This window comes from Armigeres subalbatus, chromosome 2 (assembly GCF_024139115.2).
Source record: "Armigeres subalbatus isolate Guangzhou_Male chromosome 2, GZ_Asu_2, whole genome shotgun sequence".
NCBI lineage: Eukaryota > Metazoa > Arthropoda > Insecta > Diptera > Culicidae > Armigeres > Armigeres subalbatus.
In genome coordinates, this window is record NC_085140.1 from 49350787 (window position 1) to 49488449 (window position 137663).

The following is a 137663-nucleotide window of genomic DNA, read 5'->3' on the forward strand; positions in this document are numbered from 1 at the left end:
TATGAAGTTCTGGCCCATAAGTCGAGAATATGGGAGGATGAGGAATTGTCTGCTAGGAATAACCCTCCTTAATTCGACGTTCAAAATTATGTCCCGTATTCTGTTCAACAGATTGATACCGATTGAAGAGTCCTTCGTCGGTGAATACCAAGCAGGTTTTCGTGAGGGCCGATCAACGACGGATCAAATGTTTACCCTGAGACAAATCTTTGATAAATAATTCCGGGAGTACAACTTGCAGACACATCGTCTGTTTATTGATTTCAAGGCGGCGTACGATTTTACATCAGATTCTTACTTCAAAACAAACGGGCGGTTTTGTTGTTTAGAACATCAATCATTTCCATTTAAGATACCTTGGGTGTAACGACGCTGTATTCAACCCCAGAAAAGAGTCGTTCTGTCAAAAGTCATTGTACCGAATTCCGTTTGGCCGCATTGAATGTTTGCCGTAACGGTTATAAAGCTGAAAATTGTTTGGCTAAAATATCGTTTGGCATACCCGGGCCTAAAAAGCCGAAAAAGACGTCCCATTTATAATTTTCCATTTCTGTTTTCTCACTTTTCACTTCACATTTCTCACTTTTCACAGTGAGAAGCGAGACATCGTTCTGCTATTTTCTCACTAGGGGAATGAGAATTGAGAATTGAAAAATGAGGCTTCTTACATCAAACCTTTATTTCTAACTTCTCACTTTCCATTTCTCACTTCTCATTTCATTCTCCCCACTTCTCGATTATCAACTTGATTACCAATAATCACTTACCACTTTTCAGATTCACTATTGTTATCGGCCGAACGACATTTTCGACCATGTTATCCATATGACATTTACGGTCAACGCAACGGCAACGCGTTCGCCCAATCGGTCTTATGGCCCTTCTTTTTCTTCTTGAATTGCTCTACATTCCAACTGGAACTTGGCCTGCTTTTCTATTAGCATTGTTCTATTAGCATTTCCTCACACGGAAAAAAAGCGTGGTGGCATCAATCAGATTCTGCTTCAAATCAACAATGTTTTTGCATTGATTTATGATTAACAATATTTATTGTTGATACAACCACAAATTGGGTTGAATCAACCATACGCGATAGTTGTTTCAACTCTCGTATATATTTGTTTCAACTATGCTTTTCAGCTGTCATTGTCAAATAATGCATCAGAAAACAACAATATCCATGGTTGTTTTCACTTTCGAAAATGCAACGAAACTACTTCATCGACTATACCAGCGGTTCTCAACCTTTTTCTTGAGAGGTACCCCTTCAAACTTTTACATTAATTGATGTACCCCCTTTCTTGCTGTAAATAAAACTGATAGGATATATGAAAAATGACCTTTAAGAGGCTTCCGGGCCTCTTAAAGGAGGCTTCCGGGCCTCTTGAAAGGAGGCTTCCGGGCCTCTTGAAAGGAGGCTTCCGGGCCTCTTGAAAGGAGGCTTCCGGGCCTCTTGAAAGGAGGCTTCCGGGCCTCTTGAAAGGAGGCTTCAGGCCTCTTGAAAGGAGGCTTCGGGCCTCTTGAAAAGAGGCTTCCGGGCCTCTTGAAAGAAGGCTTCCTGGTCTCTTGTAAGGAGGCTTCCTGGTCTCTTGTAAGGAGGCTGCCGGGCCTCTTGTAAGGAGGTTTCCAGGCCATTCTTGAAAGGAGGCTTCCGGGCCTCTTGAAAGTAGGCTTCCGGGCCTCTTGAAAGGAGGCTTCCGGGCCTGTCAAAAGGAGGCTTCTGGGCGTCTCGAAAGGAGGCTTCCGGGCCTCTTGAAAGGAGGCTTCCGGGCCTCTTGAAAGGAGGCTTCCGGGCCTCTTGAAAGGAGGCTTCCGGGCCTCTTGAAAGGAGGCTTCCGGGCCTCTTGAAAGGAGGCTTCCTGGCCTCTTGAAAGGAGGCTTCCGGGCCTCTTGAAAGGAGGCTTCCGGGCCTCTTGAAAGGAGGCTTCCGGGCCTCTTGAAAGGAGGCTTCCGGGCCTCTTGAAAGGAGGCTTCCGGGCCTCTTGAAAGGAGGCTTCCGGGCCTCTTGAAAGGAGGCTTCCGGGCCTCTTGAAAGGAGGCTTCCGGGCCTCTTGAAAGGAGGCTTCCGGGCCTCTTGAAAGGAGGCTTCCTGGGCCCTTGAAAGGATGCTTCCGGGCCCCTTGAAAGCAGGTTTCCGGGCTTCTTGAAAGGAGGCTTGCGGGCCTCTTGATAGGAGGCTTCCGGGCCTCTTGAAAGGAGGCTTCCGGGCCTCTTGAAAGGAGACTTTCCGGGCCTCTTGAAAGGAGGCTTCTGGGCCTCTTGAAAGAAGGCTTCCGGGCCTCTTGAACGGAGGCTTCCGGGCCTCTTGAACGGAGGCTTCCGGGCCTCTTGAAAGGAGGCTTCCTGGCCTCTTGAAAGGAGGCTTCCGGGCCTCTTGAAAGGAGGCTTCCGGGTCTCTTGAAAGGAGGCTTCCGGGCCTCTTGAAAGGAGGCTTCCGGGCCTCTTGAAAGGAGGCTTCCGGGCCTCTTGAAAGGAGGCTTCCGGGCCTCTTGAAAGGAGGCTTCCGGGCCTCTTGAAAGGAGGCTTCCGGGCCTCTTGAAAGGAGGCTTCTGGGCCTCTTGAAAGGTGGCTTCCTTGCCTCTTGAAAGGAGGCTTCTTTGCCTCTTGAAAGGAGGCTTCCTTGCCTCTTGAAAGGAGGCTTCCGGGCCTCTTGAAAGGAGGCTTCCGGGCCTCTTGAAAGGAGGCTTCCGGGCCTCTTGAAAGGAGGCTCCGGGCCTCCTGAAAGGAGGCTTCCTGGCCTCTTGAAAGGAGGCTTCTGGCCTCTTGAAAGGAGGCTTCCGGGCCTCTTGAAAGGAGGCTTCCGGGCCTCTTGAAAGGAGGCTTCCGGGCCTCTTGAAAGGAGGCTTCCGGGCCTCTTGAAAGGAGGCTTCCGGGCCTCTTGAAAGGAGGCTTCCGGGCCTCTTGAAAGGAGGCTTCCGGGCCTCTTGAAAGGAGGCTTCCGGGCCTCTTGAAAGGAGGCTTCCTGGCCTCTTGAAAGGAGGCTTCCGGGCCTCTTGAAAGGAGGCTTCCGGGCCTCTTGAAAGGAGGCTTCTGGCCTCTTGAAAGAAGGCTTCCTGGCCTCTTGAAGGGAGGCTTCCTGCCCTCTTGAAAGGAGGCTTCCGCGCCTCTTGAAAGGAGGCTTCCAGGCCTATTGAAAGGAGGCTTCCAGGCCTATTGAAAGGAGGCTTCCGGGCCTCTTGAAAGGGGGTTTCCAGGCCTCTTTAAAGGAGGCTTCCGGGCCTCTTGAAAGGAGGCTTTCGGGCCTCTTGAAAGGAGGCTTCCGGGCCTCTTGAAAGGAGGCTTCCGGGCCTCTTGAAAGGAGGCTTCCGGGCCTCTTGAAAGGAGGCTTCCTGGCCTCTTGAAAGGAGGCTTCCTGGCCTCTTGAAAGGAGGCTTCCGGGCCTCTTGAAAGGAGGCTTCCGGGCCTCTTGAAAGGAGGCTTCCGGGCCTCTTGAAAGGAGGCTACGGCGCCCCTTGAAAGGAGGCTTCCGGGCCTCTTGAAAGGAGGCTTCCGGGCCTCTTGAAAGGAGGCTTCCGGGCCTCTTGAAAGGAGGCTTCCGGGCCTCTTGAAAGGAGGCTTCCGGGCCTCTTGAAAGGAGGCTTCCGGGCCTCTTGAAAGGAGGCTTCCGGGCCTCTTGAAAGGAGGCTTCGGGCCTCTTGAAAGGAGGCTTCCGGGCCTCTTGAAAGGAGGCTTCCGGGCCTCTTGAAAGGAGGCTTCCGGGCCTCTTGAAAGGAGGCTTCCGGGCCTCTTGAAAGGAGGCTTCCGGGCCTCTTGAAAGGAGGCTTCCGGGCCTCTTGAAAGGAGGCTTCCGGGCCTCTTGAAAGGAGGCTTCCGGGCCTCTTGAAAGGAGGCTTCCGAGCATCTTGAAAGAAGGCTGGGCAAAATGGCCCTTTCTGCCAAATAACCATTTCGGACAAACGACTTTCTGGGCCAAATGACCAAGTCAGCAAATTTTGGGTTAATGCCATATTCGGCCAGATGGGTTACGGCCTAATGGTTTGTTCGGCCAAACGACATAATCGGCCGACTAACTTTCAGCCTAATGGCCTTCGGTCAAATGGTTTTGGCTGAATGCCTCTCGGCCAAACCTTCGTTTATCTTCCAAGACTTGATCTATAGAAAATTTCATGGACGGAAGGTGTTCCTCACCGCAAACTTCGGAAAAAGATTCTTCTTTGGCCATACTAACGCTTGCTTGATTATCATAGGAACGCGAAGTAGGAATCCTGCTAAAGTCGTATACAAAAAAGATAGGTATTGTATGGAACGAACGCTTGCGTAACTGTAAGGCCTTAAAAAACGTGATACCCAGTTAACCTTGCGAGTAATGGCGTAGGATTTCTAATCCACAAATAGCGAGTGTGGTTGTCAGTTTCCCATAGAATCTTATCGGGTGGGAAACACTCAAGTCTCATTGCGAAAATTATATTCAATAGAGTAGTTCAAAAAATTATTCAAATTATTCGAATCTGTATCATGTTCTGAGTATCCTCCGAAAGTTTTAGCTGAATTGCCTAAAATCTGACTACTACTGTTTCAAGCTTAGTTTAAAGTTTGTATGAAAATATGTTTGCGGAAGTTATACTTTTCATCATTATCATTATCATTTCATTAAAGAGCTTCTCCACTAAGCGCTGATGAGAAGAGAACCCATCTAGCTAAAAGCAATACTCAGGAGCATTCACTCAACGAAAATAGCATCTTGATGAATCGTGTCAATCGATTTCAGCATCCAGTGTGCTTGCCATATATGTTCATGAATGGCAGGCGTAAAAAGTCAATCAATAACTGTGAAACTACTAGCAAAAAATATCAGACATACACTGCAGTTATGCACCATGGTTGGGTGTATAAATAAAGAAAGCGAAACTGTATTACTTTGCACTATCCGATTCAAGTTCCAGTCGTGACTAATTTGTTATTTTTTACTTTTAAGTAAGAACTATGCATGTAAAGTAAAGTGTGTGAACTATTTTGGTGGTTTCAAAGTGAGATAATCTAACTGGCATCGTGAACGCATCACGACCGCTCGTTGTAAAAATTGCGACATTATTGGGTAATCCATAGCTCCAAGTTATTAATAAACCACTCATAATGCTACGCCGACTAACACTTCCAATGGAAGTGCATTTGAACTCTGATTTACCCCTTTCACTTGACTTTTTTCAAGTGCCCGGCTGGCACTTAAGACGAAGGAGTCGGGTCATTCAAAGTGATTCTGCTATATGCGAAGCCTTGAACGATAACTTCCGAGCTTGACTGTTGCTTTTCCGTGTTTTTTCTTCTTAGGTTGCAGATTATAACAAGTCACAAACAAGTCACTTGTTTTCTAATTGATAACTTATCGGTTTGGATGACCCCTTCATGGTCACCTGAATAAGAAGCGTTTTCAAAAGTAAGTTATACAATTGATGAATTGTAAGTTATACAAAAATTGATGAAAGAAAATCCCATAAGGAAGGAGGAAGAATAAAATCAAGAGAAAAGAAGGAAAGGAAAGTATCCACGTTTATACAAAATGATCATAAACTTTGTAAATCCCGTGCTATAATATACAAATAGTCATTACATGCAATGTCGTGATGATTCACTTTCATTCAAATGAAAGCGATAAAAATGATTACGCGCCTGCATAGGAACCAGTTTCCCATCGTCATAAACGCTCCAACATTCATCCGCAGATATCCCGCACGAACGGCGATGATGGCATACCGGTCGAACCCATAATGCACTCTCCGGCTCTTGCGCATCAACCAACGCGCATCTGATTCTCCGAGGCCGTTACCAACGAAATTCCGTAAACGGTATCTGCTTCCCCACAGCACCGAACAAACATGTGCAACAGGTTCTCGTGCCCATCTGTCGCCAACGGTAACCGGATGGTACCCAAACAAATCGGTTCGAATTTTTCGCCTGGAATAGTGGTTTTTCGGAGGATAGATCTCTACCGTGAAAACAAACTAATTCGTCAAGCCGTTCCGTGGGTGCAGTCCCTCGCGGAGCTTTCCCAAGGGTTTGGTTTGTTCGCTAACCTATCGGATAGAGGTTGAGAGTGGAAAATTGCCAGCCCGTGTGATACTAATTAGCTTATGAAATCGGAACAGTGCTGAAGCAGTACACAGTGCCAGTGACGCTATAGGCGGTCAGAAGTATGTTTCTAAGGTAAGTGGCACTTGTACCGTCGTCGTCATTGCTGTCGTTGACTTGTCAATCCGATTTGTTACGCAACCCGATGGCGGCAAGCATGACTGTTGTCTGGTGGTGAAGGTTTTTATGCTTATTATGTGGGACCAAGTTTCAAGTGCAGTACTTTATTGCAGTTTGTCGTGGTCCATTGCAGGAGCTTTCTTTTTCAATTAGTCTGACTCGTAATTACGGGCTTGGTCGGGTTGGGTAGAGTTTAAGCTTGGTGGAGAAAGAAACACACGCCGGTTGCTGTATCAATTGCACGGTCGCCTTTGATGAAAGTGAACTGAAGTTGTGAAGACTGACGAGTTAAAGGCGGACCAGCGTAAATATTTTTTCCTCCGAGCCTCGATTCTATTCTTGATTTTGCTTGGCACCAAGTTTGGCACAGTGATCGTAAAGATCTAATGTTGGTAGGGGAAATTACGGCTTCGTCAGTCGGCTATTATTGTCAGGAGGTTTTCTATAACTAATTATGCTCAAATTTGGCCTAAACATTCTTTGCATATCAAAGAATGTTACGGACAAATTTCATAAAATTTGGTGAACTAAAACCCCCATGACAATAATAAAACAAAACCTGCTGAAGCCGTCATTTCCCCTATTGCTAACAATAGAACTTTTAAATTCGATAAAAATATGCTTATATCTAGGATGATCATATGAAATTTGCCCGAAGGAGGACAATTCGTCCGAATTGAGCGAAAAAGGAGGACATTTGGTTGAAAAATGAGGACATTAAAAAAACATCGATCGTTTTCAAGTTTTTAAAATGATTAAGAATATTATATTTTAATAATATTAATAATAATATTAGATTTTTGCACATTAAAGTCTTCTTCTTCTTACTTCTTCTTCTTATTGGCATTACATCCCCACACTGGGACAGAGCCGCCTCGCAGCTTAGTGTTCATTGAGCTCTTCCACAGTTATTAACTGCGAGGTTTCTGAGCCAAGTTACCATTTTTGCATTCGTATATCATGAGGCTAACACGATGATACTTTTATGCCCAGGGAAGTCGAGACAATTTCCAACCCGAACATTGCCTAGACCGGCTCCGGGAACCGAACCCAGCCACCCTCAGCATGGTCTTGCTTTGTAGCCGCGCGTCTTACCGCACGGCTAAGGAGGGCCCACTATTAAAGTCTATTTGATCTATTTTAAGAAGTTTTTGAAAATCGAGGCAAATACAACACCTTCTTCTATTTTATTAATATAATAGATTACTTTATTACCTCCAAATGGCAAAAGAAGTTGGAAAAACTTCATAGATTAGCTATACTTTCCATATCGGGTGTAATGAGAAGCACGCCGAACAAAGCACTAGACGCTTTGCTCCATGTACTTCTTTTGGATCAATTTATTCAATTAGAAGCTGATAAAAGTGCTTTGAAGATCAGAAAAGATTCGAACCTCTTCGAAGTTGACCTGAAAGGACATCTAAGTATTCTAAATAAAATAAGTATCAGCTCACTGATCACTATGATGACTGGATGAGGAAAAGATACAACTTTTATATGTTTTGATGTAATTAATCTTGAGCGAAGTATATGGACAAATGATAGACCAAGTCTTCGCTCAGGATCAATAGTGTTTTACACCGACAGGTCAAAACTGAGCAATCAAGTCGAGTCAAGTACGAGACACTGAAGACGGCCTTACTGTTGAGGTCGAAATACGTATCTGTCAAGATACAATTAAGTGGTGGAATTCAATGGGATTGTACAAACTCGTCTTATGACAAGTGAGCAATCAAGTTGGAGCAGACGTGACTGGCCCGGGGTTAAATATTTCGATTTTTATGGACAAGTGGCGAACTGTTTAGCATAATATCTGATAGTCAAGCAGCATTGAACGCCTTGAAATCATCAACATGCACGTTTAAGCTTGTTTAGGAATGTGTTCAATCACTCCAAACCTTGGCCTGTCGTAACAAAGTGAACCTGTATTAGGTTCCCGGCCACTGTGGCATTGAAAGCAACGGACAAGCTGATTAGCTGGCAAGTCTTGGACCATCTCGACAATTTGAAGGTCCGGAATCATTTTGTGGTGTATCTGCGTGTGCTCTTAGAATGGAACTCAAATCCTGGGAACATTACAAAATAGAGGACATTTGGATAACCACCCTAAATGCGAGGCAGTCAAGGCGTTTTATTAAACCCAACGTATTTAGTACTCGCAAAATTGTAGATCTTCCAAAAAAGATACAAGTACTTACGCAGGTCTTATAACAGGCCATTGTCCGAGTCGATATCACTTCAAGATGATGTATGTCGTTTATGTGGCATACATGTTGAGGACTCGGAACATCTTTTATGCCATTGTCCGGCAATTTTGAAAAAGGGATAACAGTTCTTCAACGGGGGGCTGATAGAACCCTCTGAAGTTTGGAGAACAAATCCCAATACGGTAGTAAAGTTCATCAGAACCATAACACCGAATTGGGACAACGCTATAAGTCAGGGCGATGCGATTGCTCTACATAGCAATTATGCGTCAACTTGATAAAGCTAAAGCTATAAAGCTATAACAATAGATCTAACAAATGGTCGCAGTGATCAAAATACCCAACAAGGAAAAACAACTCCAGATGGAACATTTCCGACTCTCATTATAGTCTACATAAAGCACTTTCTATTTATAAACTACCAGTAACTTATTTATGGAAAGATTTTAGCTTCAACTAATCTTAAAATCAGTAGCGAAAAAATGTTGATTATTATTATGCAGGCATTTCCAGCGATATTCCACAGAATTCTAACAAGAATCATTTTTTTCAATTCTGAATACTTTATTGCAAAAATAGACAACTATTAAGCTCTATAAGGACCGTATACAAGATACTTAGTTGTTAAGGGATTTTTATTCTTGAATGCTATTGAGAAACACAATTTAAGGCATGTGAATACCGTTAACTGTATGACCACAAAGTTCTCAATTGAACAAATTATAAACTGTTTAGATTTAGACTAAAGAAACTCAAAATTGTTTAGATTAGTTTCAGGTATTTCTATTCCATTCTAGGCATGGCAGTGTAACCTTTCTTGAAGTTTACAAGGCTGAAATGTCATTTCAGGTGATTGTTTTGGCACACCATTATTGGATTATTGTTAACAGTAAATGTCAATATTCTCCCAAGAACATTTACCTTATATAATCATAATTACCATCCCCCCCCTCGAATTTCGCTAAATTGAATTACAATTTTAATAATTGCGGTAATTGGATTGGGATTGATCATCATGCTGAATTTAAAAAAAAATTAAATGGAGTTCTAGCAGCACGGCAAAAAGAGGTCATGTGCCGTCAAGTGAGAGCTCTCTCAATCCGGTGAAGCAATAGGAGGTAGGGAAAGTTCGAAATTCGAATATAGCTAGGAAGCACGCTTGGGGACATGTTCACTGCTCGCAACTATCATCGGACGGCGCCAAAACAAATACCATCTAGCCATATGCCCACGAGTTATCATTTGATAGACCATGCGATTGGATCCTCTGACCCTATATAAGGCCCATCGATCCACATGGAAGGCCTCTATTAGATCCTGGATAGTGTGCCAAACTGTGTTTTATTTCGGCAGTGAAAGTTTAATTTTTTCAAACGTTATTGCCTTTGGCAAGATGGTTTAGTTCTTAGAAGAGAGACTATTATTACAGTTTGCGAATTCGTTAATAATCGCGACTGGTAAGGCTACTAGTTAGCCCCTGTTCTCCTTACCGTCAACGTTGAGACCGGTAGTTAAAGTGAGAGGTCGCAACAGGTCGAAGAGTTTAAGTCGGTACAGTGATTGACCGTGAATATACCGATCTAGTGTGCATGGTGCCGCGAGTGAACTAAACCACGGTTAAATTCCTCTCGAAGACACTATTCAGTGATCTGCCGAAGGTCGTGCAATGGCCTGCCGTGTGAGGCTGGGTTTCACAACTACCTTTTTTCTTGGCTTTCTCGGCCTGGAGAACCCTCTTTGGTCTCAAGATCGGGAGGTGTGGAATTTACTAGGCAAATCAGACCTCGGATATGTGGGAGTTTAAGAAAAATACTTATGTATTACACTTTTTTCGGTGTATTGCCCTATCCAGTTTTCCGTGAGCGGTAATGGCCGCCAGCTTGCCTGCGGGTTAGTCTCTGATTTGACGTTTCTGGAGGTCAACTGCACCCACCATTCGAGCATTTCAAACAATGTGGTATATAAGAAGGCTTGAATTCACTGAATCAGCACCTTTTTATATGCCTCATTGGTCAGAATGCTCAGAGCGGTGGGTGCAGAGACTGACCCGCATGCAGCTGGCGGCCATTACCGCTCGCGGAAAACTGGATTTCGTACAAAACTGTGTGGATGTGTGTTAGGTGTAATGTGTCTTATATTTAATCTACCTGGCCGGCCGGCAACTGCTGGAACTGTGACGAGACTGGACTCGAATGCGTCGAGGTCAGCGACGAGGAGGAGGGTAGGAGTATCGGTTCGCTTGACACCGGCCAACGACGATACGGCCTTTTCGTTATCGTTGTAGGTTAGGTCACTCTGAACGCGCAACGACGATATAGCGGCCCTCGGGCCAGCAAGGCTGGTTTGGCCACAGAGGAATCGGGATTCTGGGTCCTGGGCCTCTGAGTCGACGCCGCCTGGGGTCGTAACCTCAAAACGGTCACCTGTAGATAGGGCACCTAGATGTCTGGCGTTTGTTCCGGTGAGGACTTTTGTCCAAAACCACACGGGTCCTAATCACATAAGAGAATTTTCTTTTAAAACCTGACCACGATTTCGATTGCACTTTGCACCAACTCATAATCGAGTCACATACCTGATTCGTAATTTCGTATCTAACGAACTTGTTAATTAAAACCTTTCAATATTTCTCACTTAACTTTTCAAAAGGACCTAAGTAACATTTTTTACATGAATTAATTTGAGTAGTGCAATCAAAAGCTTTCATATTGGTCTGTTGATTGCAATAATAAAATTAATTCATGAAAAAAATGTTACTTAGGTCCTTTTGAAAAGTTAAGCGAGATTTCTCACGTCTGGTCTGGCAGAAGCTCTAACGGAAAATAGCCCGATTTCTCACCTACGCACTACCTTGTCCCTCATTAATACATTCGTCTCATTGGCTCCGATTATTTTTCGCTTCCCCTTATAGTGATCCACTGAACTTTAACTGTTCTACAATTCCATCTTCAGTTTTCTTGTAGTATACTGTGACAGTGTTATGATTTTATCCTAGGGGTATAATGTATTGGCATTTGCATTATTTAAATTTTTGAATTAATTATATATTATAACAACAAAAAACATTTTAACGTAGGATAATCAAATTCTATTAATCTCACATACTTACTATTACAAACGGTAACAGGGCAGCTGCTCTTTGCCTCGTAAATCCAAGAACCTTGTCGTGCACTGCGTTTAAAAGGGGTGTTTACTCGAAGACAATTTTAAGAAGCATTTACATTCTTTTTTTCCCAATCTATTTCTCACAACTCCGATGCTACTGATATTTTTGACCCCTGTATTACTGTAACTCACGCATTTCAATTTCTTCAATTTACATTAATATTTTTTTCCAAAACCTAAAGCAAAATATTTCAGAATTAAAACCAGAAACGCAAACCTGTGCAATGTTTTGTTACAGAATGGACTTCTGTTGTATTATTGTTTGACTAGAATTTTTCCAGTATTTTGCGATCGATAATTGCGGCGCGAGTTCCCCTCAATTTGAAATTCAAGAGGTAGAAAACATTGGAACTCATCTAGTATGCATTGCTTCAATGAAAAATCTTAGTAACAACAAACAAACGTCAACAATAGCAGATATTTTCACGATAAAAAATCGAAAAAGCTGTTGTTAAATAACAATTTCTGTTTTATCCCTACATTAGTATTTCCAGGTATTAATGTTTTATGTGTTTTTAGGCAATTTATTGGGTTTACACTGCACTGGAAGTTATTAATTGGATGAAGAATTATTACCGTCATCCCTTAATTTTCGGTCCTACGCTCATGCAGTTTTCCTCTCATACATGAACCAGCTGAAACTTCATCGAGATGGTTTGCCGTTTTTTTCGAATCAACCAAAGTTCAAAGTTCAACCAAACAGGAGATTGTTAATGTTGGCCAAAATTGTTCGATCCTTTTGAGAAGCTAGTTTATGTGGAGCTTTAAGCCTTGGTGCTAGTGTTTGTAGAATTAGATTTCTTATAGCTTGAAGTCTAGTCCATGTTGATAAAATACAGAGACATACATAACACCATCATCTACTGTTAAATAATGATCATTGTAGATTGCAGAATGAAGTTCATAAGAAGTTTCAGATATCTATACATGAATTACAAATCTATGCGTTTGGTTTTATTACGTGTAGAATGAAAATCACACTAAGCCAAGATCTATTACCTAAGTACTAGATCCAAATATTGGTATTTTCGCCAGACTGGAAAACCTAAAGCAATATACAACATGCCTCACACCACAAATCTTTGTATGCGGGTTATTTAAAACCAAACTGGGCTCATTCCAACAAATTCAACCCACCCCATCGAAAAGTTTTATTGTATGGAAGGGTTCCAAAATTCGTAGACTAGTATAGCTCGTAACTTTCTGATGAATACCCTCTAATCCTCTAACGCATATGTAGTTTGTCTTTAGCAATGCAGCTGTTCTTTAGAGCTATGTAAAAATAAATGGTTCGGCCAAGATCTTTAATCAATCCATCCGTAACAAACAAACCAAGAATATATTTATAAAAAATAATTAAATCAATGAAAATTTAAATATTTCTAGAATCCACTAAACTTGCCGCTACAGAATGAGGTTGACTTTTATTTATTTACTTCAAACAAATTGATTCAAACAAGGATACTTTATGAGTTCTAATGTTTTCTACCTCTTGAATGTCAAATTGGAAGGAACCCACGACGCCATTACCGAGCGCAAAATACTGGATAGTTATTCATACCATATGGTCACCCTACTTACATCTCTGAAATATAAACCAAAGCGTTTATATTTCGTGTTTGAGCGTATCAATGTTTAAAGTTAACATCCACTTCAAAAGCCACTAATCTTCCAAGTAACGGCTGACTTAACTATTTATTACTTTTTGCAGCAAAACCAAGGCCACAGAAAAATGGCTCGATGCGCAGTGCGACGGAACTGCTGCACTGCATACCTTACCATCATGTATGTCACTTTGCGACTTAAAAAACGACAATTACTACCAGCTGGTAATCGTGGATGTCCCTTTGTTCGATTTCGATGCAAAACCTAAACTGAAAGTATACAAAGGGACCAATCTCACCAGCGAGCAGAATCTACCAGAGATCCCTTCCGCAGTGGAATGTTTCTATTTGGACGAACCGGAACCCCGAATTCCTAGTATTGATTTTCTTCTTCTGTAGATAAAACATATTAAATGATTTCTTATTTTTTCCAGTCATTGCCGTTTCGATTTCATCCTACGTTTTATTCTACCGTAACATGAAACCCTATTACAAATATACCATCCCTAGTATGGACATTGATCCGCTTGAAGCTGAAACCTGGAAGAAACTTCAAATCGCTCGCCCAGAAAATGTGGACGCACTCATTGACAATCTGCGCGACCTTCAACTGTCTCATCTTACGGAACAGTCGCAAGAGCTTCTTACCCTCTCCGAAGACAAACGGGTGACGTTCATCCACCATTCGTCGAACAGCGACCTGAAACGCCTCTCAACCATCACTGCAATGGTTTCGATTCGCAAAACAGCCAACGATTCGAAATCAGCATCGTGTTTGATCCTGGCTACCGAATCCAGCGAGATCTTTATTCTGGACACGCAAGCCTTTGTTGTGTTGCATCAGGCACGGGCCTGCAACTTTCAAGGAACGCCCAGCATGATCTCGGCCAGCGGTCAGTACGATGTTGATTTCCGCCTGGTAGTCGCCACACGCGAGGGCTATCTGTGTCTGTTGCGAAAGGGCTGGCTCGTGGGGCAGCATATCGTGAAGCTGGAACACCCCTCCGCCGGTTTGGCACTGCTGCCGATCGACCAAACGATCGTGGTCGTTTGCATGAACAACTACCTGTTGTGCTACTCGAAAAAGGGCAAGAAACTCTGGTCGGTAACGCTGCCACAGCCGGCGGTTTGCATGACTCCGGTTCCGTTGCCCCATCTCGGAATAAGCTTGGTCTGCGTGGCCCTTCGCGGTGGATTGGTCCAGTTCTACTGTCAGAAGAAGCTGGTAGATCAGTTTTACGCTCCGGAGACCGTGTCGGCGCTGACTTTCGGTCGGCTTGGTCAGGAGGAGCACGTACTGATCCTGGTCACTTCCGATGGGTCACTGATCGTGAAAATCCTGAAGCGAACGGCTGAATATTCGACCACGGACAATATCTATGATATCAAAACCAGCAGTGAGGAGGCATCGGGAAGTCTTCAGATTCCGAAGAAGACAAAGATTTTCGTAGAACAGACGATGAGGGAAAAGGAACACGCGGCAGCGATTCATAACTCGTTCCAGTCGGAATTGTGGAGAATGCGGTTGACCGCTGCCCGAGCTACGGTGGACGTTATCAATTCGGCTGACAGTAACGTGAGTGGGGATGTTGGACTGGCACCGATCAAGATGGCAGCGGAGGTTTTGGGACTGGGTCCGGTATTTAAACTTTTCCTAATTCTGGAGAACATTTCAGCTCGGAAGGAGGCTGGTGGGTTGAATGTATTGATTCAGGCGGACCATCGTCATTATCTGATAGATCGACCGTATTTGAAGTTGCCAATGTTGGTACCGGGAGCGCCGCTGAAGTTGGATTTCAAAGTGACCGTCGTGATCGATCCGAGTGACGGATTAGCACCTGTAGACCTAACGCCGGAGAATTCGTTTATTAAAGTGCTGATTTTCAAAACGGGACATGTAAGTTCAGTTGAATAGAAACTATTGTAGTGACACGGCAGGTATTTCCGTCCATCATCGTAGGGGCTAAAACCAACGATAGCAACGCCCATTTGCTAGAACTCCACTATAGCAGAACATTTCTCCTGAGCTTACTATTTGGTACGGATGATTTTGGCAAAATGTGTCTCTTTTAAAGGTTTTCGAGGCTATGGCAAAATGACAAAAATACCTGCCTTAACCCTACCGCAAATAAAAAAAATCTACAACGCGATAAAAGCGCCAGATAGTCGCCTACACAGCAAATAATTTTGAAAATTCAACGACGTGTAAAACTGCAGGTTACCCCATCAATCGAATTAACATTCGATATTCAATTAAATTTGATTGAATTTTACAAGCAAGCACCGTTTAAATTTATTTCGATTTAAACGAATAGTGAGATCGATTGAATGTTACGTTTATTTGCATGCTCCAAATATGTGCATGAAAATACATTTAAAATCACAACATATTTTTATCTGTGTAGGAGAAACATACCTTCAAAATAGGTAGGGGAAAAGACGGCTTTGGCAGGTTTTGTTCTATTATTGGCAGGGGCAGGGATTTTAGGAAATTTGGCCATAATATTCTTTGATATGCAAAGAATATTTAGGCCAAATTTGAGCATAATCAGTCATAAAAAACCCCTGACAATAATAGATCAAAACCTGCGAAAGCCGTCATTCCCCCTACTTTGATATTTATGAAAATTCAGCCGCTATGTGATGGATTGTGGCGATGAATGCTTTGATAGCAAGTGCGATTTGTACTGTGCACAGAAGAAAAAAAGTACCCAGCGTTGAGTTTTTTTAAACTTATTTTTGAGTTTTTTTTCCTCTTCTCTTCCATCTACTCTTTCTTCTGTTGTCAAAAACAAAAGAGCCAAACAATCCAACGACGTCAGTTCAATACGGGAAGCCAATTTTGAGTTTTATTACCTGAGGTCGAAATTGAGTGAATTAAACTTACATTTGGGTAAATTAATTTTCCGTTGGGTAGGGTAAAGTGCCCAATAGTGGACCCCCAACCAATAGTGGACCCTCCAGTCATTTTTGCATTATTACAGCACAATGTAAACATTTTGCTATGAAATTCCATCGGGGGAACCTACCTTACAGTCCTGTGATTTGATTACATGCATTGGAAATGGTATGGACAGTAAAATTGGATGATTTTTTACATTTCTTTAAAAAATAAACACGAGAGTATCCATTACAGGAATATTTTAGGGGGTCCATAATAGGGAAGAAGAACGTCCCGAAACGAAACATGAAAATCAAATGAAGTGTCGACTATAGGGAAGCAATTTCCTATTATGGACCCCCAGAGGGTCTACTATAGGGCGAGTTCAGTCAGACTTTAAAATAATAATTTCATCGAATAACGTCGTGTATTTGAGTGTTTTATGTATGTATCATGAAGAGGATATGCAGAACTTGTTATTAGATATCAAGCAGGTTTAATAAGTTGAAAATTTCTACTCATTATGATAGGAAGAGCAAAATTCCGCTACTAGGGGGTCCATTATTGGGCATTTTACCCTACTTTTTTAACATGAGAAAAAAGGCAAACTACTTCGACCCTACTTACTCAGTTTTGTTGTACTTCCTGTACGGATGTTCGAGGTTGGGTGAATTAAACTCACTATTGGGTAGTTTATTTCTTCCGTGTGAATAAATTTTGCACATCCATGAGAGCATTGGAAAATGATCAAGAAAGTTGTTTATTTTGTTGCAAGGCACAATATTAATGAACTTTGAAATATGCAAATGAACTTGAATTTTGTCAGCGTTACATTTATTTTAAGCTGAAAACAGTTTACTATGTGAAACGTAATATTTTTATGTAAAAACAATTCTATTGCTTAAAAGCACTTTTATTGACCACAGGAAAGTACCTACACATTCTATAAACAGCAAATAAGAATATCATCAAAAATATTTCTCATCACCACTTCAGCAAAATATTTAATATAGGTATTTCAAATTTAGGGGCCCTCCTTAGCCGTGCGGTAAGACGCGCGGCTACAAAGCAAGACCATGCTGAGGGTGGCTAGGTTCGATTCCCGGTGCCGGGAAAAATCTAGGCAATTTTCGGATTGGAAATTGACTCGACTTCCCTGGGCATAAAAGTGTCATCGTACTAGCCTCATGATATACGAATGCAAAAATGGTAACCTGGCTTAGAAACCTCGCAGTTAATAACTGTGGAAGTGCTTAATGATCACTAAGCTGCGAGGCGGCTCTGTCCCAGTGTGAGAAGAATTTCAAATTTATGTTCAAAGATTGTTTTCAGCACAACCACCACACACAGAACTGCTACTATGAAAAGCTTCATAGAATCAAGTGCGCCTAAATGTATACTCTTTCATGTACCATCGTTTCAGACTAAACCACTGATTGCGTCCACGGTGGTCATGCCGCAGCCAGAACCGCAGATACTGGGCTCGTTTTGAACCGGTTTTCTATCATAAACGTGCACTGATCCATCCAAAAAATACCAATACTGCACATGTTGTACTTTTGATAATAAATATGATTGATGATTAACTTTACATAAAAAAACACAGGCATCGATTCTTTCTTCCAAATCCCTTAATCGAAAATAATTTATTGGCATTTTTCGGTTATAATTATACTACTCAAAGCGAAAGGGAGTAAATGAAAGTAATGAAGATACAGGTTTGAGCGGCAAGTGTGAAATGAATAGAAACTGAAGATTAGCCGAGGGCCATATGTGAAAACAAGCATTGTTGAAATCGCTGTTATTTTGCCTAACGTCCACCCAGGAACGGCTTGGGTAGTAGCATGGTGACTACTCTTACCAAGGCAGGCAAAATAACAGCGATTTCAACTGGCTTGTTCGGAGATTCATACGAAAGTCGCGCTACAGTCACTCTCAAAATTGAGCGTACAGTATGGATTAGTTGACTACATTCAAAAATTTCAAAGGAAATTGAATGGTTAGCTCGGTTGTTTTTAATGCATTTCAATATTCATCCCTTCCTTCAATGTATGCGTACATACACGGAAATAAATGCATACCCACAGGCATGAATAAAAAATCATGAAATCATGAATCAGGTCAGTTCATGAAACCATGATTATAATTCATGATTTCAGGAACATTATTCATGGTACTAGGCATCCCTCATCAGTCGACAGTATGCATAACTGGTTATACTTCGGACACTCTATTCCCAAGAAGTAAGAACGGCTGAGAGGTAGCACGCCGGACTCTCGCTCAGTGTACTCAAGTTCGAATCCCCTGTTGAATTTTTTCTGTCGATTTTAACAACCAAATTGTAACGCATTAGTTGCGTTACGTGAAAATAAATCATGAAATCATGATTTATATTCATGGTGCATTTTCATGGCATGAAAACACGACGGATTCATGGAATCATGAATTATTTTCTCATTTCTGGAAACGGATTTTTACCCGTGTAAAATTGTTGATTTTTTTTTCTCTAAAGCTCAAAGCTCATTTATTTGAAAATAATCTCAGAATACGCCTATTAGATGTGACAAAATTGAGCGTACAGCTAATGTTTATCTATACAATTTCTTATTATAAACACGATTAATGTATTTTAATATTGTTTTTTCATGATTATATTTATAATAATAAACATCCGCTACTTAAACATTCAATGTTTTGAAATTAAACCATGTTTTGGTCAAAATGGCGAACAAGTGAGAGGTAAGAACATTGCTATTTAACAATTCAATGCCTGTGGGCAAAATAAATGCTTTAATTTGTATGTTTCACCGGCATCGCATCTTATATATGATAAATAATCGAAATCGAGCGAGACATACGATTAATTTGTCAAAATTCAGTCGGTAAATGATGAAAACAGATGTAAACATACAGAGAAAACGACAAATGTTAGGAATGACATAATTCAAATTTAGTATGTTTTTAACTTAAATTTGTTTTAAAGCTCGATTATTGTCTCAGGTCTATCATTAAGAGTAATATTATTGAATCCAATCAGTCACAGTCAAATTCTAAGAGTAGAAGGTGCAATTTAAGGTACCGAACATAAAAACAGCTTTTCAATCCCGTAGAGCACTTCTGATTGAATATTGAAAAGATAGCCTAAAATCGTAATTTCGTAATTAAATTTGGATTGAACTCCACGGTCTGTTACCATAAGGGATACAATTGGATGATTTCCATGTGGCGAGTAAAAATAAACTTTTTTAAGAGTTCAATAGCTTATTTAATGATATTTTGGTGAATTGAAATGATTCAACCAAATTTGTTCCTACGGTGACTGAGTCTTCAAATATAAAATGACATCTTATAATGTATCCGTGTACTGCTCTTTTATTAATATTATTATTAATAAGTGTCCTGAGCTTATAAGCTACCTAAACATCGACTTTTAAATAAAGTTATACTTAATTTGAAATATGCCGTTCCCAACATTTGTCATTTTCTTTGTATGTTTACATCTGTTTTCATAATTTACCGACTGAATTTTCCCAAATTTATCGTATGTCTCGCTCGATTTCGATTATCTATCATATATAAGACATGATGCCGGTGAAATCCATATCTTAAAGCATCTATTTTGCCCAGCAGCATTGAATTGTTAAATAATATTGTTTATACATCTTACTTGTTCGCCGTTTTGATTAAAACATGGTTTAATTTCAAAACATTGAATGTTTAAGTAGTGGATGTTTATTATTATAAATATAATCATGAAAAAACAATAATAAAAACATTAATCGTGTTTATAATAAGACATTTTATAGAAAAACATTAGCTGTACGCTTAATTTTGTCACATCTAATAGGCGTATTTTGAGATTATTTTCAAATAAATGAACTTTAGAGAAAAAATTTCAACAATTTTATGTACGCATACATTAAAGGAAGGGATGAATATTGAAATGCATTAAAAACAACCGAGCCAACAATTAAATTTCCTTTGGAATTTTCGAATATATTCATCTAATCCATGCTGTACGCTCAATTTTGAGAGTGACTGTACTTTGCTTCACGCCTCACCCCGCAGCTCTTACTTTGCCCAAGATGAAGATGAATCATCTTGGGCAAAGTAAGAGCTGCGGGATGAGGCGTGAAGCAAAGTAGCGCGTTCCTGGAATGCGGAGACGGTCCTTAACATGATTCCGGAGATATTCCGGATTCCGTTGGGGTAATGAATTATTTTGGCATAGAAAAAAAACCTCTTCTCAGCAATTTAATGATTGTAAAATATAAATTCATCGACAGATGTTGTAATACGCAAAGCCGAATGACCTCATAGATTCCCTATGACTATTAGGCCACTTTGGAAGTACCTGGTGCCTGGTACCCTGGGGGAAGTGGCCACTTACCAACCCAATCGAAACAAGGCCTTGTGACGTATCAAACTTCACGATTTTGCAATTCCAGTGCACTCCTGGTCATTTCAGGCATTGTATTTCTGTCATCTGGCCATGTTCCCGGATCAGGTGCCCTGGGAGAAGTGGCCACTTATCGATCCGAATCAAACAACGCCATTCGACGTATCAAACTTCATAATTTTAAATTAACAGTTACTTACTGGCAATTTCGTATATTTTATGTCTGTGTCCATCTGGTCATACCCCGAATCAGGTACCCTGAAGAAAATGGACACTTATCAATCCGAACCAAACAACGTCATGCGACATCAAACATCAACATCATGATTTAACAATACCATTTCTTTTCTGGCAATTTCGTGTTTTTTTTTGTCTGTGTCCATTTGCCATGCCCCGAATCAGGTGCCCTGGAGGAAGTGGCCACTTATCGATCCGAATCAAACACTGCTGGCAATTTCGTATATTTTCTGTCTGTACTCAGTCATGCCCCGGACCAGGTGCCCTCGGGGAAGTGGCCACTTATCGATCCGAATCAAACTACGTCATGGGACCTATCAAACTAGGTACATGATTTTACAACACCAGTTCATTGCTGGCAATTCCACGTATTTTCTGTATGTGTCCATTCGGTAATGCCCCGGATCAGGTGCCTGGGGGGAAGTGGCCACTTATCGATACGAATCAAAGAATGTCATGCGAAGTACCAAACTTAATGATTTTGCAATACCAGTTCCCTGTTAATTTTTTTTTTATAATAATTTCTTTATGTGTGTATTTGGTTGTGCCTCGGACCAGGTGCTCTGATGGTCACTCACTTATCGTTTCCCAAGGAAGTTCCAATGAATTATCCTACGAGATTCCAATAATTTCTCAAGGGATATGCAAAGAATTTCATGAGGAAAATCCAAAGAAAATTTTGTTTTTCTCGTAGATGTTCCAAAGCATTTCCGGAGAAATTCACACAAAATTTGCGAGGGGATTTCCAATGAAAGTTCTGAAAAACTTCCTGAAATTCCAAAGATTCCCCACAAAACTGCGAAGAATTGCTTAAAATAATTTCGCAAAATGTATGGAGGAAATTCCCTAGTATTTCCCAAGAGATTTCCTTAAAATAACTCGGAAAATAATGTGAAACCAATTAAAAACTAGTAATTTATTCACTAGTTCAGTTTATTCATTCATACTGGTCATACACGGAGTAGCATCTACGAAATGTACTGTCACCAAGCTCAAGTTCAGTTCAGAGACCTCATTGCGCATCTCCTTTCGATAGCTCTTTCGTATGACAGTTTGCATGGTTTGCTCGTTTCGGATTCGTCGTAGAGTTGAGCGAGCTCGTGGTTCATCCTTCGCCGCCACACACCGTTCACCGATGGTCCTAAGCACCCTTCTCTCAAATAGTTCGAATTGCAAGTCCTCTCCGAGCGTGGTCCAAGTTTCAAGTCCAAGGTCCAGTCCGTATGAGCGTTCTATACATGGTACATTTGGTGCGGGCGTGAATCTTTTTTTACCGCAGTTTCTTCTGGTGCCCCGTAGTAGGCCTTCGTGCTTTGTATTTCACGACTGACATTATTATCAGCCGTTAGCCAGGATCCAATGTAGACGAATTCATCGACCACCTCGAAAATATCCCCTTCTATCGTAATACTGCATCCCAGGCGGGCCCTGTCACGCTCGGTTCCACCCACTAGCATGTACTTTGTCTTCGAGGCATTCACCAGCAGTCCAACTTCTGTTGCTTCACGTTTTAGGCGGGTGTACAGTAGGGCAGTTCACATTTCAAAAATGTTCGAAAATTTCAACTCCCATATGTCTATTAGCATCATTTTGATGATATAGGAGTCCTGGAAAAATTTCAGGCAAATCGGTGGCCATTTAGGGGTGGCGTGAAGTCAATTTATGTTTATATGGAAATTTGTATGGGAAAAACTTTAAAAAAATTCAAAACCCCCTACAACTCTTAAATCGTGATGAATTCAAATAAACATCCTCAACCTCCATTTTTGGAATCTATTTGAGCTCAACAAGTGGATAACTCATTAATTTTGATTTATATTTCCACTGCTACGTTGAGGCTAATTACCTACACCATTTTAGCCATTTATCTCATATTCACACTGTCAATAGAACCGTTCAATCCACTCATAACTACTGTGTTATCCGGAGGTCTCATTTATATAGGTTCCAAAAAGGGAGGTTGGGGATGTTTATTTGAATTCATCACAATTAGACAGTTGTAGGGAGACTTGAATAAATTTTAAATTTTTCCCATACAAATTTCCATATAAACATAATTTGACTTCGCGCCACCCCTAAATGGTCACCGAATTGCCTGAAATTTTGCCAGGACTCCTATATTATCAAAATGATGCTAATAGACATATGGGAGTTGGAATTTTCGAACATTTTTGAAATTTGAACTGCCCTAGTGTACAGTTCTGCCACCTTTGTAAATGTTTGTCTGACAATGTCCATATCATCCACAAAACAAATAAAGTGACTGGATTTGTTGAAAATCTTACCCCAGCTGCTACACCCGGCCCTCCGCGATGTTGAACAACAGGCACAAAGCTTCATCGTCTTGTCATCGTCCTCGGCGGAATTCAAACAAACTGGAGTTTCCACCCGAAACCTTACACAGCTTTTAAAACCATCAACCGTTGCTTTGATCAGTCTTGTAAGCTTCCCAAGAAAGATGTTTTAGTCCATAATTTTCTATAGCTCTACTGTCGTATGCCGCCTTGAAATCGATAAACAGATGGTGCGTTGGGACCTGGTTCAGTTTATACAGGTACTAGAAAATGGAAATGCGATTTTTTTTAAATTTTCTATTTTTGTGATTGAAATTGGGATCGTTAATTTCTTTGAATATTTGGCAGGACTGCTTGAAAGTCTAAAAGATGCTAACACAGATATGGGACCTGGGATTATCGAACATTTTCAAATTTGAACTGCCCGAGTATTCACTTTCCCCAAGGCAACTAGTCCGGATCACAACAATATGCAAAATATTGTACGTGTTCCTGTATAGGTCACCTATACAGGAACATGTACAATCGAACACAGATAAATAATATTCTTCAAAATTGCCAGCAGTGAACTGGCATTGAAAAATCATGAAGATTGATACGTCGCATGACACTGTTTGATTTGGATCGATTAGCGGCCACTTCCCCCAGGGCACCTGATCCAGGGATATGGCCAGATGGACACAGACATAAAAACACGGAATTGCCAGCAATGAACTGGAATTGTAAAATCATTAAGTTGGATGCGTCGGATTACATTTTTTGATCCAGATCGATGTGGCCACTTCCCCTAAGGCGCCTGGTCCGGAGACATGGTCAGATGGAAACAGACAGAAAATATGCGGAATTGCCAGCAAGGAACTGTTATTGTAAAACCAGTTCGATACGTCGCATGACGTTGTTCGACTCGGATGGCCAATTCCTCCAGGGCACCTGATCCGGGGCATGGCAAATGGACACAGAAAAAATATACGAAATTGCCAGCAATGAACTGGTATTGTCAAATCATGAAGTTTGATACGTCGCATGACGTTGTTTGATTCGGATCGATAAGTGGCCACTTCTCCGAGGGTACCTGGTCCGGGGACATGGCCAGATGGACAGAGACAGGAATATAATGCCTGAAATGACCAGGAGTGCACTGGCATTGCGAAATCGTGAAGTTTGAAACGTCACAAGGCCTTGTTTCGATTGGGTTGGTAGGTGGTCACTTGCCCCAGGGTACCAGGTACTTCCAAAGTGGCCTAATAATCATAGGGAATCTATGAGGTTATTCTGCTTTACGTATTATAACATCTGTCGATGAATTTATATTTTACAATAATTAAATTGCTGAGAAAAGGATATTTTTCTATGCTAAAATAATCTATTACCCCAACGGACTTCGGATCTCCGGAACCATGTTATGGACCGTTCATTCCGGGAACGAAAACTATATGAATTTCTGGATCCAACAATACCAGAAGCATGAAAATCAGTGGATATTTGACCAAGTTAGAGTAGATTAGAGGAAAAAAAGGTACTAAAAAAATAGGTCGGTACAGTAAAGGTTAATGAATAAAGTAAATTTTTAAACAAATATACATTTAAACGATTACAATCTTCTTAGAAAGGTGGTCAATAATAAGTAAAAAAAAATAAAATAGCCTATAAATGCTGTTAAAAGGAAAGGTTTATTCATGCCATACATTCGATTACGTGGAGAAAGGTGCAGAAAATATCGTTGACGCATTGTTCGTTCCGAAGCATAAAGATTTAACCTCATTTTCAAGAAATTTTTATTTGAGCATCCATGTCAGTTCTATGTGACCGAACTGCACTCACTGACATAGATGAAGATTTAAATAATTAACCGCATCAGATTCTTTACAAAACACACCTCAAATTTTGGGTAGATCCACTTTTATGCAAAAAAATGAGATTTCCGAGAGAAGGGAAAAAAACGGCAATACAATTTGACTCAGTCAGTAAGTAGAATTAAACAGGAGTGTGGGGCGAAACGGTTTTCATGTTCCAATGGGTAAGCGCAATAAAGTGCGGCAACAGCAAGCGGTTTCTTGACTTAAAAAACCGCAATATTGGTTCCATCTGAGGATTGATATTTTAAGGAATTTCTGATTTTAACCGTTGTGTGACCGGCAAAAAAAACACCCTTAACAGGCCGGCAGGGTACCCGGGTACCCACGAAACTAAAATGCTTATATCTCTGGAAATTTTCAACCGATTTTAACAATTTTGGGCTTATTCGATTCAGAATTTTCTCTTCTATAAAGATGTTACCATGAACCGATCCGGTCAATTCGATTCCTGGAAAATCCGGATTTTCAGGAACATGTCCTGCATAAATGATACTGATCGTGGATTTCGATAGCTAATCAGCTATACGGGTATCAAACTTCTAGAATTTTCATCAGTAGATTGATTCTTATCGATTTGGGTCCATCAGAAGTGCAGATTTTCGATTGGCCATTCCAGAACAGGTTCCTCGAGGGATCATAGGTGGCCATGAACATTGTTCAATGGAACATCAACAATATGGGTATCAAACTTCATGACATTAACTCTTGCGTATGTCCTTAATAATCCTAGGCTCACCAGACAAGTTGACTCAGGAGTGGCCATTCTGGAACAGGTTCCCCGGGTGCCGGGGTTGGCCAAAATTATTTCTCATTGGAACCCCAACATTATGGGTGTCAAACTTCTTGAAATTGTCTCAAGCGTTTATTTCTGATCTATTTGGGTTCATCAAACAAGTTCACCCCGGATCTCCAATTCCGGAATAGGTTCCCTGAGGAGTCAAGAATGTTCATTAACATTTTCATAGCTCATTGTTTTAAATCAATTTATCTAGCAATGTAAGTGCAAAATAAATGCAAGGACCACTCATTGACGCCGGGTGACCAACAGGAGACCCACCATAAGATTCCGAACACTCGGAGATATGATCGATTCCAGAAATTCTTAACAGATGTGACTTTTCATAAACCGTTTGTTTTAACATTATCATATCAAAACCAATACATGCACTACTCTTCGCTCCTAGGTGGCCTCTATCTGATACTACGAAAGTTTGTTCTAGAAATTTGCGACTTATCTTATAAACAATCCATTGTAAAGTAATTTCCAGGGCCATTAATTGACTCCAGGTGGACACTAAGTTATCCTTGGGAAGCTCCGAATCATCCGGAGCAGGGATTAATTCTTGAAATTCGTCATTTATTGTGAGAGCAAAATTAATGCAAGGGCTACCTGGTGGTCCCCAAATGGTGCTCCAGAAGTGCGGAGGCATCCAGAGCAGTGGTCAATTATTGCAGTTTGTTCTAGAAACTTTCGAAAATCGTTTGTAATAGTAGTATAGAAGCAGAGTCTTTGCTCGCGCTTAGAAGCATAGGGTAGGGGCGTAACTGTATTGATCGATTTCTCTTCATCGATTTTATGTTTACTTCACGTAGAAGATGCAATAATCCTTCATTACAACCATGAACTCGTCGAAGATAAATCGATCAAAACAGTTACGCCCTTATGATTCTAAGCGCGAGATTGCGAATATCATTCATTGATCCCGAGTGGCCACCAAGAAGTCCTCCTGAAATACCGGAATTCCCGAAGCAATCGTCATTTCTTACATTTTGTTTTCAACAGTTGCGTAATCGTGAACAATTTTTTTGTAACAAAGTAAAAAAAGAAGGAGAAGAGAGCGGGCTTGGTAGTCATAAGGCTACTGCTTTTGCCTCATACGCAGGAAGTCGTGGGTTTAATCCAAAGTCCATTCCATTCTCCTACTTTGTATCTTTCTTTATATTTATCTCTAGCAATCGCTAGAACTGGAAATGGACTTCCATACCATTTCCATTTCTTTTTCTATACCTTCAACTTGACTATTCTAGCCGTTTCTACTAGAATTGGAAATGAACTAAAGAGCTCGTTTCCTACATCCAATTAGAAATTTCATCAGTTGCTTTTTATCTACATATAACATTGACAGATCGTTAACCAAGACGGACCTCTGCCTCTCGAACTTTAACCCAACAATTCCAATACATTCCGTACGAACAGAGGTATATTCGGCTTGCAGTGGGCGAGTTGTTGCATCATCATTTCCACTCCCTTCCCTACATTGACTTGTATTCTGAATCCACTGATAATCTGTTTGAAACAAAAATCTGTAACTAAATGCGCTCCCTGAAGAAACTGGCTAGTCGAATCAGTTTCGTTGTTCCAGTTTCAAAATCTACCTGAGATGTCGACGGATGAGATGTTTAGCCTGAAGATGATCCTTTATGAATTTCGGGAGTACAACTTGCAGACTCACCATCTGTCTATTGATTTCAAAGCAGCCTACGATTCTTTGAAGTGCTGAGGTAGTGCTTGATGGGAAAGTTGTTGAAGAATTTGTTTATCTTTGAACACATGACATGTGACATGTGACAATGACGTTTCCTGTGAAGTGAAAAGACGTATTGCTGCTGAATAGGGGCTTCCTCGAATATTGGAAACGAAATTTTCTCTGATTCGTTAGGATTTAAAAAGAGGTGGACCGGAAAGCTTTTTGAGTTTTCGAACGAAAAGTGCTACGTACAATTCTCGATGGGAAATTAGAAAAAAATGGGTGGCGTAGACGCATAAATCACGAGCTGTATCTAGTGTATAAAGAAGAAAATATTGTGAATCGTATAAAATACGGCAAACTCCAGAGTGCCGGTCACTTAGTGCGAATTCCGGAAAAAAGAATAGCAAAAACAATATTCACCAGAGATCCGGATAGAGGCTAGCGACTTCGTGCTGCACTTCCACTGCTGCACGCGGTGGAATCGGACCTGGGAACCCTAAACGTTTATGAAAACTGGAGGAACATCACCCAAGATTGACAATTATGGAGCTCTACAATACGTCAGTCAAAGGTTGCTTAGAGCTTCTAGTGGAGTGCCTTCACTTGTCATAAGACGATTTAGAACTATCCCATTTTATTCCACCACTTGAAGTGAACGAACGATTTATTGAAAGTCGCAGTATTATTGGATGTATTGTGGCCGTTTAGATTGCATCAATTATGCTCTCACATTTCTCATCAAGCGATAGCTAAAAACTCACAACTTTCTAGGACGACTTAAAAATTGGCACATCTTCGAAAGTTCCGAAGCTTCCAGATGTTCACCTAACGGCCACACGGTGTCAATGGATGATGCTCGAATTGATTTTGATCGCACACAACTACAAAAAAGTCGCAGCTTTCTAGGGCGAGTTTCTAGAATTGATTAACTTTTCGGCTATTCCTGAGCTGGAGCACCACTTAGTGGCCTCCCGGGGTCAACATTTGGTTCTTGAAATGATATTGCTCTCATTTTGATGCATAAGTAGTTTTGTGAAACAGTACGGTTTATGAGGATGAATTTAAAATTTGGCCCTTTTCTCAGAATGTTCCGGAGTTCCCGGAGGACCATTTAGCGGAGTTTTGCTCTCACATTCTTAACAAACCACTGTATTCTAGGACGATATTTAAGAATTTGTCTTTACTATGGGTGTTCCGGACATTCAGCGACAGATGACCAATGGTGGTCAATGCGTTGGTCATGCAATGATTTTACTCTCACAATGCTACAAAAATTAATAGTTTTTAGGATTTCCAGAATTGGCATTACGCCAACAATAGATTTATAAAAAAAAAATCGCAACTATAATCTTCTACGGTGTTAGGCCATTTGGCCGAATGCCGTTTGGCCGAATGCCATTTGGCCGAGTAGTTAAAAAAAATCACCTTAGTTTACGAGTGGTCCTTCTCCCTACTTCCTTCTTCTTGCTTCTTTCTTCCTCCTTATTTCCTCTTCCTTCTTTCTTCTTTCTTCTTTTTTCCGTCCTCTACCTTCCTTCTTCTTTCTTCCTTCTTTCCTCTTCCTTCTTCCTTCTTTCTGCTTCCTTCTTTCTTCTTTCCTCCTTCGTTTTTCTTCCTTCTTCATTCTTCTGTTTTCATTCTTCTTTCTTCATTCTTCCTTTTTCTTTTTTCCTCCTTGTTTCTTCTTTCTTCGTTCGTCCTTCTCCCTTTGCCCTTCTTCTTCTTTTTTCCTTCTTCCTTTTCCCTTCTTTTTTATTTCTTATTCCTTCTTCCTTCGTTTTTGTATTTTTCTTCTTTCTTTTTCCTTTTTCCTTCTTACTTTTTTCTTCTACCTTCTTCATTCTTCATTCTTCAATTTTTCTTCTTCCTTCTTCCTTCTTCCTTCCTCCATCTTCCTTCTTTCTTCCTTTTCCCTTCCTTCTTCCATCTTCTTTCTTCCTTCTTCCTTCTTCCTGCTTCCCTCTTCCTTCTTCCTTCTTCCTTCTTCCTTTTTCCTTCTTTCTTCTTCCTTCTCACTACTCACTTCGTAAGGAAACGTATTTCAACTATTCGGCCAAACGGCCAAATGGCGTTCGGCCAAATGACCCTTTCGGCCAAATGGCATTCGGCCAAGCAGCATCCGGCCAAGTGGCCCTAAACCTCTTCTACACCTGGTCATTTCTCCTGATGTTCCAGGACTTTCTAAAACCACTTAGTGTCCATCCGGGATGAATGAGTAGTCCTTGTATTGATTTTGTTCGCTCGTTGCTACAACACTAAAATTCTAAAAAGTCTCAGTTTTCTAGGATAAACTTTCAGAATCGGCAAATTCTACGGATGTTTCGGAGCTTTCAATGGTCCACCTAGTTGCCTTCTGGTGTCAGAGGATAGTCCTTGCAATGATTTGGCTCTTAACACACGGATTACAAAAAATAACTGCAGCTTTCTTTTTTTATTTATATTTATTTTATTGAAAAGTATTTATGGCCACTTAACACCCCACGGGGTCCTGTCCTGCAATGGAAACTATAAAGTCAGCACGTCTGGTGGCTTTCAAACAATCAGAAACACACTGCTAAGGCATTTTCAAGAAGTTTGATACCCATATTGTTGAGGTTCCATTGGGAAATGTCCATGGCCACCTACGACCCCTCAAGGAACCTGTTCCGGAATGGCCAATTGAAGATCTGCACGTCTGATGGACCCAAATCAATAAAAATCAACCTGTTGATGAAATATCAAGAAGTCGGAACCCCTCCCTCCACCCCTCCTTAATCAAAATTTCAGTTAACCCGTACAATCGATTTTGGCCGTCATTATTGTCGATATGACAGAGTTTCAACCTCCTACTATGAAAATTCATTTAGATATCGCGAATTGAATTCCAAAAAGGTACCCGGGTACCCAGCCGGCCACACAAGGGTTAAAAGCGTTCCGATTACAGTCATCCTTCGTTGTTGAGACACGACCTCGTCGCGTTTGACAATCATTAAGGCTCCCGCAGTCCTCAATGATTTCATCGCGGCTACGGCGACAACTAGTCGCCGCGATTCTATCATTGAGTCGTTGCATGCAATGTTCCATTTACGCTTCAATTCCAAGCGATAGCAACGCGTCGTGATTGTCACGTCACGTATCTTTGGGGAGACCTTTAATGTTGTCCGCTTTTTATCACATTTTCGCGTTTGGCTTTGGATTTTGCCCCAATTAGCAAACCCCGAACTGAAAAGCGCTACCACTAAATAAAAACCAATTAGCGAATCCAATCCAATTTCAATCTATCAACCAGTTAGACAAATTCAAGGATCTAAGAAATTCATGGTAATTTCCCCCGGATATTCAAGTAAATTACTTTTAAAAACTTTGTGAAATTATCCACGGAAATTTTGAGGAATGTTTCACGAAAATTCAGGATAATTTCTCTAGAAATTTTAGGATACTTCTGCTTTAAAATTCATTTTGATTGAATTATTGATTTATTGACTTCAGTATGAAACTAAAAATTTAAAAAAAAATAATGGGAAATTAGAAAACAAAAGATTCATTGATAGATTGATAGTTTAAATTAATGATTGTGGGTTCATTTAGATGAAGCCCATCAGCCATAGACCGTTCGCGCTCTCGAGCTCGGTGCCCAAACTGTGTACAAATATTGGAGGTAAAACTTCCGAGTGATGACGATCAAGTATTTCATTGAACTTCAGTTCCATAAAAAAATATAGAGGCAGTATAAAAGTCGGCAAAGTCATGGCAATTGGCTTTAATTAATTAACACTAGTGCGTCATGCACCAGTAATAAGGGAGGATGTCACAGAACGCACCAGTAGAGCTTTTTGGCACTATCCATAATTTTGTATTAAATTGCTGTCAATCGGTCTATTATGTATGAAATCCGTCACAAAGTATCTATCCGGTACAAAGTAAGTAGACTTTTTCTACCGAAGATAGATTTTTCTCGAAATTCAAGCAAATAACGTTTCGGATAGACGGAGGAATAGTGATGAAGTTAAACTGGGACGCAATGGGCCACGTATACCCGAGTAGACGAAAATAGCCCAATAATATCAAACGTTGATTACGAGCGAATGAACAAAATGAGATATGGCGGATATAAGGGATAAAAGATCAGATGGCAATATTAATATTTTGCACTAAAATGTTATGAGAAGTTCAAGTTATGCTATTTGTAAGAAGTGCTCAATATCATATGCCATTAGTTTGTTCTTATCCATAGCATATTTTGTTGTTTAAATGATATCTCGGTGCAAATTTTCGATGTCCATCTACATGTTGCCTAAGTCGGATCCAAGAGCTGTAGCGTTTCGAGAATCCAGTTGCTACAAAGAGGTGTGTCGAAAAGCAGACTCTAATCCTTTGGGAGAGTGAGTCTTCATGGCAAAAAACAAAGACCTGGACGTCAGACAAAACGTACCCGAACAAGCTGAAGATAATTGTGAAGGGTCTCTACTGAGTGCTCGAACTAACTACGTGGCCACCAACACCATTCCGCGAAAAAGTAAAGCAATTGTTGTGGATTGGTAGGTCCATCATGATTAGTTTGCAGGAGCGCCGAAGTGACTGGATGCGAAAACTGCTCTAGGCATGAATGGATATCGAACGTGACGCAAAAATCTGGAATTCTGGTGTTTCCAAACATGTTTAAAGCGGTGCTGTAGAAATGTCTGGATGAAGACAACTTCCCAAAAGTGCGAAAAAATCCAAAGCTGTTGATGCAAAAGTCAGACCACCAAGAATCAACACCAACAGGCTGAATAAATGTAGGAGGGCAAGCACGTACAAAGATTCAGTTCGGATTCCACATAGGAATATGGAAGAGGATGGATTTCGGACTTCAAAAGTGATGATATGCGTCCAAATAAAAGCGAATGAGGATCGCTACTGTGCTGCGGTCTCAAAATATGTAAAGATCTCTTTAGAGCAGAATGCATGATGGATCATGGCCGGGAAAGTGAAATTCTGAATATATTTACTGACGCTGATCTTAAGCTGCTGTGACCGATATCGAATTAATGTTTGCGATGATTTTCTGACAAACGCGATAGATCCCATTCATAAGAATACATTTGTGCAGCGTCTCACAATCTTGAACGAACATTTCAATTGACTGCTACTGACCAGTGCACAGTGGTCCAGGTAGCATACAAAGCGGTAATAAGTTGTTCAAGCCGAACATAGCAGAGATAGAAAAAAAAAACTTTGTTCTACAAAGTTGCTCCTAACGGTGAGGGGCTTTTTCAGGTTTTCATAAAAATTAGGGTGGGCCACATTTGAAAAAAAAAATGAGAAATAAAACTTTTTCAATTGTAGAGATACGGCTATACAATGTTCCGTGAAGATGTAGTTCAGCCAGATTCCAAGAATTTTGCTCAAAACATTATTTCTTTAGCTCTTAAATTGACTGATTTAGAGCAATTTTCCCAAGTTTACTTAGGGTGACCCTTAAAAAAAAACAGTTTTTGTGCTTTACAGGGCGCAACTTTTCATGGACTTAGCGTTACCATATCTTATGCGGATCAAAAGTTATTGAGGTTTTTCTTCAAAAAAACGTTTTCTTCTAACGGCTGTATCTATGAATGGCGCAAACATTTTTTCAATCTGTTTTCTCGACCTTATTCTACTACTTTCAGGCTTCATTTCAGGGTGTTTAAATTGAGGGGATAATTGAAATAACCCCATATTATTGCAATGAAAAATTACCGTTTTTTCCATTTTCAAGCACTAATTTGCTATTTTCAAGTGTTTTGCTTCCATGGCTTACTTCGTGGTATGGCAAACGCCACACCATTTTGATATAGAGCCTGAGCAAAAGGTAATGTCTTGAAAACAGCAGTTCTTATGAACTTGATATGAATAAGAGGTAACATGATAAAAAATAATAACAAAAACTAATATCCAAAATAAATACTTTAGGCATAACATTATCAGATAATTTAATACAAAACAGAAAATAATTATGTTTTGCCTTTGATATTGTAATAACAACATATGTTATGCCTTGAATATTTTGTATATCACTTTTTGTTATTTCGTAGCTTATACATGTGAGTAATTCTCTGAGACCGGGCCACTTTTTGCACGAGGTCTTTGAAAATGCCCTAATTTATGTTCATTCGAATGCTTTCGGCGAGTTTATTAGGGATCCGAGTTAAATTTTTCAGAAAGATGGACCCCTCGTTAGTTATGGACGAAATCACTTTTATGGACCCCTCGATTTTTGTCAATTCTTGATTCACCAAAACTGTCATAACTCCAACATTTCTCAACCGATCTTAAGGATCAGCATATCGTTGGAAAGAGGAAGAGTATCCTCATTTTGTAATAATAACAATGGTGCAGCCATATTGAATTTGGTATTGGATTAAAGTTTTGAGCCTTCCAAATAAATTACTGCTGTATATATGCTCTTCATTTTCAAAATATATTTGGCGTAGAATAGTGTATGAAATCAGTTTTTTTTTCTATCCCTGAAAAAAAAAATTTTTGTCTATCTCTGCTATGTTCGGCTTGAAAAACTTATTACCACTTTGTCTCCTCCCTGGACCAATGTACTGACTAAGCATATGCGGTATTTCGAAAAATTTCGTTTCAGGTGGTTCGAAACGAAATTCCGCGGAATTTGAGCATGGCGAAATCTGATTTCTTGATTTCGTTTCGTTTCGTTAAATTACAAAAATTTCGCTAGAAAAAACTAGCTACTAACGAAATTTAACGGAATTCCGCGGAATTTCGGAACAAATTAATATTATCAAAAATTTTGGCAGCGCCGCTGAACTAAATCATAAAAGTGTTTTCAAAACTTTATGTTACACAAATTTTCCTTTCAACGTTTACTTCTTCTTCTTCTTCTTCAATGGCTCTACATTCCAACTGAAAGTTAGCCTGCTTTTCAACTTGGCGTGAATCCAACTCGCCATCTCCGGATTGGCTTTCTTACACCTTAGCTCGCAAGGCTACTTGAGACGCTTACTAAATAACCCCATTCAGAGTCGACAAATAGGGGAACGGTTCGGCTCCCATTTCAATTCTATCAAAAACAAAGCAATGAAATGGAATCTGATTTGTTTCTTTTTTTTTCAGCAGTGAGCACGCATGTTGGTAAGAAGAAGCGACCAGAATGGTGCTGTATTTATTTGTTTTACGATGAGATGAGTATATGTTTAGTGAGATGGAAAACGGAACAGTTCCCCCACGTGTTTAGTTTTCTTCTATAAATCGTCTTCAGTATTGTGTTAAAAATATTAAAAATAGAAAACAAAAAATATCTTAACTATCTATCCTATTTGTGTAAATATAATCAGATATGAAGCATATCAGTATAACTTTGTCAAAGAGGCATGGCTTCCAAGGGGCCTTGTGAAGTCTTTTTGAGCGCCTCTTTCTCATTAAGGACCGATTTCTCCTTCTTCGCTTAGGCCTCAAACCAGGTTTAAGCACATGGGTAAGCACCGCTTAAGAGTTAAGAAGGTCCTAAGGGATAAATTGACTGCAAGCACGTGACCGGCATTGTTATTGGCCATGAATTGCAAACTCCGAAGCAAGTACAATGATAATAACTTTTTTTTTTATCCGAAGTAGAAAAACAAGTGCATATTTGCGGTTTCTCGGCCAATCATGATAGCAACTACGATGTGTACAGTTAATCAAGGTAAGCTCTTCTTTGACTATTTGCAAAATATGTAAGGAACATTGCACTCATTGCAGATTCGTGGGCATTTCCAGATCCTCGCATGAAAATCCAGAACGGGTTGGAAAATCATTAAAATAGCTGAAAGTTCTTTACTCATGATTGCTTTCGGCTCATACTGACCAATGCTGTTTCTTGCATTTAATTGAAGTCGGTTGATGATGAAATTTTGGCAACAATTTTTGTATGTCTCATATGCTCAAACACATATACAAGGGCAAACAGACAATAGCCCTTGCAGCACAAGTTCAACAAAACTGCTTGCTGCAACTTGATTGTGACTAAATCTGGTCGTTTATGAGTTGCAGTAACATATGTGAAACATGTGTGCTGCTAGGGAGCTCAGTTCATCGAGCTGATTGTATATAAAACTATGGGCCAAGGCTCCAGGGAAAAGTTTGAATTTGAAAGAAACGATAGCCCTCTGATACAACTTTTTGTATGAGAAAGGAAAAATAATTTTATATCTGGCAAACTGCTGCCGTGAAAACTTTGCGGTCATATTTGTTAAATGCAATCTGAAATGCATTTTAGAAAGGTTTATAGAATAGAGAGCAAAAAAAATCAATTCTCTATCTGCGTATACGCACGGCAGAGTATTCCGCTGTATAAAAATTAAAATCTATGCATTTATTTTCTAATTTCGAGTTAGCTTACGCTGTAAGACAATATGAAGTATGCTTCTGTATAATCACATAATTCTTAAGTGAGATAAGGTTTTTAACGAAATTTGAAACGAAAAATCACCCATTTTTATATTTTTATGTACTTAGTAATATAAAACTGAACTGATTGATCAGATTTGGGATCACACGCTCAACGATGCATTCTTTTGAAAGTGGCACAAATGCTGGGGTATTGCCTTATCGCCAATATATAAGTGGGAACGCGGCGATTTATCACAAACTGCTTCTTCTGTTATCATAACTCCATTGGTTGCAAAACAGTTACTTGACTTTGAAAAATGAAATCAGAACTCCGTACAAAATGTAAAACTAATTAATTGAAATTTCCGTGGAAAAATAAAAAAAAATTCGTTTCGTTTCGTAAAGTTTCGAATTGAATGGACCTTGATTTCGTATCTTTTCGAAGTCTCGAAAGTAAATCTATATTTCGTTTCGTTTCGTTTCAAACCAACATAGCCATTTTGAATTTCGTTTCGTTTCGTTTGGAAAAGTGTGTTATCGCATACCCTTAGTACTGACGCCTACATCAGCCACTCGTTGACCATCCATGAAAATATTTTTTTATTTCCCTCCAGCAAAAGCTTGCGCTGCTGTCGATGTCAAGCGATTACGATTTACATTTTGAAGAAAATGCATTGACCATTGTTTTGTACGGAAGCACTGGCATCGGCCGAACGAAAGGCGGACGCCAATGATACGCACTATAACAAACGCTCAACGACCACGTGAGATTCAAACGCCGTCCGCCTTCTGCTGCCGCGCCGGGCGGGCTGGCCAAGCACGCCGTCGCGGAGGAAACCAAAGCCAGCCGTTACAAAGTACAGTTCCAAGTGAACGACAACGTGTACGTAGCTTCCCTCAAAACGGCTCGTTTCAAGACCCCAGCCGCGCTCACAGAATAGAGGGATTTTCGTAACGTACCCACAGAAAATCATAATTTTGAAAAAAAATTTCCCTGACAGGGTTCGAATTCAAAGGAAAATGAAAAAATCTCTTACTTGCACACTCCCGATAGGTATACTGTGAGAGCCGTTTTCCGAAAGTTTTTACGATAATGAACTATTCGGGGGGCTATATACCATAATAAACTTCTTTTGAAAAGCCCCAATTTCGGGTCACCGGTTTAGATGATGACGTATTTCAACTTGTTTTACACATATGTGCAAAAAAAAATATGGTCCCCAACATAAAATGAGCGAGAACAAAGTTTTCAAACCCCCACGGAGGGGGCCGCCTATCCGAATCAGTTTTTTTATCCAACTTGTATACAAGTGCGATAATCTTGTTTTCATGGCTTGTTACGATTCAAAAAGGTTGTTGCCTCTCTTTTATCTATTGAGAGCGATTTCTGCAAACCCTGCAAGCCAACGTCGTCCACTCGATGATTAACCGCTGAAACAAGATAGACGACATCCATACGAATAAATTTTTGCTGCATCTCCCTCCGACGAGCGCTTTCACTGCTACCAACTCCAACTTTTTGAATTCGCCAAGCGGTTATGGTTTGCATTTTAAAGAAAATTTGTATTGGTTCTACCTTCTCTTATGTAGATTGGTGGTTCTGAAAAGAACCGATTCTCAATCTACAATGCACCTTTCTAATAACTCACAGCAACCAACCGTTAATTCGAACCTTGCGTACTGCAGCAGCATTTCACTGCTGCTGCTGCTGTCCGACAGCCACTCGAAGATTTTCCGCTAAGATTCCTTTTCACAATGTGCCTTTCTAATTACTAACTAACAGCAACCAAACGATGGACCGTACAAATATGTTTTGAGTGCAGCTGCTGTTGGTGCCGGCCTCTCGATGACCCGCTATCTGCTGAGACAGCTGCCCACGGCATTATCGTTGCGACAGTACTGTACGGTCTTGTCCGCTCTCCGTCAAATCTTGATTGAACTGAAGATAAGAGCTCTGCCCGTTAGTTGGATAATTTAGATGTCTGTGCTTGCGATTACCTTGCGGAGTTCAATTTTGCAATGAATTAGCGCTTTTAACCCATTGTTTTTAATAGTTGGGCGAAATCTTAAAGAGTTCGTCGACCGATTGATACCAAAATTTCCAAAATCGGTTGGAAGACGGCTGAGACACAAATTTTGATCTCCAGAATGACCCCCTATTTTCTTAAAGGACGTAATCCTACGTTAAAGCAGAGCTGATGTTAGCCTACTGTAATAGGAGAGCGATGTCTGAAGGTATGCGATTTCATCGAAGCATACCGTCGAGCACCTGGGATTTATGGATTTATTGACTAACGTTCGATTTAATTCCAATAGCCACTTCGACTACTAAAGCTATTCATGCAATAGTGAGGACCATGCCTAACGACAACAGTCGGAAAAGCTCCTCGCTAGAATTTCGTCATCGATATTGCCGCAAGAGTATCCCGTCTTGTGTACGACGTTGCGTTACGATCAGGGTTTGCAGATATCGCTCTCAAAATAACGAAAAACTATAAAAGAGAGACAAAATCCTCTTCGAATTATCACTAGCAATAGAAATAAATTTATCGCACTTTAATTGAAATTGTGAATTTTGAATTTTATCAGGTGGGAAAAAAGAAAATCGGATAGACAGCCCCCACCGAGAAGCTATGATAAAACGCTTCGCTCTCCCTCATTTTCTGTTCGAGATTATTTTTTCGCAGAGCTGTGAAAAACAAAATTGATATGGATCATCAAAGCTGATGCGTCCCGCAATTTTAGGTTTTTAAAGGAATTTATCATGGAGTAGCCCCCCAATGAGTTCCTTATCGTAACAGCTTGCGTAAAACATGTCTCACGGTGCGGTGTGCTACATATCATGAATCTATACGAGTGATAGATTTTGTATAAGATTCTGAGAGGAAGATATTTTTGTTTCGCGAGGGCGTACAAAAAAATATCTACAGAGAAAATACACGCCGAAATTATACGCATCACCCAAAGTCGCCAACCAGATTAATCAGCTTTACAAAAAAAAAAATCTAGGCATTCGGATCAAAAGTCATTTCCATCTAATGTATCATCACATTAGTTCACAGTAAATTTACACATTAAAAATGCCCCTGCTGAATCAAATTTAACATAACTGAACAAAACTTAAAGTTCTATAAATAAGCAGCGAAAGATGGTAAACCACAACTCACGTTCCCACACGTTCAACTACACACAACTCTACAAATATTTGGCAGTCAGTTGCTCGACCAGCTTGATGTACGCTTCCTTAGCCGCATCCTGGCTGGTGCCCTTCTGATCCGCCCACGCCTGCCACTTGGCCTTACCCTTCAAGTCGAACATGCCGGGCTTCTCGGTGGTGTTGTCCCCAACGGAGGCCTGCTTGAACAGGGCGTACAGCTCCAGGAGCTCCTGGTCCGACGGCCGTTTCGTGAAGGTCTTCACCTTTTCGGCGGCTTCGTTGAATTGCTGGACGGGAATATTTTTTATATCAGAAAACATTGCACAGGTGATTTCATTCTTGGTGATAAGATTGGAAAGGGTGAGTGATTTATGGTTATTATCATAAAATAAGTGAGTAGATATATTAGTACTGGAAAGAAGAAAAAATGATATTGTTTCGTAATAAAGCAAAGTCGTGTCGGAACGTTTTGCCTCAGCTTTTCTTATCAGTCAATTTACTTTTACTCGGCAGATCGGGCTAGTTCACATTTAATTTTAACGGTCGAAGGTTTCTTATCGGTTTGGATGAGCGTTGATGACTGTGTTCAATCTAAAGGTTGCAGAAGACCTGACAATTTTCAAGGTGAAATGAAAGTCAAATTAGCTGATTTTGTAATTTTCTAACGTTTAAAAACTTGTGGTGGCAAAACGCTTTTTCCAACGAGTAGATCAGAGAGACATTAACCACTTCCATTTTTTTTGATGATGTGAATATGGATGATCGTTTCCGGGAATGTTATACCTGTTTCTTAAACACAGATTAATTATTAATTATTAATTACCTGATCCAGAGACATGTTGAAAAGTTATATACAGCACAACTGAAATTAGAAGAATGAAAGAAAATAAATTACAAATTTATTTTTCCGGAGTAGAAAAACAGTTCTTCAATATCGTTTCATTTTACCTCAAACAGTATATTTAATTGATTAACTTTTTATCTTCGATATCAGGTCAAGTCTATTTATGGATAAACCGATCAAAAATTTCATAACCAAGCACATTGTATTTCCACAGTTGTTGTGACAATTTACGAATAGAGATAGCTATACTCGCAAATCTAAGCCAGCAAAAAAAAACAGCCATCATCTTTGTTAGGAGTACTTTACCTTCGGTAAACACTTTCGTGAATATTAATAGCCCTCTGTCATATCATACAGCATTTGAACTAGCAACTCGGGCCAACCCGGTCTCACTTCGTAGCTCTAAATCACTTATTAATACTGAAGCGACCGGAGGGCTGCGAAAAACCGAACTACAAGCTATTATCGGTCATTTGAGCACGCTATCATCCAATAGATAATCATGTTCACATATTCCCACTTATGACAATGCAATGTGCCGGCCGTGTTCATTATCATTCAATTGTTATAACATGACCGATTACCGTGGTACATAATACAACATGTTCAAGAATACATATGCGGGGAAGGTGGTTGATTACTTCAAACAACTTTCTTCTCAGGTTCTAAAAAAAAATGTGCTGTAAAATATCTTAATTGCGTGTTAAAAACCCAGCAAAACCCCTTATCAGGGATTGAATTCGAAGCTACTGGTTGACTTAGCATTTCAGCCTTGTGACCTTTTAAAAAGATTTACAGTTATTTGTAAAATTTACATTTTTTGTCTTACGTTGTCCTCGTACAAAACGATCAGTTTAGCATCATTAAGCTGTTTTCTTCCTCCACCTTCTCAAAGTTACCATTGAATAACCATCCGTTTGAAATTCCAAAAGGATTCCTATGGAAGACAAAAGGATTTTGATTGAAAGTTCAATAACCTTCCGTTCGGAAACCCAAAAGAATCTCGTTCTGCAGACCAGCATAATTCTGTTCCAAATTACAATTCTGTTCGGAAACCCAAACGAATTTCGAACGAAATTTTAAAAAATTCGTTCAAAAACCCAAAACTGTACCGTTTTGAAGCTCAACAGAATATCGTTCGAACGTCCAATAAAATAATGTTTAGACACCTAACAGAGTTTCAATCAGAAGTCCTAAAGCATTCAATTCAAAATCCCCTTCGGAAATCCCGAAAGAATACCGTTCTGAAGCCCAACAGATTTTCATTCGAAAGCTCTACAGAATTTTGTTCGGAAACCCAAAAGGATGCGTTCGGAATTCCAAAAGAATTCCGTTCAAAAGCCCAAAGAGGATTCCGTTTTGAAGCCCAAAATGACTCCTTCCAAAGTTCAAAAGGATTTCGATTGGAATCCCACAAAACAACGCTCTGAGGCCCAACAGATTTTCGTTCGAAAACTCAACAGAATTCTGTTCGCAAACCCAAGAGGATTCATTCGTAAGTCTCAAAGAATTCCGTATCTTTGGAAGTCCGAAAGGACTTCGTTCGAATGTTCAAAAACATTCCATTCGCAAACACAAAACAATACCTTTCTAGAGCCCAACAGAATTTCCATCAAAACCCCAACCATACCTAAAATCCTAATGGATTCCGTTCGGAAGTCCAAAACAATTCCGTTCTAAAGCCCAAAATGACTCCGTTCCAAAATATAAAAGGATTTCGATTTTAATCCCAAGAAACACCGTTCCGAGGCCCAACAGGTTTTTGTTCGAAAGTTCAACCGAATTTTGTTCGGAAACCCAAAAGGATTCGTTCCAAAGTCCCAAAGAATTTCATTCGAAAGCCCCAAAATGATTCCTTTCAGAAGTCCAAAAAAACCTGTTCGGAATCCCGGAAGGATTTATTTTTAAGCTCAAAAGGATTCCGTTCGGGAACCCAAAAATACTGTTCGCGTAGAAGAATTTCGTTTGAATACTCAGTATAATTCTGTTCGGAAACACAAAAGCATTTCGTAATGAATATAAATGAGTACTTTACCTTCGGTAAACACTTTCGTCCATATTAATAGCCCTCTGTCATCGGTTGGAGGTCCAAAAAAATCAGTTCGAAAGCTCAAACAATAGCCTTATTTGAAGTTCAGAAATATTATGTTCGAATGCCCAAAATGATTCCATTCCCGAAAAAACTACCTTTTTTAAGCCCAACAAAATTCTGTTTTAAAATTCAACTAAATTTCGTTCGGAGATCCAAAAGCCTTCCGAGATTTTAAAAAATCAGATCGAAATCCAAAAGAAAACCGTGCTAAAGCCCAACAGAATTTCGTTCTAAAGCCCAAAAATAAGTATGTTCTGAAGCCCAAAAGAAATTCGTTAAAAAGTCCAATCGAATTCCGTTCGGAAACTCAAGAAGTTTCGTCCGTGAGCCCGAAATAAACCCGTTCTGAAGCCAAACAGAATTCTGTTCGGGAGTCCAAAACTCCAAACAGTATTCTGCTTAAATACATAACAGAGTTCCGTTCGGAAGTCCAGGAGATTTTCGTTTTGAAACCCATAAAGGAATCGGTTCGGAAGCTCAAAAAGGGTTCCAGTTGGAAACCAAAACAGATTTCTCAGATAGCTAGAAAGAAAATCGTTAGAAAGTTCAAGAAGATTCTTTTCGAAAACACAATTCAATACCATTCTGAGGCATAACAGAATTTCGTTTGAAATCCCTATAGCATTTTGCTCGGTAACACATCATCTTGTGTATCCATACAAAAGGTAAAAAAAAATCCGTTCTGAAGTCCAAAAGATTTCTTTTAGATGATTAAAAGAATTCTGTTTGGAAGCCTAAACTGTTCGTTCAAAAGCCGAAAATGATTCCACTCGGAAATCAAAAAGAATTTTGTTTAAAAGTTCAAAAAGATTCCGTTCGAAGGCCAAATGAATACCGTGAATTTCACCGGGATTTAAACAAGTTTTGGAACTTTTACCAAAATTCATAAATCTGAGTGACGTTTTGTTGCTGGAATTCAGCAAATACTATACTGAAACTCAGCTAACAAACGTCATTTTTGCCGGAACATCAATTATTCAATTTTAGTTGCAGAAATAAAAACTGTGGATTCTATTCGGAACGCTTCTTAGATAAATTGACCTTTTGAATGAACTTCTTTTGGGCTTCCAAACGGAATCCATTGGGGTTTCTAGAAGGAATCTTTTTGGACAATTGGACATTTGAACATTTCGGACATTCGAGTCTTTCGGACTTCATAATTAAAACCGGCATCCGGGCATCAAACGGCATCTGTTACACGCGCGAATTACCTCCCTTTGCGAAGGTCCAGGCTGAACGAGGTAATAGTGGAAGACGTGTGCCGCAGCAGACCAACTCTAATAGATTTCACTCGGGATTCTCGATCCTTGCTAGTTGCGTTGCTCTGAAAGCCTATGTGAGCAACTTACAGCAGTGCGAATATTGAATCCAATCACTACCTCGTTACTGTATGCCTGCGCTCAAAACTCTCGACGGTGTACAACACGCGTCGAAGTCGGACGCCGCGGTTTAACATTGGGCGGCTACAAGACGGTAGACTAGCCCAAGAATACGCGCAGCAGCTGGAAGTGGCACTCCCAACGGAAGAGCAGCTAGGCGCATTGGAAGCACCGCAACCGCTGCACTTGGCACGGTGCCCCTGGATCAGAGAAACGACTAGTAGGACAGCGAATGTGAGCATTTAGTGGAAGAGAAGAATGCAGCATGAGCGAGATTGCTGCAACACCGCACGAGGGCGAACGAGGCACGATATAAACGGGCGCGGAACAGACAAAATTCGATTTTCCGGAGGAAGAAGCGCCAGCATGAAGATCGAAACCGTGAAGAGACGGAGGAACTGTACCGCGCTAATAACACATGAAAGTTCTATGAGAAGTTTAACCGTTCACGTAAGGGCCACGTGTCACAGCCCGACATGTGTAAGGACATTAACGGGAACCTTCTTACAAACGAGCGTGAGGTGATCCAAAGATGGCGCCAGCAATACGAAGAACACCTCAATGGTGATGTGGCAGATGAAGATGGCGGTATGGTGATGGACCTGGGAGAACGTGCGCAGGAAATAATTTTACCGGCTCCGGATCTCCAGGAAATCCAGGAGGAGATTGGCCGGCTGAAAAACAACAAAGCCCCTGGGGTTGACCAACTACCAGGAGAGCTATTTAAACACGGTGGTGAGGCACTGGCTAGAGCGCTGTACTATCTACAAAAAGGGCGATAAGCTTAATTGTAGCAACTACCGCGCAATCACATTGCTGAACGTTGCCTACAAGGTACTCTCCCAAATTTTATGCCATCGACTAGCATCAATTGCAAGGGAGTTCGTGAGGCAGTACCAGGCGGGTTTTATGGGCGAACGCTCCACCACGGACCAGCTGTTTGCCATTCGCCAAGTACTGCAGAAATGCCGCGAATATAACGTGCCCACACATCATCTATTCATCGACTTCAAAGCCGCATATGATACAATCGATCGGGACCAGCTATGGCATCTAAAGCACGAACACGGATTTCCGCACAAACTGACACGGTTGATCAAAGCGACGATGGATCGGGTGATGTGCGTAGTTCGAGTTTCAGGGGCATTCTCGAGTCCCTTCGAAACGCGCAGAGGATTACGGCAAGGTGATGGTCTTTCGTGTCTGTTATTCAACATCGCTTTGGAAGGGGTAATACGAAGAGCAGAGATTAACACGAGTGGTTCAATTTTCAATAAGTCCGTCCAGCTATTTGGCTTCGCCGACGACATAGATATTATGGCACGTAACTTTGAGAAGATGGAGGAAGCCTACATCAGACTGAAGAGGGAAGCCAAGCGGATCGAACTAGTCATCAACACGTCGAAGACGAAGTACATGATAGGAAGAGGTTCAAGAGAAGACAATGTGAGCCACCCACCGCGAGTTGACATCGGTGGTGACGAAATCGAGGTGGTAGAAGAATTTATGTACTTAGGCTCACTGGTGACTGCCGACAATGACACCAGCAGAGAAATTCGGAGACGCATAGTGGTTGGAAATCGTACGTACTTTGGACTCCGCAAGACGCTCCGATCGAATAGAGTTCGCCGCCGTACCAAACTGACCATCTACAAAACGCTCATTAGACCGGTAGTCCTCTATGGACACGAGACCTGGACGATGCTCGTGGAGGACCAACGCGCACTTGGAGTTTTCGAAAGGAAAGTGCTGCGTACCATCTATGGTGGGGTGCAGATGGCGGACGGTACGAGGAGGAGGCGAATGAATCACGAGTTGCATCAGCTGTTGGGAGAACCATCCATCGTCCACACCGCGAAAATCGGACGACTGCGGTGGGCCGGGCACGTAGCCAGAATGTCGGACAGTAACCCGGCAAAAATAGTTCTCGACAACGATCCGACGGGCACAAGAAAGCGAGGTGCGCAGCGGGCAAGGTGGATCGATCAGGTGGAAGATGACTTGCGGACCCTCCGTAGACTGCATGGTTGGCGACGTGTAGCCATGGACCGAGCCGAATGGAGAAGACTCTTATATACCGCACAGGCCACTTCGGCCTTAATCAGAATGAATAATAAAATAATAATACCATGTGGAAATAGTTCCTTCCTAATCTTCCCGCTAATATACTTTGCTCAGAAAGTTTAGGAAGGAAAGTATTTCCACATGATAGGGTACTAAATGTCAATGAAGGAAAAATACATACGATTTGACAGTTCGGTACCCAACATGTTTCGGACAGCAAAACAAAGGGAACCGAAGTGACAATCTTTATCTTGTAACTAAAATATCTTTTGGCAGAACAAATCGATATGAGTCATTTTTGCAATGACGAAAAATATGTAAGCCTTTAAATTTGTAAGCCTAAAAGTTGTGTACTAAATGAAAAATCTCATTTACTTCACAAGATCATTCCTGCCAATAAATTATATCTCTACAGCAGAGAACAATCAGATTGGATTCTATCATGTAACATTGTGTGAGGTAAGGAAAAGTAGACTGTTTTATCTTTCAAACACGAGCTGTATCAGGAATTGCAAAAAAAGTCTTTCAAATTCCCAAAAGATAATTTAATTTAATTTATCCGAATTACTGACTATTGTCCTTATTGTTCCATTATGCTAATTTGTCCAATTGTTTTGCCAAATTAACTCAATGAATCTTCCAGTTAGAATCAACCTCGTGTCATTGTCTCCATTAGTTCTTCAACATATTAAAGGTAAATTATTCCAAAAATCCTTTGATATTTTAGGCCTATTATCAAAGATTAGAAATAGCTGTACTTCGAAATCAAGAAGACTATTTCTCGATCCTAGAGCCAGAACGAAGCATGTTCCTCGATTTAAACCAGAACTATTGGTTTTCCATCTCTGAAGACAGCATAAATCTAAAACTTGCTGTTGTTGAAGAAAGGTCATCCAGGACAAGCGAATTGAAACTTGGTGAGAGAATTCTATTATATATTTTCACCAAATTATATTGAAACAATATGATTATAAACCATAAACAAAACCATCAGGGCACCCGATTGAAGCGATTTGGATAGGAAGAGTGGAATCGCCAACTTCCTATTGTTAACATCTCGTGGATAAAGGGCGGGCTCTTCTCCCCTTCTATTGGGTCAATCTGGGAAACGAGGGCTAGATTATATTATTGTATGTGTCTCTGCTTATGGAACCACCCCACCCATTTTGACCCTTCGTACAGGAGTTTGATGAAATACAAACAATAGTATAATCATGATCAAATCGTTTGTCAGATATGGCCAGTGCTATCGGCAGGTGCCTTGCTACAATAAATGGTAGTATCATCATCATCATTATCAAAGATTAGAAATCCAAAAAGGAATTCATTCGGAAGCTCAAAAGCATTCCGTTCGTAAATGCAAAAGGAATCCGCCGAAAACCCAAAAGAATACCGTGCTGAAGCTTAACAGAATTTTGAGCGACCAACAAAGTCTTCGATCGGAAAGCCGAAAAAGTTCAAAAGGAATCAGTTCGAAAATTCAAAAGGATTCCTTAGTTTAACATAATTCTGTTCGAAAACCCAATAGACATCTGTTCGGTAACCCAATGGCATTTTGCTGGGAAGCGCAAAAAGATTCCGTTCGGAAGATAAAAAGATTTAATACAGTTCTGCATAAGAACCTTACATAAACTGTATAATAATTGGGCATATACAATTTTTGGATGATTTTAATACAATCGTTGTATTGAAATTATACAGATTTGTATTATTTTAATACAATTTCTGTATAAAAACCTTACAGATTTGTATATGCCACATTTTTATACAATAATTGTAAGATCTGCTTTTTGGGTGTACCCAAAAGAATACCGTGCTGGAGCTAAACCGAATTTCATTCGAAAGCCTAATTCGTTCGAAAGCCCAACAACCCAGAAATTATTACGTTCAGAAGCCTAAAAGAATTCCGTTCGCAAATTTGAAAAGGTTCCGTTCGGAAACCCAAAAAAAATTGTGCTGAATCCCAAAAGAATTTCGTTCGAAGCCCAATAAAATTCCGTTAGAAAACCCAAAAACCTATAAAGTCCAAAAGGATTTTTTTTCAGAAGCCCAAAACGATTGCGTTCAAAAGTTCAAAAAATTATTTTTAATATTCAAAAAGATTTCGTACGAAAACCAAAAAGAACATCTTGCTGAAGTCTAAAAGAATTTCGTTCGAAAGCCCAAAATAATTCCGTTCGGAAACTCAAAAACCCAAAAAGGATTCCCCAGTTCAAGAAGTTTCTATCCCTAATCCCAAGTGCATTCCGCTTAAATTGTCTGAAGGATTCTGTGCGGAAACCAGAGAGAATATCATTCTGAAGAACAAAAGAATTTTGTTCGGAAGCCCAATAGAAATCGGCTCGAAAACACGAATAGGAATCCGTTCGGAAGCCGCAATACATTAAAAAAAATTGGGCTTCATAATGAACTTTTTTGGTTTAATGAATGGACATCTTTTGGGCCTCCTTAGATGAATAATTTTGGACTTCTAAACCGAATTCGTTTGTGCTTCCGAAGCTCACTCATATTTTTAGTATTTTTTTTTGGAACGAGAAAGGCATTAACACCACTAAATGGATTAATCAGATTTTTTTTGAAATTATGAAGTCGTTTACTTTGCTGCATTGCATCACTTGAGAATGATTATCAATCAACAATAACGCATCGATAAAATTACAATTAAGTGGTGGAATCAAATACACAGATTCTGTTTTCACATGATTTTTTTTTCGTTCGGGTTTTTGATCGTGTGATTTTAACTTACCACCAAAATGTCTTCAACATGTTTCAAAAAATCCAAATTAAATCAAAGATAAATCACATGATAATTAATATGTGTTGAACATTCAGGATGAGTGCAAAATTGAGAAAATGTAAATCGTGTAAAAATAGAATTCAGGAACTATTTTACCTTATTATATACAAGTGAAGGCTTGCCAATAAAACCTCTAAATAATTTTCCAGTCAACAATAATACTATCGAGAAGGTTTTTTTTAAATAAAACTGCTCATCGTTCCAGCCTCAGCTGCTACCGAATTTGAATAATTGATCACCTTGACAAACCGTGCGCTTTTTCGTTCTACTGTCCCCTAACAACGCTGCGTTGATATGAATGTGTAAATTAAAATTCTAATCGTATGACATCGAATCGGGTGGAACGTGGTCAAAGTTCTTCCCGGTCCGACGCGCTTGGTCTGTCAATATCGCTTATCGATGTAGATATGAAGCGTTTTTTTTCTTGTTCCTAATTTCGCATAAGGCTTTTTTCGGATCATCGCGTTTATTTGCGGCTCTGAGCAAAGTCAAGACAAGGCTAAAGTCGCTTTCGTATAGAATTCCACTATCGGCCAACGTTAACCCAGCTGCGGTGGTGGTGGCTTACCGTCTGCGAAGGTCAATATTGTGCTGGGTCACGGTGGTTAATAAATCGATTAATAGGTACTTTTTGCATAAAGGTGCCGGACATTGGACTATCGATCCAATCTTGAGACGCAGGTAATTACCATACTATTGGATGTGTTTGTATGACGTATGACGTTTAGCGTTATTGTGAGTATTATTTTTTGTTTGTTTTATTTTTTATTCCGGCCTTCGTACTGCCGTACTGCTAAATACAATGATACTTGAATCTGTCTGCAGAAGGGGCTTGGTTATGATCTGCAATGTTTTATTGCATTTGCATTATATAAGTCGCATCAAGTACAAGACACTGCAAACAGCTGAGGTCAAGAATCTATAAAGTTACAATCGAGTGATGGAATTTTATGGGATAGTACTAACTCTTATGACTCCTCGTCCTATGACAAGTAAAGGCATTCCAACACAAAGGGTTTAAAAATTTGCAATAATCTAGGGGAACGGTTCGCCACTTCATCTCATAGCTCCTATTTCCATCCCATCAAAAACAAAGCAATGGAAAGGAATTTGGTTTGTTTATTATTTTTGTGATTTTTTTCAGCAGTGAGCACGCATGTTGACAAAAAGAAGCGACGAATTTGGTGCCGTATGTCTTTTTTTAGCGATGAGATTGATATATGTACAGTGAGATGGAGATCGGAACAGTTCCCCTATGTACATAAAAATGAATTTCTGTCTGTCTGAACCTTATAGACTCCGAAACTACTGAACCGATCGGCGCAAAAAATTATATGCAGAGGTTTTTGGGGTCGGGGAAGGTTCTTAAGATGGTTTGAGATCCGTCCCTCCTTTGGAAAGGGGGGCTCCCATACAAATGAAACCGAAATTTCTGCATAACTCGAGAACTAATCAATTTTAGGCGAAACGAAGTTCGTCGGGTCTGCTAGTAGAAAATAAAATAGGGTTTCAGTAATTGCATAAGCTTCATATAAAAGTATTGATGAAACAAACGTAAATTTTAATAATTAAATTAGTAATTTGCTATTTTCAAAATTGTAATTGCTCTGGATTCTTTTAATAGGGAAAAAATACAGCACTGTGAATGCAGTCTTGGTTTAGATAGTGACCTGGCTTTATGCTAGTTCAGCAGGTATATAAACTTTTCTCATGGAAATTTCCATAAATAAATCAAAATTAGCAATCAACAACCGTTTACATTCTTCATAAATCAAATAAAATCTTTCCACAAAATATCAGTAGAAAGCAATGAAAAAATGATAATTTCCAACGGAAAATATGGCACACAATTTCTGCGTGACGACTCACTTTCCAAACTTATAAAATCATTACTTTTTGCGCTTTTCCCGAGTTTGTTAATGAGATCCATTAAACTACATCCGATATATTTCCAATAATAGGATTTAGTTCTGCTGTTGCCGACGACTGCCATTGCATGATTAACGTGCCGCTGAATTGCTACAGACACCTCCCTTTGTGAAAAAAAGCAGAATATGAAAAAAAAATCATTCAAAGGAAAGAAATCTTACTTTGGGAAAGGAGGTGGTTGTCTTGTCTTGTCTTGTCTTGTCTTAGCACATGCACAGTCAGTATTAAAAAGCATCCTGGAAATGTCGGTTGTATTCCCGAAGCATTTTCTTGTCTGCATCAATATTTGCAGCATATCATAAATATGACCCAAGTATTAAAACGGCCAGGCCCACCGTGCAGGCTTGAATTTGGGAGAAAATCCAAAACATCCCGGCAATCATATTATTTAGTAATAAATAACATGATCAACGAAGAGTTTTAAATCTACGAGAGGAAGAAACGAGGACAGCCGTACCAACCGTTTCACATTCAGGGGGAAAGATGATTGACGAAATCGTTGGGAGTGACTTTGCTAAGAAGATTAATGTACACTCCTTGGGTCTTCGACGTCTTGAGATGAGGCACAGTTTTTAGTCTAGTGCCCTGACTTATACACTGATGGGCAAAAGTATTCGCAAAAATTCAGATAGACTTCGGGAAAGGAGATGGTTGATTGAAAAACTAAGAAAAAGTGCTTACGTAATAAGTGTACGATCCCCAACCACCACCAATAGGGATTCAACGGGCGCCACCGCTTCCTGGGCAGAAACCATAAACAGATTAACGGAACATACTATGGCCTATTAGCGCCGCCCCTTTGTTAACTGTTATGGGTGAAAATATGATGTCCAACCTTTACGGTAAAAGTAAGCCCCTTTTGTTGGATACAAGAAAGCTGATTTACCGCGATCGCGAGCTATTTTGCTCGATATTCCGCAGAGGGATCTCTTATTGATGACGCGGGATGGTTGCTGCAGAGCATTTAGACTCAACGTGGTGTCTGTTGCGGTTTTGTTGTAAAGCATCAGCAGCACTTAAGAAAAAAAAACTGAAAATGTAAAAAACCATCGAGTGGCAGTTGTTGGCAACAACATTCACCCAAGATTCCAACAATCGTTTGTTTGCCGTTAGTAGTTTTAAATTCGCATAAAGACTTAAGAAACTTAAATCGGTTCTTTCCAGGGCCACCCCATCATATTAAAAGGAAGTTGATTTGAAACCAACTACTTCGAAGTGATAGAAATTCGATTCCACGAATGTTGAGATAATACTTCCTCTGAGGGCGCACCAGCACACATGTGGCATGTGTAAAATATGTCATCATCGCTCAAAGCCGTTCGTTGACATGAATGATGTCTCAGCAATTCTAGTCTGAGACATCAAATTACAATGCACACAGTTCAGTGCCTTCTCCAATTAACTGGCTTTGACTGTCTCCCGTAGGACGAATTTCGCGCCAACCCTTCTATGGGGCTGGCAGCACCATCTCAGAATCGAATGAAACTTGGTGGGCATAAAGATATGGTATTTCTAAGCCACCCTGCATACTTAGTTTTTCAAAAATTGTCAAGAGTAACATTTGATGAGGGCCTAATTTTTTTTCATGGATTTTTTATAAATCGATGTAACTCTAAAATGACAAGACTTACAAAAAAAGTGTTGTATGCCGGACTGTCGTGAAATTCCCAGAAGTTTTTTGGAAAAATATCCAAAAAACAAAATACCTATTTCTACACTGAAAAAAATTAGTTATAAAAACTAAAATCGATATTACAAAAAAACCTCATCTCAGAAATCGATGAAATTTTTTCTGCAGATAGGTATTTTAATTATCTAACTTTTCTGGGAATAATGTTCCTGTGACATATTTAAGGAAAAAAAGTTTTTCTAACAAAAACATGTCCATATTGAGTGAAAATTTATCAGCGTGTTTTATGCCTACAGCGCCAATTATAGGTTCAGCAGCCTATCATCTACCAACGACACATTTTGGGCGTATAAAAATTTGTTTGGGAAGCAATTTAGCATAATCTAACATAATTGTGGACCAACATTTGAAAAGGGTTTATGTTTTATTTGACTTTTTGTATCGAAGTAACTTAAAAACAATTACAAAAAAATAATTACTTTGAAAACGGGCAATGTTGCCGAAACGAAACTGAAGTGATATTCAATTGTAATAGTGGAAAAGAAGATGTTGTTTTTCAGCAAAGGCTAACCACTGAACGGTGTAATTTAGAAACCGTTATAAAGCCTGTAGATGATTTTGTATCGTATTTTATTGAAAAAATTGATAAACTTATAACTTAGGGAAGATCCATAAAGTACGTCACGCAAAAATTGGTGATTTTTGACCCCCCCTCCCCCATTCGTCACACTTTTTGTATTAAACCTCCAAAATTTTTGTATGAGTCGTCACGCTACTCGGACCCCCCCCCCCCCCCCGAAACGTGACGTACTTTGTGGATGGCCCCTTATGACATTATTTGCAAACAGCAATACACTTGAACAGTTAGATTTCTCTGAAAATTATTCATTCATTATCCAAAATGCTGCTCAAGGTTGGAATAATTCCCAGGCAACAATACATCCATTCGACGTTTACTTTAAAAGAAACGGTTAATTAGAAAACGTTAACTTTATTAATCAGAAGTAATGACCCATGACACAAAAGCTGTTCACTTATTCATTTTTAAATTAATTGACTTTTTGAAACAGTCGATCGATTTTACAAAAATTACTTTTGTGTTTGGGTAAGCTACAGCACATTATAAAAATAAAAGGATCTTTCCAAGTCTGTGTAATTTAAATTCAAAACATGGCTTAGAAGCAGAATGGCACTTTTTTACAACATCGCACGGAAAAGGCCCTTGCGAAGCTATTGGTGGCACTCTCAAACGAATGGCAAAACGAGCATCTCTTGCCAAAGATTATGGAAATACTATCAAGACTCATCGGGAGTTGTACGAATGGGCGAATGGGCACGTTTTCAATCAAACAAAAATATCATAAAATTACATTTCTGTTATATCACGTATGAGCAATACCGCCATCGGGGGTGGCAATGGGTCTGGGGGTGAGAATGGGTCATCGCTCTCACCGCGAGCATGGAGGGCGTAGAGAAAAATCGTTCAAAAAGGTCTCTTATATTTTTATCTTCTTGTCCTCAGATACATCCATTCTACAAGCATTCTAAGTAGCTGAAACAGTGACCCATTCTCACCCCCATTTGACCCATTGTCACCCCCGACGACGGTACTCAACAAGAGTTTGATGAACTTTTCAAAAAAGCAAAAACTATAATTGGCACACAAAAGCTTCGTTCTTTTATACCAATCGTTCATAATAAAATCCTGGCTAAAAATATTCCAACTCAGATGAAGACCCAAGAGTCTTTGAATTGTTCGACTAAGTTTACAAATTAATGAGTATTCAAGTAGAAATAAGAATTAAATGATAATTGAAGAAAAAATTAAAAAAATGCGGAAGTCCCCTTAATGAAATTACCTACCGAGCTTCACCGTTTGGAATCAAAATGTTTATCTGATTAAAAAAATAGACAATTTTAATCTTATCATTCATTAATTTATTTTCTCGGTGAACGAAACGCTCTTTTATGTTTCAGACTTCATAGTTCAGACAAATTTACAATAGTCCATCAAACATCACAATTTTGTAAATCTGGTCATTTGTGTGTAACATTGATATAAGCAATCTAGCAAAATATACGCCCTTGCCAAATGTTGGTCCACATTAAAGTTAGATTATGCTAAATTGCTTCCTAAACAAATTTTTATACTTCCAAAATGTGTCGTTGGTTGATGATAGGCTGCTGAACCTATAATTGGCGCTGCAGGCATAAAACACGCTGATAAATTTTCACTCAATATTGACATGAAAAAAGTTTTTGTTAGAAAAACTTTTTTTCCTTAAATATGTCACAGGAACATTATTCCCAGAAAAGTTAGATAATTAAAATACCTACCTGCAGAAAAAATTTCATCGATTTCTGAGATGAGGTTTTTTTGTAATATCGATTTTAATTTTTAAAACTAATTTTTTTCAGTGTAGAAATCGGTATTTTATTTTTTGGATATTTTCCAAAAAACTTCTGGGAATTTCACGACAGTCCGCCATACAACACTTTTTTGTAGGTCTTGTCATTTTAGAGTTACATCGATTTATAAAAAAATCCATGAAATAAATTAGGCCCTCATCAAATGTTACTCTTGATAATTTTTGAAAAACTAAGTATGCAGAGTGGCTTAGAAATACCATATCTTTATGCCCACCAAGTTTCACTCGATTCTGAGATGGTGCTGCCAACCGCTGGTCGAGTTGGCGCGAAATTCGTCGAAGGCAAATTTGTATTTGAAAGTTGCCAATAAATTCATTATCATCTCATTCGTTCACCTGGCAAGTTGTGAGTTATTTATGATGACAATCTTAGCACATTTAATTTACCACACACACTTTACATCCTAATCGCTCTTTGACGTAATGCTAACGTAATGTGGAGTAGAGATGTCAGTTCTTAACCGTCTGATGGATCCATTTGGTAATAATATTGGGGCCCAACGTTCGGCTTCCAATGCAGCTTCGAAATATACGTTATCAAAAGCACTCTCAATATCTAAGCATATCAATATGATTGCTTTCGAGTAAATGCTTTCCAGATATCGTAGACTACCTTATGCACAGAATTACAGTGGACATTTCGGGTTGGTAAGCATGTTGATTAACATGAAGAGGCAGATTGAATTGCAGTTTTTTTACAATCGGAAAATGATAAAACCGATTGGGTAATTTACTGTGGATATACAACAGAAAAGCATCCGAATGATATTCAAATGGCAAAAACAGCTCACCGCGGTGGAGGTTAGTACTCGGATTATGATGGCTTTTCCGCAAAACGAGACCTTTGAGTGGTCTTGTTGTTTAGGGGTTATCACGCCTGTCTAGAGAGTTGGAGGTGGATGGTTCGAGTCCCGCCAAGACACGTGGATTCTTTTTCGTAAATATGATATATCTGATTTTGTTATAAATTTTCCAAAAAAATTGTTATTTTTATGATAAAATAGTAACAAAATTTTATATCTTTTTGTTTCCAGTAGTGTAATTTTTTTTTTAATTAAATTAAGATATTTTAACAACATCCTGTACCATGGTTCTAACAAATTTTGTTATAAAAAATTTTATAACAAAATAACATATGTTGATATAGTTTTGATATGACCTTCTTGTCGGGAAGTTATTTAGCAAAAAAAGTGTAATTGTCTTTTTTGACTGATTTTTTTAAGGGATCAAACCCACCATCGCCTTATTCCGGGCGAATGCCTGTTAGGGTGGCTCAAAAAACACTTTTTCAAATTTTTTGATGGGCCCCCTTTTCCAATGGCCTACCCACCAGCACTAAAATCGACTCCTTAGAACAGAGAACATGTGTTTTGACGTAGGACTTACGTCTCTCTTTACTATACCGGGTGTCATTTCAAAATTTTCAAATCGACCGCGTTACGCTGTGTTGAAAGATTTCAAACGTAAATAGCTTTTGCCCTATTGAACAGTTTTCTGCAGTTAACCACTCAATCAACAGCTTTCAAGTATGCCTTTCATATTCATGCTTGATAATATCCGAAAACTTGTTTCAATAGGCCCAAAACTGTTTTCAAAGCAAAATATTGAATTCACGAGAACCTATAAATATGAGTACCGCATCATTCTTGCATCATTCCATTGCCACGCTCTGATTGGTGCAGACGTCAGCGAATGAGCTCTCGCTAGGTCAGGAAGGCATAAAAAAGCGCAGCACGATTTTTTTCCTCTCAATCTGACCCTGAGATCTGGCAAAGAACAGGCAAAGCAACCGCATCGCCAGAACTTTTGAAGTGTTGCTCCATCTTCCCTTGGCCGATGTCAACCAAATTTGAAACACATGTTCTCTAATTAATTGCATATTATTCGGCAACTCGGCCGTACGAAAACCATTTTTTTGTTAAATATCTTGGCTGTGTATATTCACAGCACATGTTTCGAAATGGACAAATTGATATGAATTTTGCGAAAAAGAATCCACGTGTCTTGGAGGGACTCGAACCCTCAACCTCCTACTCTCTAGATAGGCGTGATAACCCCTACACAACAAGACCACTTAAAGGGGCAGCAGGGACAGCAGGGACAGCATGATGTCCAAGGGCTTGACGACCCCTCCCCAGCTGTCTGCGAGTCAGGGAGAACTGCCTAGGGCGTGGTGGGATTTAGCAGTGGGCTCTGCTAAAATCCCTCCCAAAAAACCACAAGTGCCCGTAAGCGGACTCTATCAAAGCGACTGTGTGCCGCTTCAAAAGCACAAGCCCAGGGAGTGCCAATTGGCATGTGGAGTGTCCCTACTTCGGTAGGGTAGTGCGTGAGCTGCTTCGGCAGGGAGTGAGTGATCTGTTTGTGCTGAGGCAGGAGTGTCATAGCGTGTCGCCGCCGCTATTGTCACCTCGAAGCGCAGCAGAAGTCTGAGTATGGACTGCACATGCTGAGGTAGGAGTCGAGGTACCCATCGACACCTCGAGGCATTGCAGTGGAGTGTTAGAGTGGGCACCCGAAAAAGGGTCACATGGAGCGAATGGTCTTTGGAGAAGCTGCTTCGGCGGCAGGGTAGTAGTGGGTTGTACCCACACACCTACAGTTGTGCACATGTGGTGCATGGGGAGTGTCCCTGCTTCGGCAGGGTAGCGTGTGGTCTGCTTCGGCAGTGGTGTGATTGATCTGCTCGTGCTGAGGCAGGAGTGTCGTAGCGCAATATCTGTAGGCCCAGGCAGTTACCGCTATTGACACCTCGAGGCATGGCAGCGGAGCGTCCGGGAGAGCATCCAAGTAAGACTCAAATGGAGTGAATGGTGTGCGAGCACCCAAGTCAGTCTCGCGTGGGACGAGTGCCTGTGTGAGCGATAATGAGCGAGTACGCTTAGTACTGCCGTCCCCCCAGAAGTAGTACTGCGAGGTAGTTCCTGGGGGAAACGATGGTGGAGCCCAAGGGAGTTTAGTCGGTATTACCGGTATGGTCGAGTCCGACACTCCAGTACACTTCCGTGTGGTAGTTTGGCAACTACAATGCACGTGTACTGGGTTAGTGTGTAAATGCATTCTCCCTTGTAAAAAAAAAAAAAAAAAAGGTCACGTTTGCGGAACAGCCCTCAGAATCCGAGTACCAACCTCCACCGCGGTTAGCTCTCTTTTTTGCAGATTGAATATCTTTTGGATGCTTGATTTATCCAATCTCCACATGTGCTTCACTGTTGAATATCCACAGTCAAGCGAGTGCACATTGTTTTATTAAACGAGAGGATCGCACTCCATGCCCAACAGCAACGGGCTGGTATAGAATGCGAATCAATCGCACTCTGTTGTGCCATAGGCTTGCTTGGCTGAAGCATTTGATGAGTTTGATTGCCTTACGTACAAATCACTTACAAATCAAGCATCCGAAAGATATTCAATTTGCAAAAAATAGAGCTAACTGCGGTGGAGGTTGGTACTCGGATTCTGATGGCTTTTCCGCAAACGTGACCTTTAAGTGGTCTTGTTGTGTAGGGGTTATCACGCCTATCTAGAGAGTAGGATGTTGAGGGTTCGAGTCCCTCCAAGACACGTGCATTCTTTTTCGCAAAATTCATATCAATTTGTCCATTTACGAAACATGTGCTGTGAATATACACAGCCAAGATATTTAACAAAAAAATGGTTTTCGTACGGCCGAGTTGCCGAATAATATGCAATTAATTAGAGAACATGTGTTTCAAATTTGGTTGACATCGGCCAAGGGGTTTAGAAGTTATACTAAGTTGATCGATAACTAAAAACTACCCCCCTCCCTCACACCACCCCCTTTTTCAAAGATAATCACAATTCTTCTACTCTTATTTCCTTTATATAAAGAATGTGTGAAGTTTGGTTGAAATCGGTCAATGGGTTCAGAAGTTATGCTGGAACATACATACAAACATTGAGTTTTATATATGGTAAGACTGATGGGTCTAAAACTCTTTACTTCTAGTTTGTCAGTGGCTAAATTTCAAAATGTTTCGAATGAACGATTATCACTGAAATGTTATTTTTTTTCTGCGAATCTGCCGAACAGTTTTTTGTTTGCTTTCACTATTTACGGAGTTAGATCGTTAGTTTCGATAAGTTATACTGAATGATTGAATATATTTATTATTTAATATAAGTTAAGACGAGCCAGCTTTGGGTTGAAAGTCTCGCTAATAAAGACAAAAAAAGGAAAGTTACTGCGGCCAGCACGCTAATTCTGTAACTTGTGGTATTCAAACAACAAGTTGCTCGGCAGAATTGTAGAACGAATAACGCGCCTTTACAGCCCTTCATTTTGAATGTTCATTGAAGCGATTCAGAAATTAATGTTCTACGAGCATGAGCCTAACACGCGTATCTTTATGAAAAGATATCCGGAACATCCAAAGATTCTATATCCATGTATCCAGGTAAGTTGCGTATCTAAAGATATCTATCGATTCTTCGTTAGAAGAAGTGTAGTCGCCAAGCTGGAAAACTCCGTCCCTGCTAAACGGCGTCTATTCCAACTTGAGGTTTTCACAGAGCGGCTTTCACTGAATGCTTTCACGGTGCGTAACGGAAACCTTTATGCTATGATCGTCGGGGGTGACAATGGGTCTGGGGGTGAGAATGGGTCAGCATCCTCACCGACAATCTGAAAGTCTGATAACAAAATCGTTTAAAAGGGTCTCTTACAATTTGGTTTTCTTGCCCTCAGGTATATTAAATCCATTCTAGAAGCATTCTACATACAGTAGTTGAAACAATGACCCATTATCACCCCAGACGGCGGTAGTATAAAACAAATTTGCTGAACACAATTCGTGCTTGGAGTGGACATATAGTTTTTTAATTACACTTTGGCGTGCAAAAAAAAAGCCAAAAAATGATCAAACGACCACTTTAAGCTATAAAGATGAGAGTTACATTTTTCTTTTTTTTTTTTCATGTACAAATCTACAGGATAATTGAGGCTAAAGGAGGTATGTAATTACCAACTGTCACTCGTGACATTGCTAAATATGTAATCCCCGTGAAAGCAGTAATAGCGTAATATATTTCAATATCATGTAATAAGCTTCGTTTCAGCAACAACAAAGATTAAGTCACTTACTAAAGTGAATCCTAATCTAAGGCATGACTTTCTTCTCTCCATTTGTAATTTGAAAACAAAGAATGCTAAAATCGCACTAGTCCCCTTTCCTCGATGACCGCAAGGACGTGCACATGATTACAAGAAAATCTGGCATCAGAGCAATGGTTCGCTCTGGATTTCTGCCAAACAATGATGCAATTCGTTCAACAATTTCGTTTTTTATGCAACCCGTGGTTATCTAAAGGTCATGAAGATGCTCCAGAAAAGTTGATGAATATGAATTCATATCAGTTTAGTATTCCCGGTGATCGTTTTTCAAAACATGCCATAGGAGTCAGGCAAATACTGCGATATGCTTCAAGAGTGACTATAGAAAGTAAAATTCGCTCAAAATAATTATCTCATTCCTTAATTGATTGTCACAAGTACAACATTAACACAAGACCAATTTGAAATTTGAATTATTTGATTATTTTCAGGCTATATACAATATAGTCGAACATAAATGTGAACAAAACTAATCTCGTTTTCCCAAACCATTTTTCAATATTCAACGATTCTTCTACAACTAAATTAGTTTAGTGATATTTTCAGCCAACAAATCATAATAAACTAATGCAATTTCACCACATTCACTCGCAAAGGAATGTTCCTTTTTACGCCACGGTTTCTGGTCACTCGCGCAGCCCGTAGACACCGTACCACTTCACGATGACCGCTGCCTTTAGCTACTCCTATCGCGCATATTTATTGCCTGCTTAAATTGACGCTCCTCGTTCCGTTCAGTCCACTTGAACGTTGATTAAACGATGGAATCAGTAACTAGCAATCACCATTGACTGTAGGACTTGGAACAGCTCCGGCTCTCCACAAACAACTCATTGTCGCCAAGACTGGGGTTTGATTACGTGTAATGAAAATGCATTTCTTTTTACGTACAAAAGTGCTAACCCCAAATAGCATATTCATTTCCAAACATGATTCTTCAAAATCCGCGAATTTTCTTGAAACCTTTGAACTGCAAAAGATTTCAAATTCATTGTTTCACTACCTCACACCAAGTTCTTGTAACACATCTGTTTAGATTCCCACGCCTCTGTTTGAACGTTTAATTATTACCCACTTATTTATGCACGTACTTAAAGACTCTTCTTTCAATTTTCCTCTAATAACCACCTATCAGCTATACCAAGTTAAACGACAGAACTTTGCCCACCCTACCTTAGTACAATACTCGCCACTACATGGAATGGAACACCGAACCTACCTATCTTAACTGGCCGATGGACTAAGTAGAACTGAATGGAACCGATGGACAGCGAGTAATCGAGCACTGAGCTGAGACCGACTGCTGCAAGCCGCCAAAACTGATTGCACGCGTACGCGCACCAACAATCGCGCCAAGACTTGCCCTCGCCATGCGTATAGGCACTGGCTGACTGAGTTGGGCACCCAGCCCAAGCTTGCGTTATCAGCGAACGTGATCGCCTGACGACCATGCAGTGTCAGTATCTCGTTCGGACGATTTTCTAAGTGTCAGTTTCAGGGCGGGAAAAACCGCGATGTTGACTTTTAACTTTTACGGATTAAGAACCCACCACCAAAACTCAAAACCAGTCCAATCGTTTGGCATCAAAATCACAATGTATTCATTGTATTCTTCTCGAGCTACGAAACGCAGTGAGCAAGTCTTCATAACCTGTATTTTGATTTTTAAGGAAGAAACTGCTTTTTAATGTCCATTTTGGCGATGCTGCTGGTCCCAAGTTCTAAACACTAAAGAGGATCCATTCTGAATATTTAATAGAAAATAATAATTTATTCTCAATAATCATCTCTATAATGGTCACTAAGTCGGGTCTGGTAAACCTTCGACGTTAAGAATATCGCTGATTCATACCAGTTTAATGTTTAATATCATCTAAAGCCTTCGATCAATTATGATTAAAATAATCTTCTTGGAACTTATATAATTCGATCAATTGACAAGGCCATAATCTCGCCCTTACTCTACCACAAAAAATAGCTCGATATTCTTATTGAATTAAGCTGATTCTTCCAAATATCCATGGAGAATTTGGCATAATTTCCACGAAATAGTCTTTTAAATTTACATTCAAAATTATTTAGAATTTCCATAAAGGAGCTACTTGTGACCCCCTCCAGAAAATTTGAAAAGCGAATTCCAAATTAATAAATTTGACTTCAGCATAATAATCAATAATCGAGACTGTCTACTTATATTTTTGGCCTCCATACTTGTATCACAGAGAAACAGACGTCTCACTCAACACATGTTCCATCGTTCACCTTTTTAACGGTTTATTTAATTTTTTGTAGGTGGTCAATCGGCCACAGATGGCGCTTCCATCGAATTTGCTTATGTTTGACGTTTGCGCACTACCACCATCTGGTGGCCGCTTGGCCACACACCGTGATTTTAGCATTGAGCGACACTGTTTCCGTGACGATTATTTTGATTGCATTTTGTTCTAAGTGAGACGTCTGTTTCTCTGTGCTTGTATGCTCTTCAATCCGGCTAAAGAGCTTTTGAACGATAATTCTTTTGTAAACCTTTCCAGAGTGATCTAAGTAGGTGTAGAGTGGAAATTTCTGACTTATACCTAAATTAAAATTTCAATGATTATTGGGGCTTGAGAAATAAAACTGCAGAATACAACGTCACAATTCAATAAATCGCGAAGATGTGGCCCTCAAGGTCACCGCATCCAAAAGCGTGTACGTATATGTTTGCCGTCTGCCTACTGTCGGATCTCTACTATCGAAACCGGACATTGAGAAAGCTGTTGCCATCCCAATTCAGCTCGGATCAAATGAAGTGCAAAATTGAATCGTAGTCATCAAAACTGATGCCTTTGAACCAAACGATGGCGCATCTTCTTCAACAATATTAACCCGGTTTTGGATTCAATTGATCAGTAATTTTTCCCGAAGGATGTATGAAAACATCGGAGCATGATATGCATTTGGTGAGATCAACCCAATATTATTTTAAATTCTCTGTTTCTATCTTTTTTGACTCTGCCTTTTAACTGTCGTATCCTTGGTCTAATCATTGGTTCTCAATTGATCATTTTTCCTCAAAAATCTTCTACTGAATGGGTATGGTACCTCATACTCAAGCCGACTTTCACGTCAGTTATTCAAGACGTCATGCATTTATGCTAAATAACGTTTTAGTTAAAATCTGTTTTTAAATTTTCATTCGGGTTTTTGACCCTTCCTTCGGAAGTGTCTATAATTTCACTTTGTATGCGTTACGCAGGCGTGTTATGTATTAATCTATCAATAAACCTCTTGGATTATGAAATAAAATATATGGCAATTGAAACAAATTCACTTTAATATTGAAAATATAATTACAACAAGTTATATGATATGAAGATATGCTTATTTTTCGGATTTGTTTCAAAGAAACATTTGATTTTAATTGAGGAACAGATAGAAGCATGTACCACAAAACCTTCTGAGAAAAGCAAAAACGTAAAAATTTGAAGGGATTTCAAAAATTTCCTTAGTGGAAGCTAGATAACAAATGTAAGCATGTTTTGAGATACTAATAGACCACTTATATGCATGTATGTGTGCGTATGTGTGCAAATTCCAAAATTTACTACCATATAAATCTCGCTCATTTTTAAGGTATTAAACATCATTAGTTTTACAAAATTAGGCAGCCATAAGGCAAAATATATGTTATTATTGAACGCTATTGAGACACAGACATAACACATTGAACATTTACTCATCAAATTCATCGTCGTTCAAACACTAACGACATCTGTTGAAAAGGTTAAAAGACTATTATTCTTCCATTTACTTCCACTATTAACTTTTTTATGTATCAACAAGCAGATACGCATTTCGTTTCCTACTTGGAAACTTCTTCAGTGTTTGTTATCGACTTAAGAAAAACATTGCTCATTAACTTTAAATATGGTGTGTAGGTAGAACTGTAGGTAAAAAATTAGGGCATGTCGCTTGAACCGATTCGTCGTCGTCCCGTGGGTAGTAATCTAAACAGCCAGGTATATCCGTTTCCTTGATCTTTGTTAAGTAAGTTTATTTGTTTTTGTTTGTAAATTTCTAAGCTTTCCGCTACGTCAAGTTTCCAAGGATTTTGTATTTGTCTGAGAAGTGATATGTTGTCTTTGGTTAATTGATGATCTTCGTTAAATATATGTTCGGCTACTTTAGATTTGAAATGATAATGTATACCTTTTCAGTGTCTTTCTTTGCTTTAGTTACTTCTGCCAAATGTTCTTTTAACCTCGTGTCTAGTGTTCGTTTTGTCTGTCCTATGTAGATTTTGTCACAGTGTGGGCATGATATTTTATAAACTCCAGATTTTCCTAATGCGTCAACGGGGTCTTTTGTGCTTCCAAGTAGTGTCTTCAGTTGGTTGTTCCTGCTACTGAAAACTAATTCGATACCAATTTTTCTAAATTTAGAGCGTAATGGTCTGGTTATATTATGGTCAAAATTAACGGGTACTCGTCGCAATTCATTTGTTATTGGTGATAATGTAGTCAATGATTTTCTATACTGGGTTTTTCTATGTTTGTCTATAATAGCTTGAATAGTTCTAGTTGAGTATCCGTTTAGTCTAGCTGTTTCAAAAATGTAATTTAATTCTTTCTGTTTCCCTGTGACGCTAAGTGGAAAAGTCTCGAGTCTATGTATCATGTGTTGGAATGCGGCTGCTTTGTGTTGGTGTGAATGGTTTGAAGTGTTGGGTATAACTCTTTGTGTGTGTGTGTGGGTTTTCTGTAAATTTCAAAATTTATTTGGTTTGATTCTCTAACTATTAAAACATCCAAAAAGGGCAATTTTCCGTCTTTCTCTTGTTCACAAGTGAACTTGATATCCCTATGTGCACTGTTAATGGCTTCTAGGATTGATGGAAGTGCGTCTTTCCTAATGATGCTGAAGATATCATCTACGTATCTCCACCATCGCTCAGGAATGGCCCCTTTTTCCTTCAAATCCTTTTCAAGATTAGCCATGAACAGTTCACATAAGAAAGGGGACAGAGGATTACCCATTGGTGCTCCTTTTGTCTGCTTGTAGTATTCTCCTCTAAATGTAAAATAGTTCTCTTCTATGCAAAGTCTTGTTAATTTTAAATATGTGCGTACTTTTGTCTTCCAAGTTGCGTCTGATTTTTGTCTAAGTAACCAATCTTCCAACAAGACAATAGCTTCTTTTACGGGTACACTTGGGAACAGTGCAGCCACATCAAATGAAACCATTATCTCGTCTTCTTCGATATTTCCTGAGTTTTGCAATTTTTCAATAAACTGTTTTGTGTTTTGTACTTGTCTAGTGTCTGTTTGCGTATGTGTGTAGAGTGTTTGGAATTCTTTGACTAACCATTTTGCTATTTTGTGAGTTGGAGACCCTTCCGCAGATATTATTTCTCTGATTTCGTTTCCGGGTTTGTGAATTTTTGGTTGTCCTCTAATTCTAGGCAAAGTTGGGTTGGAAATTTTAAGTCGAGGCAAATTTTCAAATATGGGTTTACATTCTTTGATGGTTTTATCTACTTTTTTCACAATATCTGTCAAGGGATCTTTTCTTTGTTTTCTGTATGGACCATTGTTAAGTTTTTCTATCATAAGGTTATCGTAATTAATTTTATCTAGAATGACAATTGCATTACCTTTGTCTGCTTTCGTATAGAAAACTGGTTTGTCTTTTAATTCCTTAATAATGTTAGTCTCGTGAATGTTGGGTGTGTGTTCTAGTGTCTTTAATGTGTCTTCTGTAAATGTCCTAGCTGTGTTTTTCTGGTCAAGGGAAATTTGGCATGAATCTATGGCCGTCTCTAAGTCTATAATTATTTGGTTTAAATCAGGCTTTGAGGTCAAAGCGTGATTTAAACCATTTTGTAATACCTGTACTTGTTCTGATGAAAACTCCTGCGATGTTTTTACCTACAGTTCTACCTACACACCATATTTAAAGTTAATGAGCAATGTTTTTCTTAAGTCGATAACAAACACTGAAGAAGTTTCCAAGTAGGAAACGAAATGCGTATCTGCTTGTTGATACATAAAAAAGTTAATAGTGGAAGTAAATGGAAGAATAATAGTCTTTTAACCTTGTAGAATTTCCCCTAAGACGCTCTAAAAATAATTAATCACGACATCTGTTGATTTCAGTTAGTTGGGCAAATCACGAACCAGATGGCGGTAGTGAGCAAACGTCAAACTCGAACAAAAACGATGCACGCGCCACGAGTGATCGATTGGCCAACTATTGATTATTTGAATTGACCAGTAAATCAGTAAACGATGGGAATTTGAGGAGTGTTATGTCTGTTTGTCTGTGATTGAGATTCGTTCAGATCAATGATTGATTAAGGTGACTCGGGGAAGCACTACACACCGTGTTATTTTGCCTATCTTTTGTCTCTTTCTAGCATTACCACCTCGTAACTTTGAAGCGGTGTATTTCGGTTTTTAGTTGTTTGATGTAACTGTAAATGTATCAGCATGTAGATGAAGAGTAAGCACGCGTCGCTGATACTTTTTCAAAATCATATTTGTTGTAGAAAAAAAATTAAGCATTCAATGATGAAAATGATGACGATTTGATGATTGTTTGTGCTTCCCGTATCCCCTTAAGTTAGTTCTGTATTAATATCAAGGTCTTTGGAAATTAGTAGTATACATGCTGCCAGCGTTACGAAAGTATCTAACCAACCATGTTACCACATGTTACAATAGCTATTCAATTCGACGAGCGCCAGATAGATAGGCAACCTGACGTACAGTGCGGAAACATTCGTTTTGTTGTTACTCAACCTATGGAATCCGCCTTTTGGTAGGCAATTAATTTGTCATTTACACTTTCAATCGCCGTGGGAGGTTGAGTAGTTTTATCTCGTTTTAAATACTGGAGTCTGAATTTCCTTTTAATTAAGGAAGGGTCAAAATCTCACTGTAGGTGGATTAATCTTGGTTTCTAATAGATAATTTTATTATAGTTTTCTCATTATTGATATTTTATAATTAATTCTATTAACAACTATGCGTAGTTGAGTCGTGTCCAAAACTAAAACTAGTGAGCAATTTCCAATTATTTCCTTTCTCTCTTTTGTTGCTATATAAATTTGAAAATTTGATAATAAACACTAAATACGTACAGGGCATCGTTTGCTGCTATTGCCGCGGATATTGTGGGAGTCCCAGGTATCCGGTTCACGCTTTAGTTAGCAGCGGTGGCTCTTCTCGACCTTCTATTCCCTGAGTAGTTAGTACGAATAAGGGCGTCCTTGTGAAGTTTTGCTGTACCTGTTATGAACAACTAGTACATCCCATTCCCTACACATTCTGAAGAAATTTTCTTTCTTCAGAAGTGAATCCTTTTTGTAGTACTAGTCTTCATAACAATAAGGGCACCATTACGGAGCATGAGATATGATCAAATTATTCGTAGTACTACTTGATCAACACCCCCAGCTGGGTGAGGGGTAGAGGATGACACACACACACAATTCTTTTGTAAACCTTTCCAAAATGGAGATTTGAGATTTTAGATTAGAATGAAGAAGAAGGAGATAAGAATCAATCGAGCATTATTCAAGTATGTTGCAAACAGTCTCGAACTCTTATGCACTGAAAACATTCTACACGCCCATACTACTGGTTCCACACATGAATTTTCACTAGTTGTACTTCATGCGACATTAACGTGTGATTCCAGTTCCAAATGTCAAAAAACTAAACGTTCCTTGCATATGTAGAACATAAAGAATAAAAATGAAAAACACGTTAAATCTTTATGAATTCTTTTTGTAGGAAACGTCTGGAAGGGTGCTCGTTTTTTTTACTAGCTCCTAAATGTAAGGAATATGTGAGCAATACGAATACAAATAAAACACATTTTAGAATTAGCTAGAATTACCATTATTTATTTATTTTTGCATGAATCTGACGTATACCTTAAGTGTCACAATGGATATACGTTTGCCTATACGTTTTGTCAGTTTTCCCACGGAAAAACTATTGAATCGTATGCAAAAGTAATTATTGCGGTGCTTTTTAATTGTTCAACGTACAAAGCATACAATGAGGCAGAAACAGCAAATATGTTTTTGCTGCAAAACTTGCACAGAATATGCCGTCTTTTATCGGAATATGCGAATATGCCATCTCTTTCAGGAAGCATGACATTCTCCTCGAGACCGTTCTGGTATATCCGATTGGCTGCAATCACTCGTGTAAGGTGTACTTCTGTACCTACAAATTCGAACATAATCCATAAGAATGCAGGAAATATCTGACATTAAACTTACCTTTCTAGTAAAATAATTTGCGTCGACGCTCCTGTCCGGTCAATTCTGAGCATTAGTCTGATGCAGTGACATCACATCATGGTTTTTCTTTTTCTACTTCACAGAAGGGTTCAATATACTACACAAATAGAAAACGATGTTCAAAACACGTTATATTGAATAGGATCGACAGGTGGTGCCGATTCAATTAAATTTACGATGAGTTTAACGTAGATTATTTTCAGTGTGTTTTTGCCAACATAAAGCACATGTAAAGGCTATATGTTCATGTTCATGTTCATTGTATAGATTCATCTAACTTTTAGTGGTCTTAATGAATATCTTCTATAATATAAAAATGAGTTTGCATTTCCTTTGAGGCATTATGAACCGAACGGTTGGACCGATTTTCACGTCAAGAACTGAAATCGATCTAGAGTACGAAGCTAAATGATTGACAGATCGAAAATAAAACCCGGGCGAGATCGGACAAGTTTGCCTAGTAAATATTCAAACAAGTATACAATATACATTAAACGATTACAATCTTGTTAAAAAGGTAGTCAATGGTAAGTTAAAATCAAATAGCCTATAAATGCTATTTAAAGCAGCAGTACGGAAAGGTTTATTCATGCCATACATTCGATTACGTACGTGGAGAAAGGTGCAGGAAATCTCGATGTTCGTTCCGGAGCATAAAGATTTAGCCTCATGAGAAGTTCCGAAAAGCCAATTCCACCAGTCACGATTTTGGCCACGAAGGCAACTTGCGATCTATTCCTTCTCATTTAGAGAGTGTCAAACCAAGTAGTCTACATCGGTCCTCATATATACGGGAAGATGAGCGGGATCCCTCCTTGGTAGGTACCGAAGTGAATAACGTACGAATCGACGCTACACGGAGAGATCCAGACTACATTGAGATCCAGACGCTTTGATAAGGGCTCCAAACTACAGCACAAAATTTAAGGATAGAACGAACTAAAAAGCAATACCGAGATTCTAGGAAATGAGGGTCCCGGAAGTCTTCAGAGAACGGGCTTGGTAGTCATATGGCTACTGCTTATACCTCCTACGCAGGAGGTCGTGGGCTCAATCCCAGGTCCGTTCCATTCTCCTACTTTGTACCTTTCTCTATATTTCTCATGTTCCTAGCATTCGCTAGAACTGGAAATAGACTTCCATACCGTTTCCATTTCTATACTATACCTTCAACTTGACAATTCTAGTAGAAACTGCTACAATTGGAAATGAACGAAAATGCTCGTTTCCTACATCCAATAAGAAATTATATCAATTGCTTTCTCCTAACATTAGCAGCCAGTTCAGAGATCACCAGTACTTGTACATTGAAGATGACTGCTAGTCCCAAGCAAACGTCTGTTGGTTCTCTGTGCAAGAAGAACTGATCTGGTCCTAATGGAGTAGTGGCAACTACGTGCAGTCAAGTCTTCAGGTAGTTTGAAAATGAATCCGAGTCGCCAATAAGCTTTTACGTTGATGTCGTTACAGTGCGACTTGAATGTCATGTCTTGACCCAGTGTGACTCCTAAATCCTTAATCCTATACATACATATAGATACTATAGATACAATAATCAAAAACTATCGGCTTGTGTTTCCGATAAAAGGAAAAATCATTACATTTTTTAATACTGAGCGTCAGGAGATTAGCAGAGCACTAGTTCGCCATTCTATCCACACGCGATTGCAGTTCTTAAAATCCTCGATGCTATTGATAATCATAAACATTTTAACATCATCCGCATAAAACAAACAAGGAGGTAGAAGTCGGAAGAGTTTGTTGATAAACAGCGTGAACAAGAGAGGCCCCAGCCAACAAACATTGGAAGCTCATAGAGCACTTATTAAACTAAAAACCGTTTTCTTAAGCTAAAAAACTAGCTTATTCAGCTTAAATTGTTTGTTGGGCAGATTACTTACTCATGGTACACCAGAAGTATTGGAGAAGTATTCAGACTACGACGATCCGATTTTAACAGAAAGCAAACGGTTTGATAAATATGATTTGAACCAGGATTTTATCAGCAGTATGGATTTTACGTGCCTGGAACGACAGAATAGACGATCCAAACATATTGATACCTTGTTCCATTACACCAAGCACCTTGGCACAGTGGAGCTGAAGTATTGTGCTACGGAAAACATGTTGGCTGATATCATGACGAAGCCTTTGACAGCTAATAAGGCTAATAAGGAAATTCGTCGACATGTTGGGTCGGGTTCCGATGGTTCACCCAGGAACAAGCAATCAAGTTGAGCTTCAAGGATGAGTGTTGGCGGTACAAGAAAACTGGCAACAATGCTACTATGTGACATAACTTTATATGCTTTGATCTTTTATTTTAGTCAGAAAACTTTATTCAACTTAAAGTGTCTACAAAGTACCTATCGCGTTTATTTTACGGTACGTACCCGGTATCCGAAGATTCCCACAGCCTATTCTGCCAATATAAACGAGTTGGTGTTGATCAGCCTGGCAAAATTTATTTTTATTTCTGATTTTAATTCGTCCATTATTTCCAGCTTAAGGTTTTACAAGATGTCCCTGTGAGAATTTAGAGCGTGTACTTGTCTAATTTCCTAGGCAACACGGGTGGTATTACGAAAACGAGCATCATCCATAAGTTTAGTACATAAGTTGCACATCCAAAATAGTTGACTTCTTCGAAAACATTCGCTGATATGCCACAGGATCGAAGTAAAAAATAGCTTTACAAAAGCCTTGGCACTCCACTTATATTTCACCGATATCACTGGCACATGGACGGCAAACTAATGACATTCTGCTTCTTGGCTTCAAATCATAATTGGACTCTTATTCAACAAGTAAATCTGTCAAACTACAGTTTGTTAATAACTGGTTTTTATTTCAAACATTGTTCAGTCAGTCATAACCATCGCACACTATTAAAAATACGGAAAAATAATGTCGATCAACGATAAAATAATAAAATCCCTCCCAAATGCTGTTCATGAATTTATGAAAATAAAATCAATTTATTTTTGGCCTTCCTCAGAATCTGAGATTATTCCAATTTCGCCGCAATAAAGATCAACATTCATGCGACAATATTGGGCTTCCAAACACCAAAGATTCAACAATTTTCCGACGTTATTCGACGGCATTATGTTCGGCTTTTAGTAAATTTAGTTCCGCATGAATGCATGACTTTTTTCTTAATAAATCTCCCGACAGCTTAATAAATCTCGAATATAAAAAGCATGTCTTGAAAATAAATCATTATTTTCCTATAAATCAAATTGTTCAGATCTAGAATCCAGATTTTCTCTCAAACGAAAAAGCATAATGTTTTCTTGCACTGCACTGTGCGAAAGATCAGAAAAATGTGAAATCCAAAGGTTAAGAACGATGTCCAATGCTTTCTTATTAACTTACTATTCAAACTCATTTCGACCACCCTTTCAGAGCATCACATCATAGTCGAACAGAGAACTTTAATAACCAGTTCAGCACATTGTTAAACTTCCCCGATGTGCTGAAATGTGATAAAACGAAAACGTGAGTTCGACTTCAAATAAAGGTAGTAAACAAATAAATAGGCCATGTCGGATATTAGATAGATTAAATGCTGAAATGAAATATGTCTAGCGAATTAATCAACATTAATTTTATTCAGATCATAAGTAAACAATAATTCAACCTAGATGCTTATTTGTAGCTTTTCGTTGTTGGTTGAGAAGTAATTATTTGTTTTTTTATTTGTGATGGTTTGACCTTCCTAATGAACTTTTCTCAATACATTTTAAAACGAACGGGAAAAGCATCATAACCACTAGATGGTTTAATCTGGGTTTTTATTAAAAAATAAATGTGAAAAATTTCACTCATTTTAAGGCACTTATCCTTAACCGATTCGCTCGAGGCAGGTTGCATTCCACGAGGAATCCTGTCCCATTGTTCTCTGTTCAAAATTGGCCCAGAGGTTATGGCTAAAATGCAATTGTTACAAAATACGTAAAAAAGTGACACTCATTTATTAGGCACTTATCCCTAACCGGTTCAATCGCAACAGGTTGCATTCGATACGGAATCCTGTCCCATTTTGTTTCCTATTGAAAATTAGCCGGATGGGGAAGGGCCGTTTGACTGAATACCGTTCGGCCGAAGGCCACTATACCGAAAGTTGTTTGGCCGAATATATACTCGATTAAGTTGAAGACCGGAATGCGGGACTAGCGAAGTTGGATTTTTCTCGCAATCCGTACGTTAAACCTAACTTCGCTAGTGGCGCGCTAGTCTAATTAGGGCCTAATTAGACTAGCGCACTACTAGCGAAGTTAGGTTTAACGTACGGATTGCGAGAAAAATCCAACTTCGCTAGTCCCCCATTTCGGTTTTCAACTTGACTAGCGATACCATTTGGCCGAACAAACCATTAGGCCAAACGTCATTTGGCCGAAAGGGTCGTATAGCCGAAAAGGTCATTTGGCCGAATTAAAAATTTAGCCGAACAGAATTATTTGGAATAGGTTATTTATCCGAACAGATCATTTAGCCGATCATGTAATTTGGTCGAGCAGGACATTTGGACGAATATGTCGTAACCTATTAAGGTAACGCACCCAATGCGTTGTTGTTGAGATTGAATAATTTAAAAATAAGTTTGACACAGGGGATCAAACTCGAGACCACTGAGTGAGAGTATGGCATGCTACTTCTCAATCGGTCTTCTTTGTTGGGAACAGAGTGTTAAAAGTATAACCGGATATGCATTTTGTAGATTGGTGGGGATTGCACAGTACCATGAATAATATTCCTGGAATCATGAATTATAATCACGATTTCATGAACTTGACAGTTAATGATTTTCGTGATTATGAGTCTGCATTTGTCCCGTGTAACATTCGGCCTTAGCCTAGCGGAACATGCTGAGGGTGACTGGGTTCGATTCCCAGTGTTAGTCTAGGTAATTTTCGGTATGGAAATTGTCTCGACTACCCTGGGCATTAGGTATCATCGTGCCTCATGATATACGAAGGCAAAAATGGTAACTGGCTTAGAAACCTTGCAGAGGAACAACTGTGGAAGTGCTCAGAGAACGCTAAGTTACGAGAAAAAAAAATAAAAGAAACATTCGGTCTTCCGGTCTTCCCTCATTTTTTAGGCACTTATTCTAAGTCTTAACCGATTTGCTCGCAACAAGTTGCATATGTTGGGATATAGTTATCAACTTTTATTGAAAATTAGCCGGATTGGACAGTGTGCCCAAAATTTATGGTCAAAATAATACTTTTGTATGAAAATCTTTTTAAAGTGTCACACAAGTTTGGCACTTTTCGTATTTAACCGCAAATAGTTGCATTCAACGGGGTATTCTGTATCATTATTTCCTATTAAAAATTGGCCATATCTAATTGTGAGAGTTATTTCATACTTTTCTTGTATGCTTGCAAGCACTCGGAGTATTCGAGAGACGGGTGCTTAGGACCATCTTTGGCGGTGTACAAGAAGACGGTGTGTGGCGGCGAAGAATGAACCATGAGCTCGCCCAGCTCTACGGCGAACCCAGTATCCAGAAGGTAGCTAAAGCCGGAAGGGTACGATGGGCAGGGCATGTTGCAAGAATGCCGGACAGCAACCCTGCAAAGATGGTGTTCGCTTCCGATCCGGCAGGTACGAGACGACGTGGAGCACAGCGAGCGAGATGGGCAGACCAGGTGCAGAACGACTTGGCGAGCGTGGGGCGTATTCGAGGATGGAGAGATGCGGCCTCGAACCGTGTATTGTGGCGTCAAATTGTTGATTCAGTGTTATCTGTATAGATGTAGACTAAATAAATGAAATGAATTGTATGCTTTTCAACATTTTTGAACGTGCGAAAAAGGAATATCACCGCTAGGTGGATTAATAAGGGTTTTTGTATGGATTTTCCCAAATTTATGGGGCGTTACGCTTTGACAGAATCCCTCCCACTCCCAAAATGTTATGTAATTTGATAATGGGCTCTTACGTCCGACGCTAATATTGCGTGAAATGTCGTACCAGAACTACAAACGCACTCATCATCAATGCAATATTATGCTCATCTTCCAAACGCTAACATTCTGGCTCTGGGTTATCTCTTGTATTAAGAACAACGTTCATTGACTCGACCCATCTCTTCCATACCTTCACAACTACGCCTAGAAGCACGCATCACGGGTAGCACGCATTTATGAATGACCTTTCGGAGCAATGCGCCAATCTGCCTAATAAATGTATGAATGAATTCAGTCGCCTCAACACGTGCAATGCCCTGCCAATACAAACACACCCGGGGAATTGGCGAACTTGTCGACAACGCCAAGCAAGAGAGATTTGAGCAACAGCCCTGTTTGTTTAGCTACAGGCTACAGGTGTGTGCGCGAGATCGTTCAGCATCGATTCGGCCTGGCGCTTGCACTGTAGTGCCACAATCTCTCGTTTCGTCTCATTCGTGGTGCAAAAGTCGAATCGACGTGACTGACAGAGCGCTGCTTTCCTGCTCGATGGCCGTCCGTATTGGTTTGTCGTCGCCGTCGTCGTGTCCGTTGCCGAAAAATCGTACAAAACTCGAGCAAAAGTGCATTTTTAGCGGTTTTTGAAGAAAATTGATTGCAATTGCATATGGATAGGTGAAAAACAAGTGAAAATTCATTAGTTATCAAGGTGAAAACCTGAAAACACGACCCGATTTCACCCCTGTGGGCGAATTTGGCTATGAAAAATAAGAAGAGTGTAGTGCTCCATCCTGAATCGTTCGTTTAGTAAGGTGTGTAAAGTGTTACAGTCAATCCATTGATATAAATCATTTTGCTGTTCTGGAACAAAATAAATATTGTTCTTATCAGAAATTGTTTTATGATAACTTATGGAATATTTTAATCCAACGGAATGAAATAAACAATGATTATCTTTATTAAAGCTAATACCAAATAATAGTATGACTTTATTGACTTTAAAAATGATACCTACTTTTGGTCAAAAATATTTTGGACGTTCTGAATACTGAGTAGAGCAAACTAAGTGTTTTATAAGATATGTAACTCTGTTGGCATGATTTGGTAGCTGATAGAAAAGAAAAATATTTTCAGCTTGAAATTCCGTACAGACTAGAAATTGTAAACGATCGTGTCTACCGGGTTGACTGTATTTTTCTCCCAACAAATCCGAACGCATACCGTTGCGAGTTGTGAAAGAGGAGCAGGTTTTTGGGCATGCGAGTGTTTGTGTGCCTATTTGCGCGACTCACCTGTCAACTTTCTATGCCCAACTATACACCACAATAGCGAAACAGTAAACAACAACAACCACCGCTTGCAGGTAACTAGTGTTCAGCAATATTAAACACCGTCGTCATCGGGATTATGGTTATGGATAGCGGCGCTGTCATAATATTCAAGAAAGATTGCTGCCACAACCGAAGTCGGTGAGCCAAATCTGGCAATGAAAGAATGAATGAAGTGGATTGCTGCTGTGTTGGTGTTAACAAAAAAAAGAGTTTATTGCTGTTTTGATTCTGGTATACCGGACTTGGGCAGGCGGATGACCACCCACTGAATGCACCCGAAAAGAGCCAGTGGTAACATTCATATCTACATTTGGTGAAATTTGGAATCCGACTGACTGACGAGATTGAATTGCAACGAATTGATCAAATAATATGAGTTGAAATTTACTCCGTATTTTACTATGTTTGGTTTTTAGATAACTTGAGAATGATTTTATAACTAGAATGAAAACATCTTCAAGTTCTACGTGAATACACGCAAATATATAAAATGCAATGATATAACAATTGCTAACGTAGTATGAATTCAATATTCTAACAAAGTGATAACATGCGGCAGTAAATAACCATTCGTTTAAATATTACGCAAAACAGTGACAGATTTATTAAACAATTCTCATACTTTTGTACATCGATGCACAACGATTACGAGTAGGGTTTCTTACCCCATTCCCGGCCTAACATGCGTACGACTGCATTATTTAATTGATATTTATGACAGGAAGCAACTTTTTCTGAAATTTGTAGGCTGTATAATACTGCATTGGGGTTCACTTCTGCTTAAAAAATAGCTATTCGTGCTAAATATCGTTCAAAGAAGCTTTTATTTGATTTAAATGAACGAGGTGCAGCACTCATTTCAGTCATAGCGATTCCCAATCCGGCATACAAAAACCAATTCCCAGCCTAAGCAAAATTTCACTCAATCTCTCAACATTTTACTCTCATTCTCTCTCGGGACGGTAGAAAATGCGATGTAAACAAAAATATGCACGTTCCACGACAACAAGATGCCAGATGGTATTATTCATAATCCTTTTTATTTGGTTGAGAAGATATATAAACTCATCCAAATTTCTTTCAAATACTTTAAAACAATATTTATTTCACCTTTTAAAATCGAGAGAACTATAAATAACATGATAACGTCAACATATTAGACAATTTTCCTATTAACGATGAAGGATCATTTTTATAATCCTGGCCTTTTGGCAGCACGGTGCGGCTAGAATTTCTTGGGCCGAGGTGAATTTTTGTTCGGTTTGTGAATACATTTTAAAATGTATTCTAGTATATTTAAATAAGTTCTAGTGAAACGAACAAATAAGAATAATTGAAGTGCGGGTGTTTAGAATTATGGTGTGGTGATTAACAGCTTCATGCAATGGTTGTATCGAGCACTGTGACGATTTTCAGGTAGGTGTTTATTCGATAATACCGTTTTGTAAAAGTAGAAAGAATCACTCCGGCTCAGTGGTGTGGCATCGGAGAGTGAAATTTTGAATTCTACATTTTTATTTTATACAATTGAATCAATTAGGAGTAAAACAAGTGATAGAAAAATATTGAGTATTGTGAAAAATAAATGGGAGACTTTTTAAAAATTATCAACCATAAACCTACGACTTCCAAACAGTTTAAATCATTAGTTTTCTGTGCAATGAGCCGGGAACCGGGTCCATAGGCCCAAGTAGTGATTTACCCTATGCCACGACAGTTTTGATTGGTAGCTGATGATGCGCCTTTTCAAAACGAATGATGCCGGATGGTGTACTATAAAGATCGTCGATAGATATGGCATTAAGTGCCTATTCAGAACACAATGAATCATGCGAATGTGGAAATTGTAATTTTAACTAACTACGATATTGAATGTGTGAAAAGCTATTCTCATTTTCATTTTCATTTTGCAGCGTTTGGTGGGGCAATGAGAGCGCAAGTCAATCCAAAGCCGATAATAGAGAGGGTAATGGCAGAAGACTCTTTGGAGACCACTTAAACGCCATGCGGTAGGATAAGGATGGGGTGAAGTGAGGTTCGGGTTTGGAATCGACTCGACACTAATGCAAAATGTAATTGAATGCAAACTAGTCAATGATCAAAGGCTAAAATGATAATTTCAAGATTTCTAGTACAACGTTTTTCTAGTTATTAAAAGCAATGTTTAAAATGCTTTTTTGACTTGGTAGCAGCTGATGTGCTTTGAAAGGCCACTTAGTCATATAGTACAATTATAAGTTATTTAATGTGTTAGCTTTTTGTGACCACATTGAAAATATAAAAAATATTGCGTATTAGTGTTCTATTTTTTAACTTTTATTTATGCAGAATGAAAATTAATTGACTTTGTTTGCTCTGAGTATAGGTTATGCGTTCGTCACTTGTTTACCTAAGTCATTGTTTCGTCAATGTTTTTAAGCTGTGTCGACACGTATCATGTAAAAGTGGAAACTGCTAAAGAACTTAGTTTGTTCCATTATATTTTTTTTTGTCAAGGTTGCCTATAGCTTTAAACTGTTCTAACAAGTAGCTTTATCGTTGATTAATTACGGTGATTACCTATTAAGCTCTAATCAAAGTCAGCTATAGGATTCACTTTTCGGTGGCAATCTAAAGCTTCATCACGCCTATTGCCTATCTATTTGTAAAAATTATCGAGAATGAGCCGTTATAAGATTGTTCATATACCATCATTATAATGTGTGGTATTTTTTATTATTGCTCTTCAAAGTGAGGCATAACAAAATAAAACTGGCACCACGTTCCTAGTTTTGAAAAAACTTCTACTCAGTGAATCCAGCAGTCGATTCCCTACGAATGTCTTGAATACTTTGTTTTTCAATAAGGGGCCGTCCAGAAACCACGTGGTCATATATGGGGGGAGGGGGGGTTGGAAAATGACCACGATAAGCCACATGGGGGGAGGGGGGTGTTGCTCTCGAACCACGTGGTTTTTTTTACACGAAAAACTTTTAGTAAATAACAATAGCGGTTTAAAAAATACATAGCATTAAAATTTAATGATTTAATCATTAAACGCAAAGCGAGATGATGCCCACGTAGCGTCTTTTCAACTCAGCGTTAAAAAGACGTAGGTGTGCATCGGGAAAAACCGGTAACGCAGCGTCGGGCGCAACGCCGATGCATATCTACGTTATTGGACCATTTTAGCCTTTGATCCTATTTCCATAAAAAAAAAAGAAAAAACAGGTTGCGATTCAGTCTCAATTTCCACAAACAAAATTTGGAAAGGAAAAATGGAAAAATAATTTTAAAAAATTTCATTCGCCACCGCCGGAGCACTATAGGGGATCCCCATACAAGCGAGCGGTCAAAAATAAAATTGGACTTTTAAAGTGATTTTCCACTTAGTTTTAGCTGTGTATGGTCGAAATAGCATGAATATACAATTTCCAACCCCCCCCCCTTTGGGGATCGTCTATGAATTACGTAATTATTTTTTTCATAGGTTCGATTAACGTGACAAAGCAAACCTATTTGGGAAGTTGAAATTTCGTGCGTTTTCTTAAGGAGAAGGAAGGGGCTGTACAAAACTAAGTTCAGCAATTTATGGACATTATGGCGGCGATCATGTTAAATGACATTAATTTCATGACATTCCGTGATATTTTTGTTCTCACTCTCATGCCTCACAATTTGTATTTAGAACAATTTGTTTGACAAAGTACTAGGATCTGAAGGATCATAAAGCATTAAATGTTAATCAAATAATCAGAATTGAAAATAACTTTTGAAAAAGGGTATTAGCAAATTAGAAATCGCAATCCCATGACATTTTTACGTGTACAAGTTATTCAAAAAATGAGATTAATATATTCTCAAAAATGTGGACATTCATTGTGGAATGTAAGAATGCTCCATTCTTCCGAAAAGCAAAATTCTTTTAATTTAAATAACAACACTATTTGAATTACTTTTGATTTGTTTTCATGATTTCTACAAGTTATATACAGCATCATTCTTTTTCTGTGTCAAGGTTTAAGTCTTCAATGATATTTTCTTCAATTCCATCAACGATGGAAGATGAGATAAATTCATCTAAAGTATTAGAAGATAAAGAACTTTTGAAAATCTTCAAATATTACAAAATTACGCATGGCATAAGAATAACTAAGTGAAAAATTTTTTCCAACGTCTCCTCGTTATCCAAATCGAGCTTAAAATGGATCTGATTCATGTAAGGCACGAAGGAAAATGTCAACATTTGCCTCTCTTGATCATTTTCTTGCATTATGAGTTCTAAATTTCTTCAACTGTTTATATTGACTTTCCGCTGGTTGTTCAGCCAGTGAACCTCAAAGTGTAGATGAGTGAATAAATATTTCCCTACCATTAGCCAGACATTCATGAACACTAGCAGGAATTTCATACGCTCCGTTCTAACTAAGATATTGTTCGTCTTTACTTTTGCAATAAACATGTCGGGAATTATTGATTCCAGGAGATTTATAAATATTTACATATTATGAAATCTCATATTTAGTTCTCCATCAGTAGCTAATGAATAGCTCAGAAAATTAGGTTTTAGAGAATGACTCAAACCACTCAAGCCCCAAACGCATTTCAGCGGAATGGCGACGGAAACAGTAAAATTTGACAGGAAATATATGAGCGAACTGTTAAATCCTTCCGTTACCGTTGTGCTGCATTGCATTGGGGTTTTATTCATTTACTCCTTTGAAAAGTTAATTAAATGAGCTCAAATGGTTATAAATAAAGTCGAAGTTATTACCAATAAATGTATTTTGACCATACCCTTTGAGCGCATAGTTCAGTCTGACCCATTTTCAATAGGAAACGATGGGACTAGATTTCCCGTCGAATGAAACTTGTTGCGAGAAAATCGGACACAAATAAGTGTCTAAATGGCGATTGCGTTCTTTTGCGCACATACATACAGACGCGCATGCACACACATACAGACATCACCTCAATTCTTCGCGCTGAGTTAGTTGATATATACCACTAGGGGTCTCGGGCCTTCTATCAAACATTCGTTTTTGGAATGAGCATACACCTTGGAGTACGAGAAAGGCAAAACACGGTAAAAAACAAATGAAAAGAAAAATTCAGAGTGACTTAACTCTGTTAATTGCAAATACTGGCAAGAAATTCTTTCAGGACATTTTAGTCGAAGTTTTGTCCTTGATGTGTATCATAAAAGAACCCGGGATTCCTGAGGAAAAAAAGTTCTTCACTATCAAAGTTGAAAATAGCGTCGTTTTTGGAAAAATATTGCTTCCGCATTTTTTCAATTTTTTCACAGTGTAACCATTAGTTTTTGCACACCATTTAAAAGCTTATACAATAACCTTTGTAATGATGTATTAACATTGAAGAAAAAACATTTAAAAATATTTCAATAAATAGTTGAAAATAAATAATTTTTTCAGAAAATTTGCTAACTTTTTACCCATTTCTGACTTTGCCACCTTATATCTTTGGAACTAGTGCACCTAGAGACTTCAAATTCAGAATTTCTCTTAATTAGAGTATTGACAATGGAGAGAAAATATTTTAAAATAATTCGGAAGACATGACATTTTCGATTAATGACCGCCCGAAATCCTATAGTGCGGAGGTGGTTTTTGGCATCACGCCGCCGACACTTTTGCATCAGCGGACTGCAACTACCTACAATTTTGAAAATTGTTCATGTTTTTACAAAATGTACAATGAGAGTTCATGTTTTTACGAAATGTAGGCAATGAACTGTGTATAACAAGTTTTCAACAGTTCTTGACGATATTCAATTTTCAATAGTTTAGCGCCTTTATTTAATTGTTTCTAATGATTGTGCAAAATCTTAAACAGTTTGTCGATCGATTGACAAAAAAATCGTCAAAATCGGATGAGTTATTAGTTCATACTTCCTGACCACTTTTCGTGACGGTCTTAAATTTGATTCTGCAGACTGATCACTACCGCCCACCCCCCCCTATATTACGTCAAAAAAATTTCATTGGAAATTTAGAAGAATTTCCTTTGTAGATTCATTAATGTTGCCCAGGATTTTGAACATAAATTTTAGAGATTCTGTAAAAAAAAGTCAGCTGGATTTTTTTTTCTAATTTATACTGGGAATTCTTCGGAATTTGATGTTTATTGGAATTTTCAACGTGAATATGCATTTCGGATCCTTCTACGGATTCTTCTAGTTCTTTAAAATTTCTACCGAACATTTTTCGGAACTCTTCCACATAATTTCGGAAAAAATGTCGTTGAAATTCTAAAGATTTTTCCGTTGAGACTCCGAAGAATTTCTTGTCAATATTCTTAAGGGTTCCCTTGCAACTCCAAAATAATTATTCTTGAAAATTCAGAAGATCTTGGAATTTAAAATTAATCCAACAACAAATGTAGGCAATAATTTAGGCTTAAGAAGCCTAGGTTAAATAATAGTGTTATAATAACGATTGAAATTCATTTCCAAAACAAATCTCAACCCTTTCAGGACGGATGGGTCATATATGTCCAGCGTTTTAGATTGTCTATAAAATCACAAAAGAGAGCTAGGCCACCATTTTCTTCAGCAAAATTGTTCATCTAGATATTGGCTTTACAGAAAAATTATGGGAGCTCAAATTTGACTGACCCTGGAAACTCAGATATCCGAGACCTCGGGAAGATTTCGATTCTAGGAGCATGCAAATGAAGTTGAAATGTTTGAATCGTAAACCACATTGTTTCATCATTGTGAATACTTAGATAAGATGGGCCATCCTGAACGTTAAGCCAGTGATTAATATTCAGGAATACGAGATGCTCAAGGTAATCCAAAACGTTCTCGAGTTCAGCCCACGATATCTACCAGCAATGTCTTCATCATCGGTATATACCTAATCCGATGCAATAAGCATATGATCCGAATTTCCATTAACATGATATCCAAGAGACAAGGCACCCAAAATTGAGTCAACATCAAGTTGCACAATGACAATGAGGTTTGTTCGCAAACTTTTTTATAGGGCTCTAGAAGCACTGGGTTTGAGAGATGAACCAGCTCTGGACTGAAAATCTATTTAATAAAGAAAAAAGTAGAAATTTTACATAATAAAATAAATTTACAATAAAGAAATCAGGGCATGAGTATTAAATAGATATATAATTTCTATGCAAAACAGTAAACAGTTGAAAATTTTCCACAAAACAATAATAAATTAACACTTGTAAAAGCAAAAATTGCAATTATAAAATAATAATTTTCCACATAGAAATCAAAATGTTCCATGAAAAATATAACAAAATGTTCATGAATAAATCAATATTAGCAATAAACAATTACAAATGTTTCCAGAAAAAAAATATTCTTTTCCACAAAATATCTATATAATAAAAATGAGTTGAGATTTCCTTCCTGACGATTTAACTCGCGATCGGGTTGACCGATATGCAAGATTTTTCCCTAATCGATTCGTTTTGGGATCCGCAAAAATAAGAAAATTTACATTGAGAAAATACTAAAAAGCAATCAAATTGATAACATTTTCCATGAACTTCAAACGCTTCTAAAGAAGAGGTTATCTATGGAAAAATGCTTAATTTATATATTATTTTATATTCTTTCATGGAAAATATCCTTTTTTTAATGCTCTTTATTGATTTTTTCGTGGAAAGGTTTTAATTTTTGTTAAAGTAAAATATTTATTTTGTGGAAAATTTTGTAACTATTTATTGCTAATACTGATTTATTTATGGAATGATTGTATTTTTTCCGTGGAACATTTCGATTTCTTTATGGAAATTTTTTTTTCATAATTGCAATTTTTGGTTTTCAAAGTGTTAATTTATTTTTGTTTTGTGGAAAATTCTTAATTGTTTATGAAAATTTTGCATTATTTGCAGAGAATTTAATATTTTTTTATTGTTCGTAGGACCATGATTTCTTTATTGGAAATTTCCTAATTGTTATGGAAAATTTTTATAATTTTTTAAGCAGGGTTTCTACTTCAGACGATATCGTATCTTAGAACATCGACTCATGGAAGGTCTATTGTAGGTTGTGAAAGTAATAAATGAAATCGCATCGGCTCAATGGACCTGCTTGGATGCTTAGCGATGTACGGATACATCGTTCAGAACTTGGTTGATCGGGTCGTTTCAAAACTCCGTAATATCATGTCTCATGATTACATCAATATTTGTGAATATATTCTCAACTTAGGACATTTTGTTTCTTGGCATGATTTTTGTTACTTTCAAGGATATGTACTTCAGAGCAGTTTGGCCTATGACACCCGAAAAAAAATACGACTTTTCAGTTCTTACTATACTAGTTTTGGCAAGATCGAGTGGAAAACCCTAAATATGTACGTTAAATCCATGTAAAAAATCGTCCTGAAAGGGTTAAATAGCAAAATATAACAATAAATTCTAGAATACCAAAAGGAACCCAAAGATATTGAAGACTGTAGATATAAAATGAAAACTAGCATTCAATGCCAAAAAATTAAAAAATATAGGGATAATTTGGAAAGTTTCTAAGCCATTAGAAATTTTTATAACATATTTTTATAATATATCCACATTTTTTCGTATCCTTATGCATCGAAGGTGTGCGAGTTCTAGATATCCTAATACCTGATACAGATTACAACATGATAACATCATCAAAATGTTAGAATTCATAAAAATTTATAATTTTCATGCTGGGTTTAGTTTGATTTTGAATCAGTTGAAATTTCTGTTTTTGTTCATCTTCAAAATTGATCGGGTTAACCATATGTTTTAGTTATATAAGTTTTTTTTAATTTTTTGGTTTTTGAAAAAAACACGTGGTCATAGGGGGGGAGGGGGGGGTCTGCCAAATGACCACGATAAGCCACATGGGGGGAGGGGGGGTTGAAAATCTTTAAAATATGACCACGTGGTTTCTGGACGGCCCCTAAATGCCTAGCTATCTAAATGTAAGCGTGGCTACGACTCAGCGCCACAGGGAACGCATCAGAAAAGTATTGCCGAAAAGAAGAGAACTCACATCATTATCACTGATGAAAAAGGCCTCTGCCTGACTGCACTACCATTCAAGGCTCCAAGACACGATGTCGGCTATCTGCAGCGGACGCCTCCAAGGTAGTCAAGTTAGGGAGCGTCAAGGTGGGATGGTCGGTATGCCCTGTGCGCTATACGAGCAACCCGAAGTTTGCTTCAAGTGCCTGGAACCGGGGCACAAGCAATGGGACTGCAAAGGCCCTGACAGAAGCAATCTCTGCCGACGCTGCGGATTGGAGGGACATAATGCACAATGCTGCACGAACCCTCCTAATTGTTTGATTTGTTCCAGCAAAGCTGTGAACAGCAAGCACCCCATGGGGGGCTCGATGTGCCCGGCGTTTGAGCGTGCTGCAAAATCAAAGTGCAGGTAACGCAGCTGGCTTGCTCGGCTTCGCCCGAGTGTTTGGTGTGCGCAGGTTTAGAGGAAACGGCGGAACACGTGTTGTTCGTGTGCTCACGTTTTCGCGCAATGCGTGATCACATGCTTGCCACATGTGGTCTGGACACTACCCCGGACAACCTAGTTCGGAGGATGTGTAAAGACGAAGTTGGCTGGAACGCCGTTTTATCGGCTATCGCCCAAATCGTCTCGGAGCTACACAGAAGGTGGCGCGTGGACTCAAGGATGGCTAGTTCAGGCGCAAATAAGAGGTGGTCAAGGGATCGGAGTCGGCTTCATGGGTCATACCGGTGGTCATGCTCTGTGGTCGAACTCGATCCTTTTATCGAACAAGTGGCCGCGCGAAGAACAACATGGTATCGTTGCTTTCGCGGCGTCGGTCAACCGGGCGGGTTCGAGCCCGAGGACGGAAAGGGTCCTCGTCAAGGCTGGGGCAGGCGTAGGCCTCGCGTCGGCAAGTCCCTCTGTGTGCTGGCGAATAGGCCCTATCGCAGAAAGGTCAATTTGGGGTGCACGCGGCATCATCATTCTTGATACCAGTCGTGCAGAGGGAAGCAGGCGCGAAGTCGACCCTGCCCACCTTCCGAGAACATAGGGCGTGGTAAGGCCACCTGGAAAGCCGGCAATGCGCTGGCACGATACCATGGTGTTCTTCTAAAAAAGCGAGTCACGATGTTCGATGCTGCTAGGACACGCAGCTAACCTCGAGGGTGCGTCATGCACTGGCCCCCCTTTGAAGGATTGCTTTCTGGTTGTACCGAAGGGACGATGGGCTTGGCGGCAATGGAAACGGTTTAGCTGGTCGGGGATGCAGCCCTGCCTCCCTCATTGGAGGTGGCCCCTAACCCAGCACTTCCTGGTCAACCCAGGATGTCTGTTGAGCAGATTCCCCCTCCATTGTTTAGGAAGAAAAAAAAAAAAAAAGACACGATGTCCGTTGGATCACATGCAAATGCCGTAAATTAGTGCGTCAATGCCAGATATGTAACGCGGCACCAAACAAAAATAGTCAACATGTGATACCACCACGACAGGATATGTCTTTGGTTGCCATCTCAGTGCTAATGGCGTAAGCCGACCCAACGCGGCAAGGTAACATATCCGAGGGGAAGGAAAAGCTATTCTCATTATCGCACGATAACTCGGATGACACCATTGTCAATAGCACTGTTATATGTAAAGGAGAAATTTGAATAAACTTCAACGACTAACATTGAAGCTCTATGAAAAATCATTACTTTGGGAAAATATGCTCAGCGTAGAAGAAACAGCTGGAATAAACGCGCTTTTAATCTTCTGATTTTATTGCTCTTTTCACAATTGTTTAGATTTCTGTGATAATCTTTCTCATCCCGTTTTCCAACTTCGCACTATCAAACGCGTTGAGACAATGATGAAAACAAACTGTTCTTGTTGATGACTCTCGAATCGCTGACTGTCAGATGCAAGGCTAATCAGAATTTGATATTTTTAATATAAATAGGAGAAAATGTCGCGAACGCTGCGAGTTAAATTATACTTGATTTCTGTACATCCTTATGCTTCACCAACTCTTCAGGTGGGCCCCAAGAAAGTAATTTAGGAACACTTTTTTTCTCCTGTTTTTCAATGACGTGTTACTACTGCTTGGGCCACCCTGCAAAGTTGCCTATGCCGATGATCTTAAGTTGTACATCGTTGTTCAAACCATTAAGGACTGTATTCGTCTTCAATCTTCAATTGCTGTAGCAGGAATAAGCTGACAGTGAGCATTCCTATGTGTGGGAATATGCTATCAATGATATTTTCTTGGATTGAACGGATAGATTCGGTGATTTGGGAGTGTTGCTCGACTACAAGCTTACATTTAACCTGCATCGGTCAATCGCCAATCAGGGTCCATCTAACAATCTCAAAGGCTTTACCGACCCTTATTGCCTAAAAGCTTTTTACTGCTCTCTCGTACGTCTAATTTGGGAAAATAGTGTGTTATTTTGGATGCCTTATTAGGTAACGTGTAGTTTGAGAATGGAGAGTGTGCAGCGTAAATTCATCGGGATCGCATTATGGAGTTTACCCTGGCGTGATCCACCACTCGACTAATACACATTCGGTCGCAATCGGCCAACCGACCGATGACCTAAGACCCCCAACTAAGGGTTGCTTACTTAAGCCTAGTACACTGCTGATACAGAATGGATTTACGAAAAATTTGATCAAATTACCAAAGTAAATTTGATAGCTGATTCAGTATGGGAGAAATGTCATTTTTCCGTACGGAATATTTTTCCATGAGGAAAAGTGACAGCTCCATTTTCTTTACTCAGCAGGCGTTATTAGCGTTACGAAATTTTCTCTATTTATCAGCTCCGTACTGCTCACGGAATTTCAGTACCGGAAACATTCCGTATCCTATCTATTTGCACAGTACTTTTCAGGAGCGTACTAGCCTTTAGCTGGTGGTGCAGCCTGAGACCTGGGTACTATTGTCTTTCTGACATCAGCTGGAGTAGGAAGATTCGAGACGTCGGTGTGGCTCAAACAGTGCTTGCCTGGTATCCAGCGGCTGATTAATGAAACGCTGTAACGTGTCAGCTATAAACCAGCGCGATGTTGGTAGCGTGAGCCAGAACCATGTCAGGCGTCAATAGTTCGAAAGTTGAATTGTGATTTATCATCTTGAAATTATTATATTGTTTTGAAAAAGCTTCAAGGAATTCCTTCAATTGTTTCTCCATAAACTTCCAATTCCTAGAAGTCCTAAGAATATCCGAAGAAGCATGACGCTGGATCAACTATAATCTCGGTTTTTTGGACTTTTTACTAGGAACTAATGTCCACGGCTGCAGTAAAATAAAACACTGTTTTGACTCTGGGAATGAGGTTGCATACCAAAAAAAAAACATGAAAAAATCACAGTCGGTCCATCATTATACTTCTTCGGATATTGTTAGAAATTCCAGGAATTCCTTGGGAATTTTCTTTAAGAACTTTTTAGGAAACTTCTCCAGAAATTTCTTGATATATTATCCAGGTGTCATTTTCAAAATTCTTCCAGTATTTTTAGTGAAAAATCTCCCTGATAGTTTCTGTAAAGACCTTAAAAAAATCTTTTTAAAATCCCTCCGGTAATTCCATCGAAAGTTCAACCAGTAATTTATTTATAATTGATCTTGAAGTTCTTGTAAACAATCCTTCAGTAATTTCTTCAGGAATTCTTTCGGAAAATTCTACGCAATGAAATCACAATTTTGCGCCAAATTCTCCAAAAACTCTAGGAGTTCTTTCGATCTTTCTGTTAGTCTGCAATCCCTGCTTCGTGCCTCCACCGATAGTATATTTCTCGACTACGACTATGAACTCTGTAACTGTCAAACGTATAGTGTTTTTATGCTTTTATTCAACTTTGAATCTCAACACTCAACAGTAAATAAAGAACACGTTTTGTTTTTGCTCCGTAAATGTTCCGGGTTTTATTGTCGTGTCCGATGACCCGACCGCAATGACACTTTAGGTTATGGGCCCAGATGTTGCGATCACCATCCTTAATGCCGCTTACAAAGTGATATCCCAGATCATATTTCGTCGTCTGTCACCATTAGTGAATGAGTTCGTGGATCGTTATCAAGCCGGCTTCGTTGACGGCCGCTCGACAACGGATCAGATCTTTACTGTGCGGCAAATCCTTCAAAAATGCCGTGAACATTGCGCTAGAAGGTGTCATGCGGAGAGCCGGGTGTTACAGCCGGGGTACGATTTTCAACAGATCCAGTCAATTTTTTTTTGTTTCGCGGATGACATGGACATTGTGCCATTTGCAAAGGTGCCAGAACTGTACACCCGCCTGAAACGTGAAGCAACAAAAGTTGGACTGGTGGTGAATGCGTCAAAGACAAAGTACATGCTTGTGGGCGGAACCGAGCGCGACAGGGCCCACCTGGGAAGCAGTGTTACGATAGATGGGGATACCTTCGAGGTGGTCGAGGAATTCGTCTACCTCGGATCCTTGCTAACGGCTGATAACAATGTTAGTCGTGAATACGAAAGCGCATCATCTGTGGAAGTCGGGCCTTCTACTGGCACCAGAAGAAACTGCGGTCAAAAAAGATTCGCCACCGCACCAAATGTGTTATGTACAAGACGCTAATAAGACCGGTAGTCCTCTAAGGGCAAGAAACATAGACAATGCTCGAGGAGGACTTGTAAGCACTCGGAATATTCGAGAGACGGGTGCTTAGGACCATCTTTGGCGGAGTGCAAGAAGACGGTGTGTGGTGGCGAAGAATGAATGCATCGTTTAGGGATTGCTGGGAGTCTAGTCTGGGAGTTGGAAACGACATTGTTTGAGCGGGCGTGTTAAGTCTGCAAACCCTGTTTTGTGCCCCCACCGATAGTATATTTCTCGACTACGACTTTTATTCAACTTTGGATCTCAACACTCAACAGTAAGTAAAGAACACATTTTGGTTTTGCTCCGTAAATATTCCGGTCGTGTCCGTTGTCCCGACCATAATAACACTTTACTTTCCTCTGGGAGTCCGCCGGAACATTCTCCACAAACTCTTTCGGAAATTTTTTTACTCAGAAATGAACAACTGGCTGAAAATTTCTTTAATTGAGAACAATAAAAAATATTCAGGAAACCCATGGGAAATTCATTAAGAAAATCTTCCGGAAATTCCTTCAGAAATTCTTTTAGATACTTAATCGAAAAATCGTCTGGAAATTCATTTAAAAAAATCGAACGAAATTTCTTTAGAAGTTCCTTAAGAAGTTCTTTTGAGAATTTCATACAAATTCGTTCAACAATTATTTCAAGAATTCCACCGGTAATTCTCCAAGTGTTCTTCCGGTACTTTCTCAAGCAATTTCTTCCAAATCTTTGGGACATAATTATTCTGAGAATCTTTTCAATTATTTTTAAACGATTTTTATAAGAAGTAAATCCAGATGACCTTCCAAAGAAACTTCTACAGAAATATCCGACATTCTTAAGGACATAGTTGAAAGAGTACCACGATGGCAGTCAATATGGCACCGGACCTTCCACGGGTCAACCCCACACCTCCCGCACTCCTCTCCCACCAACATTCGAATGCATCGAACAGCATCGAACAAAAGCTTAATATTCAAATTACTAACCTGTTCACAGCATATTTGTTCACTTCCCGTGATAATGAACAAGAGTCCTATCTATTTCGGCTCAGCAGTTTCGTGCCAATTTAATAGCAGCTCGCGGTTTGGTGGGTTCATCACTGCACTTCACTTCTTCTAAAAGGGGCATTGAAAAATCAAGTTTTTACTCACTTCTCCGCACATGAGCAGCCCGAAATGTTGATAGAATGCAAATTAAACATCACTTTTTGAAATCAGTCGCTCGTTTGAACCGAAAACTTAATATAAACTGCTATTTTGCTCGATAAAAACGATTAAAAACTGATCGCGGAGCGAATGTAAACACTGGGACCGGCATCAGCAAACTAATAATTAGGGTGGTTCAAAAAATGATTTTGCTCGGCCACGCTTAGTCGATTATGATTTATAATTTGGGTGTCATCCGATGGTTTGGGTTGGTTTGAATAGAGGCTTACCGTACACAGGTCGTTTCAGGTTTGTATGACAGTTGATCTGGCTAAGTTGAATTTTTCATTGTTCTGATTGTGGCACTCCGTCATTGGGACCATATGACTGGATGAAATATTCAAGAGCTTCAACTCCATAGAGTAGACTATGGACATTGAATGGTCGTTCCAATAGTTGGGAGTCGATTTTAATCGAGGTTGCGAATCTTTAGCATGATAATTAGGCTTCTCAGAAGGCTTCAGTGAAACATGTAATTCAACAAAATAACCAGAACTTGTCTGTGATAGCTATTGCACCAGGGACAGATACTTAATACAAAAAGTGTGACATGGGGTGAGCGGGGAATAAAATGCTATTTTTTTCGTTCAGTGAAGTCTCTGGAATGTTGCTTTTAGCTATGTGGGTTCTCTTTTCGCTAGCGTTTGGAGGGAAGGCGTTTGTTGCCAGTGTAATGAAAGGTTTAGTTTCCCATACTAGTTTTCATACAAACTTGAACCGGCTATGTTCAGTTTTTGTTCAAATCGGGTTTTGAAGGATACTCGGAGCGTGGGACAGAATCGAGTGAGCGTGGTGGAGCTGGGTCGTTTTTTGAACCACCCTACTAATATTCGTTGTTTTTTTTATGTATACGACACCAATACTACTACAGTATATGACAGTTTTTATTGTACCAATACTTTCAAAACTTTGTTTTGGTACTCAACCCACCTTTACCTTAAATTTGTAGATTTTTTCCAAGAAGTTCTCAAAAAAATCCTTCAGAAATTTCTCTGGAAATTCTTTTAGGATAACCTTAAAAAACTTCTTAATGAATTCTTCCGGAAATTCCTTAGGAAATTTTCTTGAAAAATATTTTAAAAATTTTATTAGGAATTCCATTAGATGTTTTTTTCGGACGTCTTTAAAAATCCCTTTTGAAATTTCTTTGGAGATGTCTTCATAAATTCCTTAAGCAATTTCCTCGGACATTTATTATGGAAATTCTTCAAAAATTTCTCTACAAACTCCTTCAGCAATTCCCTTAGAAATTCTTAGAGAAATTCTTTTAAAAAGTCCTTCGGGAATTGCATCGACATTTCTTCAGGAATTCCTTCGGAATATTTTTTAATAATTTCTGCGGAAATTCCTTTGGGAAATCTTTCAGAAAATTCTATAAGGATTCCTTTAGAAATTTTCTCATTTTCTCTAGTAAGGAATAACTGGATGCATCGAAAATTCTAGAAAGAAATTCTTAGAATTCCTTTGATTTTTTCTAGAATTTCTGGAATTTCTATAGAATTTCCGTCCGTATTTTATACAAAAAATCATTCGGCCATCCTTGAACAGTTTTTTAGAATTCCTTGAAAAATTCTTTCGAACTTTTTTTTTGAATTCCTTTAAGAGCTTCTTGAGAAACTCCTTAACAAAACATGTTAGGAAATGCTTTGAAAACTCTATTAGAAGTTTGCTGAAAAATTCATTCATGGGTTTTATTTATCGAAACTTTCTAGTGGAATTCCATTGGAAATGCTTCCATGAGTTCTTTTTATAATGCCTTAAGAAATTTCTTCGAAAATGTTTTCATGAACACCAATAATATTTTTATCGGGAACGAACTGCTCCTGGAATTCAGCTCATGGCACCGATATTCATCGCATCAAAAACAAAAGCAATGGAAAGCAATTTATTTTCTTTCTAATTCTTGTGATTTTTTTTTCAGATCGGGAGATCGGGACAGTTCCCCTATTTCATTCTTTAATATATTTTCAAGAAAACTACAACAGCAATTTTGAAAAGAATTCCTTGAGCAAGTGGTTCTTGGTTCATTGGTTTGTTTATCTTGGTTTGGTTATCTTGGTTTCGGAAATGCTCCAGAATTCAATAAAATCACGTGCCGCTTAGTCCCGCCTTCTGAATGGAGGAGGAAGAAAAAAAGGACGTTATTTTTGTCAACCAACCCGGCAACAAAATAAGAATTTTGATTGGAAACTCGGTGGAATGTCAGGACCCTAAATGAATTATCTACGTTATTAAATTACAGAATAAAATAGTTTTTAAAATAAAAAAAAGGTTAAGAAATTCAATAAAAATAATGATACATTGATTCTTTTGAATTAAAAAAAAATATCGAAAACAAATTGAAAAATGTGGTCAAATACTTAATAGTTGAATGTTCAATCTTCATATAGAAAACCCTGCATGGAAATTGTTGCGTCGAATGGAACTCGTTGCGAGTAATTCGGATATTGCTATGTTCCAAAAAGTGTGTCTACAAAATGTGTACACATACACATACACACACATACATACGCACATACAGATATCACCTTATTTCATCGAGCTGAGTCGATTAGTATATAACACTACTATGGGTATCCGGGGCCCCAATCATAAGTTCGTTTTTGGAGTGATCATATAGCCTTTCAGTAGAACTTTGTTGTACGAGAAAGGAAAAAAATAGTCATCGTTTTTCCATCGATTGTTGATGTCGTCATTATAGAATCCGTGTCTAATGCCTTTCAAATGATCTGCCATAACTTGCTGCTTCTATCCCAACCCACACAAAAGGTGATAAAAAATCACACCACAGCATGCATCATTGCATCTACCACCAACCAAATCTGGCAAAGTAAGATCATCGATCCGATGCTGATGCAAAAATGAACATCATCATCATCATCATCATCTATCTTGGTACCTATTACCGAATGCACTCAACGAGCAATCTTGTCGCACAGAGCCCAAGTCGCACGGCAGACCACAATTCCGATGGGAATTCGAAGCGAGGCTGATTGAGAAGTTCTGCATTTCGTTAAAAAAAAAAGCAAAACAACTTCAACATTGCTCTTTGATGTGGTTTGCAGTAGATTGGGTTAATTGCAAAAGCGTTCTACTTTGTCATCGTGTCAGTGGTGGCATGGTATCATGTTGAAGCATAAAATATGTTGGGAAGACTCCTACCACAGACTGTCAGTATAAACGAGGACAGCCAATGAAGGAAAACGTGGAGGCGCTTGCAGCATTTATTAGCAATAATATACGATAGGAAAGTGGAGGAACTGGCTGTCTAGTGTTAGGACCGGTTTGATGGCGTTCTTCGCGTTTCGTTGAAATTACTTGATCCGTTTCCAAAGTAGGTGAGAAAATGAAATCATCTTCAAAATACTAAGATTCGAATAATGAATGCTGCAATATTTTATTTTCTGTAAAATTCTTCAAAATTATTCAACATCCAACTTTCTGGGACGAATTGCACCATACCTGTTGTATGTAAATCAACATCGTACAGAGGCAACCAAACGTTATGTGCATGGAAATGGAAGAGAAAAGACAAATAAGATTAACTCAATCTTAGCATTACATTTCCAAACACGTACCGAAACAGTGAAGCGTTTGATCCAATAACAGAATTAAGCGGAACACAAAACTCGATTGCGAATTCAGGGAAGCAAACAGACGAACCGAATAGAAGATTCGTACGATTGTATACCCACCTGTGTGGGTGACCTTGTGATTTGATAACAGTCGTAGAGGCTCTTATTGATTTGTAATTTGAATTTGGCGAAATCAACGCTTTGCCCGTTGCTTCATTAGGCGTTGAATGTTCTCTTATTGGTTTGTTATCAAGGGTGAAGCGTTGGGCTGTAGATTGGTCGTAGTTAGTATTTTAATTTACCTATATAGAAGATGCGCTAGTACCCGATGTCTCATTCAATTCTCCACCATGATTTTAATTCAACAGGCACGTATTCTGAAACAAACAGTAAGGCCGACTTCAGTCTGTTGATTCAGTTCAACTTCAGTTGATTTAACTTGATAAACCCATGGCAAAGAGGTATAAGGATGGTTAACTTTAACTATTTGTTGGCATTGCAGAACGACTGGTCTCAACATTTTTCACGAGTGGTACCTCTTTACATGTTATCTAAGATTGTGGTACAGACTGTGGTACAGTTAAGTTATTCGGCTCATTTCTGAAAAAAAACTGGCTTTCTGAGCCACCACAACTGAGCTCTTGATTTTCAGTTAAACTTTTGTAATCTAGTCAAAAAAAAAATCGATAAGTTCGGGAACGGTTTTTTTGTACCTACGTGATGATTGTTCTGTTTCAGGTACTCTACCTAGGAATTATGAAATTATTTCGATATTTTGAAGCATTTCTATTAGATTGACGTTCGTGAAGTGCACACCAAGTCCAGCAGCTTAAGCGCCACTCTCGGGTTAGACAAGCTGCTGACGCTTTTTGCAGGTCCGGCTAAGTCTTTGTTCAGGCGGACTTTACATAGTGTTTCAAACACTCCGTCTTCTCGAACGTAAAAATAAATAAATCAAACTGAACTAAACAATGAAAAAAGGACCTCCGAATCAGCTTTCGCTCCCTTCAACCATTTTCAATGTACTCTCAACATGATTTTTTTACGCCGAATTCAGATACATGTTCAGATTTTCTGTAACACGTCCAGTCCAGCTGAATTTCGGCTTCTAACTTTGAGAATAAAGTTTGAATTTTGTAGAATGGGCCTTGTAGAAGGTAGACCTGTGCGCCGCCGCCGGTGGTTTTCCTCGCGCCACCGCCGCCGCCAACGATTTTGGGTCGGCGCGCCGCTGATCATCATTTTGCCACGCCGATGACTAATTGCAATAAAAAAATCAATTAACTTAAGTCGAGTCGAGTCAAGCACGAGACACTGAAAACGGCCTAAGAGCTTCATTATCGGTCGCGAGCATTTTAATCACCTGCGCAGCGCTTTCATTTTAGTTTCGTCACTCGTTTCCGTATCGGTCACTATTTTCGGCTCTCAATTTGGTTGCTGTATTCCGTACCGGTGACGTTTGACAGTTGATAGTTCATCAAATAGCAGCGCTCTTATTGCGCTACTAAATTTGGTCACCTGTCAGTCGCGCTACTGTTATAGCAGTGCGTTTAGTAGCGACCGGTAAAGTGTCAAGTAATGATACTGCGCTAAGACAGTTGGCTTATAAGGCAAACTGATTTAGCAAACTAATTAAATTCCAACTGTGAATGCTTTACCGATTTTTTTGTCCTGACTCCCGAGTAAGTAATTTATATTTTGAAATCAATTTCTAAATATAATTGACAAAACCACTTGCTGAGCATCAGCAAAGCAAATATTGCTGAGCAAATATTACGAGCATCAGTTAAAAACGCTGCTTATTTTCTTATTCACAGCCATTATAACCCAGAATTGGGGCGTTGTCACCTCGCTGCATAGTATTTAGTCAAATTATTTAGTTAAAACGTCAGGTATTTTCAAACATTACGAAAATTTAATTTATATTTCTTGAAATTATTTAATACTGTACTGAGCCTTTTTGTAAAATTCCTGGAATTTTTGAACATTCATTTATGAATTCCTTCGAAAAATACTCCAAAAATTAGTTCGGAAATAAATCAAGAAATGTATTTAATAACTCCTCCAAATATTCCTTCGAAAAGTTTCTTTTAAAAAATCTTAGAAGATTATTTTAGGAATTCTTCCTCAAATTTGTTTGGGTATTCTTTTGGATATTGCTTACAAAATTTCTCCAAAAATACCTTAGAATTTTCATTACGGATTTCTTCAGAAAATCCTTTACGAGACTCCTTGTGGAATTTCTTTGGTAGTTTCTTCAGCAATTCCTGCGGAAATTTCTTAAGGAATTTCTTTAAAAAAATCCATTCGTTTGAAAATGTTTCAGCAATTATTTCATGAATCGCTGGAAAGAAAATCTTCTAGATATCCATAAGGACTACATTCAAAATATGCCTAAGGAGTTTCTTCAGAACTTCTTCCAGCAATTCCTTCAAAACATTCTCCGGGAATTCTTCCGGAACTTACTGCAGGATTTTCTTCGAAAATGTCTTCATCTTCCCGAAAGTCTTTTAGTGTTTGCGTTTTATTTTTGGATTTTTTTTTCGAAAATTGTATAAGTAACTACATCGCAAACAACTTCATTTTCAATAAATTTCAAAGGATTTTTTGGAAGATCTCCCGAAAAAAAAATCTGAGGAAATCTCGGAGGTTTTTTGAATAATGTTTTAAAGAAGTCCCTGGAGGAATATCCGAAGGATTTTAGGTAGGGTTAGTTTCTTCAAGAATTCCTTTGGATTTTTTCCCAGGAATTATTCGCAATTTCCTCCAGAAATTTCTTTGAAGATTCGTCCAGGATTCCCTAGGAAATTGCCTCAAAAAGTTCTACAAAAACTCCTTCTTCGGAAATTCTTTCCTTAATATATATTCCTTAAATTTTACCTCAGAAATTCAGGAAAGTCAGAATTTCCTTCAAGTATTCCTTTGTTTAAAAGAACCTTAGGAAATTCGTTAAGTTTCGTTCTTTTGGAAATTCCGTTGAAATTTTCGTAGGAAATTGCCTTAGGAATTGCTTCATAAAATCCTTCAGGAATTCTTTCGTAATTCCCTTAGAAATTCTTTCGGATCTTCATTTCGGAAATCATTCGCAAATTTCGACAGAAAATATTTTAGATTTCCTCTAAAAATTCCTTCAGAATTTCATTTACAGATTCCATCGGAAATATGTTTAGTCTTTGAAAGTTTGCTTTGGAATTTCTTCGGAAATTAATACGGAGGATTATTTTAAGAATTCCTTCGGTTTTTTTTTTAGAAAAAAAAACGTTGGATTTTTTTTTAGAAATTCCCCTAGTTCCTAGGGGGGATCTACCTTAAACAGTTCCTTAGGAATTTCTATGGGTAATCCTTTGAAAATTCTTTGGTAACTTTAGGAAGTAGTTCTTGGGCAATTTCCCCAATGGTTCTTTCAAAAATTACGTAACGCTAAATTTGGTAATTTTGGACCCCCACCCTCCCCCTCGTAACGCTTTTTGTATGGAAGGTTTTTTTTTGTATGGATCGTAACACTCGGCTTAACCCCCTCCCTCCCCATTCAACGTTACGTAATTTGTGAAAGGACCCCAATAATTCCGTCACATCATGCTCTATTTCTTTTGATTTTTTCTTTTTTTGATTTTGATTAATTCAAAGAAATTTCTTCGGAAATTGCTTTTGGGAACCATTCGGAAATTCTTCTAGGAATTTCCTAGAACATTTTTTCGAAATTTACTGATTTTTCTGCGGGAATTCCTTCGGTTCCCTAATGTGAACTATTTTTGAAGTCGGCGCTAACGAGCAAAATTATATAATACCTATAAGTGCCTGCGTGCCCAAACCTTTGTTCCTTATGACAAATAAACGAGTCTACATTTAGCAAGCAAACAAGCTAGTTTGGTTTTGTATTTCTTCGGTATGATTTGTGGGAAGTCAGTCGTGGGATCAATAGTGAAGTTGGCAAAGTTCGGACGAAATATTTTACACTAACTTCTTTCGAAAAATTCTTCAGAAATTTTGCCAGAAATGTCTTTATAAACTCTTTTCGTTATTCTCTCGGAGAGTTCTTTCTGAACCCCTTCGAATTGTTTAAGGAATTCTTTCGGAAACTATTTCAATCCCTAATAAATTTCCGAATTAATCCTGGAAAAATATTTTATGGTTTTACCTGTGGTTTTACTAAAGGAATTTCCCAACGAGAACCATAATGGTTTTTGAAAAAATGTCTATATGAGTTTCCGCAGAATTTCTTATGGGGTTTTACAAAGGAATTTCTAATGAAACTTAAAAAAATCGTAGTTTCCTCCGGAAATGCCTTCAATTTGGTTGGTCATCGTGCCCCTGTCTTACTCAGCCGAGCATATTTAAGTTATGTTGATCACAACCCCCCCACAAGATGACAGAAAGCCTTAGTTTCGCGTACCCACTTGGAAAATAGCAGATGGCGCCACACAACGTAAACAACGGGCCATCCTGCATCGCCGACACGGTTTTGTTGTAAGGGAAAATATATTTTTGTTTCGTCTTTTGTTGATGCCAAACCACGAGCAAGAGTTGCAGTACAAAAAGGCGTAGAGCCATTAATTGAACTAAATTAAAACAAAGCTAATTTGATTTCATAAAATTTTTCTTGTATTGAGTTTTCGAAGAACAGAATATAATATACAAAATAAAAGTAGGTTGTAATCAAGTTGCGACAAAAATACTACTCGACTACGATAGAAGATAAAAACGATGCCGATGTTCCGGTTGTTGAAACGCTTGCGTCCGCCAGTGTGGTTGATAACTTTTCGCTTCAATCATTGATTTATTCAGCAATCCACGTTCAAAACAGTTTATTGGAAAAATAAAATGTGAGCATTGTAAACATGAGCTTGTTCAGACTTCAGAACATATTGAGGCCAACAAAGATGAATTTTTTAATTTGCAAGATCTCGGAGACGGATTTAAAAATACTTATTAACGATTAACCGAAACACGAACTTCAACGTCGGGAAACATTATGCGCAGCTTGGATATCGCATAGTTATGAACATCTACAACACCCACCAACATGTTTTCTTAACAAGTTAGCTTAACACATTTTAGCACAAGAAGCCATTAATAATCATCGAAGTATTTTGATGAACTTATGCATTGATTTTAACCTGAAATATTGGCTTGAACAATATGCCTAACATTTCGAAGGCATACAAGATTTATCCGTAATAAAACTCATAAAACTGTTAAGAAAATTATTTTGAGCATTTTAGTGGAATGTCTTCACTTGTCATAAGACGAGTTTGTACAATCCCATTGAATTCCACCACTTAATTGTATCTTGACAGATACGTATTTCGACCTCAACAGTAAGGCCGTCTTCAGTGTCTCGTACTTGACTCGACTTCATAAAACTGATTCTTTTCCGCGCCGAATAAAGCCCCAAACACAATGTTAGCGGAACGGCAACGGAAAGGGCAAATTTGACAGAAAACATATGGGCTAACTGTTGTCACACGTTGTTCTATTTCAATAAAAATATAATGACTTAAATGAGACAAATATAACCATTTCTACTAGTGTCAATATTTGCTATTTAAAGTGAAGAACTGAATTCATTTCGAAATTCACAAAAATAAAGAAAAAAAATTGCTGTTTGCTTTTATCACACCCCTCTGAAATCAAACAAACAAAAACTATCTCAACAACAACACAGTAACCATCGAACTGTCAACGAATCGGTGGAATGGTTCACAGCCTAAGTACTCCTATAATTGTTTCCATTATTCCAGCGCCAAACCAGGTTGTGATGATATCTATATAATTCATCACCCAGCTCCGTAGAGCTTGTGTATATACGAGCCTGTATCAAAATAACTAATGAGTAATGTAATTGTGTGATAAATGAATAAAAAAATATATATAAATAAAATTTGGGGTATATTTTTAACTTTTTACGCCATATTCAGGAAATGCTCACGAAATAATCGAGTTTGACAGAACCACCTGAACCAATTTTTCGGGGTACACTGACAATGTACTGGAGCTGTCAAGTTGCTCACGGGTTGGTTGATCATCTATTGAGATTTATGCATACAAGAACGCGATGTGGGGAGTAAAATGTCCATTGTGGTTGTCATTAGTGGATTCCATCGTGAATGTCCTTCCAGGTTCTAAGGGTCACAGCAGGTGAACGAAGTAGCACTGCAAATTCTCTAAATATACTAGATATGCAGCCGCTCAAACCATGCCCAATTGTATATGTATCTCAAAGAATAATAGTTAGTTTTTTTTTCTGAAATTTAGATATATTGTGCCTCTCGAACCTAACCCAAAAATACAAAAAAAAAATCGGTTTGATATCGTGGCAAGTGCAGAGGTATATTCGGCTTGCAGTGGGCGAGTGATTGAATCATCATTTCCTCCCTCTTCCATTGCATTCTGACGTGACAGGTGCCAGTGTGACCTTACAAATGAGATCACCAGAATATTGAAGATGAGTATCTGTTGGTTTTCTGTGCAAGAACAGCTGATCTGGTTATAATGGAATAGCAACTACGGCCAGTCAGTCAAGCTCAAGCGCAGGCTCAATAAATGTACGTGACAGATGGAATCCAGCAACCCATATGCATTCTGCAAGTTCTATTCTATGAACATCCAATTTTGTTTTTGAATTAAAAAGCTGACATAAACCTCGTGAGCAAATAAACCAAATTTCAATAAATTAAATTTTCGTTTTCCGTACGTTCTAAACACAATTCAACAACTCATATGCATTCTATAATGCCCACGCTATGGAATGCAAACTTTATTATCAAAGTGAGAAGCCAAAATTCAGCTTTTCAGAGAAAAGAGATCAAATTTCTACGAAAATACGAACCTTTGTGAAATAAATTCTCTTTTCCACAACAAATGAACGTATCAAATAAAATTCAACAACAGGTTTTTTATGTAATTCAAACCTCATTCTCAAAGTTAGAAGCCGAAAAGCTGCTTTACAGAACAGACCAACCAAATTTCCATGAAATACGTAGGGGGAATGACGGCTTTGGCAGGTTTTGTTCTATTATTGGCAGGGGGTTTTTTATGACTGATTGCCTATCAAAGAATTTTGTGGCCAAATTTCATAAAATTTGGCCGACAAAAACCCCCCTGCCAATAATAGAACAAAACCTGCCAAAGCCGTCTTTCCCCCTAGTTTTGTGAACAAATATCCGATTTTTTTTCTAAAAAAAAACTGGTCGTATTACAAAAAATCTGAATATATGACTGAATTCAGCGAAGAGAAATCTTCAAAGTACACTGAAAATAGTTGGAAACACTGTTGACTAGTATAATCCTCTTCTGATGCGAGATCTAGACAATGCTCGATAAGAGCCATCTTCTTTCTATATAATAAAAATGAAATGGTCTGTGTTCGTATCCGCATAACTCGAAAACGGCTGGATGAATTTTCTTCATTTCTTCAACAGATAAGTTCGTTATCATTTCCGACGGGTTTATATGATATTTCCCCATGCGAAAACTACGAGTAAAATTGAGTAAATCGTGAAAAACTAAACTAAGATTCGTATGGATAATTAGCATAGGCAGTTCACAACGCGCATTTTCGCCTACTATGCAGTACAACGTCTGCCGGGTTGACTAGTCATTCATAATTTGCGAAGAGTTTTTTGGTAGAGTTGTCTTAGGTAGTGATTAATGGAAACATCGGACGACTTAGATGGCCCGGGCAGATTGTCTCACAATAGGGGAAGTGCACCTCATTTGGCCAACCCTAGAAAATACATATTTTTCCAACCCTGTGAAAACGGCACTCGATAGTGATCCAAGGGTGTAGGGATCTATATGGACCGATCAAGTGGAAGATAAATTGCCGACTCTCCGTAGACAGCGTTGTTCGGTTGACGACGCGACGTGCAGTTTTGAATCGAACATTAAATAAATCATGCATGTATGTACATGAATGAGAAGAAAAGCCGGTACGATTTTTCTTGATATCCACATTACACTGATATGTTTACCTTTTATACTCTTGTCATTTCGAATGCTCAAAAAAACATTCAACTTTAATGAAAATGTTTGAAGAATTTTGGGGCTATGATAGGCACGGTTGTTTCGATCGCATATCATAATCTCTTCCATTTCCACTAGGCATATTCGCATCTTTTATACACTTGTTTCAGATACTTTGCATAACTGTGTTTCTTCGAAAGTTTGTACCAAAGAAAAGCAAATCGCTGATATGGTGGCAAGCGGTCTAAAATGCATGTTGATTATGTGTGAAATTTTAAGAAAATTGAAGAACTTTGGAGCACCATTGGCTCATACCATAAAACTATACGGCATGGAGATTTCACAAAATAGACCCTCGGTATTGCGATGTTTTTTTCTGATTTGATACAATAGTAAAAATTTTATAATGTTTATGACTTTATAAGTTTGTGTGTACTAGATAAATAATTAAGCCAAAATGCGCGAAACAACACGTTCTATTTGTCACGTGCCTAATTACATTATATGCCTAACGTCTTTGGGTTCTCCAGTAGCCTTGCGTACAAAGGCGTAGGATTGCCAATCTGTGCGAGTTCGATTCTCGGTCCGGTCTCGGATGTTTTCGGATTGGAAACATTTTCGACACCCGACACACAAGATACATACTCATGCAATGGCGGGCATAGAAAAACTTTTAATTAAGAACTGAGAAAATGCTAATAGAATAATAAGTTGAAAAGCAGACTATATTATTTTTTTATTAGCATCACGTGAAATTTGACGAAATTCGTTTGATTTCATTCCATTGCTTACGTTTTTCAAGGGCAGCCGTCCGATAGGGATCTTTCACGTTGGCCCAGCATCAGAGCTTAATAAGGTTCAGCATAAATCTTATATACATATCACAATCTAACCATGTGAAGCATATTGGACCATTCTTCCAAACCTCAGAGCTACCGTTGCTGTGTTTCTCTATACAGACAAGTGGAAGCATATCACCCGGCTCAGACACACACATTCCACAGTTGGCGCAAAACGAAAAATCCGTTACCCAAAACTTGAATTCCTCTTTTCCCGGTACGCCTCGCTTGCGCCCCAAACCAGTCAGACAGACAGACTCGTATCATGCACGCATGTAACCCCTCCACCTCCGTCCTCCGCTCCCATGAAAATATGCAACGAACAAGAATTTTCAACGCTACCCGCTCGCTATAATTAGCACGCATAGATTTAAGTGTGTCATTAATCTCCAAACTTAATCCATTTCACTCTCGCTCTGTGTATTTCTGTTTTGCAGATTCCGCCTGTCAGCCGGTTCGGACTCGCTGGCTGTGTCGATTGATCCCCTATAGCTTTCCCTGGCCCTGGTTCCAGTGAAACTGGCAACGAGCAAGCCAGCCGCTGAGCGGTGTGGTGATTGGCACTTCATTAATTCTAAGTGAGGGAAAGCGGTTCTCGACGTGCCAACCATCATCATCGTCGCGACGAAACGCAAGCCGGACCATTTTGTGTGAAATGAGCGCCAGCCGTGTCGCGGTGCCAAGAGAGAATATGTGATGAGTGAAAATCTTGTTTTCCCGGTAGTTGGCCGCACCTTTTCGATCTAAATCAGTCTGATGGAAATGAAGCTCGAGTGCAATAATCCTGGCGGAAAATCTGTGCGGAGCTGAGAAATAATAACAGGAAGAGCCGAACAAAGTGGTGGTCGGTTGTCGATGGAGAAAGTGGTCGAAACGGGATGAAGGGGATTATGGTGAAGAAGATCAACGTTTGATTGATTGGAAAAGTGCAGTGAGATTAAGGTGTTAGCGCGAAGTGATATTTATCGTAGCCGGAAGATGCATGATTTATTCACAACCGTACTCTCGAAACGTGACCTGTCACGTGCAGGGGAGCTGTTTTCTGTGGCGGATTCCGAGATAGTCAACGATCTGAGTGAAGTGGTAAGTTTAATCCTGTTAATGTTTTAATCGGGAATTTACATAATGTTCGGCCATCTCTAAAGTACTCTTGACAGACACACCTCTTTAAGATGAAACTTTGACCATTAGATACAATTCTAGTTGCGCATCTAGAAATTGTGTTGTGAAATAAGAGACCCTTTGTTTTATCATTTTATGGGATTTTGCAAGCTTATGGATTTTAGCTCATTACTTAGATGCATAAAATTTAGCTCATTACATCATGATACATTTCTGGCTCATCACGCAAATTAATCACTATATCAGCGATAATACGTCGATTTGTATATAGAGATATTTATTACAGCTTTTGTGTATCAAGCTTATTTAAGTTACATTACGATAGGTTTACGCACTTCTCAACTGTTAAACGCAATAAACTTAAGCGAAAAACCACATGACTCATCTAGGCTGACGAGAGATCAGTTCGGGTAAAAAACTGGACATGTCAAAAAACCTTGTGAGAGCTGTGGAAATTAAAAAAAACCCAGATTAATCCACCTAGCGGTGATGGTGCCTTTCTCGTTCGTTCAAAAGGTTTGGAAAAATCTAAATTAACACCAATATGTGGATTAGTCTTATTTTTCATATTTGTTTATATGCATAAAAAAAATTCTCGCCAAACGCAATTTGTTGCAAACAAATCGGATGAGCATAAGAGCAAAAAATGGCATTTTATTTTGTAGTTTTAAAATTAGTATTTTCGCCATAACTTTTGACCCAATTGTACGATCCGGCCAAGTTTCTATAGGAAACAATGGGACAAGATTCTGCGTCGAATGCAATCTGTTGCGAGCGACCTGAGAAGCACACATATTGCACGTCAATCACAGTAACTTAAATATGACCGGATTCAGTCACAATATGGCTACTGCAACCAGATTTGTTGAACTTGTGTTGCTTGGGGAATACATGAGATCTTAGTGCTAAAAAAGTGAGCTAGGCTTTTTTGAACTCTTTTTCATAATAAACAGTAATTTGACCATAACTTCTAAGCCCATAGTCCGATCTGGCCAATTTTCAATAAGAAAATATGAGATATTCTGCCTCGAATGCAATTTAATGCGATTGAGGAAAAGTGCCTGGAAAATGAGTGACATTTTTTTAGCGATTTTTCCATAAAAAACCCAGATTAATGAGTGACATTTTTTACGTGAATTTTTCGTATGAATTTGTATTTTGGCCATAACTTTCGATCCCATAGTCCGATCTGGCCAATTTCAAATAGGAAACAATGGGACAGGATTCTGCGGCAAAACATATTTTTGCATATATACGATAAAGACGGATCCATAAAAAACTGGAAAACGATCCATAAATAACATCTGAATGTTCCTTAAAATGATACCATAAATCCATGAAATAGTTAATGAGATTCCATAAAGAATAATTTTTCGATCCATAACTAAGCTAAAATTTAGCAATTAATTGGGAAATATGTTCCATTAACATGGTCAACAATACAATTCTTGCTATTTTCCCATGAACATGTGACAAATGATCCATAAATCTTTGGAAAATGATCCATCCACATTGAACGGTGCAAAGTAAGGGCTGCCGGATTCTGCGTCGAATGCAACTTGTTGCGAGCAAATCGGTTGAAGATAAATGCCCGAAAAATGAGTGACATTTTTTACGCGATTTTTTTGTATGAATTTGTATTTTGGCCATAACTTTTGATCCCATAGTCCGATCTGGCCAATTTCAAATAGGAAACAATGGGACAGGATTCTGCGTCGAATGCAACTTGTTGCGAGTAAATCGGTTAAGGATAAGTGCCCGAAAAATGAGTGACATTTCTTACAAGATTTTTTCGTATGAATTTGTATTTTGGCCATTACTTTAGATTCCATAGTCCGATCTGGCCAATTTCAAATAGGAAAAAAAATGGGACAGGATTCTGCGTCGAATGCAACTTGTTGCGAGGAAATCGGTTGAAGATAAGTGCCCGAAAAATGAGTGACATTTTTTACAAGATTTTTTCGTATGAATTTGTATTTTGGCCATAACTTTTGATCCCATAGTCCGATCTGGCCAATTTCAAATAGGAAACAATGGGACAGGATTCTGCGTCGAATGTAACTTGTTGCAAGGAAATCGGTGGAAGATAAGTGCCCGAAAAATGAGTGACAATTTTTACGCGATTTTTTCGTATGAATTTGTATTTTGGCCATAACTTTCGATCCCATAGTCCGATCTGGCCAATTTCAAATAGGAAACAATGGGACAGGATTTTGCGTCGAATGCAACTTGTTGCGAGGAAATCGGTTGAAGATAAGTGCCCGAAAAATGAGTGACATTTTTTACGCGATTTTTTTGTATGAATTTGTATTTTGGCCATAACTTCCGATCCCATAGTCCGATCTGGCCAATTTCAAATAGGAAACAATGGGACAGGATTCTGCGTCGAATGCAACTTGTTGCGAGCAAATCGGTTAAGGATAAGTGCCCGAAAAATGAGTGACATTTTTTGAGTAGTTTTGCGCACACACACACACACACACAGACATCACCTCAATTCGTCGAACTGAGTCGATTGGTATATAACACTATGGGTCTCCGGGCCTTCTATAAAAAGTTTGTTTTTGGAGCGATCATATAGCCTTTACCGTATACTTAGTATACGAGAAAGGCAAAAACACGAAAAAACAGGTTCTGGAGGAGAAAGACGCAGCGCGGGTACTTAAGGTACCCAGCAGAACGTGGAATGTTATAGACGGAAGCGGAGACAGCAGACCCGCCTTTTTCAGGAGAAGAAACACCGCCTGGAAGAAGCGGAGTGCAAGGAGATTGAACAGCTGTGCCGTTCTTAAGAAACACGCAAGATCTATCAGAAGCTCAACGCATCCCGCAAAGGCTTCGTGCCGCGAGCCGAAATGTGCAGGGATAAGGCTGGGAGCATCTTGACGGACGAACGTGTGGTGATCGAAACGTGGAAGCAACACTACGAGGAAATTTGAATGGCGCTGAGAGTACAGGCAGTGAAAGTCAAGGCAGCGGAGGAGATGACTACGTCAGTTCAGCGGACGATGGAAGCCAACCAGCCCCCACCTTGAGGGAAGTTTAGGATGCAATCCAACAGCTAAAGACCAAATCTGTACGGCAAATCCCTGGGAAGCCCTTTCGTGCCTGTTGTTCAACATTGCGCTAGAAGGTGTCACGCGGAGAGCCGGGTGTAACAGCCGGGGTACGATTTTCAACAGATGCAGTCAATTTATTTGTTGCGCAGATGATATGGACATTGTCGGCCGAACATTTGCAAAAAACATGTTTCTTTCCTTACGAAAATCGGTTTATATTTTTATATATTGGTTTTTGAGGGATATTTTGCAAGGGACATATTTGAAACTTTTAAATGTACATCCTTTTGTTAAAGGTCCATGGACCTATCTCTTTTATTTATCAAGTTATAGCCGTTATTCGATTAAAAACATTTTTTTTAAATCAAATAAACAATTCAAACAAAAAACACTATCTCAGTTTTCTCACCATCTCGAATAGAACCAATAGATTGAAAATCGGTTTGCTTCATTTTGAAATATGTATACTAGGGTGGCTCAAAAAACACTTTTTAAATTTTTTTGATGTGCCGCCCTCTTATTCGGTTCTATTTGATGCACTGATGCTCTGGACAAAATTTCAGCCAAATCGGTCAACGTTTGGGCAGTGCTAAACTCGTTGGAAGTTTATATGGAAAAATGTATGCAGAAACATCCAAAAACAGTGATTTGCATAAGAAAATTATTTTGAGCTTTTTAGTGGAATGTTTTCACCTGTCATAAGACGAGTTTAAACAATCCCATTGAATTCCACCACTTAATTGTATCCTGACAGATACGTATTTCGACCTCAACAGTAAGGCCGTCTTCAGTGTCTTGTACTTGACTCGACTCGACACTGAAGACGGCCTTACTGTTGAGGTCGAAATACGTATCTGTCAGGATACAATTAAGTGGTGGAATTCAATGGGATTGTTTAAACTCGTCTTATGACAGGTGAGTGATTTGCAGTTGGACGGCACAATTTACGATCAAGAACTATGATACTCATTCAGTTCTAGTAAAATAAAATACAGAATGTTATGCTGAAAACCGCGAGAAGATTAGAGTTTATTACGCAAAGATATTAGCATTTTACTGGAGTGTTGTAGGGGTGAATTTATTTCTTCTCAAAGGTAAAAGAAACGAAATTTGCTCAAACCCCACTGCAGAGAAATGCTAATAACTTAGCCGGGGAAACTCGAATCTTCTCACGGTTTTCTGCATAACATTCTGTATTAAATTCTCCAAGATCTGAATGAGTATCATAGTTCTTCATCGTATGTTGTGTAGTCTAGCTGGAATTTACTGTTTTTGGATGTTTCTGCATACATTTTTCCATATAAACTTCCAACGAGTTTAGCACCGCCCAAACGTTGACCGATTTGGCTGAAAATTTGTCCAGAGCATCAGGGCATCAAATAAAACCGAATAAGAAGGCGGCACATCAAAAAAATTGAACAAAGTTTTTTCCCATACTAATTTGAGCCACCCTAATGTATACGCAAGTGAAAAAAAAAACTTTTTTTTTAGAAAAACTAAAATAACTTTTTTGTTATATGAGATAGACCCATCTTTAACAAAAATGTGCGTCTTCAAAAGTTCTAAAAGTGCACGGAACAAATTTTTGCGAGAAATGAATATATGAAAAGTTATGGGAAGAAAACCGATTTTTAGGGACCGCCCTAATGAATTTATTGAAAAAGCTCATAACTTGTGAACCATAACCCTGGCAGGAACCTGATATAAAAGATAAAAGAACAAACAACAATAACAAAATTTTGCACCGAAATATCATTTAAATATCAAGATATGCTATGGATAAGAACAAACTAATGGCACATGATATTGATCACTTCTTTACAAATAGCATAACATGATATCCTCATGATATTTTAGTGCAAAAAATTGATATTGTCGTCTGATCTCTTATCTCGTATATCAATCAAGTCTATATCTAATTTTTCTATCAAATCATGTTTTAATATGATGAGCTATTTTCTTTAGCTCGGGAAGTGATAGAAATAATGGCTTCTTTGGGAAAGTTGCTCAAAATTAATTGCTCTACAACTTTGTGGAACATTGCACAAGTCTATACTGAAAAATTAAAAAGTTAATATTATGAAATTCTGAAATATTGGTACCACCCTAATTTCACTACATGGAAAAAATCGTCAAAAAATATGAATTATTATGAACAATATTGTGGGGTCTCCAGTAGCCTTGCGAGCAAAAGCGTACACACTCAGTTTTTATTTCTGCAGCTCGGCAAAAATCCGCACAGCCGTGCGCCAGCAAAATAAATAACTGATATTCCGGCAAAAATAGTGTTTGTTAGCTGATTTTCGGCAAATTATTTGCTGATTATCAGCAATTTTGACAGAAATCTCGGCAAAAAACATGTTTGCTGGGGCACGGCTGTGCGATTCTCGGTAAAAGTTCAACATTTTGCTGAGATCCCGGTAAAAAAATTAAGTGTGTAGGATTTTCAATCCGGAGATGGCGAGTTCGACTCTCGGTCCGGTCTAGGTTGTTTTCGGGTTGGAAACATTCTCGACTCCCTGGGCATAGTGTATCCAAGGTACTTGCCACACAAGATACATACTCATGCAATGGCGAGCATATAAAAGCTTTTAATTAATAACTGAGGAAATGCTAATTAAAAACTAAGTTGAAAAGCAGGCCAAGTTCCAGTTGGAATGTAGAGCCAGTGAAGAAAAAGAAGAACAATATTGTAAGAATGCTTTCCTATAGTTTCGTGTCATAAAACTCTTATGTTATGATTGGTTACGGGCGGCATAATGAACCTAGATTAGGGTGGCTCAAATTAGTATGGGAAAAACTTTTTTAAATTTTTTTGATGGGCCGCCTTTTTATTCGGTTCTATTTGATGCCCTGATGCTCTGGACAAAATTTCAGCCAAATCGGTCAACGTTTGGGCGGTGCTAAACTCGTTGAAAGTTTATATGCAAAAATGTATGCAGAAACATCCAAAAACAGTGAATTGCAGTTGGACGGCACAACTTACGATGAAGAACTATGATACTCATTCAGATCTTGAAGAATTTGATACAGAATGTTATGCAGAAAACCGCGAGAAGATTAGAGTTTGTCCGGCAAAGTTATTAGCATTTCTCTGTAGTGGGGTTTAAGCAAATTTCGTTTTTCAGCATAACATTCTGTATTTAATTCTAGAACTGAATGAGGATCATTTTTCTTGATCGTAAATTATGCGGTCCAACTGCAATTCACTGTTTTTGGATGTTTCTGCATACATTTTTCCATATAAACTTCCAACGAGTTTAGCACCGCCTAAACGTTGACCGATTTGGCAGAAATTTCCAGAGCATCAGGGCATCAAATAGAACCGAATAAGAGGGCGGCCCATCAAAAAATTTGAAAAAGTGTTTTTTGAGCCACCCTAACCTAGATAGACCTTCTGCCTTACCATGAAGTCATCGTATCAGGTCTGTTAGAGAGGGGGGAAGGCCATTTGCTCGAATGCCATTTTGGCGGAAGGCCACTAGGCCAAAAGTTGTTTGGCCGAATATACCATTTGACCGAACAGGCCATTTGGCCGAAAGGGTCTTTTGGCCGAACGTGTCATTTGGCCGAAAGGGTTATTTGACCGAAATATTTGGCCGGAAGGGTCATTTAAAAAGTGAGAAATTGGGTCTGAAAAGTGAGACTCCTCACTTCTCACTACTTATTTCCCGCTTCGCACAGTGAAAAGTGAGTAGTGCGAAATTAGTTCTTACTGTAAAGAATGAAAAGCGCGAAGTGAGTTGTTAGGCGTCTCACTACTCACTTCGTGCTTCTCACTTTTTACAGTGAGAAGTGAGAAATGAGAAGAGAGATGTGAAACTTTTCACTACTGACTTCTCATTTCTCACTGTTCACTGTAAAAAGTGAGTGGTGAGAATTGAGAAGTGAGACGTCTCCCTACTCACTTTTCACAGGGAGAAGTGAAAATGTGGAAAGAGAGAAGTTAGACTTCTCACTTTTCACACCCTACACACTTAATTTTTTTACCGGGATCTCAGCGAAATGATAAACTTTTACCTAGTTTCGCACAGCCGTGCCCCAGCAAACATGTTTTTTGCCGAGATTTCTTTCAAGGTAGCTGAAAATCAGCAAATAATTTTCCGAAAATCAGCTAACAAACGTCATTTTTGCCGGGTTATCCGTTTTTATTTTGCTGGGCAGACGGCTGTGCGGATTTTTGCCGAGCTGCAGAATTAAAAACTGAGTGTGTATTTCTCACTTTTCATATGACCTATTCGGCCAAATGACAGTTTCTACCAAATGACCCTTTCAGCCAAATGACATATTCGGTCGAATGATCCTTTCGACCAAATGACTTTCGGCCAGATGGGTTTCGGCCTAATGGTTTGTTCGGCCTAGTCGCATTCGGCCAAATGGTTTTCGACCAAACGACCCTTCCCTGATTGGGCCTGCATGCAGATTAGAGTGGCCCAGCCTAGTATGGGGAGAAAAAAAAGTCATCGGATTGTAAGGGACATCCCCCCCCCGGATTTTGCCTTTAGGTAAGAAAATCTAATAACTAATTTACTAACTTAATTTAATAACTAATTTAAAGTTTATTTAATCATAGTAGAATTTTATGTGGATTTGTTCATTGGCATGTTAACTTCATTTCCAACAAATCTGGATTTTCCATCCAATTTCCTGTACGAAATAGTAACAGAGGTGTATTTTCCCATATATTCCGGCTGAAACCCCCATATTAACTTCAAATCAATTGCTCCACCTTATGCAATAACCGATCAGGCTGAAATTTTCAGAGAATGATTTTCTTACCCAAAGGCAAAATCCTGGGGGGTGCCCCGTAGAATCTGACAACTTTTTGTATCCTGGGCCAGTCTAATGCAGATACATGCTGCTTTTTATATAAGCCCGCTGTCAAACTCCATAGCTTAGACAAGCTTAACAACTCGCAGTGGCCAGGGGAGAGATCGTTAAGTCCTTGGGCATAGTCGACGCTGCCCCCTAAAATCCGGCACTTGCGGAATTAAGGCAATGGTGGATGTGATCCCTTCTTTAATTGTAGACGCTTGCTCGGATTACGACAATTGAGGGCGTCATATCTTCTTTAATGAAGGCGTTTGCTCGGCATAAGGCGATGGTGGATTTGGTGCTCACCCGGATTAAGGCAATGGTAGATGTGATACCTTCTTTAAAAGTAGGCGTTTTCCCGGATTATGGCAACCCAGCCAACACAAAGTCGCATATGCTAGCGAATAAGTATACACGGTGGAGGCGATATAGGCGCATGCCTCCATTTGACTGCATGCTAAATGTACTTATATGGCCTCCACTTTGTACACTTATTCGCTATGTTATACGATCTTGTGTTTGCTGGGAATGGTGGCAAATGCTGGGCAATGCGTACCTGTAGGAATAAAATAGACCCCATTTCGCGGTCCTTAGCCTCTTACCCAGCAACTCCTATCCCTACCTCCTCGTGGCGCTGATCGGAATACGAGCAACCTTAGGGAAGATCGGGTAACCAACCCCGGTGGGAACTATGGTCGTATGCTGACAGGGAAGGGGGATTTGCTCCTCTCCGGAGGTGCAAATCTGATCGAGCGTCTGTTCTCCATGTTAGGGGCAGCTGATCATAGTCCGAGTGCCAGCGAGGGTCTCTAAGCAAAACTGTGCACACCATGCTACATCGTGTCAACGATGATGTAGATAACACAACTCTGGTAAGGTAACCTGCCGAAGATTTTACAGTTACCAAGAAAGGCAAAAATAGAGCAAACGGATTGATTCAACGGCAACAGATTTTGAATGAACCCGCACGTGTTGAGCTCCTGGCTCGTGAGCTGCAGAAGGTCGGCGTGGGTGTGGCAGCTATCCAGGAAATACGGTGGTCTAGAACTGGAGAACGTGAATTCTGGGCGCTGGATCCCATAGCTAACACTTCATTTAAGTACCACATCTACTATAGCGGCAGTGGCAGAGCAGAACGTGGAGTTGGCTTCATGGTGATCGGGAAGCAGATGAAACGTGTTATCCGGTGAAGCACAAGTTCTATGAGAGCCTTGATAAGGCCTACGGAAAGTGCCCAACACAAGATTGTCATCGGGGATGCAAATGTGAAGATCGGAAAAAAGTTTCTTCCCTAGTAACATAACTCACACTGATTTGGCTGCAGCAACTCAAATGTGACCAAACTCGGTTGCATACGAGTTTCGCCCTGTCATTGGTACTGAAAGCCTTCATTCAGCTACCAACGATAATGGTCTGTGACTTGTAACCTTTGCTGCTTCTAGAGGGATTGCAATCAGCAGTACCTACTTCGCACCTAAGTATATTCGCAAACACGCCTGGCAAGTGGCAACATCCGAGTGGAGACACTTACTTACAGATAGACCACGTGCTGATCGACCGACGGAATTTCTTGGATGCTGTAGATGTAAGGCTCTTCAGAGACCCGAACATTGACTCGGATCACTACATTGTAGTTGCAAAATTTCGGGCGCGACATTCCAGCGTCACGAATTCACGAAACAACAGAACGATGTATTTAAATATCCAACCCATGTCAGTTGAAGGATTTGCTGAACAGTACCACTGTGGTAAAAAATCCACGAAGCTATGACTACAACAGCGCAGAAAGTGTTAGGCACTGCACAGCGACGCCAACGAAACGATTGGATTGATGAGGAGTGCCAGCAAGTGACGGACGAGAAAAATTCTGCTAGGAGTCGAATGCTAGTGACTCGTATCCGTGCCAACAGAGAGCGGTACAGTGTAGCAAGCCCTAGGGCAAACGAATTTACTGCAGAAAAAAGGGCAATACGAAGAGAGTGATATAGCTGGAGCGCAGGAGAGTATGGATAGAAACGATATGCGGAGGTTTTACGCTGCTGTCGATGGCGCGCGGCATAAGACTGCGCCAGTGTCCGCCATGATCAATAACCGAGAGAGGAATTTGCTGACAGACAAGTCTATGGTGGCAGCCAGATGGAAGAAGCACTTCGAAGATTTGTTGAACGGTAGAAATGAAGGAGTATTAAGCAGCATGATGGACAAACCCGGCGACGGTCGAGCTGTGGAACTACCAACGCTGGACTAGGTAAAAGAGGCTTCAACGATCTGAAAAACAATAAAGCTGCTGGGAAGGACGAGATCCCGGTCGAGCATCTCAAACCCCGACGTGAGCAGCTGCATCAATCTATCTACCACATTATCCAGAAAATATAGGAGGATGAAGATAATTGCCTGCCGGCTGTTTGGATTGCTAATCTTTAAGAAAGGGCACAGACTAGAGTGTGTCAATTACAGAGGGATCACCCTTTTGAATTCGGCGTACAAAATTCTGTCGCGTATCCTGTTTAACAGACTGAGACCGCTTGAGGAGTTCTTCGTCGGCGAATACCAGGCAGGTTTTCGTTAGGGTCGATCAATGACGATCAGATGTTTAGCATGCGGATGATCCTTGATAAATTACAGGAGTACAACTTGCAGACTCACCATCTGTTCATTGATTTTAAAGCAGCGTACAATTCAGTGAAAAGAAACGAGCTGTGGCAGATAATGTCCGAGCATGATTGCCCGGTGAAACTGATTACGTTCAACGCTGGATGGCTCGAAATCAAGACTTGACTTAGACAAGACTTAGTATTCGGATTGCAGACGAAGGGTCAACCTCGTTTGTGACCTTAGGCGGACTGAAGCAGGGTGATGCACTTTCGAATTTATTGATCAAGCAGCGTTGCACTCGAAAGCGCTATTAGGAGATCTGGCGTGCAGTGGAACGGCACTACCATCTCACGGTAGCATATGCTCCTGGGCTTTGCGGACGACATCGACCTCATTGGAATCGATCGCAGAACAGTAGTGGAGGCTTTTGTCTCACTGGAAAGGGAGACGGCGAGAATAGGCTTAACTATTAACTCTACCAAGACAAAGTACATGGCGGCAGGTAGAGATAGAGGAATGGGGATGTGTTTTTGAAGTTATTGAAGAGTTTGTTTACCTGACGTTTCCCGTGAAGTGAATAGACGTATTGCTGCTGCGAATAAGTGTACATGATGGAGGTCATATATACGCATTCCCCAATTTGACTGCATACAAAATGCACCTATATGGCCTCCACTTTAAATATTTATTCGATATGATATACGATATTGTGTTTGCTGGTCAGCTTAGCTCCCGCAACATGCAGATTGAAACGAAATTTGAACGAACTGTATATAAAACACTGATTCTACCAGTGGCCCTATATGGACATGAAGCATGGATGTTAAAAGAGGCGGGCCGGAGAGCTTTCAGGTTTTTCGAGTTAAAAGTGCTGCATACTGCATACAATACTCGGAGGGAAATTTTACCATACGCCAGGCATAGGTGTGTCGATACTGTATCCAGGTAGGTATAATGACACTAACACGACTATTCATTGATGTCCAGGGAAGTTGAGAAAATACCGGACCGAGAATCGAACCCAGCCACCTTCAGCATGGTCTTGCTTTGTAGTCGCACATCTTCCCGTATGGTTACGGAAGACCCCTGAAATTTTGAGGGATGGGTTTTCTCACTCAAATGCACAATCTTGTGGTAGAATTCGACAACTTTTTCTCCCCATACAAGGTCAGTCAAGTTTTTATATTATTGCATACTGCAAAATACCATCAATCGGAGACACTCCCTTATTTATCTGTTTTGCTCGCATCAAGTTTCGTTCGACGGGAAATTTTACAATGGGTATAAGCGAATGTGAGAAATAAGACCTATCCACCTATCAGTGATACTTTAGGCTTTTCTTATATGCTTTTAAACCCGAGATAGACATCAACACTGCGAGGTGAATTTTTAATATTCATGAAATGAGTGAAACAATTTTTTCCTGTGAAAAAGTGTATCAACAACCAATCCTAGAGTAATGCATAACAATTTGTGCTTTTTCGTAAGTGCATATGGCTGATTCGATTGGACAGCCAAGTTATTTTATTTTTCAGTTAGGGAGAATGACGGCTTTGGCAGGTTTTGTTCTATTATTGTCAGGGGGTTTTTCATGACTGATTATGCTCAAATTTGGCCTAAACTTTCTTTGCATATCAAAGAATACTTACTTATACTTGATACTTGATGGGCTACAGCTCTTCGATGAACCTACGCCGAATGGAGTATCCTTCTCCACTGGACTCGATCCTGGGCCAATCGCTTCCAGTCGCCCTGAACATTGAGCGCCCTCAGGTCCTCTTCAACTGCAAAAAGCCATCGTGTATGCGGCCTTCCACGAAGCCTGCGGCCTCTTCCAGGTTCTCTACTAAATATTATCTTTGCTTGACGTTCTTCCGGCATACAAACAACGTGACCAGCCCACCGTAGTCCGCCGTGTTGTATAAGCTTAATAATATCCAGCCCTTTATACACCTGGTACAATTCGTGATTCATGCGACGCCGCCAGATACCATTCTCCTGTTTACCGCCGAATATTGTCCGCAGCACCTTACGCTCAAATACTCCGAGAGCTCTCCGATCAGCCTCCTTTAACGTCCATGTCTCATGGCCGTATAAAGCCACCGGAAGAATCAGAGTAGTATACAGCGCGAGTTTTGTTTTCGTTTGCAGACTAGAGACTAGAGCTTGGGACTTAAGCTGGTTACGAAGTCCGTAATAAGCCCTATTTGCAGCTACAATACGCCTTTTCACCTCGCGGGTAACATCATTATCGCACGTCACTAATGTTCCAAGATACACAAATTCTTCTACCACTTCAAATTTTTCACCATCCAGCACCATTTCGCTGCCACCAGCACTAATGAACCCACGTTGATCGCCAGCGACCATGTATTTCGTTTTGCTGGTATTGATCGTGAGTCCAATCCTCGCTGTCTCCCTCTTAAAAAAAGACACAAAAGCCTCTTCCACGGCACGGCGATCAATTCCGATAATATCGATGTCGTTCGCAAATCCCAGGAGCATATGCGATTTTGTGATAATGATACCGCTTCTTTGCACACCAGCTCTCCTAATCGCTCCCTCGAGCGCTATATTGAACAGTAGATTCGAGAGTGTGAGATAATATTGTGGTCAAATTTCATAAAATTCGGTCGACAAAAACCCCCTGCCAATAATACATAGAACAAAACCTGCCAAAACCGTCTTTTCCGCTACAAATTAAAACGAAATTTGATATATTATTGCTTACTACGTTGCATTATTGAAATGTCCCAAACGATACTTTTATTGTATTCTATTCTTTCTATTTTTAACAGCTTAAGGAAGCATCATCTATAATTAGTCATGAGGATTACCTGCAAAATAGCAATGACCAGTCGGTGATTGAAATCTGTATCAACAGAGTCACGTCATGCATCAAAAAAACCAACACCATAGAGACGCACTGCTCTGGGCTGGTGGAGCTACTGGAAACCTGCCTCAAATACAACCTTCAACCGTCTAGCAAGGAGTCGGATTCGCCCCATGCAAAAATATCGTCCGACATCATTTCTAGTATATTCCTTGTGAGTAATTTGTTAAAGATATAATTATTTCACCTGTTAAAACATGTTTATCCTTTCAGAACTACAACAAAAAGCTTGTGATGGAAGTAACACTGCCAGTAGCCGTCAAATTTTTAAACAAAGGTAACCTGGAGCTTTCACGTAACCTGGCCAGTTATCTCTCGTCGGCAGCAATTGAATATTCCTACCTTCTTTCGCCTCACGTTAAACTAATCTTAGATTCCCTCCTAAACGGGAACTATGGCTTATGCCACGTGCTTTCTCAAATCTACGATGCCGCCCCGGAACCGATCAATGCCGAAGCGAAACGTTTCGTTGAAATCATTCCCAAATGTGAACTTCAAGAGCAGATTGTGATACTGCAATTATTGGTAGCCGTTGCCAAGAACAAACCATCGTCACTGCTAGATAGCATTCCACAGCTGTTCGAGCTTGCCCAAAAACCAACAATTTCTACAGCCGTTATGTTGGTAATCCTGAAACTAGCCGAGTATAAACCAATCAAAATGAGTGAGCATATAGACTCGGTGAAAGCCATTGCCCAAGCGGTACCACAAACAGTGGGATTTGCAGCACAAATTCTATCGGCAATCGGAAAATCCAGTAAAGATAGGGCGCAGGTCGCTCTGGACTTTGTTCTGGAGTATCTCCCGAAAGCGGATCGATCTCTCCAGACGATATTGTTGAACGAAGCAACCAAGCTTTGCACCAAATATCCCGTCCTCTTCACAGACAAAGTAACGTCCGTAGTTCGTCAGCGCCGTCAGAATAACACCAATCAAATCAAACAGACCCCCGGTGGGGTTACCATAGTCAACCTGAGCTCCTCGGCGTCGCTTCCGGTGGCTACAACGCCGTCCGCTACACCACCATCGGTAACACTCGATACTCGATCTATCATTTCCAAAAATCCAAATGTGGCCGTCATCAGCAATAGTAGTGCTCCAACTGCCAATACCACTATCATCAATACTTCCAATGGCACGACAACAAACTCTACCATACATCCAGCACTGTTGACTAACTTCATGAACTCTGCTAACGGAATACCGGCAGTAGTGAATGGGGGTCCAATGGTGCCGCCAACGCCCCCACATACTGGGTAAGAATCAATCGGTGCAAAAACTATTGAACAAATATTATAATGTTATGCCAATTTTAGCTACACGCGCCGAGCAAAATTGGGAGACTCTAGGAGTACGGGACGGCTGCATGCTGGAAGCGGCGGGAACAAAAGTATGACTCGACTGAACATTGCCGGTGGATCTGTTGGAGGATTGCACAAATCGATGACGCGACTCAGTTCATCTCAACTATTGGGGCAGTACAATGGAGGTAAGATTACAATATTCCGGTAGCAACTTTTCATCTACGTAACGTAACTTATACAGGAAATGTCTTCATATCACATTCTAATGAGTTCTTACAGAACTAATGTAAGAAATCCTAAGCGTTCTTGGTTTGCTCAATTAAAAAACATTCAATTTCAGACGACCCCGGTAAGCAACACCATGGTCCAGGAACTGGCGCCGTCAGCACCGCAGCCAGCGGCATCAGCGGTGGTGGTGGCATTGATGGAAGTAGCGCTGGCGGTGGTTCGAACTCAAATAGCAATATCTTGAATAGTCATTCCAGTGGTAACGTGGCTATCGCTTTTGCCAACAAAAACATCAGTACTCAAAACTACGCCTCTCCCGTACCTCCCCCGCTCAGTCAGCACGTGACGATAACGGGCGAAAACAAGTGGGGTATTCCGCAGACGAAGATCACGTCCGGCGGTGTGACGGTAACAACATCTCCGACCCGACCACAGCGCCCGTACTCACAAGGTCCCAACACTCTGATGGGGTCGGCGGGGGCTTTAGGGAAGAATTCGCTGGGAGGATTGAACCAATCAACGGGGTCAATCGGAATGGTTCAGGTGCATCACGCTTCTCCGGCATCGCCAACCATGTTTAACAATCATTCCCAGCAAACATCACCTCAATTGACGACTCTGTCGCTCAATTCCAACGAAGATGCTAATCAAGTGAGCGTGTCTGGTCCAGCAACAGTGACTTCTCGACGAAACGACAATCGCAGCGTAACTCTGCTGAACGCAAGCAGTACAGTCAACCAGAGAATGAGCGTCTTCGAGCCATATCCCATGAGAGACACAATTCAGCATTTCTGCGAGAAGCACCTGGATAAGATCAAATCATTTACCGAGAGCGTAGCCCAGAGATTACCACCACCGGCCAAGTGCATCATCGAAGAACGGCGGGCCAAAAAGATGGCAAAGTTACATTTTGCTTGTCAAGTGCGAGGGCCACATTGTCTGTATTCGCGTACTATGTTCACCATGCGGACTCGCAACCCACGGACGTGGATCCACCTGATGTTTCTGGACTTACAGGCGCGAGCGCCGCAGAACGCGCTAAGCAGTTGGGACCCCAGCGTGAGTCGACTGAAGCACTGCTGGGACACGTTAAAGTGCGAGAACAAGACTTTTATTACGCTAGTCACCAGTGCGTTCCCCAATGTAAAGGAACAGGAAGCACTGATCAATGAGCTGCGCAATGCCGGGTTTTTCGACGTGTTTGAACTGGGAGCAGCCAGTACGCCGGAGGGAGCTAGCAGTGAGGATTTGCAGTTTCAGGTTTGATATTCAAAGTAGATAGAATGATTATTTAATGATGGACTTCACTTGTAGTGGGGATGTTTTCTGTGTAACCACCCGGAGAAAGCGATGGGCTTTTTGCACGGTAATACACAACCAGTGATCGAGGGGCAGCTCAAGGAAAAGAAAGGCAAATGGCGTTTGTTTCGCAGATGGCGTACCCGGTATTTTACTTTATCGGGAGCGCACCTTTCATGCAAAGGATCGGTAAGTACTTCATTCATATGGACTAACGAATATTCCCCAAGCCAATCAAAAATAAATTGTATACGGTTTTCAAAAAACTATGGCAGTTGCTTGAACTAAGGAAAAAAACTTCTCTGGAAAACATACTCTTTGTTCTTTTATTGCTCTATATTCCAACTGGAAATTGGCTTCCTTTTTAACTGCACAAGTAATGTAGGCTACAAGTATTCACGAACAACTAATATTCAGATAAACTCTGGGAGGCAAAAAATTAACCTTTGCTGGGATAATACTTAACTTCATCTGGAGAATGTCCAAAGAATCAAAAGAACAAAGAAAATGTCTCTCGCAAATAACAGCAGAAGGAAGCATTCAGTGCTATAGAAAAAAGAAAACAATTCAATAAGTCGAACCACGACTTGAATTCCCAACAAATTATCTCAAACAAAGATGCAAAAATGCATTCAATAATTCAACTGTTTGTCTAAATTCTTTTTATTTTTTAGACTGGAGGCGAAAGTATCGACGTTAACCAGATCCGCTCAGTAAAGGTGTCCCGCGGGGCACGGAATATCCCGAAGGCGTTCGAGATATTCACCGGTGATCAAACGCTCATTCTCAAACCCAAGGATGGAAACAAGGCTGAGGAATGGGTTCAATGCTTAAGCATAGTGCTGGCACACTCACAGGTTAGTATTCCATTTTTGGCACTGCATTAAGAAACATTTCTTCACCCCCGTTGTTCACGATCATCTTCATTCAGGCCCGCGATAGTCCAACGACTCGTACCAATAGTCTACCCGCACGCAGCCTCGGCAACAGCCGAAACGTTTTCTGAGACACATATCACATCCACTCTACTCTTAACTACTACACAAAATACATACAAACACATAAGCTACGAAAAATCGATCGCAATCAATCAGAAAAGACTTGAAACGATATCAGAAGTAATATGAGAAAAATATCATGTACTTAATGCCAACATTTCCTTCCAATAAGTTTACTTTTAGAACGTTAAGCATATCGAAAGATTGAAAGCAACCGAGTTGTTACTTTATTTATCGACAATCGTAATAAGAAAAATGGTAGTTTTAACTAGCCACGTAAGGACAGACGAAAATCAAAATCAAACCAAGCGCAATAAGATGTGTCAATTTAAAATTGATTTCAAGCGAATCAGGAACAACATTGCAAGAACTAATTCAATTTAAAATTTTCCTTTTTACAACTATTGTTGTTTTTGAATCCATCCAAACCAGATGCCAACTACATATTTCTATACAGACGCGAACACGTGTACTTACTATTCGATGCAGACAGATATTCGTGCAAGGCCCTTTCTGCCGTCTCTATTAACTAGTTTGTAAGAAAAACGATTTAAGTCGCATTGCAAGATAGAATGGATATGAACTTTTTATCATTGTTTGTTAAGTTTTCGACCTTATACTCCGTCTATAGAATAGTTTTTTTTAAACGCTATCCACGAGAAGAATGAAAATCTAGAATGTTGAACACTGTTTGCTGGATGAGCTGATTACTAGAAGAGTCAGCTACAGTTTAGATTCTTTACTACTTAGATATTATTTATTGAAATTTATTGATAAAAAGAATTAACTCTAAACAAAAATAGATTCGTTTTTGGATAGAAGGAAAGAAATTCTTGATATTAAGTAATGAAGAAAACTGCTGCCTCTGCATACAACAAATTTGGGAGTATTTTGATTATATGAATAAGGTACAGTGCAGTGGGGCAAGTGGGTAAAGGAAATCGTATATTTCATGTTCATCAAGTCATAAAAGTTGAATATCATATTGAAATTGATCATATTTATGACATAACAAATCATCTATCCAATCTTTATATGCCCGTGAACAAGATCTTTGAAAAATACTTTTAGGATACAAAATATTTGGAAAACAAAAAAATCGGTTTCAATTTTTCACTTGCCCCACATGTGGAGTAAGTGAAAAAATGATTTTAAAAGTGGATTTTCTAATATAAGAACACATTTTCTGTTCATATATTTCATGCAAATGATAGCTATACTGAATAGAACATAGCTGTGATCTGTTGTGATGCTTTTTGACACTTCATAAAAGTCAAAGGGCACTAGAGTGCCTCCATTAAATGATTTTTATGTTTTTATATTTTCTTTACTTGAATTTTTTGAGATCTAATGTCTCATCTCCATTTGTGTCTAACACTACTTTCTATTTCAGGTTTATAGTAAGATAATGAACCTTGGCGATAATGCAGAGAAATTATCTTTGAAATATTCATCAAACCTGGAATCATATTGTGTTTCATTAATGATGACTTATGATTTTAGTAGAAGAGTCTACATTAACAAATAAATAAATTTTTTGCAATTCCTGATCATAATACCTGGTTTATAGTTTGCGTTTGAGTGATAAAACGGCCTACTTTTCCATACCAATGACATGGGTGCTTTAATGAACATTATGCAACTCAAATGGGTTGCATAAAATCCATTATAGCACTCATTTGGGTGCTATAATGGAAAACCAGCATTAAAACAATAGTTACATGACCACATTCAGCTAAATTGGCATGGGTGAGTGTTCAAATAGTGTATTCTTTGTGTTACGTAATAAATGAAATAATTTTATGGGCATGACATCCAATTTTCCAAAGGCAGGTTTATTTATCGCTTTATGGTCTGTCGAACACACAATGAGGCACGATAATATGGAATCTGTTTGTTTTCTGCAGCAACATGATTTTTTGGTAAGATTGTTCATGTTAAGTAAATAAAATTGTACCATTGTGGTATAGATTTATCATATTTAAGCCCATTTTTCGTCATTGCAAAAAATAGCGTGTGCAACTCGTTGCAAAACTCGATTTTTTCAGCACTCGTAGTATTAATCCAACTCGGCAAGCCTCGTTGGATAAACGTACAACTCGTGCTGAAAAAATCATCTTTTTGCAACTAGTTGCACAAACTACTATTATAAATTTCAACTAAATAAATCATAATTGTTGATATATTTGCAATAGTAGTGATTCTTGTATTTAAGCTATATAAATAACATTTTTTCACGAATTATTTATCAAACATGGATTATTTAAAACACTGACACGCTTGGCACTTTGGGTTCCTGATTTAGTATTATCACGTATCACTGTAATAACCAAAAGCCTTCGAATGAGTTCAAATTGGTATTATTTGTTTATATACGCTTAAAAGAAATGATTTGTGTTTGGAAAAATAGAGAAATGCATTCAGTGTCGGAAAATTTTCACTTGCCCCATCCATGGTAAAAAACAGGCAAAGCAATAAAATATTTTTTTCAAAATTTTGGATGTTCATATCAATATTTTTGTGACTGGAATTCAAAACTACAAAGAAAACCAACTTATCAATGCACTAATTGAATGTGTTATGGAAACCAACATAAAAAAATATTTGTATTTATTGACACGCAAAACAACTTGTGCAAAAGATAAACTTGAAAGGTTAATAAATTTTTACTCTCGCATGTTGAAATGGTTCATTATTTCATGTTTCACTTATTCAACGCATTGATTTGAATGGCCTAGTATGATTGTGAAGTGAAATTGAATAATTCTGTGCTTCATCAGTGAAATACTTGTGTTTTTTTCACTTACCCCATTTACCCACTTACCCCACTGTACCTTATATTAAATTATTTGTTCGAGGAAATACATAACTCCGCAACCCAAACAGTGCTGGTGAATCAAGAATAACAGCATCAGAAGAAATATATTCCAAATAAAGATCTCAGTTCTTTGGCCAGATTTGTCAATGTAGTCCCTAGTTCAGATGATTCTTCAATATTCTACGACGCAAAAACGGTCGACTGCTCGACGCACTGCTATTTTTTCTTAAATAATTTTATTTGCTTATTATCTAATGCATGCATTCATCTCTTAGACTAAGTGTTCCGTGTTTTCTTAACACTATCATCCTTATTTGCTATGTTACATTTTTAGTTATTATTAATACATTTCAATTGCCTCTGGCAGCTAGGATATTTCCTCTGGTTGAATTGAACCATGTAGGAATTACAATGTTTTTATTATAAACTAAACCTAACCTAATTTATAACAAGGGTACGAGGAGCTAATCGTTACAATAAAAGATTGCAACGATTTTTGTCTAAAATTGGAAATAATTTTATTGCACATTTGTTGCAATGTCTCAATATTAGAAATTCTATGAAGTTCATTCATACCGCGGAGGCAACTTCAGAATCATTTTCAAAATTTTATTTTGAATCCTCTGGAGTGCCTTCTTTCTGGTATTGCAGCAACTAGTCCATATTGGCACAGCATACAACATGGCTGGTCTAAAAATTTGTTTGATCTTAAGACAAAGTTGTGATTTTCTGTTTATAAGTGGATATAGACACTTAATATATTTGTTACGTTTGGCTTGAATGCCTTCAATGTGACTTTTAAAAGTTAATTTTTGATCTAGCAGATGTCCTAAATATTTATCTTCGCTAGACCAATTAATTGGAACGCCATTCATAGTGACAATATGTCTGCTAGAAGGTTTCAAATAAGAAGCTATCGGCTTATGTGGGAAAATTATAAGCTGAGTTTTGGAAGCATTCGGGGAAATTTTCCATTTTTGCAAGTAAGTGGAGAAAACATCCAAACTTTTTTGCAATCTACTACAAATGACACGAAGGCTTCGCCCTTTGGCTGAGAGACCTGTGTCATCTGCAAACAAAGATTTTTGACACCCTGGTGATAAATCTGGTAAGTCAGAAGTAAAAATGTTAGACAACATGGGCCCTAGTATGCTGGCTTGCGGAACCCCAGCTCTTACAGGTAATCTATCAGATTTAGAATTCTGATAGTTTACCTGCAGTGAGCGATCTGATAAATAATTTTGGATCAGTTTAAGAATGTACAGAGAAAAATTAAAATTCATCAATTTTACAATCAAACCTTCATGCCAAACACTGTCAAATGCTTTCTCTATATCAAGAAGAGCATTCATTCATTTATTTAGTTTACTTCTAAACAGATAACACTGAATCAACAATTTGACGTTACAATACACGGTTCGAGGCCGCATCTCTCCATCCTCGGATACGCCCCACGCTCGCCAAGTCGTTTTGCACCTGGTCTGCCCATCTCGCTCGCTGCGCTCCACGCCGTCTCGTACCTGCCGGATCGGAATCGAACACCATCTTTGCAGGGTTGCTGTCCGGCATTCTTGCAACATGTCCTGCCCATCGTACCCTTCCGGTTTTAGCTACCTTCTGGATACTGGGTTCGCCGTAGAGTTGGGCGAGCTCATGGTTCATTCTTCGCCGCCACACACCGTCTTCTTGCACACCGCCAAAGATGGTCCTAAGCACCCGTCTCTCGGATACTCCGAGTGCTTGCAAGTCCTCCTCGAGCATTGTCCATGTTTCATGTCCGTAGAGGACAACCGGTCTTATAAGCGTCTTGTACATGACACATTTGGTGCGGTGGCGAATCTTTTTCGACCGCAGTTTCTTCTGGAGCCCGTAGTAGGCCCGACTTCCACAGATGATGCGCCTTCGTTGTTCACGACTAACGTTGTTTTCACCCGTTAGCAAGGATCCGAGGTAGACGAATTCCTCGACCACCTCGAAGGTATCCCCGTCTATCGTAACACTGCTTCCCAGGCGGGCCCTGTCGCGCTCGGTTCCGCCCACAAGCATGTACTTTGTCTTTGACGCATTCACCACCAGTCCAACTTTTGTTGCTTCACGTTTCAGGCGGGTGTGCAGTTCTGCCACCTTTGCAAATGATCGGCCGACAATGTCCATGTCATCCGCGAAGCAAATAAATTGACTGGATCTGTTGAAAATCGTACCCCGGTTGTTACACCCCGCTCTTCGCATGACACCTTCTAGTACAATGTTGAACAACAGGCACGAAAGTCCATCACCTTGTCTTAGTCCCCGGCGCGATTCGAACGAACTGGAGTGTTCGCCCGAAATCTTCACACAGTTTTGCACACCATTCACCGTTGCTTTGATCAGTCTGGTAAGCTTCCCAGGGAAGCTGTTCTCGTCCATAATTTTCCATAGCTCTACGCGGTCTATACTGTCATATGCCGTCTTGAAATCAACGAACAGATGGTGCGTTGGGACCTGGTATTCACGGCATTTTTGAAGGATTTGCCGTACAGTAAAGATCTGGTCCGTTGTCGAGCGGCCGTCAACGAAGCCGGCTTGATAACTTCCCACGAACTCGTTCACGAATGGTGACAGACGACGGAAGTTGATCTGAGATATCACTTTGTAGGCGGCATTAAGGATGGTGATCGCTCGAAAGTTCTCACACTCCAGTTTGTCGCCTTTCTTGTAGATGGGGCATATAACCTTTTCCTTCCACTCCTCCGGTAGCTGTTCGGTTTCCCAGATTCTGACTATCAGTTTGTGCAGGCAAGTGGCCAGCTTTTCCGGGGCCATCTTGATGAGCTCAGCTACGATACCATCCTTACCAGCTGCTTTATTGGTCTCTAGCTGTTGAATGGCATCCTTAACCTCCCTCAAGGTGGGGGCTGGTTGGCTTCCATCGTCCGCTGAACTGACGTAGTCATCTCCTCCGCTGCCTTGACTTTCACTGCCTGTACTCTCAGCGCCATTCAGATGTTCCTCGTAGTGCTGCTTCCACCTTTCGATCACCACACGTTCGTCCGTCAAGATGCTCCCATCCTTATCCCGGCACATTTCGGCTCGCGGCACGAAGCCTTTGCGGGATGCGTTGAGCTTCTGATAGAACTTACGTGTATCTTGAGAACGGCACAGCTGTTCCATCTCATCGCACTCCGCTTCTTCCAGGCGGCGTTTCTTCTCCTGAAAAAGGCGGGTCTGCTGTCTCCGCTTCCGTCTATAACGTTCCACGTTCTGCCAGGTACCTTGCTGCAGCGCGACCGCCCGCGCTGCGTCCTTCTCCTCCAGAATCTGTCTGCACTCTTCGTCGAACCAATCGTTCCGTCGACTTCGACCCATATACCCGACGTTGTTCTCCGCTGCGTCGTTAATGGCTGCTTTAACTGTACTCCAGCAGTCCTCAAGAGGGGCCCCATCGAGCTCACCTTCTTCCGGCAACGCTGCCTCGAGATGCTGCGCGTATGCAGTGGCGACATCAGGTTGCTTCAGTCGCTCTAGGTCGTACCGCGGCGGTCGTCGGTACCGAACATTGTTGATGACGGATAGTTTTGGGCGCAGTTTAACCATCACCAGATAGTGGTCAGAGTCGATGTTAGCGCCACGATATGTCCTGACGTCGATAATGTCGGAGAAGTGCCGTCCATCAATCAGAACGTGGTCGATTTGTGATTCTGTCTGCAGTGGTGATCTCCAGGTGTACCGATACGGGAGGCTATGTTGGAAGTAGGTGCTGCGAATGGCCATATTCTTGGAGGCGGCGAAATCAATTAGTCGTAGGCCGTTTTCTTTCGTCCGCCGGTGAGCGCTGAGCTTTCCAATAGTCGGTCTAAACTCCTCCTCTTGGCCAACGTGAGCGTTCAAATCTCCTATGAGTCAAAATCATCATAGGAGATTAGATTAGGAGAGGAGATTAGGAGTCGTGGCTTGGGCAGCTGTCGTACTCACGTTCCAGCTGCGCGTAGAATGCGTCCTTATCATCATCAGTGCTTCCGGAGTGTGGGCTATGGACGTTGATTATGCTGAAGTTGAAGAACCGGCCTTTGATCCTCAACCTGCACATTTTTTAATGATCGGCCACCACCCGATCATACGCCTTTGCATATCGCCCATCACTATGAAAGCTGTTCCCAGCTCGTGTGTGTTGCCGCAGCTCTGGTAGATGGTATGATTACCTCTAAACGTTCGCACCATTGATCCCTTCCAACAAACCTCCTGCAGCGCTACGATGCCGAATCCACGGTCCTTGAGCACATCGGCGAGTATGCGTGTGCTCCCGATGAAGTTGAGAGATTTGCAGTTCCACGAACCGAGTTTCCAATCGCTAGTCCCTTTTCGTCGCAGTGGTCTTCGCCGTTGGTTCCGGTCCGTACTCTCTTGTTGATTGTTCGTTGCGTGAGTTTTTTTTGGCTGGCTTGCAGGCCCTGACACCAAACCCCCTAAATTTCCGGTGGACCATGCTGCACAGTTTCACTTAGAGTCCCTCGCTGGCACTCGGACGATGATCAGCCGCCCCTAACATGGAGAACAGACGCTGTTGTGAGCCGATCCTGACATGGAGAACAGACGCTCAATAAGATTTGCACCTCCGGAGAGGAGCCGATCTTCCCTAAGGTTGCTCGTATCCCGGCCAGCACCGCGGGGAGGTAGGGATAGGAGTTGCTGGGTAAGAGGCTAAGGACCGCGAGATGGGGTCTATTTTATTCCTTCAGGTACGCGAAGTACCAATGGTACGCTTTACCCAGCATTTGCATTACTCCAGTCGAATATCCTTCAGATTTGTTGAATTGTCATTAATATGAACCATCATTCTATTTGAAATAATCTTTTCAAACAATTTGCTTATTGAAGAAAGCGATAACTAGAAGCCTCAGCTGGATTTTTGTCCGGCTTAAAAATTGGAATAATTTTGGCGTTTTTCCATTTATCTGGGAAGTATGCCAATTGAAAACATTTGTTAAATAAATTAACCAAAAAGGATAAAGAGCTCTCAGGAAGTTTTTTGATAAGTATGTAGAAAATACCATCATCACCCGGGGCTTTCATATTTTTAAATTTTCTAGTAATAGATCTCACTTCATCCAAATTAATTCCCAACGAAGGGTCGAAAACATTCTCTTGATTGAGAATGTCTTCGAAGCTCCGTGTAACCTGATCCTCAATTAGACTAGTGAGACCTAGACTAAAATTATGGGCACTCTCGAACTGCTGAGCAAGTTTTTGAGCCTTTTTGCCATTTGTTAATAAAAAATTTTCTCCCTCTTTAAGCGCTGGAATTGGCGCTTGAGGTTTTTTTTAAAGAAATTTCGTTAATTTTCAAAAGGGTTTCGAACTGGGATCCAACTTCGAGACATTATTCTCAAAGTTAGTATTTCTCAGAATAGCGTAACGTTTTTTTAATTTCATTTTGCAAATCTTTCCAAATAACTTTCAACGCGGGATCGCGAGTTCTTTGGTATTGCCTTCGCCTCACATTTTTAAGACTGAACACATTTAAGACATTAAGCTGAAGATCGTCGTCAATAATAATTGAGTTGAACTTAATTTCACATTTAGGATTTGCAATGCCTCTGGCTTCGACAATTTAATTTGTCCAAGATACGAAAGCATTGTCAATATCACTTTTGGTATCGAGAGGAATGCCAACATCAAAATTCCTATCGATATAAGTTTTATATAAATTCCAATCAGCTCAATGATAATTAAAAGTAGAGCTGATTGGATTGTTAATGGCTTCTTGTGAGATTTCAAACGTCACAAAAAGGTGATCAGAGTCAAAGTCAGCATGAGTTACCAATTGGCCGCACAACTGACTTGAATCTGTTAAAACTAAATCAATTGTCGAAGGATTTCGACTGGAAGAAAAACAAGCTGGTCCATTGGGATATTGAATAGTATAATATCCCGCAGAACAATCTTCAAATAAAATTTTGCCGTTGGAATTGCTTTGAGCATTATTCCATGAACGGTGTTTGGCATTGAAGTCACCAGTCATGAAATTGTGATGATTTGTTGCGCGTTAGAATTTGAAGATCCGCTCTCAACAAATTCTTTTGCTGCCCATTGCACTTGAAAGGCAAGTAGGCAGCAATAAAAGAGAATTGTCCAAAATTTGTTTCAACAGAAGCTCCCAAGGTTTCAAAAACTTTGGTTTTAAACGAAGAATATAATTTTTTGTTTGATACGTCTGTTAATGACAATGGGTGACTGTAGGATAAACTAAAATAATATAAAAATAATAATAATAAAATTATAATTATTCTTGGTTTCGAACACGAAAAATAAGTGTAGGATGTTGTTTAATGATAAATCTTATTTGAAACATGTTCGACTACACGCTTAAAATCAATAACACAGAGATGTGTTTGCTTCACACAAAACGAACCTAATGCAGAACAGCACCTAGATGAGCGACAGTTACACAGCCACAAAAATAGCTCGTGTGGTTTTATTGAAGCTTGGATTTCAATATTTTCAACAATATTTGGTTCCTCAATAAACAAAGAATCTGTACAAACGTTTACATGTTGAAAAGGACCGTTATCACGACCGTACGAGGCATTTTTGTGCCTGTGTAACTGTCGCTCATCTAGGTGATGTTCTGCATTATGTCCGTTTTGTGTGAAGCAAACACATCTCTGTGTTATTGATTTTAAGCGTGTAGTCGAACATGTTTCAAATAAGATTTATCATTAAACAACATCCTACACTTATTTTTCGTGTTCGAAACCAAGAATAATTATAATTTTATTATTATTATTTTTATATTATTTTACTATATCCTACAGTCACCCATTGTCATTAACAGACGTATCAAACATAAATTATATTCTTCGTTTAAAACCAAAGTTTTTGAAACCTTGGGAGTTTCTGTTGAACCAAATTTTGGACAATTCTCTTTTATTGCTGCCTACTTGCCTTTCAAGTGCATTGGGCAGCAAAGGAATTTGTTGAGAGCGGATCTTCAAATTCTAACGCGCAACAAATCCAAATTTTTCATGACTGGTGACTTCAATGCCAAACACCGTTCATGGAATAATGCTCAGTGTAAGCGTGTACGTGTCAGAGTGTAATGGAACGTACACACGGTCAAGCAGTTTGACCAACATTGACTCCACCTCTCGTTTATTCAAACATCCATCAAGTTTTTCCAACAGCGGCACGAACAATCAATTTATTCGACCAACAATATCACACACGAACGACCGAAGCGACAACTTGAGCACCAACCATCAAAAAATATATGGGGGTTTGTGCAACTTCACTACAAATGCTCAAACATGTTCGGCGTACCTTGACTCCGCCCCCGACTACTCAAACCAAAATCAAACCGTTTTAATTTTTTCCAACCGAGCCGCCAACTGTCAAATGGTTGTTCGAACAACTTCACACACGTTCCAACAAAGCAGCAACCGAAGTGTTTTCTTGGGGGTGGAGTCAATGTTCGTCGAACTGCTTGACTGGTGTGTATTGGAACGTACACACGGTCAAGCAGTTTGACTAACATTAACTCCACCTCTCGTTTATTCAAACATCCATTCAGTTCTACCAACAGCGACACGAACAATCAATTTATTCGACCAACAATATCACACACGAACGACCGAAGCACCAACTCGAGCACCAACCATCAAAAAATATATGGGGGTTTGTGCAACTTCACTACAAATGCTCATACATGTTCGGCGAACCTTGACTCCACCCCCGACAACTCAAACCAAAATCAAACCGTTTTAATTTTTTCCAACCGAGCTGCCAACTGTCAAATGGTTGTTCGAACAACTTCACACACGTTCAAACAAAGCAGCAACCGAAGCGTTTTCGTGGGGGCGGAGTCAATGTTCGTCGAACTGCTTGACTGGTGTGTACGTTGCATATGTTGCATAAGCGAAAAACGAGGAGTTTACGCGAGCACGGGGTTGAATACCAGGAGAGTAATAATTCCATCCATGTGAGCGGAGAGCAGAGATAGTTATCCGCTGCCGAAACAGAGCTCAGTTTTGTGATGAACGTAGTTGCTAACGGGTGTGAAAGTGAATGTAAACAAAAAAATTAAGAAACAATTAATAGAAAATATGTTTGATTTTAATTGTTGTGTGTTCGGTCTTATTGTTGTAATAATTGAAAGAAAACCCGACAATGGCCAAGTCGGTATGCATTTTACGCTCCCTAAATGTTAAGTGTTTTAATTATTAAATGAAAAGGTGCTCGTGTGCGACTGCCATTTTCAATTGCTACGGCTGACGTTTGGGAACGTTGAGAAGGTGAGGTTTTGCTGTTAGCAAAACGTATCTGTAAGTCGCTCCAATTTAGCTGATCTGAGCGATTTAGAAGAGCGCGACAATATGCTATTGATGACTGTGGTGAAATAAACTAAAAATTCCATGTCCACCACAATTAGTAACTGTTGTTTGATTTACCATGACCTTGTGCCGAAGTGAAGATTGTGCTACAGTGGACGCGCATTACAGGGTTGTTGCAGATTTTTATAGCATTATTACATGGCAGGGATATTGAAAAATTTTGTTTTTTTTTTTCTAAGGGGGAATTATAAAATCATGACTGACTACGACTTCGTTCTGCGCACTACAGGGCAGATTATGCGTTTTCTTTTGCCTGTAGGTACTTTGAACATTTCGAAACAACAATTATATTGCCTACACGCAAAAAAATAACCTTATATGTTATGGTAAAAAACCATTCGAAAATACTTATACTCTTTATTACGCCACCTAATGAATGATCCCATATCAAAAAGCTAAAAACATTCATAAGTTAATGAAAAGTATAAGTCTTAGAATGCATGTGGCTAATGCGATGTATAAGTTTTTCTTATACATATCATTAGGCGTCTGCTTTGGCAAAAAAGAATCTTAATAATAAATCTTAATAATAAATATCATTAATTTTTTTACGTGTACATTAGTGTACGTCAATAATATGATCAGAAAATATATTACGTAAATTTGAATAAGTCCAACATGTGAATAAAAAGGTGTATGTGATCTGTTATGTATATTTACGCGTTTAATAATGTTTTTGTCGAATGGCAGTTTTTAATTTGTTTGGATTATTCCAAAAACAAGTTAAACCACATATTTCTTCTGAATGGTACATTGCTTTTGATGAATGGGGCAAACAAAAACAACAATTCATGACTTCTTTGTTTTTGGCCATGGGTGATGTCAGGAACACTCGTTATCAATGCACAGGGTTGTAGCAGAATTTTATCGTATTAAAACTAACTATATATTACATTGAACTCTTAAGCGGTTTAGTACATCTCTGAGTGGACGTTTGATCTGAAAGGATCAGATGAGAAGAAAAACCAACCCTTGAGCGGGTTGGTGCGTCCGCAATGTATTCTATATACGAGCAGACGTTTGATCCGGGTGGATCAGTTGAAAGGCAATAATTGAAACCTTGAACCGGTTAGCACTCTGAGTGGAGGTTTGATCTGAAAGGATTGGTTGATAAGAAAATCCAACTCTTGAGCGGGTTGGTGCGTCCGCAATGTCTTCTACATACGAGCAGACGCTTGATCCGGGTGGATCAGTTGAAAGGCAATAATTGAAGCTTGAGCGGGTTGGCACGTCTCTGAGCGGACGTTTTATCTGAGAGGATCAGTTGAGAATAAAATCCAACGCTTGAGCAGCAACAGCATCTACATACGAACAGAAGCTTGTGAATCAATTGAAAGGCAGTGGAATTTTTGAACGGTTTAGTTCATCTCTCTTTGATCTGATTAGTTGAGAAGAAAATCTAACCTTTGAAAATTTTTCTGATGTTGATTCAAAATTGATGGTTAAAGGCATAGTAAGAAAGAGGAGAAGATTTGGGAGACTTATCTGTTTTTTTGTTAAATATCTTGGCTGTGCATATGCACAGCATATGTTTCGAAATGGACAAATTGATATGAAATTTGCGAAAAAGAATCCACGTGTCTTGGAGGGACTCGAACCCTCAACCTCCTACTCTCTAGATAGGCGTGATAACCCCTACACAACAAGACCACTTAAAGGTCACGTTTGCGGAAAAGCCATCAGAATCCGAGTACCAACCTCCACCGCGGTTAGCTCTCTTTTTTGCAAATTGAATATCTTTCGGATGCTTGATTTGCCCAATCTCCACATTTGCTTTACTGTTGTAGGGGAAATGTTCCGATCTCCATCTCACTGTACATATATCCATCTCATCGCTAAACAAAGAAATTCGGCACCAAATTCGTCGCTTCTTTTTGTCAACATGCGTGCTCACTGCTGAAAAAAATCACAAAAATAATAAACAAACCAAATTCCTTACCATTGCCTTGTTTTTGATGGGATGGAAATAGGAGCTATGAGATGAAGTGGCGAACCGTTCCCCTATATCCACAGCCAAGCGAGTGCACATTGTTTATTCAACGAGAGGATCGCACTCCATGCCCCCCAGCAACGGACTGGGCGGGACGGTATAGAATGCGAATTCAATCGCACTCTGCTGTGCCAAAGGCTTGCTTGGCTAAAGCATTTGATGAGTTTGATTGCCTTTTACGTAAACGGTCGCGTGTACTCAGACTTATCTGATTTTGATGCAATATTGATGTTCCAGAGCCTAGTAAGCTCTATTTATAATAGCATGAATCACATCAATTGTTGTCTTGTGAATAGAGTTAGAAGAGAGTACACAGAGAAGATTTTGGATATTTTCTTGACGTTGATTCAAGATCGATGGTTAAGGCCATGGTAAGCCGAGTTAGGATATGAAAACTGAGAAAGCGGAGAAGACTTGAAATTTTCTCTTTTGAGTGAAGTAAGAATATGTAAACAGAAATACGCAGAGAAGATTTTGGATATTTTCTTGATGTTGATTCGAAATTGATGATTGAAGGCATGGTAAGCCGAGTTAGAACATAGAGTTAGAATACGTAAACTGAGAAAGCGGAGAAGACTTGGAATATTCTTTTTTGAGTGAAGTTAAAATATGTGAACAGAAATACACAGAGAAGATGTTGGGTATTTTCTTGATGTTGATTCGAGATTGATGATTAAAGGCATGGTAAGCCGAGTTAGAACATAGAGTTAGAATACGTAAACTGAGAAAGCGGAGAAGACTTGGAATATTATTTTTTGAGTGAAGTTAAAATACGTGAACAGAAATACACAGAGAAGATTTTGGATTTTTTTTTTGATGTTGATTCGAAATTGATGATTGAAGGCAATGTAAATAACCCGACAGCGACCTAACCACAGGCGCTGTCAAGTCATTTCGGTAAATAAAATAATTTGGATCTCTTTTGATGAAAAGACTAGATTTTAAATATGTTTCAGTTATAATGGCAATGTGCACATTATGATCTGATAGGAAGTTGAATAATTCATCTTCCTTACCCTTTAAAGAGCGGGCAAAATATTCAAAGAATTATTTGGATCCATCAGAACGAAGTCCAATAACAAAAACAATAACAATTTTTTGAGTAAATTTGATACCAACATGAACAGCTTAAGTTTTAGTATTTGCTTGGAACATTGGATCAATCGTGTGATGCAATTGTTCATTTAGAAAATCAAAGTCGGAAGCAGACATGCTGAGTCGTCAGAACGAACGTTATTTTCCGTTGAAGAATGGGTTTGAAAATCATTCATCGTCGGTAAATTTTCAGAAATGAAATTTTGCCTGCCTGCAACGGTGCTTGCATAGGTGGGCGTGTTTGAAACATTAGAATTCGACGAATTGCTCGTTACCCGGTGAGAGGTAGGAGCAAAATTCGTTCGTTGATTGTGGTAGGTATGAATTGCTCGACCGGCAAATGATTGCGGATTTTGAGCGTTTGAAATATGTTTACCCGGCGAATCTGGGATCCGATTGGAATTTCCCGTCATCAATTTTGCACGGGAAGTCAAAACTTTTTTGCGTGAAGGGCATTCCCAAAAATTGGATTTATGAGTGCCCCCACAATTAGCACATTTATATTTATTGGAATCTTCTCTCACAGGACAGGCGTCCTTGGCGTGAGAGGCTCCACCACAAATCATGCATTTAGCATCCATGTGACAATGTTTGGTTCCGTGACCCCACTTTTGGCACTTACAGCACTGAGTGGGGTTTTGGAAATTTCCCCCAAGGCCTGCAGAAATGTTCCCATGTAACACGGACATGAGACATAATACAGGCCTTTTCCAAACTTTTCATATTATTTAGTTCACTTTTGTTAAAATGAACTAAATAAAATTCTTGAGAAATGCCCCTCTGGGAAGTACCAGAGTGGGATTTCTTTTTCATCTTAATTACTTGGACTGGTGAAAATCCAAGTAATTGAGAAATTTCAATTTTAATCTCATCCAGTGATTTATCATCACTGGGGAGACCTTTCAAGACGACTTTGAACAATCGCTCAGTTTTGTCGTCGTATGTGAAGAATTTATGGCGCTTCACAGTTAAATACTGAAGAAGACGTTTGCGATCGTCAAAGGATCCCGGCAAAACGCGGCAGTCATCCTTTCTGGCAATCTGAAATGAAACCTTGATCCCCTAAAGGATACTCAAAATTTCATTGCTAAGGCCAGAAAACTCGGCAACAGATACAGTAATATCACCGACGAACCGACGTGTCACCCCATGGAAAATAATTCAAATTTGCTGCCCACGACGCCATGATGAAAAATCATCGAACACTACCGCCACCCCCATAATGGCTCGCGAAGTTTTCGTAGCTCAGCCACCAACCTACGTGTATTAACATTGCAGCGGCGTTGTGTCTTAGCTCATTTGACAGGAGCGATCGCCCGCAAAAGCGAATGACCGTTAAAAAGTTTGAGATAACCAGAGAGCGCCAGTGACACGTCGGTTCGTCGGTGGTAATATCCCGATTTTATCACCCCTCCCCCTGGTGAATTTTGGGGTGATAGAACAGGGTATGTGACAAAATTGGAAAAAAAATATTTCCAATTTTTTAATTCATTCCACAAATATGTATCATATTATGCCTTGGAAAGGCTAAATGCGTGATCGGTACCCGTTACTTCTTGTCGAAATTGCTTACAGAATATTTCCCAGGTACGCAGAAGTCGTTCGTAATAAACTACAGGCGGTGAAACCTATTTCATGAAAATCAATGTGGTATTATTTACGAAAATAAAAAGAATGACAAAATTTTTTGGGGTGATAAAATCGAGTCGAAAACGTGATAAAATCGGGGGTAGACAAAATCGGGGAGTGACCAAATCGGGTCAACACTGTACCACAATTGGCGGAATTATTTGCTTTTTCGCATGGATCGAATCACCTGGGCTAGAGGTAGATTCGATTTGCTCAATTTCGTCATTATTCAAATCGAACTGATTGCTCAGTTCGATAGGAGAAGAATATTATTTCCAATGTTAGAGTTAGAAGGAACATCTAAAGTCTCCAGCTTCCTTCTATTTTTTCCGCGCTTTGGTAGGTTTTGTTTTTATTAATGCTCATTGCTGAGCGTGGAGACGTGACCTTCTAAAGAGGTTTTTTTTCCACAACGGTGTCCCTGCAGGATTATCACCGCTTGTCGGAATTTTACTTCCGCAAACGGGTCCAACGTAAAACGAAGGAACGGGGCCTAGCAAAGATCATATCGGGATCAGTGGGTACAAATAGCGCTGAGAAGCACTGTGGAAATTAAAATAGCTTCGGGTAGTATTAAAAACTTCCTTTATAGCAAAGAGTGAAAGAACCGCACAGCACGAAAGCACGATGCGGTCTGAATATAACTGATGTGTATCTAAATTAAACTAAACTGCACTTTCAGTGCAGCTGCTATAAATAAATATTTATAGCAGAAGGATGATACCGATACCCAACCTAATAAACGGTCCGGCGTTTGTCGGCCTCTTTTGATCGCAACCCTCCAAGCGTTAACACGTATTTCAACAACGCTCCGAAAACCCTTATTCTACTGTCCTCCGCGGGTGATTAATACTTATCAGTACCGTCAACTGGGGGGAAGATGATCATTGAGGTGAAGATGATCATTTGATGTGTCAGTCAAAAGTGCCAAACTTTCTTATGAAACGGTAGTCAACAATATTCTCCGTTCAAGTAATGTTACCGCTAGGTAGAAATCCGAGTTTTTCGATTATAATCATGAAAATGTATTTTGTGGAAGAAAGAGAGAGATAGTCATAAATGACGCTATTTTCGTTTCAAATATTGACTTCTTAGACTTCTTTACGTAGTAAATTCAACATTCATACAAATAACCTAGTGTATTTTGACTACTAGGTCATAATGGTTTTAGTAGAGCTGTCTTGATCAACTTCACCCCAAACCAGATTATTCAAAAAATGTGTGATAATTTAATTTATTTTAATAAATGGCAACGCATTTCAGAAAACTAAAGTTGTTGATTATTGCCACGTATAGCAGTACATGTTTTGAAAATATTTGTTTCGATTTAAAATGTAAACACACATTGTTATTGCATGTTTTGTCTTAAAAATGATCATCTTCCCCCCAGTTGACGGTATATAATATTTGGCGACGAGGAAAAAGTAAGTGAAAACTTAGATAAAGTGCGCGTGCATAAAATCGAGTGCCTTTTGCCCGTGTTGAACAACTTTGCCTTCGTTTGGAGTGAGCAGTTTTGCCCCCGGCGGTGGCGCGATACCTGCAGGAACAGCAAAGAATAAAATTGCCTCGGGCGGAGGTGCGGATTCTGCTGTAGTGGCAGCGAAAGGCCTGTGAAAAGAAATCGGAATTTTCCCCGACGGGGACTGTCCGGAGTAGTGGTACAGGTAAGAGAAGGTTGAAA

The 137663-nt window shown here is 39.5% G+C and overlaps 3 protein-coding genes across 5 annotated transcripts in view; 2 read left to right on the forward strand and 1 right to left on the reverse strand.

Annotated features, from left to right (window-relative positions):
- Positions 1 to 17608, forward strand: part of LOC134218553 (Bardet-Biedl syndrome 1 protein homolog) — a 163504-nt gene extending 145896 nt beyond the window's left edge. The window contains exons 1-4 of one of the 2 annotated variants that reach the window (XM_062697691.1): positions 5777 to 6141; positions 13270 to 13538; positions 13597 to 15059; positions 17467 to 17608. In XM_062697691.1, coding sequence (XP_062553675.1) covers positions 6131 to 6141; positions 13270 to 13538; positions 13597 to 15059; positions 17467 to 17535 — 1812 coding nt within the window. In that variant the 5' untranslated portion in view covers positions 5777 to 6130 and the 3' untranslated portion in view covers positions 17536 to 17608. Of the gene's footprint in view, positions 1 to 5776; positions 6142 to 13269; positions 13539 to 13596; positions 15060 to 17466 lie in introns of those variants that run through there. The other variant, XM_062697690.1, reaches the window with a different exon arrangement.
- A 21064-nt stretch (positions 17609 to 38672) lies between these two features.
- Positions 38673 to 60426, reverse strand: LOC134218556 (acyl-CoA-binding protein homolog). Of its 2 annotated transcripts, none has more exons than XM_062697693.1 (3): positions 60306 to 60426; positions 39612 to 39650; positions 38673 to 39075 (listed from the first exon to the last, which is right to left on the reverse strand). In XM_062697693.1, exons 2-3 carry the CDS (start codon positions 39624 to 39626, stop codon positions 38827 to 38829), a joined length of 264 nt encoding a protein of 87 aa, XP_062553677.1. In that variant the 5' UTR covers positions 39627 to 39650; positions 60306 to 60426; the 3' UTR covers positions 38673 to 38826. The 2 variants fall into 2 exon arrangements, with proteins under 2 accessions (XP_062553677.1, XP_062553678.1); XM_062697694.1 differs by having other exon boundaries at positions 60260 to 60339.
- Positions 60427 to 73795: 13369 nt separating this feature from the next.
- On the forward strand, positions 73796 to 120881 carry LOC134218557 (protein melted). The gene is made up of 9 exons (XM_062697695.1): positions 73796 to 74115; positions 102206 to 102851; positions 116158 to 116406; positions 116466 to 117508; positions 117569 to 117741; positions 117897 to 119044; positions 119099 to 119272; positions 119758 to 119940; positions 120015 to 120881. The coding sequence occupies exons 2-9, from the start codon at positions 102747 to 102749 to the stop codon at positions 120087 to 120089; spliced, it is 3150 nt and encodes a 1049-aa protein (XP_062553679.1). The 5' UTR covers positions 73796 to 74115; positions 102206 to 102746; the 3' UTR covers positions 120090 to 120881.
- Positions 120882 to 137663: the final 16782 nt, after the last annotated feature.

What these genes read in the sequence shown, in the direction of transcription:
- LOC134218557 (XM_062697695.1), top strand. Translation starts at nt 102,747, where the DNA reads ATGCATGATTTATTCACAACCGTACTCTCGAAACGTGACCTGTCACGT. An exon ending in TCAACGATCTGAGTGAAGTG is followed by an intron (nt 102,852 to 116,157) that starts GTAAGTTTAATC and finishes TATTTTTAACAG; the next exon opens with CTTAAGGAAGCATCATCTAT. An exon ending in GTGAGGATTTGCAGTTTCAG is followed by an intron (nt 119,045 to 119,098) that starts GTTTGATATTCA and finishes CTTCACTTGTAG; the next exon opens with TGGGGATGTTTTCTGTGTAA.